The sequence below is a fragment of the Mytilus galloprovincialis genome, chromosome 6 (genome assembly GCF_965363235.1).
Source record: "Mytilus galloprovincialis chromosome 6, xbMytGall1.hap1.1, whole genome shotgun sequence".
Lineage (NCBI taxonomy): Eukaryota > Metazoa > Mollusca > Bivalvia > Mytilida > Mytilidae > Mytilus > Mytilus galloprovincialis.
In genome coordinates, this window is record NC_134843.1 from 49,802,242 (window position 1) to 49,942,800 (window position 140,559).

Sequence of the window (140,559 nt, forward strand, 5' to 3'; positions counted from 1 at the left end):
TTAGGACCTAATTTAATAATATATTGGTCACATAATTCTACAAGCAATTCTGTAATATTTGTACATCCTGGCTTTAAATTATTGTGATTTGAAAGAACCTGATTCATGTCATTTCAACTGACCTGCGTTGATAAATGTATGATATGATATGATTTTGATTTTTCGGTATTTAGTGTTTTTACGCCATTTAAGCACAGCTTTTTGGCTATTTCGAGGCGGCCAGTTTTTATTGGTGGAGGAAGGCGGAGTGCCCGAAAAAAACCCACCGATCTTCGATAGGAAAACTGACGATCCTAGTCAATTAAGATTGGAGTCGAGTGTACCCACGAGCGGGGTTCGAAAGAACAACCTCAGTGTTGACTGACTAGTGATTACAGTAGTTACTACTTAGACCATTCGACTACTGACTACTATCGGACTACTAACACAAGATTCCTGGTTCGATTCCCTGTCGGGATGAAAATTTCAGGGGCTGAATTTTGGGCTCTCCCATGCCACCATTTGCGAGTATGGTCTTGAGGAAACGATGATAGTCCATCGGAAGGGGACGATAAATGGCTGACTCGTGTTAAGAGACAGCCATATCTCTTGCACGTTAAAGATCCCCTTGTAGATTTCGAAAAAGAGCAAGGTAATGCCGCTACAAGGCAGCACTCGCACCCGCAAAGTGGAAAGGGATTAATATAAGTTGCAAAACTTGTTTCCCAATCCACTATAAACAAATATGTTTAAACTAAACTAAACTACCGAGGCCCCGTTTAGGATGTGATGCACTTTTGTGTTCTTTCCCGCATTGAGGCCTTAATTTTCGGACAATTGATATAGATTTCCAGAAAAAATGTGTAAATGGCAAATCATTTAAAGGGAGAATATTATTTACACAGTTGATGCAGAAACTGAATAACATGTATTACGTGTGAGGTTATGGTTTGTAGGAATCATTGCATAAGTTCTGTTTTATAGTTATAGTGAAATTAAAAAGTCAGGGAACAAAATAATTGCTTACCTTTAAATTCCAATTAATCGAACCAGTTTCTTTTTTCTCTAAAACAGTTTTTTTTTAGTCAGTCGTTTCGATTAAAACATATCACAAACCATGTTTCGTAAAATATCAAGATTTTTTTTCTGTAACTGGGATGCCACATCTGATTATCTACTCGGTTTATCATATTGGTAGATTAGAACTGATCTCAATTAAACAAATAAGTACAAACCAAAACATGATAATAAATATTCAAACGTTCAAAGATGAATCATTTGTCTCTTTAAACCTTCAGTAAACAACGATAAATCAAATTAAAGTCATAAGAAACCTCAAATAAAAAAAAAAATATGCATATGTTTTTTTATAACTAAATGGATAGTTTTCATTATACAACTTATGTACATATACTTTTTTCTGAGGAAAGTTCTTTAATTTGTCCACATTTAGAAGAAGTTTACTTATTTTTAATTGCTTGCTTCCAGGAAGCAATTCGCCGACATATTTTCCGTATGCATAGTGACCTGAGCGTAACCCTCATTGTAAAAATCCGGTGATCGCAATACGCATGAATCTATCATTAAAATAAACAGTTATCTGATTGTACATGTTAAAAATGTGCTCAATACCCATGCTTTTTGTTAATTGTTTACTATAAAGTGACAATCGGTAAACTTCGGCTTCAAACACGGCATTTAATGAGCAGCCATATTTGTTAAATCATAACAGACAAAGAGAAAAAAAAATGACGATTATACGATATATTTCCGTAAAAAATAATAAAATCGTGCACAGAAGACTAAGTTTATGATATATATATGCATTGGTTCAAGAATTGGATAAACATTATTTTTCACCACTCACTGGTTTCATATGACTTTAAGTAAATAGACCTATTGCTTTTAGCATTCTTTCCAAAATGTCCAAAGGTTGATATTGGTATTAAAACATCAACCATTTATCTTGGATCAGGAACAAAAAATTAATATAAACACTGAAAGTATGTTTTTGTTATAGTAATCAGGGTGACTTTACACTGACACACCAAGTCCGTATTTTACATCCCATCTCTTCTAGTCTATATGAAAAAACCCATTGACGTTCCATAACATCTAAGTTAAAAATGCCATACATTAATTATAAAATACTGTAAATAGATTACTAGATAGATTATAACCTTTATGAGCACCTTATGCAAGAAACCAAATGACATACAAACGAGAAAAAAAGGTCGCCGTAAGGATTTCAACAATGAAATAAGGCCTCTAATTGACAAATTTAAAACAATTTAAACGAGTCAACTTACAGCCCTATGTATGTACAAAACAATGAGCGAAAAATAAATATATAACACAGCAATAGACGACAACCACTGAATTACAAGTTCTTGTCTTGAACACGCGCATAAAGAATGTGTCAGGATTAAACATGCTAGCTGCCACCCAACCCTCCTTTTAACCTGGATCTTGAGAAAACATTTTTTTTTGAAACTTTATGACAATTAATTAATTACTTTATTATTTCAGGAAAAGTGGTCCAATAACGAAAAACATGATTTTTATGATGGTAATTTATTCCATTCTCGGCATGGCTTATGCTGGAGGTTAGTTTGTGTAGTTTACCAAATATTTACATGCACATACAATTCAGATTATACGCATAGAAGCGGGTGTCAGAGCGAAAATCGGGATAGAGGGACAGTAAACAAACATTTTACCGCTTGGAATAAGGGGGTGAAAGTTTAGGTAGAGGGGAGCAGTGAGAGTAAGGGGAGGTTGAAGTTGTGGGATAGGAAAGGTATGAAAATAGGAATCAGGGTGCTTCTGTCCCTTCCTCTCTTATTATCAAATAACTCTAGTTTTATATTTTTCTAACCAAAAATTAAGAGTTAAAGAAATCATTTGTATAACTCTTTCATGCACTTGTATTTATTTCAGAATAACGTTTAAAATAGATGTATCCATCGCTTTTGTAGTTAATGAAGACAAAATCACATGCCTGAAAATTATATGATGGTGTATTTTCCATATTGTTTTACATGTTTCTATAACGGCAAAACCACTATTAAAAACTTTAATCTACACATCAAAACTCGTTTAATCAAAGTAAGGATAAATGTATAATTATACATTATTGTACTGATATGGTCATTTTTATTAACTGTTTGCAAAAGTATAAATTTTTCGAAACATTAAGGATTTTCTTATCCCAGGTATCGATTACGTTAGTTATATTTGGCACTACTTTTTGGAATTTTGTGTCCTCAATGCTCTTCAACGTAATACAATTTTGGCTTTCTAACTGTTTTGATCTGAGCGTCACTGATGAGTCTTATGTAGACGAAACGAGAATCTGGAGTATTAAACTATAAGCCTGCTAACTTTGAATACTACTTACGAACAACTTCTTTTGAAGCGGTTTTTATTAGTTTCATTTATTGTATCAATTTTTAAAATTTTGATAGGCATTATAAATATTTACATCTGAAAGATATTGTGTAAAAAGTAACAATATTTTATATGAATATATTTTTTAAAATCTTTTTGAACACATTTGTTCCGAGTTCAAATTTACCTTGTACAATCAAATGGGTACATGAGAATTTAATCAACTTCATTATTTGCGTATTTGTTGTTTATACCTAGGAAACATGGAGTTTGTAAAAGTGGTTCCTGTTGAGTTAATTCACATTGGAACTATCAACTGACACAAGGAAGACAGCTTTTCTATTTTGAAGACCGTTTATAAACCTCGTAGATGTTTTTGAGAAGTTTGCAATGTTGGATTAAAATCTCAGGACCCACATCCACTCCTATTTATGATATTGGAACCCTTGTGCATGTGTAAGTTTAACAAAAGCACAGTCCGTTTTGACATGAAGATTTGTTTCTTGAATATCCTTTATCAGGATTTCATAAAAAATAAAATATACAACAAATAAATCTAAAGCTTTGAGATATTCAAAATCATAAGGCCTGCTAGAAAGTGTTCAAGAAACCTTTGACTGATGGAGTTGCAATTTACGAAGTTTATATCGCAAATTGATTAAATGATACAATGCAAGGCGCATCAATTCTCGCATGCATATGGTCTTGTAAAACTGATGTAGATTAATCTATTGATATTAAATAAGCTCAAACGAAAAGTAGAAAAATCGAAAAGATTCATGTGAATCTTAAAAGTAGATATATTGCTTATTTAAATTATTGAGACACTAGTCGCCAATCAAAAATGAAGTAAAAAGTAGAGAAACAGAAACTTGTCATTGAGAATAGGTTGAAGTTTTGTTTTGATATGTATTCTTTATGGAAATATTCATAATGTTTGTTGGTTTATTTTAGTTTCTCTAACACTGGAAACACAAACAATAAAGATGGGAGAGTCTATCATCCTTATATGTACCGTCCATGGAATAGCAAAGATAAACCCAGATGTAACAAGACAATTTGCAAAAGGAAGCAATGGAGATCTCCTTTGCTACAACGGACATATAACTCAAACAAGTAAATATGAAGAAATTTTGTCCGATGGAAATAAATTCGGTTTGATGATTAATAATGTGACAGAGTCAGATGTGAATAGTATATATCAGTGTCGATATAGATTTTCCACTGTAAAACAGATGATAGGAATCAACGAAATGAATTTTGAATGTAAGTACTATTTACTAAAAATGACAGGATTCGTTAAAATGTTTATCGAGTTTGATAAAAAGTTTGTAACATAAATACCAACGAAAGAAACACAACCCTAGCACGAAAATTGTTTTCTGAACCGTTATCAATATTACTCGTATTGATGAAACTTAAGAGAACGAAGTTGTTTAAAGTAACAAAAACGGCATTTTGTTTAAAAAGACTTAACAATTAATATTTTAAACGGCAAACAACAAAAACGAATTCATTGGCTTTGTATCCAGTGATCATCTTGTTATTTCCAATTATCTATAATGTTGGTTTATATTACAGATGGACCAACTGAAAATACAACGTTTATTGAATTCAACAATTATGACAATACAAGTTTTGAAATTCAGATAAACTTTACAAAGATTTTTCCTGTACCTATGTGTTCCGCCCAAATGCAGGTAGGTCCAGTAAATAAGAAATAATACGCCCTATTTATTCTTTTTTCAATAGTTAGTTTGCATGTTGATCTTTATTTTAACATATTTCAACATATACAGTATCTTTCAGCTGGTTCTTTTTACCGTCACAATTGTACGTCACAAAGCTAGTATCTTCACGTCACATTGTTCAATTACGTGTTTCCCTCAATGTCACCAGGTTAACCGGTCAATTCATTAAATCGGAATTGGAAACTTCTTTTTCCGGGAAACATGAAAATATGTTGATACAAATGATTTACCATACTCCTAAGGGTGCAAAAATAGTAACTGTATAAGAAGTCTTTATGCGTGTGTGTTGTTATTTTTCCCCACTGACGTACCTCTAAATTTTGTTTTATTCCTAACAAGTAAATATTTTCTTTGTTTTTTAAACTTTTACAGAACACTGAATTGCAGTTTAAAAATACAAGCATCATGGAAGAAAGAATTTTCTACAAAGTATCGTTTATTTTAGTATATGTTGATGGTGAACAATGTGGTACCGATTTGGAAATAATTTGTAAAGTTGGAAGATCAAGCCACCCTATCAAAACGTTTAAACCATTCCAGGAATGCAAATGTAAGTACACTAAACGTAACAAGAGGAAGTAGAGAAGAATAAACCATATCAATTTCATCCAAATTGCTTTGGATACTTTTTTAATACTTTAAAGACGAATAGATAAATAAACTATTGATAAAATCCCTGTCAGGTTTTGTCGTACATCACATGACTCCAGTGTAAACATCTTAAGATCTGATATATTATAGATAAATAAAATACAGTTCAAAAAGAGTCAGATCTTCATTTTGTAGCTTACAGATATAAAATTTGCAAATAAATGAAGATGCACCATATAATTATCTGATATAGTTTAAGATCATTCCTCGTGAAAATTCAAACAAACATTCATCTGCTTCCATTTAACTTACACTAATTATATTAAGAATGATTTAGTCCATTTTCAGTTATTTTACAGTATATTGGCATTTTACTTTATTATGTGTATAGCATGTTTTGCAATATTTAGTTATTTGATATACATGATTGGGGATTGGGTTTTAAGTAGACACATACTTAGTATTTGTCACACCCAGAATATATCCTGATACTCTTGGCATTGACAATAACTGTTATTGCATATATATGTACGCATATTATATAAAGTCACTTGACATTTCTGTTGGAGTCTGAAAGTGCAAATTTTTATTTGTTTACTCAGAAAACAAAGTATCTCATTTTTTTAATCATATCAATAAGCCTTCACCAAATGAAGGACTGGTTGTTTCATCTAATAATCAGAGATGAATTTTATTTTCCTTTAATTAATATATTTTATTTATCTCGAACTACCGACATGTCAACTCAACGTGGATGAGTATCCATGTCATATGCCAAGCTCCTGGCAAGTTCTGAATTTAAGACAGACACAGCTACGTATTAAAAATAAACCCCTTTTTCTGTAATTAAACAACACGTAATAATATAATTGACAGATTTGCCATCACTGTCAGACCAAAGGTCAAAATATAGATAGAATGAAAACTCCAAAGAAACAATTATTTTATTATGCAATCTGACATTTTTTTTTCCAGGAAAAGATTTTATTATTTTTTACTCGGTTTCCCTGATTTATTTTTTTTATTTATTATTTTTTCCCAATATTCATAACCTTGTTATATTGCTACTCTACATATAGACTTTGCATAGGAAGATGTGATATGAGTGCCTAAGACGACTCTCCATCCAAACCACAATGTGTAAAAAGTAAACAGTTATCAGGTCAAAGTACTTCATTCAATATTGGGCTTTGGCTCACACTGAACACCAAGCTATAAAGAACCCCACAGTGACTAGTATACGAAAATTCATACAGGAAAACTAACGGTCTAATGTAAAAACTGGAAATTTCTAAAGCCATATCCCTAATTTCTAAATGATTTTTCAAAAAAAAAATAATTAAATAGTGTTTAACAAAAGCAAACAACTTTTCTGTTATACTTTCTATCACTGTTAGGTCCGGAATGTTGACAGGTGCCCTCATTTGAATGATTAATAATTAAAATTTCCATGTTATTTTAATATTTACACATTTTTACTTTCACAAACGGATACATTATTAATGTTGCAAAACTCTTATCCTACCTCCATGACAATAATGTTGTTGTCCCCGCAGATAAAGCCCCAAACAACATCGTTTTTGTGTGTAAAACTCATTACATTAACTGTTGATAAACGAATTGGGTATTGACAATTCATTCGGAAACTCAACATATACCCTCACGACACTTACCAAAGAGGAAGTCCTGGACAATCATAGGTCTGTTCTATGTTCCTTTGGAATTTCAACCAAAGATGAAGAACTGGATCTTCCATCATTGTATTGGATACCTAACCTACATAAGTGTCCTTACAAACAACGGTATATTGGTCTTCCAAGTGCTGCACGAAACCTCTTTTTAAATTATTAATATCTATTTTATCAGCATTTAAAGACGGGCTTAAAAGTTATTGTGAAACTGCCTAGAGGTGGCGTGAATCAGATGTGGATACATTAAAATTCCAAAGATCTTTTAGAGTGCATACAATCTAACTCTCTTTCATCTTGTAATAGTATTAAAACTTTTGACTCTTCTACTCTTTACACAAGTATTCCAAATTCCAAACTAAAAGACAAATTAAAAGAGTTGATATTGCTTTGCTTCATAAAAAGAATGGTTAACGTAGATACAAGTGTCTATTCTTAGAGAGGTATACATCCTACTTTGTAAAGGATCACTCTGATTCAAACAAAAAATTCTCTGAAACTGACATTATCAAGATGCTTGATTTCTTGATTGACAACATATTTATTACGTTCGGAGGACGTGTTTTTCAACAGACTGTCGGCATTCCAGTAGGAACAAATTTTGCCCCTCTACTTGTCGACTTGTTTCTTTATTATTATGAGGCTGACTTCATGCAGGAACTTCTTAGGAAGAAAAATTAGAAGGTAGCGATATCCTTTAACTCTACTTTCCGCTATATAGATAATGTTCTTTCAATAAATAATTCATAATTTGGTGACTAAGTGGTACGCATCTATCCCATCGAACTAGAGATAAAGGATACTACAGATACAGTTAAGTCGGCCTCATATCTTGACATATCTTACATCTAGAAATTGACAATGAGGGTCGGTTGAAAACAAAACTTTACAACAAAAGAGATGATTTCAGCTTTCCAATTGTGAATTTTCCATTTCTAAGTAGTAACATTCCAGCAGCACCTGCATACGGGGTATATATCTTCCAATTGATACGATATTCCCGGTGCTCACAAGGAAGCTATTAAACCAAGAGTTCCAAATGATAAAGTTGAAATCATCCCTTCGTAAGTGCAATAACAATCAAAAGCGGATTTTTTACGGACGCCATCACGAGTTGGTTGACCGTTATGGAATAACCGTTTCACAAATGATATCGGATCTGTTCCTAACGTTGTAACTACAAAACCCTTCCCTTTCATGAATGTGACCTATCGAATTAGACTATTAACCGGATTTGTTATCACATAAGCAACACGACGGGTGCCACATGTGGAGCAATATCTGCTTACCCTTCCGGAGCACCTGGAACACCCCTATATTTGGTGGGGTTCGTGTTGCTTATTCTTTTGTTTTCTACGTTGTGCCATGTGTACTATTTGTCTGTATGTCTGTTTGTCTTTTTCATTTTTAGCCATGGCGTTGTCAGTTTATTTTCGATTCATGAGTTTGACTGTCCCTTTGGTATCTTTTGTCCCTCTTTTATTAGATATTGCCACAGAAACATTATTTCCCTTACTAAACATGAGGGTTATTGCTTATTTTCCTAGTTTCCGATAAACAGTCCCTTCTTCGACTTTTCATTCGAGTTCTCTCCCTTTTACCGATTGCAAATATTTGACTTGTTGAATTGACACCCATCCGGTTTTCTTGTTGATATTTGGTTACACCAGGAATTTTAGTTTCATAATATCAGGAGGGTTTCCCCCTTAAGAAAACTATTTTACCGTTCCTAGTGTCATTTCAATTTACATTTATTTACTGGAAAGTGTCATAGCCACGGCACGTTTCAGTTTCATCTTTGGCAATCAAATAATCAAGGAAATTTTAAATTTTTATAAGAATAGCGTAGTAAAAATTAAAAGCCGTCGATTTTGTGGCGTCATTGTCGTTGATAAAATATGTTTGGAACTGAAAATAACGTGACCAGAATAATACAATCGACGCCATTATGATGTTTGCTGTCCAACTGTTACATGGTTGTTACATGTATGAAACGAGACAGGTTTATATATTTGTCACATTTTGTGGAATCTAGTATTCAATTAACCGTTCGTTACCCCCCAAAAATAGAAATGATGACATAAATGTTACGTGATGTTTTGGAATTCTATTGAGCACACAACCCTAATAAACAGATATCCTCTTTTGAAATATCACCGAATGTGATGATGATTATTAATACATTATTTTTTTATTGTTCAGACGACCAAAGGTGTTTGTACTTTTTTACAAGGTGGTGTTAAATATTGTTTTTTTTTTTTATTATTTTCATTTTCTTCGTATCTTAATCCATTAAAGAACGGAATACACAATTTTTGTCTGTACTATTTTTTAAAAATCAAACATGTATGAATTAAACTAGTTAAATTTGCATAAAGTTACAAGTAACAGAACTTGAACACATTATTTTAAAATATATTTAAGGCATAGTGTTTAGTTGAAATTGATTGATATATGTTTGTCAGCATACAATTTTACAAAAGAATCTGCAATTTGAGTAGACAGACACTGGTGGTTGAAACATGCAAATTTAAAGGAGCAACGAATAAACAGGACATCTTTAGTTGTCCAATGCTCAAACAGATTTTTTTATTTTCGTCCTTTAATAATCCAAGTCTGTTTTTTTTTACGAATAAACCCTAACCAACTACTATTCCCCTTTGAAGTTAATTGCTTGTATACTTTAATTAGATAATAAATATAGTGAATCATATTGCTGTTGCACTGTTAGATCAAATTACGTTGCTTGCTACTGTTATAAACACAAAAATGTTTGGACACCCAAAAGAATATTATTTTATTAATGGATTTCGTATTTATTTCGTTATATTACATAGGCGGTCTTACTAATTATTAACATGTATGAATTGTCAAGTAAGGTTGGTGATCGCATAACGTTTTATGTACAAATATTTTATTACAGGCACAATTCCCTTACTTATATTGACTATATGTGGAGTTGTACTTATAGGATTTATATTATCGGTAGCATTGCTGATGGTGTATAAAAGACGGCGGAAACAGAAAGCATGTAAGTTTGAAAATGCACTGCAGTCGCCTAAAATGTAAATTAAGATGAAATCTCAACAAAAGTCACACCAGTTAATCTTACTGTGTGATAACTATTTTTTTTTAAAAAGAAAATAAATCAGATACATGGTTCAAATTCAAACCAATGTGTTATCATAGCAGTTATATCAAATGATCTTTGAAATAATTGTTTGTAAAAAAAAATCGAAATGGGTAATGGGTAACTATTCACCAGCGTTAGGTGGGTGTAAGCATTTGTAGGTCACCATGTGGCTTTCGAGTGTGAGAAAAAATAGAATTTATTATAGCTAACCTTAAAAATGTTAAATGTACCCAAAATGAAATGTATAAAAAAGCTGAAACTAGAAAATTAACGGTCAAATTCAAAACATTTTAATTTACGACAAGAAAAAAAAATCCCAACAAATATGACAGACATTAACGAACCACAACGACTTTCGGCAGGAATAAGAAGAATGTATCTATATTCAATATTTTTGAGCGCTTTATCTTCCCTAGGCTTTCGACAGTTGTGTAACAGAAAAACAATATTGACAACCTGTTAAAATTCGTTGCATTGGTTTAACTCAAAAGATTTGAACGAAGCATACAAACAATTAAAAAAACCACGATAAGCATAAAACATCGATACAAGAGCACTCGTAGTTACCGTAAGCTGGGTACAAACTAATTGCAATTGATAAGTTAATCATTTGCTCCTAGATTAATGTATGGAATAGTACACATCTTAAATGCAGACGTAATAAACAGTGTAGAGATATATTTAGTGTATTTTTAGTTAAAAAAAATCGAGTCAATGTTAGGACCGATAAGATTTTTGTTACTTCAGTGTTTATTGAATAATCTTTAATCTGCAAAGAATCAATGATTGTAAATGTTATTGTAAGATTTATTTAAAGAAAGTTCCCATCGATAAATTTCCGTGAAATTTTCAAAATTCAGGATTATCATCTAAAGCAAAAATGTTATTTAGGTAATGAGAAGTGTTTTTGAAATTTTTTCCTTAGATGTTATTTAGACGGATCTTTACCAGGCTTATCCATAAAGTGTGATTCATAACAATACGATAAGTCGTCTTATAATTATACAAAAAGCGCAAAAGGTGCTTTTAGCAATGTCAAATACCTATCGGTGAACTTTATTGCCGAAAGTGGTAGTGGGTAAATTAGGAATATATCTTTTTTTCATTATAAAGCTGGCATTAAATGTGTTACAGCAAATACATCTGCAATCCCCGGTTATTTAAAGAGCCATTTAATCTAATATGAGAATTTATGTTTGAGAAGATTATATGGACGTGTATATATAAAAAAGAAGATGTGGATGATTGCCAATGAGACAACTCTCCCGAAGATACCAAACAATGACACAGAAATTAACAATCATATATAGGTCACCGTTCGGCTTTCAACAATGAGCAAAGCCCATACCGCATAGTAAGCTAGAAAAGGCCTTGAAATGACAATGTAAAACAATTCAAACGAGAAAACTAACGGCCTAATTTATGTATAAAAAAATGAACGAAAAACAAATATGTAACACATAAACAAACGACAACTACTGAATTACGGGCTCCTGACTTGGGACAGGCCCATACATAGAACATGCGGCAGAGTTAAAAATGTTAGCGGGATCCCAGCTCTCCCCTTACCTGGGACAGTGGTATATTCATATACTTCTGTAAACGGAATCGAACAGATCATAAATCACGTAATTTATTCATAGAGTTGTGGACACTTAAAAAATATTACTTCCCTTATTTTCATATTATTTTATAACAAAAAATGATCACAAGTTCTTTATCTAAACCTCTATCTATTTGTAAATTGTTTCCAAAATGTGGTATGCGAATATCCACATCATTCAGATTCATTGATTTCATTGATTGTTTTACAATAGGATGAGGGGAATTTTCTCTGACTTAACTACACTATTTCCAATTATTTTCCGACGGAGTACGATATGTTGGTCTATTTTGTCAGAAAGTATATAACCTCATGTTCCTAAAAGATGTTGAGCTACCCTGTGTTCACATGCCAATAGGGATGATATCTTAATTTTGACATCTCACAATTTCATGTTTAAGATTTATAGTTTTCTATACTGATGTACATTTGATGTAACTGACGTATAAAATGATTTCCCGTTTTATTTATATTCATAATAAATTATAAGCGTCTTTATGTTTTTAACATTGGAAGGTATCTAGTTTAAGACGGTAAACGAACTTGATTATTTCTATATTTTCAATGATAGGATTTGCTTAAATGCTATTAAAAAGCTCAATAAAATGTTGCTAAAGACAAAATAATAGCCCAAACTAATGCAAAGTGTTGAATTTAAGGTATTGTCTCTCCGTAGCTATATATAGTAACCATGGTTATTACAAGGATGATTTAAATATATATTAAAATGATGTAAGCTAAAGAACTAGAATTGTGCACTAAAGAAAGGAAAATTGAAGTTCAAAACAAATGTGACTGATATCTCTTTTTTTAAAAACATAAAAATGTTCTTTATTACAGGTACAAAATCTAAAAACAAATCAGAGACAACAACTGACAATGCAGACGAAGAAGCGTTTTTATGAGCGAAAAATATAATACGGGGGCAATAAAAAAACATTAAATGACGGAAGAACGACAAGACTATGGAACGAAAATTCAGACGAAAAGACAAGAGGAAATTCGACAAAACTCCCCCAAAAACTACACCTTCAAGCCATAAGTGCCACAATTGGGGTATCGTTGTAAGTGACTATCAAGTGATATGTTACGGCTGATAAATATCAATAAATAAGGACCTTTGGCGGATTTGTGGCCCCGGTATTAGTGATATATATTTGGTCATCGATGACATAAGCTTTCCTTATCCACCAATCAGATATTGATGGTGTTCGTATAACGTTCGAAGGTGCTCTACTAGTAAGCAGGCTGTACACGGAAAAAAAAGCGTGTAGAGTCTAAACATAATCCTAAACAAAAAATTGTTGTAAGCATATGTTTAACTCTTAGCATTTTTTAAAATTTAGTTCAAATCTTTAAGATAAGACCACCCAAAGGAGTAGGTCCGGTAAGGGACGATTTTGGCCTCAAATTTCAGGTTCATCTAATGAAATATTTTAGACACTTTTTAAACACTTAAGTGTCTATTTTAATTGATTCAATTCGTTTATGTAAAAGATTTTAACTGATTAAGTAATTAAAAACGCTCTGATTCAAGCTTAAATATGAAAAATCTATCAAATATGCCAAAAATCGTCACTTTTCAGATGGTTTTTGTCAAAAATGAAAGTGGCCGCATCCGTGTTCATCCTAAACCTTTATATATGTTATGTCTTATCAAGAAATACACTTTATATTTCAATATTATGAATGAACACGAATGCGGCCACTTTCATTTAAGACGGAAACCGTCTAGAATTTAACTAAAATGCTAAAATTGTGAAGATTTCAGTAATTTAGCATGACTTAATGATGTTAGTAACCGATATATGTGCATTATATTGTCAAAAACAGCTCATATTTGTGTAGCAAAAGCATTCTACTTTCCTATAAATAGCTAAAGGATTACATTTTCACAATTTTGTAAAACTGCTATATTTTGGGGCCAAAAAGGGGTCTTACTGAACCTACTCCTTTTGCTGCATTAAAATATAGTTCACCCTAAACATGTTAAACCTAACAATTATACGTTTAACATCAATGTGTGCCTCCCCTCAACTTGTTTACCATCCACTGTGTTTATGTCTTACATATGTTGAGCATCCATCGGGTTTTCATGTTAAACATTTTAAGCTTGTAAAACGTCTGTCTCCCTATCATTTTGTCTTCTCTTGTCCGGTAGTAAATATTTGTTGCGTGGTTTGAGCAATTTCTTCAGTCAATGAACCGCTTACAGTAACTTCGAATTTGTATTGTTTTGTCTATTTTATATGCATTCGTTATCTGTATCTTTTCAAATATATATACAAAAACGTACCCCATCACGCAAATCTTTGGTTGCGCAAAAGCAGCTAGCTACATGAAACAGATTGTATAAATCCACAAAGTATCATGTATAAAATATCTTAATTTTACTTGTACAGAAAGTGATGACACACGCGTGTCATTTTCTGTCTGATTAATTCGTAAAATATACTAATCAATTTCATATACTTCATTACAACATCATGATTTTCTTGATAGAGGGTTACTGCTCACAAGGAAGCTATTAAGCCAAGAGTTCCAAATGGTGAAGTTGAAATCATCCCTTCGTAAATTTTACGGACGCCATCACGAGTTGGTTGACCGTTATGGAATAACCGTTTCACAAATGATATCGGATATGTTCCTTACGTCGTAACTACAATCCCCTTCCCTTTCATGAATGTGACCTACCGAATTAGACTATTTACCGGATTTGTAATCACATAAGCAACACGACGGGTGCCACATGTGGAGCAGGATCTGCTTACCCTTCCGGAGCACCTGAGATCACCCCTAGTTTTTGGTGGGGTTCATGTTGTTTATTCTTTAGTTTTCTATGTTGTGTCATGTGTACTATTGTTTTTCTGTTTGTCTTTTTCATTTTTAGCCATGGCGTTGTCAGTTTGTTTTATATTTATGAGTTTGACTGTCCCTTTGGTATCTTTTGTCCCTCTTTCATTACAAATGTGCAAAAATTATAATTTAATATGTGCTTAATTTCAAAATTTATTAAAAAGTAAAATCACAAAAATACTCCGAGGAAAATTCTAAACGGAAAGTTCATATTCAAATTGCAAAATCAACATCTTAAACACATCATGACCATTGTTGTCCATTCGAAAACAATTGTCATAGTCCTGTCTTAGAACAGACATGTTCTTATAAAGAAAATGGTGGATTAAACCTGGTTTTAAAGCTAGATAAAACTCTCACTTGTATGACAATTTCATTAAATTCCATTATATTGACATTGATTTGTGAACAAAAGAAACAAACAAAATTTGTAAAAATGTCAAAAATAAGGGTACATCAGTCAACGTTGTCTTATTATCTTAGCAGCCATAAAACAAAAAAATATGTAAACAAACCTTTACTATGACACAGTAACACAATGACGGGATGTATAAGTGCAGAGCCTAGCTGGCTTATAAAGTTTCGATTTGTAAACTAGGAAGACGTTGATGGGTTCAGAACTTTATCGATACATAAAATGCTTCCCCTTTTCCTAATCTATTGTATTGAACTTTCTGGTGTCTGGAATGTTTAGTGAGGACACTCTCTAGCTGCACTGAATTACCTTCTAATGAACAAAAAAATAAATTAAATTTATCTTTCATTTCCCATTGTCAATTTTGAACCTTTCCTGACATGGTTTGTTGATCGTCTGCTTCCCGGAATTTTAATTTGTCACATGCATGATTATTAGCTCACCCACACACTCTGATTCTTATTATGTGTTGTGCTCTTAACCTGCATATGTTCTAGTACATGTGATGATTAGTATCTTGTGTTATAACACAAAACATGGATAGATGAGTATCACGTTAAACATTGAATTGTTTAGGATAATAACACAATCTTAAACATGTGCTCATGGCGAGTTCTGTCTTAACTCTCTTTTTAAGGTGTATAAGTTGCAATCATGTTTAAAATAAATGACTGATATTATAAGTACTTTAACGAATTCAATTAACAATTCCACGCTATTTCTCGGTTTCTCTGTTTATAACAATACATATCAATACAGGGTATCTTTCAATAAGACAGCAGCCTTCAAAAACATAAAATAAGAAACGAGATCAACAGTATAGCATACGAATTTCACAAATGAACACATGTGTATACCGTATGTCAGTCTTTATGTTATCTCAACTCTTCACAATTGATGAAGAACAGATATAGTTAATGACAAAAAAAACAACTGTCATGTCAATTTTCCTTTCTTTTTTGGTGTTTTATGTCTGTTCCTAATAATTTAAAAATGTACATTTCTTTGTCAAACATTGGTTCCGTAAATCTTTTTAATGATCATATATACATGTATGCTGTAACAGTTAAAGATTGCTTTACACTGGAGAAACATAAATAATAAAATTGAAAAAAAGTTGTTTACTAAATTAATACTATGTGTCAATATGAACCAATTTGCACAAATTTTATATCAATAGTTAATTCAAACAACATTTCGCAAATGAGTTGTGACACATCAAAGCCCCTTTTGGTTAAAACGGATTTCTCTCAAAATAATCAGGTAAACAATATATATACATATAGGGAGAGAGATAAAGAACAAAAATATCTCTAAATAAATGCAAAAGATTTTATTTATTTTGTTTCAACTTTTTTTTTTTTTAATTTTAAGCTTTTATAACATTACCTATATTTTTCCATTGCATTTCCATTTCATTTCGATTTATTTTTTATTGAAAAAAAGCCATTTTAAATAGCATTTTTGTACCTTTAAAATACATTTTCCTTATAATAAAATTTTGTTATTAAACAAAACCCATCCACTTAAACAATATCTTTCAAATTTATTGTGTCGGCTTTATAGGAAAAGATATTTTATTGATGTAGACATTCCTGGAATACACCTACGATATGATGGAGTTACTTGGTGCAAGGATTATTATATCAAAACCATTGTTTTGTGACAACATCAGATCTATCGCTAAATGACATTTTGGATTACCCCCATTGTTTGTTTTCAATTGCGGAAATACTCGTTCAAAACATGACATCACGTCAATTTCTCATTTCCGGAAGTTCTTGAAATGCAATTGTTATTATGCCTTATAAAAACGATAAATAAAAAGCTCTAGAGAACTTGTTTATAATGTATAAAAATTAACAAAATATAAAGCAGAATGGAACTTTTTAATCTTTTCGTGGATATTTCCTCATAGAGAGTTTTTAGTTTTAAACATGGTATATCATCCGAAACTTCGGAGTCTCTAACATGCAGAAAGGTATATCACTGTATTTTTTGTTTACTTTTAATTATCAGTTCATTGCTTCTTTAATATAACACTGCATGTATTGAAAAGAAAATTTACATCACTCGGTTGAATATTTCGAAAAGAAATGGATCACAGATTTTGTATCCTAGTAATGTGAAATCAGTTTATTAGCTTCATTGTATAAGAAGATGTGGTATGAGGGCCAATGAGACCAGTCTACATTCAAGTCATAATTTATAAAATTGAACCATTAAAGGTCAAAGTACAGTCTTAAACACCGAATAGCAAGCTATAAAGGGCTCCAAAAATTACTGATTCAAAAGGGAAAACAAACGGTTGAATCTATATGAAATACGCTAAACGCGAAACACTTATGAAACACATCAACAAACAACAGCTACTGAACATCATATTCCTGACTTGAGACAGGGGCACACAATTGCACCTGGTTTAAATGGTACCAAACCTTCACTCTTATCTGAAAAAATAGTGTAACATCACAACAAAGAAAGATACACTATAAAATGTCAATTGCAATGGCTTTACTCTTTGCAATCAAATTCACTCTTCCCTTTGTTTTGTTTTTGTTTTGTTTTTTGGTATACTGTTTCAAAACAATAACTGATGTCTTTTAGTCTTTTAGTTTTTGATTTGAACATGAGAGAACATTCAATTTCCGCTTAACATTTGAAGAAGAACATATTTTCCGTTGACCGCTATATAAAATAAAAAAAACCCGCTTTTATTTTCTTCTATTCCCTGCAGAGGTTTGTAGTATTTTACGGAAACCAGACAGAATACATACAAATCATACCGTGTTGGTATGATAATGAAACACTGGAGCTGGGTTTTTACATCTTCACTCACTGTAGTTGCAGGATTTCTATTAGGTAAACATATCATTTATTTAGACAATAGTAGTTTAACGTTGTACAAATCCCATAATTCGATTTGGAATTCAAGTTAAAAAATACTTGTTGAAGGAATTGCATGGACTTTAAAAGGATACCGGTGTGTCATCAGGATACGAATCTCCTGCTATGCATGCATCGTAATTTATCAAACGATGCATTTAAAAGTGAATTTCTGTGTATAAAATACCACAAATCATGTAGCATCATAATGTCGAAAACAAAAAGATGCAATGAGACTGTCCAATTTTAAAACGAGATATATCAGTAAAAAAATAAAAATAATTAAAAAAAACCACAAAAAATACAAATCCCTCCCACACAAACCCAACAGACACTTAATATCTAGACAAAACAAAGGGTATTTTGATAAATGATAAATTTAATGATGTGATCTTTATGAATATATGAAGTTAAGGAAATGTGGTATGTGGTATGTTTGCCAAATATAAAAAAAAAATTCCACCAAAGTTTATAAAAAGTGGATGTATGCAAAGATATAACAAAAGATGATGATTGATAATGAGACAACTCTCCATCAGAAATCAAGTGATATCATAGAAGTCAACAGCTGAAGATCAAAGTCTGCTTTAAAGGGCGTAATAATACAAAACAAATCGATTAAGAAAACTAACGGCCTGATTCATGTACAAAAAATTAACGAAAAACAAATATGCTATACAGAAAAAAACCCGACTAAATAACAGAATCCCGACTTAAAACAGGCACATACAGAGGGTTGTAGAGTCAAAATAAATTTCGGGGGCTTCACTGATGCCCTGACCTGGGACAATGATGAAACAGCAAAACATATGAACAAAGTACAAAAATCAATTGAATTTTAGGACTTAATTCATGAAAGCACACTTTCGAGTAAAAAAAACCCACACAGACTGGACACTGTAAGGTATTTATACATCCCCATTACAAAAAAGACAACAAGTACAGACTTGAAAGTACTCGCAGTTACAACAGCTACTTCAAAGCCAATAACAACTAATAAAAAAACCTGTATCTAAGATGTACTTAGGTCAGGTTTTGGAATTTGTGTCAGATATTCGGACTTCGTGGTGTTTTTCCATACGTTACAAGGTAACATATTTTTCCCCATAACACCCATTTATCTTTTCATATAAGACTAAGTAGCTCATAAAAGGTCATTTAACACAATTAAACCAGTTTCTTCATTTCCATTTTTTTTATATTTGAGACCCAAATAATACCGATGAAATATAAAGAAAAAAGTCCAAGTCAGCCTTTTGGCGATATATTTCATAAATAAAATATCTCGAAAAGGAGATTCATGACCTATCAATATATATTTTTAGCTTATTATGATCCTTAACAAATACTGTATAATATAATATCAATTTTAAATTCTTGATTTATTTAATATACCTAAGATCATAAAATGCAATAAAACCCTTATGGTATTGACTTGTTATCTAGGTCTTCTAAAGTTAATCGGTACTTTTGATATTTCAAACAACGCAGTAAGCGAAGTTCTCATTATTTTTTATCTTATGCACTCAATGTCCATATGTCAGTATATTATTATCAAACATATTAGTTTAAGCATGATGTGTTTCTATTTGACCATATTTGTCAAAAAAACCTTTATGTTTAAAAGTACATTTGTAAGATATGTCGTATGAATCAACTGTAAAATTAGGTCAACCAAAATTGTACAATTATAACAGAGAAAGATAGCTCCAATTCGAATTTGTTTATTCGAATACAGTTCATTGTTTTATTTTGAATTCACATAATTTCAGCATACTCCACAGCAACCTTGGAAGGACATTAAGATAGGAAATGCAAGCCCTTGTTATCAGCTGATGATAATGAATTAACAATCATTGGTCTGCATGTCATATTTGTTTAAAAGTTTCATTTCAAATACAAATGTCCATTAATATTGCAAAAAATAAATTGTTGTACTTGGCCTGTTCTTATTTCTCTTCTTGACAAGTGTTTCTAGCTGTTTAACCCTACCCTTAATTCCATACCACATATCAAGCTTTGAAATGTCTTGATATGACAAAATGTTAAATAATCCAAACGAAAGAACTAACAGGCAGATTAATGTACAGTGCAACAAACAAAAAATAAACATGATCAACAGCAACATAGATAACGACAACGACAACGGAAGAGATATATTTTCTGCAGTCGTTTAATCCAAAAACAGTACACACATTTTACGATAATCTTCAAACGGTTTATATGATTGCCTTTGTTGTTTTTGGACAGTTTCGAGTGGTTTAAATTTGATAAAATTATAATTTGTGTTTTTATGTTTTTCAAATGTTGGCTTAATAACTTTAAAACTTCTTAGGTTTTCGGAAGCGGTAAAGATGCTCCTCTGTTCCAATAAAATGTACGCCCTATTTATTCTACATATTGCTTACCATACTTTCAATGGTTTGGTTTAACCAACAAGATAAATGAGGCTTAGAAATTTCAAGTCACAGGAAAATTAGATAAAAAAAACCTCCCGTTCTCAGTTGGTCTCAGAGTATTATGAAAAGTGAAAAGGCATCATCTTATGTGTACCAACAATAACAACAGCTACAATCTCAGAAAATTTTCAGTGATGGGCGCTAATGTTTGTTAAGAAAATTGTGTTATGAGCGCATATATATATTCGTGAATTCGTACCGTTTCGTAATACATTATCAAGCTATTTCTATGATATCGTATGTATCATAAGTAGATAAAAAGAAGGTACAAATTGATTTTCTCTATTGTCCCTCAAACAGATGAATTTAATCTTCCACGAGTTTTACTTGCAGGGGCATTTATCGATACAGATTTGTTTCCAGATGAAGGAAGCTCTGTCATTTTGAATTGTTCCTATACAGGGCTTTGGTCTTGGGTTGGTCCAAATCGATCTTCTACTTCTTCCGAAAAAGGCAAAGATGACACAATGCCTTTTACAGATGGATGTGATTTGAATCCTCAGTTAAATGAAACAAACTTAAACGTTATTCGTTACAATATTACTAACCAATGTTCCTTAGAAATAAATAATTTCTCTAGAATTGACGAAGGTACATACATATGTCAGAGCGTCAAGTTAATAGTTCACATTTTTAACGTTTACATAAAAAGTAAGTATCAATGTTTTATCATTTGTATGAATAGGACAAATAACAGTTATACAAACAAGAACTAATTTTAATATTATAGCAATTACAAATGTTTTGAACTCCGCGATTAAAACTATACTGCAGAATCAAATTAAATGGAAAATCGTTAATTTTTCTTGATGTAAATAACTTGAGCAATTTCGTTAAGTTATCAGAAAAGTACATTTACCATCAATGTTATCTTATTCAAGAAAAAACAATATACAAAGAAAACGTTAAAATAATTCTTAAAAGGCATAAAACAAACAATTATTTTCTCATGTCTAATATGCGAAAACATACAAACTAAATTACGATAAACATATCTGCTAAAATAAAAAGCATTACATTTTTATTTCTTATGTACAGGGTTACCATCCAACTTGACAATAGCCACTGATAATGAGAATCGAAATTTGACAGTTGTCGAAGGACAAAATATCAGTATATTGTGCCAGGTTCACAGTGGAAGGCCAACAGAAACAGTTAAATTGATTATAAATGACAAGATAAGGGGAAATGGATCAAGATATACGTTTACTCCTCAAAAGTCCGACAACAATGCATCGGTTATATGTGAAGCGAATAGCAAAATAATGGAGTTTCCTCTGGTGAAAAAAACTCGATTAAATGTTCATTGTAAGTAAGTTGAACGTATTTTATTTTATTAAGTGACAATAAAAATAAATGAATATGTTGTCAATTGAGTAATTATTGCTTTAGGTTTTTTTAACAGTTATAAAAAAGCTTGATTATAATACAGAGATTAAATCTTATTATGTACTTTTGATATAAAAAAGCTGCATAAAGAAAGGGGACAACTTTTCTATTTTAGTTAAACCAACTAGTGTGTGTACACTAGAACCCGAACAGCCGATAGAAGATAGGCATGCACAATTATGTTGTGTAGTTGAAAGTAATCCAACATCGAATTTTACATGGACTATGGCTATTGAAAAAATTCTACGACCTTATGAAACAAACAGGAGTTGTCTGGTTTGGTCTCATATTAACCGGACATATGATGGACTTTATGGTTTCCTAGCTGAAAATTATTTAGGCTACTTTAATTTAACAATGAAGGTCCAAGTTGTTTGTAAGTATATTTTGTACTTGTACTTATCATGAGTGTACTTAATTATTTGGTGTCATCAAGTGTTTACAGAATTTAACAGCGGCATGTAAAATAAATACACCACTACGTAAAATTCCTTACGCACCTGATTACGCCGAGAAAACGACTTCATTTCTTATAAAGCGTTCATGTACATGTACTCATATTCATTCCGGGGTTGCAATAGAATGCTTATGAAGGACTTCAACTACATCATTAAGGGGTTGTCAATTAATATATATATTAAAAATTTTCTTTATTTTCGGGAAGTGGGAAATAAAAAATTGTTGACTTCTGATTTTCTGAAAAATTACTTTGAACTCTGCAAAAAAAAAAGTACAAGTTTTTTTTTTTTAATTCTATTTTTTTAAACCCGGATGAACCGGTTAGGTGTAAATATTAACACCTAGGAAATTGACTAAAAAACTGCAGGATTATTGCTTTATAATATGATATGTAGTTATCTTGGTTTAATCAGAGGTGTCCAGAATTTAACACCAATGTGGAAAGTGCATATACCCTGTGGCCAGCGTTCCTTTACCCTTCGTTATACAGGAATGTGAAAAATGAAAAATCTAACAAAGTTGAGGTGTTTTTTTTTAATCCAGGGTAATAAACCGGTGATAACATAATTCTTGCTTGAATAGAAATACATGTATTGTTAGTTACTTTGAGGTCTCTCGATGAGTATTCAATTGAATGATCCACTTTTTAGATGTAAAACCTACTCCACGTTCCTTACAATGAAACTCAATCAAGTTGTAAACGTAGAATACTTCTCTTAAAAAGTGAGAATGGAAATGGGAATGTGTCAAAGAGACAACAACCCTACCATAGAGCAGACAACAGCCGAAGGCCACCAATGGGTCTTTAAAATGCAGCGAGAAACTCCCGCACCCGGAGGAGTCCTTCATCTGGCTCCTTAACAAATTTGTATACTAGTTCAGTGATAATGGACGTCATGCTAAACCAAAATATACACAAGAAACTCAATTAAAAATCATACAAGACTAACAAAGGCCAGAGGCTTCAGACAGGCGCAAAAAAAACCTCCCCTATACCTCTTGCCAATGTAGAAAAAACAAACACACAACAATACGTACAGTAAAACCCAGTTAAAAAAAGTCCGAGTCCGATGTCAGAATAGGTAACAAGAGAAACTAAACAACATGAACAATACGACAATAGTACATAAATTATCAAAGGACTACTAGCAGTTACTGACATGTCTGTTTATCTAGTATTTTATTAGTGCCTTGTCCTGGAAATAGAACTTCATTGAATTACTATCTGTATAGATAACTCGCATTTAGTTGAAATAATTTGTAATGAGGAATTAATTAATACAATGCGACAGTCATATTTTAGTAAAAAAACGACTTTATTGTGTAACGATTTGGAATGGTATGCTAAAACGAATGTTTCAACTGTTACAGAATTCCAATTGACCTCACACTGTTGTAGTGGAAGACATTATCAAAACAAGACAATGCGAAAATTGTGCAAATCATAAAACAAGCATGAAAATAAGCACACGAAGTTTCATCAATATATACTTCTTTTTTATAAACAAATGCCAGCCATAAAAAACCAACATCTTTTTCTTAAATGGCTTTTGTTTCCAGTTCAAAACTTTTCTTTGATCTTTTTTTTTGTTAAAAACTATCAGAAAGTGGTTACCTTCCTTACATGCACGTATTAAAAAAATCACACAAAAAAACATAAACTAATGACATACTCCTTTATTTTCATTTCAATATAATTGGTTTCTTTATAACATTTTTCAAGGTTATGCTACACATGCGTTTAACAGTTTAAACGCTAAAAATGTTGTCACTCCAATGGATGGAGCATCGGACTGTATGTACATGCAACATCAACGAACCCAGTTGAATCCCGTTAAAAAAGAGCAGGGTTTGATCCTCGGCCTCTTAACAGTATTTTCCAAATATTTCTACAGCGGCTTTTAGAAATGGTTTAATTTAAAAAGAAATATTATGTTTTTAAAACGTTTATCTAGCCGAACAATACTTTATTCCAGAGATAGATTAACGCCATATTTAGACACATACCAATGCAAATGTCAACGGAAATTTGCACATGGAATCTATGTATAGTTAGATATACAAACAATTTACAAAATTTCTTATTTTTGCATTGAAAAGGACCTTTTGAGAGTTAATTCTATGTTGTTTTTTTTTTTAAAGCAGTACGGGTATTATGGAGTGAATCTTTGTTTATCTATTGCTTAAAAGGCATATTACGTTTAAAATTCAATGAAAAATTTGAAATAAAGTACTTTACAAAGCACGAAACAATGCACGAAACCAGTTTGATAATGCTGTATTAACACGTACATTTCATAAAAAGTCATCATTCATTTGCATTCGTAAATACATGTATTATGTGTCTTAACGTAATCAGGAGTGTACATAATTTAACACTGGTGTTTAAAATTTGTACATCCTGAGGAACATCTAAAGGTCCTGTGCATTTACAACACCCTTGTAGCATTCCGTACACCACTGATTACACTAACATAACGAATCTATTTTTTTTTTATTTTACTTCCGTTTACTTTTTCGGGTGAAAAAAATAAATCTTATGACAAACTTCCACTTAACATTTTTCAACAACAACTCTTGCCATTGGACGAATGTTTGGCTTTGTGGGTTGTTAAAGTACGGAGCTACGTTCGGTCAGAACCGGTGTATAGAATATGTTCTACGCTCATTGAATGTTGAGAATCCTTGCAACAGGTCTTTGAAGGGTTTGGACGTGGCCTGTTGTATGGCAAAATGTCTGTCCATATCCAATATACGCACATTTTCAGTGGCAGTCTTAATGTCCTGACTTTTCTTCCGAAAGTCCTCTTGTACAGGACCTACTTATTAGATTTACAGTTAATTGTTCTACATATGCAGGACACATTTTTCCTTTGATAATTTAAAAACAATTAAATAGAGGCTTAGGTTTCACTCTATCAGGAAAAGCAGATCTTAGATGGATTAAGTTATTTAATCAGGTCTTTTTGGTCACATCGCATAAAGTTATAAAATATTGTTTTCATTTCCTATTACATATTCTAGTCAATTCAAACGTCACAGGTCTACAAATGCAGCATTTATATTGTAGATGCACCTGTATTTATTGGTGATGATATTATTCGATATGCAAAAATTGGTAAAGTTATAAGCATTTCAGCTGTATTTTTCGATATACATGACACACACATTAATGCTTCTATCGAACCGAGAATGAATGTAATTAAAAAAATCGAAATCAGATGGGTTAAAGAATGGAGGATTTTACATGGGTCAAATATGACACTGAACGCTTCCGAAGTATATTTTCAAGTAGATCTGATGACACGGAAAGAATTTAAAGTCTACATTCTTACAGTCTGCAACTCATATGGATGCAGAGATATCAAAGTGGATATACGAATTGAGACCTCCAAAATTCAAGGTATGCTTTTGAGTATGTCGTTACATGTAGATGATTTGTGTGTCATTAACATTAATTTTGTCAATTGTATGATTATTTTAGTATGTTAAGTAATATTGGTTATCAGACGAATAACCAATAGTACTAGCAAAATAGTATACAGAATGGGAATAGGAAATGAGTCATACAGAAAACAACCATACCAAAGAGCAGAACACAGCCAAAGGTCACCAATGGGTCTTCAACGCAACTAGAAACCCACACACGAAGGCGGACTTCAGCTGACCCTTAAACAATAATGTGTACCAGTTTACTCACACAACTGTATTTTTACATCTTCACATGATATTTCGACAGAATATTTTCCTTCCATCTATACACAATCCAAATTGCAACGAATTTTACAATCATCTTAAAAAAGTATTGAAAGAGGTCGTTTTAAAGATACGTAAAGAGTAATATCGTGTGAAAACGAAACATATCCAACAATATCATACAGGTTCCATGGATATGAATGCATTTAAGAATTGAATGCTGCTTTTTGTAAATTTATTGGGGTGTAAGAGCGTTGACCGAAGTACATTTTGTATGAAGCGCGGAAGCGCTTCATACTTAAAATGTGCGCACGGTCAACGCTTTTACACCCCTATAAAGTTACAAAAAGAAGCATTCAATACCTATAATTACATTGTTTAGCTAGTATGACCCGACAATAATTATTGTTCGTTCAAAGTTCACATTTAGGATTTTGTATATTTTTATAAATGTTAGCTTTTTATTATTATTCCGAGTCCGGATTGCGTTTTAATAATTTATTAGTTTATTGTATTTTACGCTATTCAAAAGTTACTTGTATTTTACACTTAACTATAATCCTTTCATTCAGATTAATTATCAAAGATTTATATCCGTCTTTAAGATAAAAGGTTCTGTAAAAAGAACATAGATAATTTGACACTAAGTGATAACTGCCGAAAGCCTTTCTTGACAAACTTATACGAAGCATGTTTTTAATCCGTAATCCCCGCTTTCGGCAAAACGCGAATTAATATCATTTGATAAAAATATATTTGATTGGTTCATTTTCCGTATGTCAATCAGTCTTTTGAATATGCATTTTATATTTGTTTGTATGTTGTTATTCAGTTATGTTTTAATATTAAAAATATATGGATGTGAAATAAATATGTAAACTTTCTAGCGACTTGGACTTTATCTCAACTACCGCTAGTTTTCCTCCAGAAACTAACTAATATGACAGAGGTGACCAACAACCTGGTCATACTAGGATCATGAAAACACGATTTTTATCAAGTTTTCATTTAATTCACCTGTGAACTTTATTGTGGGACCTCGTGTCATCATGAATGATAAATTTTATTGTCTAATGCAATTGTTTCCGGAATAGCACGTGATGTGCAGTAAGTCAATCAGAATAACGTATTATATGAAACATACATCTCATGTAATTATACAGAAATGAAAATTATACACCGATGAGACATCATCCGAATGACAAAAAAACACCTCCAAAAAAAACCCCAAAATACACAAAAACATAACATAGCAACACATAGAGAGAACGTAATGTCTTCAACAAAAGACAAGGCAGGCCTTGGTTTAGTAAGATATACCGATCGTCTGAATAATGCCTAAAACACTGGTTTAAAACTTTTCTACTAAAGAATATCAATACATGAAGACAACTCTTTACTGAAATTTCCTAATAAGTTATACTTCTGAGAGCTATCTTTTTTTTTTTTATAGAAAAAGTGATAGTCAATACAGTGTGTAACAATATTTCTATACATATCAACTTTTAATTAACGCCATTTTTTATACATATATTATGTTTTTGAAAATGCTTACTTCATGTAGGAATTACTAGAAGTAAATACCTAGACGTAGAAACAGTTTTTGCAGCATTAGCAGTTTTGTCTGTTCTAGGAATTGGAATGGTTGGTGCATTTTTAATATGGAAAAGAGGTAAAACTATAATATGAATAGTGACCTTTAAAGCGATACATTTCTGATTTTGATTTAACGCAGTCATAGTAGTCTAAATCTCTGGTTGTTTTATTTCGTAGGTTTGGTGTATATATTTCTCTCTCTCCAAATTTAATGAGAAAAATGTAGCAGCAAACTATAAAAAAAGTCATATATAAGTCAACGTTTGTTATTAAAAATTTCCCCTTATTTGATAATAGTGAATCAACAAAACTATCAATGCCACAGATACTATCAAAAATCTGTTATCTTAAAAAATGTATGTAATCACAACAATATTTATTATGACCAAATAAAATCACTGACAGGGTTTCGAACTTATGAAAGCTACAGGAGTAGGTAGACATAGATGTTCGGTCATTGAATCTAGTTGTTGTACACTATCGGTCAGTACATTCGCCAAACGTAATATAAAAATCAGGGCAGAAAGTTTATTGTACTGGTAAAATATGTATACATTAAAGCATCGACGTAACTGAATTTTACTCAATAATACCGTAAGATGTATCAGAAATACACGTATCACATGAAAATACATTAAAGGTGAACAGAAAGGCAAAACATACATGTTTATGCTTACATATAACAGTTTAACCTTAATTTTGACAATTTGATTCAATTTTACAGTCAGAACAAACAAAGATACAAGCACACCTAGGTAAGAAAAAGGTTTTTATGCATACTTTAAATGCGTAAGGCTCTGATAAATGATTATATACTATCAATGAGAGGAACATAGGTATTTCTTTTAACAATATCTAATAATAAACATTGTAGAATCTTTGAACCTTTGATAACTATTAACACCACTTGGTCGATGTCGCTATTGGTGGACGTTTCATCACCGAGGGTATCACCAGCCCAGTTGTCAGCACTTCGGTGTTGAAATGAATATTGGTTTTGTGGTCGTTTTTTTTGCTTTAAATATTTTCTGTTTACAAAACTTTGATTTTTTCATGCAAAAGAATAAGGATTTTTTTAGCCTAGGACTAAATTACCTCAGCCGTATTTGGCACTTTTCGGAACTTTGGATCCTCAATACTCTTCAACTGTTTACATGTTTGGCTTTATAATTATTTTGATGTGAGCGTCACTGATGAGTCTTATGAGGACGAAACGTGCGTCTGGCATACTAAATTATAATCTTGGTACCTTTGATAACCACTTAATCATTGTAAAAATCCTTGCACAGAGATTTTGTCAGCAATATTCTGTATGTAATAAGGACTACATGATAGTTGGACTAATATTGTTGTATGTTTACTTTCAGTCAAACAGGGGATTTAGATGTAGACACAGAAGGTACATGAAAAGGGACACAAGCTATGAGATAAGGAAACAATTGAAATTATACAATTTATTTTAATCATTAATCAAAGTGAAATAGTAAAACAAAGATTTGCTTTTAGCAGCCAATTTGATCCAGTTTTGTCTAGAGATGCATTGCTAACAAATGTCTTACTGGCAATTGATTTATTTAACATGGCAACCTTAAAAGTGAAACAAGGGTGGATGAGGTTTTGATTGAAAAGAGCTACAACAACTCATTCTTGTACAGGAAAAAACGAGTGTTAAAATAATGTTGAAACCTAAAATATCAAATCAAATAGACTTTAAAAATTGAACAAAAACAACACGTTTGATAATTTCTTGCATCCGACGCACTTTTCTGGATTTACTTTCATCAGGAACGCTCAAAGCCAAACATTTGCACGATTTTGCTATCTATTTATATCTATGTTTATGTTTATGACGGGTTATATAATCGTCAATTGTATTCGGGAGGTCCCCTCCATGGTTAATCAGTTGGTGTCTAGACTAAAATAATCATGATATACTGATACTTAATATTGTGTGCATGCATTGCAATTTGTTTATTTCAATAATTTTTTATATACGTTTTAGTATGTTATAAGTCAATATGATAATACAAGTCAAATCGGTGAACAAGAATTTAACAGCGAGTGCCAATGCAATTATTTTTTAAATACTTCCTGCTAAGAGTTTCAATGTGTTCCTGAAACATAGTTTTTCGTAATATTGAAATTAGCATAGTACTGCATGCAGTATAACAATCAAATTTATAAATATTGTCAAACAGGTTTAACGACGTCTGTCTATGTACCTGCATTATCATGCACAGTACATATGATCGATTTGTTAGTGGACAATTTGTGATTTTGGAATAGCAAATGATAAGTGCCCTCGTGAAAAAGTTTGAAAGTCAAACGTAATATCAAATGTTTGTGGACACGATAATACAATGGGATAAAATAAAACAGTCAACGTCGTCTTAACTCAACTTTGCCCGAAGGAATTCCAACCGCAGTTCTAGAAAAATTTCAATAATGTTATGAAGATAACAAAAAGATTAACACATGAACCTTCTATGGCAGAAGTTATATTAAGAAACAAGAACATAAACTCTTATCTAAGGTAAAGTTAAATAAAATGATACATTCCCAATGGTTGGAAATAAACTCATCATAGATACCAGGATTAAAATTTTATATTTACGCCGGACAAGTCATTATAAACAATAAAGCCAGGAAACAAGCAACCTTACTTTTTTGCGTATTTTACTATTTCAATTGATTTTTTTATACATCAAATACTGTACTAAAAAGTCCGAGTATTTAAATATTTAAATATGTACTATATTTACCAATTGGTCATTTTCAATTATTTTATCATTTTTTTTTTGCGGCGACGACAAACAAAAAACCACACATGATATAGAAAATATATAATAAACTCATCATAGATACCAGGACTAAATTAAGTATATACGCCAGACGCGCGTTTCGTCTACAAAAGACTCATCAGTGACGCTCGAATCCAAAAAACGTTAAAAAGGCCAAATAAAGTACGAAGTTGAAGAGCATTGAGAACCAAAATTCCTAAACGTTTTGCCAAATACAGCTAAGGTAATCTATACCTGAGGTAAAAAAGCCTTAGTATTTCAAAAAATTAAAAAAATTGTAAACAGTAAATTTATAAATATAACTATATCAATGACAATTCATAGATTACTGTTTGAATTTATGATACTATGTTTTTAAGAATACATTAGAACACATTTCAGGACTTGAAGAAAATGGTCCTCGTGTAAAATTCATTGGGCATTGTCTTTACTTCTCTGTGTTTTCATACCGATTCGTTAATTGAATTTTAGTTTTTGATTAATTGAAAGGTGAATCGGTAGAAAATCGACTGTTCCAGTCTAGAGATATTGTGAGTTCAGATAATCCTGCCCATGTATTACAAGCACAAGGTAATGGAGGATATGTATATCATGCATCAAGAAGTCAAGCTGAATCAACTAGGAATGATCAAAGTAATGTATTTTAAATATGTAGTAAATTCAATATTTCGCCCCTCTTTTCCAATGAACGAGATTTGATTACACTCGTAATACAAAGTTTTCTTTTGTTACTTTTTTTTTTGTAAAATGAAATCGAATGATCAGTTATGATTCAGTATAATGTTATCCCAATCAATTGCATGCAGCGATAAAGGTCCAGACCTGATATTTGTCTGGTTAAAAACTTTAAACAGGGTATTTTCTATCAGCGAATATCCTTCCGTAAAACTGAAGTAAGCGGAATTTTAACGAATATAAGGGCATTATTCGAGTATTTCAATAGTCCAAACTCCAGAACCTAGAGAGAGGTCACTTTCTCATTCTGTAACCAATATTGTTCAACCGATTTATAAAAAAACCCATAAAAACTCCCGATTCAATTAAAATACCCCTGGAATAAATCCAACTCCACACAAAAAGTAAATATTAAAAAAACAAACACTCTTGGAATAAAGACAAACAACTCAATGATCTGAAAAAGTTTTAAAAAAATCAGCATAATGTAGGTTCCAAAGATTACCACTTACTCAATGGTAGAATTTCAAATTGCGCCAGATAACACAATAACACTAGAGTGACTGGCGAATATGTCGAACTTAAGATGCTATTTCATGTGGTAGGTTGCTGTCTCCTTTATGTTAATCGCATTTTAAAGTGTATCAAATAACTTGTGTAGGCGTACACAGAATAATTTTGACTTAATTTGTTTTACAGTTTATCTATCTGGATCACATCTGAATTACTCAGAAGTAGTTTTTGAGGCAGGAACTTCGTCAAATTCAAACATCATACATGGGGCTAATGACAAAACAATCTACTTAGAGATTGATTTAGTACAAAGTGCCAGCTACAAACTGGACTCTTGTGATACAAGTAGTGAAGAAGACTTTATTAACATAGATGAAATTGTAAATCCCGAGAGAAAAAATGAACTAAAATAATCAAAATGGTTTGACAGATATGCTTCAAAGGACCATTTCAATTCCCATGGTGTTATAGTTTACGCTATTTTTGTCATTCTAATGTTTGAATGCGTTCTTTTATCAAGAATATGTTTGTCTATAGATTAAATATCAATGTTGGATTAAGTTATAGAGATTTTCATTTTTTTGTATATTTCTAGGAAAGTGTTTTTCTGTTTGAGATTAAATGAACATGCACATTTCAATCATTAGTTAACATACATTATATTTATGACATGATTCCCCCTCATAGGATACAATTGAGAATAGAAATGGGGAATGTGCCAAAAAGACAACAACCCGACCATAGAAAAAAAAAAACAACAGCAGAAGGTCACCAACAGGTCTTCAATGTAGCGAGAAATTCCCGCACCCGGAGGCGTTCTTCAGCTGGCCTCTAAACAAATATATACTAGTTCAGTGATAATGAACGTATACTAATTTCCAAATTGTACACAAGAAACTAAAATTAAAATAATACAAGACTAACAAAGGCCAGAGGCTCCTGACTTAGGACAGGCGAAAAAATGCGGCGGGGTTAAACATGTTTGTTAGATCTCATCCCTCCCCCTATACCTTTAGCCAATGTAGAAAAGTAAACGCATAACAATACGCACATTAAAATTCAGTTCAAGAGAAGTCCGAGTATATAGTATAGAAAACCGAATATATGTTGTATAATATATCTAATCAAAAGGTGAAAATAATAAAATTAAAAAAGAAAAAAGGACGACTTACAATGTATATACTGCGTAACAAAACTATAATTTTATGATTTATTATATTATATGCTTGATTTTAGATGTATTTTTTGTGTTTTATTCGTATATAACTTACATGGTAATTAAATGTATATATGACAATACAGATTAGAGATGAAACAATGAGTGAGTTCTTCAAAAAATTCAAAAACCAATTGAAGGTGAAGCAGGAGTGTGAATAAGGAGTAAATAATTTCAAATCAATCCGCAGGAAAAAAAAACTAAAATAAAATATATGTCAGACAAACAAACAGTAAATATTATCTCAACCGTCACCAGGAAACAAAAACTAGACTAAAGAAATCTGTTGCTAAAAGCATGCTTTCTTTACAATTTTTAACACAATAGTAAATAAAACAGTGAATCAATAACACTTTGAAACAAGTAAAATCCTGTTAACCATGCTCTAAATTTAAATCGCAATCTAAATTTTTGTATGCAAAGGCCAAACGATACAGAGAATACATTATAATTGATCAAACTCATGTATTTTCATTATTCCAATTATAAATTAAGATAATGAATAAATTTTATAATAAACAAGAAGGTCATGGACGTGCTTCAATATCTTGTTGTGTTAAATATCTAATTGTTCTGTAGACATGGTAGATGTCCTAACTAACATAATTTTAATAAAGATGATATAAGAATAAAAAAGAATAACGATGATATTTCAAAATTCTGACGGGTGCGAACATACATAAATAAATAAAGTCCAGTCATCAATTCAAAATACAATTTCTTATAATTGAATATAAAATTGTACAAAGCAAAATTGAAAAAAAAACCCAACTAAAGGAAGGTGGTCGTGTATTGGAAACCGAGATGATGTAACATATATGAAGGACTTTAGTATTTTAGATAGTATGTAGATCTTTATGATCATATTTAAATTTTAAAGACACTATTTCATACAATGTTGTTGTAATGTTATGAAATGTAAATTGCATAGTTATTCAAATGTTTGTCAAAAGACCGTTAATCACTGATTTTAAATAAATCAATTTATTCAGAGAAAGGTATCTATAGATTTTGTGTTTAAGAATGGGTGAATTGCAAATTCGCCTTCACCTAACAAATTGTATAAATATTAATATCAATGAACGTTTTAATAATCAATCAATATTATGATGATACATACATTTCGGTGATAGTAATAACATTAACGGTACCAATTTTTCTGAACCAGATGCGCATTTCGTCAAAACATGTCTCTTCAGTGATGCTTGTCACAAAGAAATAAAACTATTTTTAACTGCTTTACATCAAATAAACAAATCTGTCTGATATAATATCGATTGTTATGTGTTAGCTTTTATTTCAAAAATATACGTACACACTGACACAAAATGTTCCACGTCAATTTAGTTTTCCTATTTCTTTAATTTGAATCAAAAACATTTAATTAAAATATGTGCTATAAAATATTACATATTATTATAACTATGAGTGTGGTAACCAACATGAATAAATATATGATCTAAGAATGAAAACTATTTGGTATTAATTTTTTATTTAATACTTAACAGTTTATGCTTAAAAATTCATGAATCCTAATTATTTCATCTGAACAAATTTTCAGAGCATATGCGCATTTCAAAATTTATTGATTAATGTAAAGAAATCTTCAGAAAGTGATGCTCGAGGTCAAAATAATTAAAACTCCAAATCCTTGCTTACAAAATGTAATCAGAGTAGGTAATTTAAATTTTCTATTGTGATTGGATTTGATTACATGTAAATCATCCTCAGTCAGTTTAAATTCATTTATCAATATATATTTTGTCAATAACACAGTCACTACTATTACATTATACGTCTTAGTTAAAGTTAAATTTAGTATATTTAGTACATTCGTATGACACACTCAAAAACAGTTTTTCTGTATAATATTTGAAGATTAGTTGTGAGATTTTTCTTTTTTTTATGAGAGGTATCCGGGATGCAGATGATGCTTTCCTTAGATGATATGTAGAAGAAGTACCAAACTCTATATTTGTCCATTAATGCAGCAGAAGTATATACTATGTTGCTATGTTGCTTTAATATATATTGTTTCAGATGAATTGCGGTTCCATGAAATTGATTTCTTTCTTTAGTATTATAGGGTCTATGCTGTAAAATATTACAGATTATTTTACATTTCTGTTACTGCGAATCTGGGAATCAAAATACATACTTATATGATCCTATGAATGAAAACCAATTAGTATTTTTTTACAACTGATCAATTAAGACACAAAAGTGTCTTTCTGAAAATATATGTAGACTAATAACATAATTTTCCTGCATTAGATGCGCATTTTGTAATTTATTGATTAATGTAAGAAATCTCATCAGTGTATTTTAGGTCAAAATATTTAAGAACAACCAAAACCTTGCCGATAAAATATAATCAGAATAGGTTATTAATATGTTTCTGTTGTGTTTAAATTTGACTAAATAATTCTAAAAAAGTCCTTTTGAATTCATTTACCAATAGAAATGTTATCATATATATTAACATATACTTCCTAGTTGAAGGTATGTTCAGCATTTGGTACAAACTTACTGCACACTTAAATGTTTAAAACTATCTATCTGAATAATTATTAAATGATTGGTTGTGAGATTTTTCTTTCATTTCATAAAGCGTATCCAATGTACCTGGAGGTATATGATGCTTTATTTAATTGATAAGTAATTGATCCGAGCGTCACTGATGAGTCGTTTGTAAACGAAACGCGCGTCTGGCCATAGCGTGAATATTAAATTTTATCCTGGTATCTATGATGAGTTTATCTTATCTACCAAATTACCTTTCTAGAATAGTATGATTGTTCCAACCACCTAAAACTTAAATTAGCAGCAATATTAGTTATGGGGTTATCGAGATATTTTCAAGGATTGAGTCGGGTTTTGTTTTATAAAAAGGTAGCAATTTTTCACATTGAACTCGGTACAAGATTTGTTTTGTCTTTTATATTTACTAAAAAAACATTTATAGTCCTTTGTACTTACTTGACTGCTTTCGAACATTTTCACAAGATAATAATAAACGTGTTTTAAAGTCATATGATATTTCAAATTTAACAAAAACATAGTTGAATATATATTGTACTAATTTGTACCTTCAATATCATAAATTTCTCGTATTATGAATGGCGAAGTGATACTATATAATAAAAGTTCGTGGACTTTCTTGAAAAAGTTAATCCTTATTATTATCGAAATCCCCAGAAATGTACTGCTATTGAATTATTACCTCTTGTTAAAGCTTCGGCAACACACAGCGCACCTTACGGGAACCGGGATTCAAATTTTGTAAGCAAGACGCGCGTTTCGTCTTCAAAATATAAAGTGAAAAAGGCAAAATAATGACAAAGTTGAAGAGCATTGAGTTCCAAAATATCCCGGTACAAAGTCAGCGAAACCGACAAATATTGAGCGTGCTTCGGGATCGGTAGAGTCAAAATATGTAGTATTCTATATTTTCTAATTGCAGAGAGAGAACTGCATATTAAATAGAATCGGTTGCACAAAACAACTTATGGTCGGGTTGTCGCTTTGACACATTTCCCATTTCCTTTCTCAATTTTACGATTAAGATTGCATGATCGTAAGTAAACTGAATTGTTCATGACTTAGGATCAATCTTAGTCGTATATAAAAGTACCTTATAAAGGTAATTCAGAAACCTATAATTATTAAATTCTACTTGGTCTCATTGTCAATCATACCATGTTTGTTCTTATTTTATATTCATAGTACATGTTTTACGATCGTTATGATTTTGAAACGTTACCTTCTGGATTTTAAACATCAAAACAAGACATGTTGAGTCATTCTCGTTTTAACGGATTTTTTTTATCGATGTAAAGTAAAAAAATATTTAAAAATCCGACATCTTGCAAATAAATATCAATATATTATCTATTGTGTTTCGATTAGATAATTTTCAGTCATCAATTAAAATTCATTTATTAATAGACGTTTTGTCAACTACAAAAACAAGTATTTACATATACTTCCTAGATGAAGTTACATTAAGTATTTATTACATTCATATTGGACACTTAAAGGTTCAAAATTATTATATCAATTAAACATTTTTGGTGAATTGTTTTATTTGTTTTGTTCAGCCTTTCAGCTGTATATGGCATGCGGATGATGCTTGTTAAAATGACAAAAAGAAAAAGTACCAGAGTCTATATTACTGCGGTGACTGAAGGCAGATTTTTTAAAATTTAATCTCCCCACCGAACACACACCTATATAATATATCATTGGAAAGAGGAAATCGTGTACTATAATAATATGCCTGTCGTCAAGACTTGATATGGTCACATTTTTTAAAAATTGAGGTCAAAGGTCATATGTAAAAATCTGTGAAAATTTTGAAGGGTTTCAATTTTGACATTTTTTTATATTTCTAAACTCTACCTAAATACAAATGATACTGTTTTGGCTTTAGTAATGTTTGTTATTATACATAAACCTTAATCATTGAGATTTTTTTATCAAAAAAATTCATAAAACGACGTTTTATAAACAAAACTTCAAAAATCAAGTTTTCAACCTATAAAATGTTTAGAGCACCTTAACCTTATGACAAATTTCAATTTCAGGTAAACATCAAGTGTCATGCAGGATAATACTTTAAAATTATTTTTTAAACCATCATATTGGGTGAGGTATCAAACCAAAGCAATAGAACACTACAGTCAAATATGACCTCAAATTGAGTTTGCGGATACCTTAGGTTTTTTTATAGACTACTCGTTGCTTTTGGTTTTCTTTCACAATTATTACTGCTTCCCTAGTATTATCTGTTGTTGTGTATTTTACTTTGGTTAAAATCTATTACATTATAGGTTTTGTACCTATATATCCCCCCTTTTTTTCCTTGCAACGTACCACAAACTTCAAAAGTATTCCATATAAAAAAAGAAGATGTGATATGATTGCAAATGAGACATAAATTAACTTACAATTATAGGTCCCGTACGGGCTTCAACAATGAGTAAAATTCATACTGCATAGTCTTCAATACCCGAATTAAATAATGTAAAACAAACGAAAAATCTAACGGCCCGATTAATGTACAAAATAAGTAAGAAACAAATAGAAACAAACGACAAACACTGCATTACCATCTCGTGACTTGAAACTGACACATACAGAATGTGGCCGGGTTAAACTTTTTAAGGGCGCACCAACACTCCCCTAACCTGGGTGTACCAGTGCAACAAGCTTTATACCAAATCAACCGTTATCTTTATCATCTTAATTTTCATCAACCGTCACAAGACATGTATTAATATTTCTACTCATTTCACTCATGGCCACATGTCTGCACATGAAAGGTGCTGCTCACAGCAAACACGTTATTTTGAGTTTTTCTTACAAATATAGACAAGGTATTGTAGTAAGTCCGAAGACATGTGTTCCTAAAATAATACCAGCTTCAAACCATCCCTATCAATTCATCCAAGATTTAACAGAGATTAAAAGGGGGTTTAGGAAGGTGTGATGACATCCATATGCGTGTCTGCAAAGATGCTGAGGAAACATTATACGAGATGTACATACTATCTTGAATTCGCTCAATTTCATGGTTGGCAATACATCAGATAGCGTCGCACTTTACGTTAAGAAGCATAAAGTCCATTGGCATTCAATGTTTCAACAAGGTGTTTTGAACCAAACTTATGGTACATTTGTAAAGCCAATCCTAAATAAAAAAAGAGTAAATCAAAATTGGCCACACACACGATTGACTTAACAATTTCTTAGCATTTACGCAACTTCTCTGGTGCCATTTCCTGAGAATAGTCTTGGCTGTATGCAGTTTCATCGAGTAACTATAAAATGAATTGCAATAAATACGAAGGCATTGACTGAATTAAAGAAGGAAGAGACAATTCATCCGAAGTTGGGTATTCTTCTTTAGAGTTTCGATGTCTTTTCTAAGTATACTTGCAGCGGAATGAAATATCTGTCCGTTATTTGTGTCTATTACCGTTGACATTGAGATTTTTAGGTCAGTTTTCAATTGCCTAGCAGCTGATATTGCATCTAAAATAGTTATTTTGCTACTATATATTATGTTATATTTGCCTTGAACTTGTTGTTTGACAACTGAATTTCTATAGAAATCAATAAGTTTAGACCGCATGTTACAAGTAGAATATTTTAAATTAGAGTAGATCTATATTCATCAAGTAACGGTGTCACGAGGAATGACCATTAAATCGTTGTCAATAGCCAAAATAAAATTAGTAAAAGCAGTATCGTGATGTGAGATATCTGCTTCCACAGGTTTGGATTTTTTTGGGTCTTTTTTCGTTTTTAGCAAATGATTTGTAATGCAACCAAAATGACAGAGTGCTTGAAGTTTAAAAGATGGACGGAAAAACTATTTCAATTTTAACTTTGTCTGACACGGATAAAACATTCTTCATACGCTCATCTGATTCAAACTTGCGTAGTTTTTTTGATATTTCTAAAATGTTTTGTTGCAACAAAATGTACAAGCGCTCCAGTTGAACGACTGCATTCTAGAACGCATACAAATACTCGAAACTGTGGGACAACAGTCCGATAATTGTATGTCGTCATTAAATATCAGATAAGAAGCTTCCTCGCTCTAAAAGGGGGCACACATATGTTAACTTGTGTAACTTTTGTAGCATGAACGATGGTAAACTGCCTGCACGGAGTTCTACGAATTAACAGCTATCGCATGAAATCATAGGCACTTGTTTCTGTCAATATGGGGTTTACTATCCATACCCGTACGGGTGATTTTTCGTACGGGTATGGATAGTAAACTATATATTGACAGAAACAAGTGCCTTTTCATGAAACATGTTCACCTCATCCAATCTTTTATTCGATGCAGATACAAAAATCGACTTCTCTATATGGTTAAATTCACTCAAAATTCCAGTCGAGTTTTTTTTGGCATATTAAGCACTACATAAAATTGAACGACTTTTTTCTTTTCTTTGGACTTATTGGAGCAAGTTGCAACGGACTTCACATATCACGGAATATTTACTGAAACTATCCGTCAATTATTTTGATTTTACAATAAGACTTTTCTGACAAAGTATATTTGATGTTTTATAACCAAAAAACATAGAATATAAACATATACAAACAAAGTATGTGGCATATATGTGCACTTTAATTGAAAATATGTGTATATAATAGCGAAAAAGGTAGTAATTCCATATATCAGTTGAGAGCAAATTATTGACTAATACACAAAATGTGACGGAAGGCAACTGATTAAGTTCCGTGTCGAAATTGAAGTTTTTAGTCCATTCTTTTTCCATTGATTTCTTAAGGTTTTTTTCATATTTTGGTTCCGAAATTTTTATCACTTATTAGTTTTATGAAATACTATATGCTTAAAATATTATGGGATAATTTTTATTACTGCTATGAAGAAGAAACCAAAGTTTGTGTCTGAATTTGCAATTAAAATTACCTCAATTTTAAACAGTCCAAACTTCGCAAATTTTATAGATTAGAAGAAAATAAAATACTAAATAGAATATTTTGAAATATAAGAATGGCTTCAGGAAAAACTATTTCAATTAAATGTGAGAAAACATACACATTTTTTCATTTTGAAAAAGGGGGGTTGAAACTCTGCAATATACTACTAGTCATTAAAACGACTTTTTAGAAAAATGAGACCGTACAAAATTCTGACGACAGGGCAAAAACTAAAGAAGACATATTTGTCTTTAAGTTAAGACCATTTTTAGCCGTGTGTTATTTGGGGAGATTAAACTCGCGATCTAGACGACTTTTACACTTCTGTCACCGCACTGTATGTGTCAATCAATATAGCTGGAAAAACCCGGAATTATATATTTTACCTATAAAATTCCCCTTTTAGACTAAGAGGTGGAATTATGGGATGTTTGTACCAAACCTTAATATTAAAAGAAGAAATCAAATCAAGCAGCTAGAAATATTACGGGGTATTGACATTTTAAAGAAATAATTTCGTTAATAGATTTGAAGCTTTATATTCTCATGCAGTACGTTAGTAACGATATACATTTCATGTAAAGTTTGAATTTTTTTTCAACAGTTCAAATTCTACCAGTCCGTTATTAAGGAAGCCACCATTTCAATCCCGAATTTGTTGGTATGCAATGGCTAAATAAATCAACCAAAATGTCACATTTTGTGCCTACAAATATTTTAGTCAAAATAACACCGTTCAGAAGCGTGCAAAAAGTAAAAATATATCCACGCTTTATATATTTGACATTGGGAGGATACACTTGACGTCACAATATTTAATTGTCCAAGACGATGAAATAGTTTAGCGGAATTTTTCATTTATGGCATTTTAAAGCCAAAATATTCATTAAAATAAGTAATTTGTTTTACTATGTTGCTTCAGAATGTAGATTACTGTGCTGTATTTCAATATGCCACATATTAAAACAAATTCCATTTTTCCAAGATATCTTGGCTTAAAAATGCACTAAATTAAAAAGATCCGCGGGACTATGACACCTGATTCTGCGACAGAAAAATATGTAATACAACAATCATTTTTGATATGTGTCTATAATTGTAGATCAAAAGATCAGGGTCATATTTGAAAAGTCCAGTGCTGTAGATAGTTATCACCAGCGCGTTACTTTATATTTACATCACTTGCTATATATATGGACCTTTAATGTTGATTCAACAGTCTGATTTTGTCCTCGGTTAATAAATAGAATCTCAACATATATCATATTGACCTCTTCAAGAGTTCATAATTGATAAATTTTTGAGGCTGTCGTTTAAATTAGTCAAAAATAATCATAATGGTTGTTTAACAATAAACTAGTTTCCCTACATCATACATAGTCTACATAGAAGTTGATTTATGTGCAATGTCATGCTATTATACTTGTAATGTTGTGAACACTTTATTTATTAACAAATACGTTGTGTAAAGAAACTTGAAAAATGGGTATTTAAAAATCTTTTTATCATTTATATACATATATTCATTTCAAAAATGTTAAATGACAGCTTTGTAAAACATATTATTAATTCAACAGTGTAATCAGAGTATTATATCAATATGTTTTATGTTTGAATAGGACCAAATGATTTATAAGCTATTATTTATTTTTCATTTGTTTTTTGATAACCATTGGATATATTTTTCAAAACTTCCTTGTTGAGTCTAAAAGTACCTGTTTCTCATTGGATCACAGCACATGTTTGAATTAAAAATGTCGACGCAATTATCTTTTTGTTATGTTTTCAAAAATGTAGAAAACATATTGCAACCAAGGAAGACAAACATTTTCAATCTAAAAATGTCATTTTTTTTAAAGACGAAAAGAAATAAAATGACCCAGTACTAGAAAAATACACGAAGCAAGTTATTGTGAAAGTCCAAATAACTGTTTATTCCTGTTAAATAAATAATGGAGTGGATATCTGTGAGGTCGATGTTTTTATTCCCAGGAATTGGTATATCAATTCGATTATATTACGCTTTTCTGTTGAAATGGACTAAAAATCCTGCCAATTTTTGTTTTCACAAATCGTCTTCTAATGTTATCCATACACCCTCACATTCTTTTTAATGATACTTTATTCAAATTAGAACAACGCAAAATCAAATATTTTATAGAATATGCCATTTTGACTACTTCAGTTCTTGGACCATTTCTTTTATCTAACCGCATTATTAGCAATTTTGTTTTTAATGTAGATATCAAAATGCAACAAACGATTTTTGCTGAACAAAATCAAAATACAACATTTCAAATTTCAAGGAAATGGTATCATAAACAGTTAAAATATTAGCAAATCTGTAAACGAAATATATCTGTAGCGATTTCATTTTATTGAATAATGTTAATGTGTTCAATATATCAAATTCATTCAACTGATTAAACCCATTTGCAAAGAAGACGAATGGTAATCAATGAAAAATATTTGTGTTTACCCTCTTTGTACTATCAGTGACAGAATAATGTAGCCAACATTTCCATTTGAATATGAATTGTGGACAATGTTGTTGAATTCTAGTGAATACGATACTATAAAATAAACAATAAACAAATTACGACTCGCAAATAAAAGTAGTTTGTTAATAATGATATTTTTGGTGTTCATTATTTTCAAAAGATTCCAGATTTAAAATAAAATCCAGTAACAACCGTTTTAGTAAGTTGTCATCTTCATTCCATATCGCGTTACGCCCCCAAGAATTATTTCCAAGGGTGAACACTTTTCATGGGGTGGCTTCGGTAAAATTTAATTTCTAAATAATACATAGATGTATAAATGTATCATTTTACATTGAAAATTGAAAAAAAATACTGTTCCGGGTACTGAGGGTCCCAAAAGTCCCATACAATATTTACGAATATTAGTGAAAAACGGCACATGATAGACCCCTCAGTATAGTATAATTAAAGATTTAAAGAGATGACACACTTGTTCGTTAAAGGTTGGAGCGGTATGTTCACATTAAAAACACATGCTAATTTCGACAGAAAGTATATGTGACGAAATAATGATGGCAGGAATTCAGCAAATTTTAATTTTGCAAATGATTTTCTTGACGTTTGCAAGTGGGCAACAGTACATGAATTGTTGCTGGATAACAGGTGGTTGTAGTCCAAAGCCAAGGTGTGGTACACATTCTTCAGGCAAGTATATAATTTATCGTTTTTAATTGATGCATAATAGTTATCAGATAATATGTATGTACAGAATTTTTAACAAGCAAAAGAACAAAACAAATAAAATGAGCCCTTCTGCTTTCTCGTATGATGTTGTAACCTATAATGAATTAAAAAAATGATTTAAACATAATTTAATTAAAAAATAAAAGAAATAAAAGTAAGAGAAACACATCAAAGTTACTGTTTGTAGTAGCACGTAGATTTGTGTTATTCGAACAAGGCTAACAGTATGAGTTAACAGAACTATATCTTTAGTATCGACATATGTATATGTTAGATAGTGGATATCAATTTTGAGATATGATTACATAGCAATAGTATGATTCCCCTGACCAAATATTTCTTACTATTTCTCTCTTTTTACTCTGCAAGCAACGCATTTATTGATGGACAGAAATTATAGCTATCTAATTCACTTAATTTCATGACAGTCGCATAGAATTCCATTATATTGACAATATGTAAGCAATATAAACAGACATATAATATGAAATTTACAAAAAAATGAAAGTACAGCAGTCAACCATATGTTGCAATTTTAATCACCATCAAACACTTTTAAAATAAAAACAAAAATGACCAAAGTACAATCAAACAATTATAGGATGTATAAATAGCCAAAAGTATATCAATTTTATTTTTCTAGTTTGAATGTTTATATACCAGTAATTTTTGGGGACCTGTATATTTTGCTGTTAAGTGAGAACCAAGGCTCCGTATTGAAGGCCGTTCTTTGACTTATTATGGTGTACTTTTTACAAAATGTGACATGGATGAAGAATTGTCTCATTCACTCTCATACCACATCTACTTATTTATATATACACAGTTTACGTTAAAGATATACAAAGAATAATAGAAATAATGTAATAAAATGTAATTAAGATGATAAAAAACAACAGTATCTAGAATACATACGTAAAAACCTTCCCAATTTTTGTGAACTTGATACGGAATATTTATCCAAAAGATCCTAGTATCTTCCGATGATTGCTTTAGAAAAAAGACGTTGCGTTGGTTGATAAAGTATAATGCTTGTTTTTTTCCTCAGTTATAATGTACTTTCCGCTTTTTTAAAAAAATATATACAGAAATTGATAATTTTTACTTTTCTATATCAATATAATTTTAAAAAAAGTTTGCCGTTACACCTTTTATCAGAGAAAAATAAATTGATGAAATGAAACATCATCTACAAATCATAACACACACTGATACACTGATTCAGGCAAACCACATCAGTTAAACAATTCATGTTCTGTTTTATATTTGACACCTATCGGATTGGTTTATCCATTAACAAAATTATGGAAAAGGGCATAAAGAAAAGAAATTCGACTTGGAAAAAATGGAAGCTAAAATGATATACATTTACCCTTATCATTGCAGTTTGTATTTCGAACATATATATATATTATAGAGTTATAAAGTATATTCCATAAACTATGTTTACCCAAACTACATTAATTAATTTTAGAATGAGGAATAGAAATCATAGATACAAAAATTACAATTTAGTACGCCAGACGCGCGTTTTGTCTAAACAAGACTCACCAGTGACGCTCATATCAAAATATTTATAAAGCCAAACAAGTACAAAGTTGAAGAGCATTGAGGATCTAAAATTCCAAAAAGTTGTGCCAAATACGGCTTAGGTAAATCAAATAGGATTTCACTTTTTCTACATATTAGCACTACTTTATTAACATTGGGTATGACGGAAGGAATATGATAAAGCAAAATTTACCAATTAAAAATTACAAGAATACTGTTTAAAATCAGATACTATTTATTCTAAATAAAATACACAATAATATTTAATATATCATTCGAAGATAAAACTTCAGTAATATGAAAAAGCCTAATTAGAAAAAAAATCTTAAATTTAACTTTGTTAACGTCTAGAGCAATTTAAATTGATTTTAGTTAAAATCACTTGTGAGTCTTCCTTGTCGGTAACCTTGATTTTTGTTTAAACTTTTGTGTCTGAAAACAGTGTCAACCGTCATGACCGTTTATATACTCATTCAGTTTAAATATTTCAGTTGACAGTTCACTTTGGTTATATTTTGATAAAAGAATGAACGCTGTGAGAGGTAACAAAAATTATTTGAATGGTCAATAGAATCATTTAATTTGTTTTATACATATCACCGTAGTATGTTTTAGAGTCATAAAATAGAATGATTCTTTTCAAAATCATTAAACAAGATTATATTTGTCAATGACGTATCGATCCCTAAAACGTCTCTGATCCTCAAACGAATTCATATAATTTTACTGAACACCAAAACAACACGTTTAGCGGATGACCAAAACGTGTCCATTGACAAACACCAAATCATGTTCATTTTTTTTGGTAAAAGCAAAATATGTAATTTTTTCTTCAAAAGTGGTTCGTTACCACAAATGTACTTTGAAATCAAATCTAGTCCAGATTATTACAGGGACCTTAGACGTAAATAGTTTTCCTAAAGCAAACGATATCGGGAGTGTCTAAATGGTAATTATAAAAATGGGTTTTATTAGATTTTAAAGAAGAAAATTCAAAATAATCTTCAAATAAATAAACCGTTTATAAGCTACAGATTAAAACGAATTGGATTATTATATGTTGTTTGAAATGTTTAGTGGTATCATATTTGAGTGTCGATGGGAAAATTTACGATCCAAAATTTTTATTCTAACATTGGAAAATATTAATTTATTTAAGGGACGACAACTCGGCAGGCCTGGGGTAATGGTAATTTGTAATTGTAATGCATTGTAATATTACATTTTTTGGATGTAATGCAAAGTAATTTGTAATGCACATTTTCTGCATTACAATTACATGTAATGTAATGATTACTTTAGTTAAAAATTGATGTAATGCCTCCATTACAGTACATTACTTTTCATTACAAATTGGTAAAATACATAAAATTGAAGAATATTGTATAATAAAAATAGAATATTAACAAAAACAAAAGAAAGTATGGAATAACATTTTTGTCATAGTTAATTACTGTATTAAATAAATTACATTAATCTTTAAAACACACATTAAGGTAATAAATATAAAATGGTAAAAATTATCAAGTCTTGATTTTGGTTTAAAATGATATTAGGAATATTTTGGTGTTTGATGGTTTGGTGTTCAATGAAAAATCTTATAAAAATTTATCAAACAAAACTATATAGATGAATGGAAAAAATATGAAGATGAAATTTTCATAATTCTATACACACCTTACATGTATTTCAGTGAAATATTGAATATGTCAAACAACATTTTTACACCAAACTGTGGTTTGGGTCCTGTCTGTGTTGTTATTTCACCTAATTAATATCAAAATGTTTTTATTGCAATCAAATCTTCTCAACTTATGTTTGTCCTCACAGAGCCCTTAAGCATTTCAAAAGATAATCCTTTAATGACACATTTATTGTATTCCTTTGAAATTCCTTAATGATGTCTTAATGATAATTTATTTTTTACCACCACCTAAGAATCTTAAAAGTGACTTTTCCACTTTCATGCCTCCTACTACTCCATCAAAGAGTATAGACACAGGTATGGTGCAGTACATGATGTTGACATCTACTTGTCTGAGCCATGTGCAGAAATTTCAATCAATGCACTGGAATGATGGAAGTCAAATTCAGAGTGCCTTTCTTCTTTGACTATCAAGTATTTAGCCATTTCACACACATCAGCAGCTGTAGAAAGGCTTTTTAGTATTGCCAGAAAGGTGACAGAACTGATCGCTGTTCTCTTAATGACATCACTTTTAAACCTCTTATGATAATAAAGTTCAATGGACATATTGATTAACCAGTAATTTAAGTCTATATCACTAACACTGTATATATATCTACATAAACCCCTGTAATATTTATCAATTTCTTATAAAAATCTGTTTTTAGAAATGTTTCTAGTTTTTATATTGAAAAAGTAATGTGTAATGTAATGCATTACACAGGCAAAGTAATTGTAATGTAATGCATTATACAGGCAAAGTAATTGTAATGTAATGCATTACATGTGAGAAAAAATGTAATTGTAATTGTAATTGTAATGGAAGAATCACAAAGTAATTGTAATGTAATGCATCACATTGCAATGTAATGGCCCCAGGCCTGCTACTCGGTGAAGATTAAATAATCGATTACTCGTTGGATTTACCGAGCGATACTCGAGTACTCGCTCGGTTAAATAAAATACAAAATGAAAACACAAAATAATAGGTCGTTGTCTTATGAAAGTAAAACCCTCATTATTATAAATTAGGACAAGATAATAGTCCAAGAAATTTTATACTATAATTAATATGTACTAATTATGTAATATGGCTATGATTTAATAAAGTAATTAATTCATATCTATAGAACAGTGATCACTCTAACAACAGTGTTTGAGAAACCTCTATAATAACTTTTAATAATCAACAAAAGGGTGCATGATAATTATAATTAACGGATGCCTTTAATCATTTTCTAGGGGTCAACACAGTAAGCAACACATTTTTTGTTATTCAAAATCTTATTTTGTCAATTTTTTCTAGAACGAATCGATATGCAACTTTGTTAGTTAATTATCAGTCCTGCTGATGAATATATATGTTCTGACGATACAGAGACAAGGGCATTACTAATATTAGCTAAAAGTGAAAGCTTTTGAAAAGAGCTCTTGTTCATATATATTCAACATCAGTTTTGAGGAAACTAAATGCCAGTAAAACGCAAAAATTGGAATGATATTTTAACTGTAATTAATAATTTCTGGAAGGCGCTCTAAAAAAAAATGTTTTTTGTTTTAGCTTAAGAAAGCAACAATATTCTAATATGAGACCGATTAGTCGAGTTTCTATTTGTTAACCGATACTTGGTATTACTCGAATACTTAAGTACTCGTTGACATCCCTTAAATATTTAGTGTTTCTTTTGGATCGTTGTTTTATTTGATGTGTTTCCGTCAGTCTTAGTTGTTAACCCGGATTTTTTTAATTCTGAATCGATATATGACTTCCGAACAGCGGTATACTACTATTTATTTCACTGAAAAGAAGTAACAAATATATTGAACTCCAAGGCAAACAAGTAGGCCCAGTAATACCCCCTTTTGCCCCCAAAATAAAACAGGTTTACACAAATGTTAAAATGTAAAATGTTAGCTATCTATTGGAAAGCAGAATACTTCTGTAACATACATATGACAAGTTCTTGACAATACAATGCATACGTATCGGGTACTAGCATCATTAAGTCATGCTAAATTACTGAACTCTCCGAAATTTTAGCCTGTAGGTGAATTTTTAGACGGTTTCCGTCTGAAATGAAAGTGTCCGCCTTTGTGTTCATTCTTAATATTTAAATGTAAGTTAAATTTGATGATAATACATGACATATATAAAAGTTGAGAATGAACACGGATGTGGCCACTTTCATGTTTGACATTTTGTGGCATATTTCATATATTTTTCATATTTAAGCTAGAATTTTGATGTCTTTAATGACTAAATAAGTTAAAATCTTTCATATAAACCAATTGAATCGACTGTGAACACTTAAGAATTTCAAAAATCTCTCAGCAGATGAACTTTAATTTTGAGGCCATAATCGGCCCTTAACGGACATTCAAAAATGAAATTGAAAGAGTTGGTATTGCGTTGTTTCATAAAAAAATAGGCCAACGTACTTATAAGTATCTGGTCCAAGGGAGGGATAAATCCCACTTTGTAAAGAATCACCTTTATTCAGACCAAAAATTCTCTGAAATTGACATTATCAAGATGCTTGATTTCTTGATTGACAACATAATTGTTTCGTTTAGAGAACGTGTTTTTTTTAACAAAACTATCGGCATACCCATGGGAATTGATTGTGTCCTTCCTCTTGTCGACTTTTCTTTATTTTTTTGAGGCCGAGTTAATATAAACACTTCGTAATAATAAAGAAAAGAAGTGAGCAATATCCTTTAACTTTATATACATCCAAGATGATGTTTTCTCACTAAATAATTCTATGTTTGGTGACTATGTTGAACTCATCTATCCCATCGAACTAACGGAACTAGCGATGAAGACATTGACCTCTAATGGTTTATAAATTGTGACTTGGAAGGAGAGTTGTCTCATTAGCACTCATGCATCTTCTTAAATATATATACAATAGTACACAAAACACAGCATGGAAAACTAAAGACTAAGCAACACGAACCCCATTGAAAACTGTGGATGATCTCTGGTGCTCCGGAAGGGTACACAGATTCTGCTCCACATGTGACACCCGTCGTGTTTATCATGTTATTACCACACCGGTAAATAGTTTAATTTGGTATGTCACATTGTGATAAAGGGGACGTGATTGTGGCTACGACAAAAGGAACATATTATTACTATTATAACACATGGTTGACCGCTGTTTTTCAAATTTTTTTTACATGTTTACCTATTTTGTCTGTTACTTTTGCCAGCACAATGGAATTCTACTCGAATGTTATACTAGTAATTATTTTTACTAGCTTTACTACCTGATTTCATCCATCATTTTCTTCATAAGGCAATGCCTGTACAAAGTCAGGAATATGTCAGTTATTTTGCCATTTGATTGATATGTTATGAGCTTTTGATTTTGTGTTCCTTTGTTACATATTTGTTTGTTCAATAGTGATTAAGATTAAAACACAATATCGACTACTGTTCCAATATTTCTGACAGTTTTACCTATTTTGTCTGTTTGCTATGTTTGCACATCGTTGTCAATGGTATGGCATTATATGCAACTGTCAAACAAGTGAGAGGTTTAGCTACATGTAGCTATAAAATCAGGTTTAATCCACTATGTTCTACATAATAAAATACATGTATTGTAGATGTGTGTATTGGTTATTCCCAAGTACAGAAATGTCGTTATTATTGTATTAAGAGAGTGTATATAAGTTATCAGAAGTTATTTCTAGTATTTAGTATATTGAATGAGTAATTAACGTACGTTTTACTTTATGTTATTAGCTGTATCGATTACGTCATCCAAGGCGCAACTTTGTCATGCATTGATCAGAACGTTACCGATAGGTCAATATTTTAAGCGTGAACCAAAAAGTGTTCAATTGTGAGCTCTTAACGAGAGAATTAAGCAGGATCTGCTTACCCTTCCGGAGCACCTGAGATCACCCCTAGTTTTTGGTGGGGTTCGTGTTGTTTATTCTTTAGTTTTCTATGTTGTGTCGTGTGTACTATTGTTTTTCTGTTTGTCTTTTTTATTTTTAGCCATGGCGTTGTCAGTTTGTTTTAGATTTATGAGTTTGACTGTCCCTTTGGTATCTTTCGTCCCTCTTTTAATATGTCTAGATTTGTTTATTCATAAAAGTGTATAATTAAAACATTTTGAGTCGAGGACTCGTATATTTAATGTCAGCGTTTGACGTTATGTTTTTCTTTCGGTAATTTGAAATAAATACCAGTGCAACGTCACGTTCGTCAGTCATTGCTGTGTTTACATTTGGCTTGCAGCTAGGCTCATCCCGGGGTTCCTAGAGGTAAGAAGCAGCGCATTTAGCTGTATGCCTCGCAGTTTATTTTATGAGTAAGGGTCGTAGTTTAGAGGTAAGAAGCAGCGTAGATAGCTATATGGCTTGCATTTAATTTATTTATATTGTCATTGAAATATTTAAGATAATCCCAGTTGACCCATACGAAAATACATGAGAAAGAATATTATTTAAGTATCTTCGCCCCGTATGTAAATTATATATTATTGTTGGAATATTGTACTTGTATGGAAATATATCGGCTGTTCAAGAAATTTAATAAAATCTTCATTTTTACTATTGATTATTTATCTATTTATTCACGCTACTAATGATGAGAGAACAGACAGCAGAAGTGACGGGGGTATTTACTTATTACCCCGTGTATTTACTAGTTTTATGAGATATTCGTATTTGCTGGCTTTATACCTATATCAAAACATAGCAAGATGCAGAAATTACGACAGCCTGTATCAAGTCAGGAATATGTCAGTTTTTATCCATTCGTTTGATGTGTTTGATTTATTTTAGCGTTTCCTTTTGCCATTTGATTAGAGACTTCCCTTTTGGCATTCTCCACGGAGTTCGGTACTTTTGTCTCTATCTAACTTATCTGTTTCATCGTTTACCTTTAATTTGTACAGACGATGTGATTTGATGCTGACTTTTTTATAAAACATTTGTTATCCATGAAGGTAGTATGTTGACCTACATGTATTGATGACTTGTTTTTGGTCTATTTGGCTTGAATGCTGTATCCGACACCCCCATATAGGTCTTATCATACTTGTGGTCACATTATAAAATATCATTTAACTGCATTTACAACACCGATTATATAGACATACATTGAAATTTAATTTACTACTTCTTCTTAACAAAATTAACTTTAAACGCTGTACAAAGAATAAACAATAATTTGAAATATGAATGTTTTTCTGTTGTAGTTACGGGGGCTAATTCGATAGTTCTAGACTGGGATAGAATGTATTTAGTAAATCTAAACGAAACCACAGTAACTAAACTTGTAGTTGGAATACAAAGACGCACACATGACAGTCTCAAAATAGATTATCATCAAACCAAGCCATATATCTATTGGGTAGATTCGTATTATGGTACTATACACAGGTAGGTAAACAATACAAAAACGAATGGGCTTATCAAGGAAAATTTCCGAATAATATTGCATATAAAATAGTTAATGTAGTATGAATGCCAATGAGACAACACTTCACAAGCGACCAAATGACACAGAAATTAAAAACGATATGTCATCGTACGGCCTACAAAAATGATCAAAGCCCATACCGCATTGCTAACTATAAAAGGCCCCGAAATGACAAATGTAAACAAGCCCAATAAGAAAGCTAGACGGTTCAAACATATTACCTGTTTATGTACAAAAAATGAACAAAAAAATAAATATGTCTGGCAGTAATAGTTAATAAAGAGAAAAACAAACTAAACTTTACATTTATCATATTTTCACAAAATGGAATTATTAAGATGTAGTCATATGAAATAATGTCATCATAACGTTGACACAATGCAATGTACACTGACAACAAAAATGATTATTTTTTAGACTAATTGTTCATTATCTTAAGCTACTTAGTTTGAGGTTGTTTCTGATGATGTGCATCGCTAGATGCCTAACTAAGCTTGGTCAAAAGCGCGGCAACAGCAAAGAAATAAAATTTGACACACAATGGTCTGATAATTTGATACTTGACAAAGGTATGAAAAGTGTACAATTTTGAAGATAGAATACTTATAACAGAATGCTTGATTATTACGACGAAACACCGTTAACAATATGTGATATGCTAATAAAAAAAAACCTGTTAGTATGGTTTAGTAATGCCTTTTCATCTGTACGTGGAACACGCTTTCGATCATTCTTATTTTATTTTAAAAAAGTTGAAATCACTGTCTCAGGGAGAAACATTTTGTTCACTTTGAGTGATAAAAAATATCAATTTAAGGTCGAATAAGTTTATAAAAATTCAACACTATATTTCAATAAAAACTTTACATTTTTATACAAATTTTAAATGTCATATTAATATTTTTTTGTAAAAATATTGGCCTGAACCTACTTCAGCCTCTCCGATTTGTTAGTTCACCATTTGTTTTTGTTTAAGTGTTCCATGGAACATTTGAACGTATTTGTAATGTATTCTTGTATAAAAGTGTTTACTTGTATTTGTGTTTGCATTGCATGGAAAACATTTACATGAACTGGTCAGGCCATGTTCTGTTTTCTTAACCCAAAAAGTAATATATAACAGATAGATAAAAAACAAATGCTTACTCTATGATTTATACATATTAAGAAATGTAACTGACGCTTAGTATATTTGAATATCTTTTGGGTTCATAAAACTCCTAAAGTATTCAAGTAATAGTATTTATACGAATAAGTTTTAGGATTCGAGCGTTCCTGTTTAAAATGTATGAAAAAAGCTTTTAATTTAGTTGAATGTTACTTTAATTCTATGAATTTTCCCGACTACTTTTCAACTTTTATGAATCAAATTATTCAGTTTGTTTTTAAAACAAATACTTTAAATTATTTCTATTTTATAGAACCTGCTACCCATGTTACGAAAATGAAAGGAAGATCGAAGAAATAATTACAAAATCGTCGTTATATCATCCACACAGTTTAGCCATAGATTCTGAGCATGACAATATATATTGGTCTGACAAAAATCACAAATCCATAATACGATCAGAGCTAGACGGTTCAAACATATTACCTGTTTTAAACAGCACTGCTGGAATTGGGCATATTGCTGTGGATTCAAACAACGGGTAAATATAAAGAAAGTTTTTTCCAGATGTCAATTTAAATATGTATTAAACATCAAGCTCCAGTTAACCTTGCATGTATTGAAAAAACTTCGATAACAGAGTAATCATAGGACTGGTATAAATACAAATAAAAAATAAAATACGGACAACAACAAAATTACAAAAGACAAGCAGTAAAACACCAGTGTATGAACCATCATATGAAATATACGTTTAAAATACTTGTGCTACACCTAACGGGTAGGAGTCCTCACTAAACGGGTAACCATTACAAACAACTGTAGTACACCATGTAGTACCCGTGTTGTTACTTCAATCGTATTCAGTTGATCTGTAATTGCCAGTAAAAATTTACGAAGTATATTGAATAAGACATTACCTGAATTATAAATCTTTCATTGGATTTTCCTTACCATCTTGCAAAACTGTGAACTGAAAAAAAAAGACTTCTTAAAAATATGACTTTTACATGAAAAAGATTTTAAAATAAGAAATAACAACAATAAAGGAAAAATCAATGCAAAATATAACAATATAATAGCATCTGTCCATATAAGCGTTGAAATTTCACAAACACAGCTAGGTACTTCTTAAAAAGTATTTAGGTAACTGTTACGAAACTTTTTAAGTACATGCTTCTTCGTAGCATAACTGTGAATCCAAAATTGTCATGTTTTTCGACACAAAAAAAAAAAGGATGACAATTTTACAATGTCCTACAATCCTTAATGTCTTTATGAAATATCATAACATCAAGCTTCACACAACAGGAAAAGTAAATGTAGGATTTTTGAAACATTCACAAAACGAGTGAAAAAAACCCAAAAACATACAGTGTAGCTTCTCTTATTACACACACTATTCTGAAGCAATGGTTATTGTTGGTTGAGTTTTATGGTTAAATGAAAGTACTGCAATACTGGGATTAATTAATATTGAAAAATGATATTCACAAAATATATACATAAGCAACAAGAAGAATGTCACTAACAGTTAAGGAACTGCTAAATGTGACATATGAGGAGCACCTGAAATCACCAGAAGTTTTTTGTGGGGTCTGTATTGACCAGTCTTTAGTTTTCGATTTTGGGATTCGTATACTTATGCGTGTCTTTTTGTATTTGTCGTTATTTTTACCATTGCTTTGTACTCTATTTTCGAATTATGAGTTTGGATGTCCTTTTTGTATATTTCGCCTCTGTTTCATGAGCAAATGAGTTTGTTAGTATATATTTGGTTTAAATAATTATTTAACTATATTTTGTTGTGCCATTCAAACTATACTTTAAAGTCATGATACTAAATGTCTTCTATGAATATTTTTCTTTTGTCCATGTGGTACGTGTAATCCTTTAAATTATCAAATAATATTAAGTGAACAGATGACTCGTGATGCTATGGATCATATAATTGCTTTGTTTTCAAGATAGACTAAAATCAATATTAGTATGTAAAATATACCAACAATTTTTTTTTTAAATTTTTTTAATCAGATGGATTTATTTCATGGATGATGAAATTGGGTCAATTGACAAGTGTTCATTAGATGGAAACCACAAAACTATAGTTATAAGTGACTCTATGCTGACAAGAGATTCCCGTATAGTATTAGGTTAGTAATTAACAGTCTGCTTAACTTATGTGCGGTTTGGTATCTTAATATATTCCATGAAAATACCCAAAATATTAACCAAGCCTTAATCTATGATTTTGTTATCTCTAATAAAAAAAAAATTAGTGTTGCTTTGTTCTGCAATAGAAACGTTGATAAATGTACTTCCAACTTAAATATTTGCTAAATATGTTTGAACTTTTGACATGTAAAATTTAATATGTTCATTTGAAGAAAAAAAACCTGTTAGAATTTTTAGAATATTTAATGTCACCAGGTGTTGCAATATTTTTTTTAATCAATTTTGCGAGGGACATTTAATTATAGAAATATTTTGTATAACATGATAGAAGTTTGACTGTGCGATCAAAGATAGTAAAAATATTCGAGTTAATAAGCACGATAAGAAAGACTGAACTAAATGTTGCTTTACACTTTACAAGTCTTACGAGGGACATCTAAATATATAGAAATATTTTGTATTACATAATAAAAAAATATGACTTTCTGACCAAATATTATAAAACTATTTGAAGTAGTTTATAATATAAATATAGAAAGATGTGGTATGAGTGCCAATGAACCTCTCCATCCAAGTAACAATTTATAAAAGCGATCCATTATGGGTCAAAATACGTCCTTCAACACGGAACCTTGGCTCACACCGATCAGCAAGGTTTAAATATATCACGATAAATAGACAGTACTAAATGTTGCTTTGCATTGAACCAGTTTTATGAGGGCATTTAAACATGGAAATAGTTTGCATTACATGATAAACGTTTGACTTTTTGATCAAAGATTATAAAAATATTCGAATTCATAAGCACGATAAGAAAGTCAGTACAAAATCTTGCTTTACTTCTAGACCGTTTACAACGTCATATACATGCCAGGTATTATTATTGACTCCTTCGTGTTCTTCCTGACTCAAAGTTAAGCTGATTTCATATTTTTATTTCATAGCATATCGAAATTTAGACCTTATTGTTTATTGTTATGACTTTATCCATAAATTCATATGATCCGACCATATCAGTCAACTAGATCGCCTTTGTTATCAAAGGGTCAAATCATATGTAATCATATGTCTTTTAATTTTAAGACGTTGTCCCCCCCTCCCCAGAATTAATGAGAAACGTTTCATAGCGTCAAGCTGGGCCACACCTTTATAAGACATTTCATGTCAGTACATATGATTTAAATCAACTTTTATTAACCAAAATGCCAAAAATACTGACCTGTACACGCATCAATTGCTTTTGAAAGTTTGAAATACGATAATTATGGATGACAAAATCAGTTATTTTCACTGATTGTATTCTTGCATGTGCGTTTAGGAAGGTGTTTACTTTCCAAGATACCACTGCTTTTCAGCACGGTCCTTACAATTACATTTAATTCATTGTGTAAATGTCTCTGGTTGATATAAGTCTTCAAAATCGTTACATGACTGGTGTCCAATATATTTCAATTCCGATCTTAATCATCTTCGAAATTTTTTTGTGCCAATTTAAAGCGTATTAATTCTGTCAACTGTTTCATCAATTGATAAGTTCGAATACCTGTATCTGGAACATTTATGTATGCATACATACATGCGTGTGTAGGTAGTTTATTATCGTTGAGTAACAAAAATACCGATCTCCGAGGAAAATTCAAAACGAAAATTCCCTATACAAAATTTAAAATCAAGACTTCAAACATCGTAAACAAATAGATAACAAACAAGCCTTTAATACCAAAAAGTATGTTTTGACTTGTATACGATGAAAAATCAAATAAATGGGATAAATATTGTCTATGAACAAGTCTTTTATTTTGATACATATGAAATAAATTAAACAAATTGTAAAAACACATTGAAAATGATTTTCCTTTCAGGTAAAAAAGAAAATTAATAAGATGACTTTTAATGTCTAAAGGATTAAATAGTTCTATGTTTTCAATAAAAGTCTTTTTTAACAGATCCGACTGGAGGAAGGATTTATTATACGATTGGAAAAATAATACGATCTTCAACATTCGAAGGAAAATTTACAGAAGAAATTCAAGCATACGGTCATCAGTATTCAGGGTATAAAGTAACTGGAATTGATTTACATGGCGAATTTGTGTATTACAAGGACAATTGGTGGAACGACGTGTATAAAGTAAACAAATCTGGAGGAACAAATGTCAGAGTGGCTTATGTTTACAAAACCGCTGGAGACGTAAGGACATATAATGGAAAAGGTAAGTAAGAATTTAAAAGAAAACAATATTACATTATGTTTTCAATTCTTGTATGTTTGATGAAATAGATATATCTTTTGCCTTTAGAAGTATGATAAAAAAAAAAGATGTCCTACAAATGTACATTTTTGCAAATATTTGTTCATATATGCAGATTAATAAGGGTAATGTAAGCTGAACATATTTGTTGAATGTTTCAGTTATTCAGGATCCATGCAATATATACAGAAGTGTGAACGATACCGAGAAGCGTTCCACAGGATTTTATGTTGATTGGACGGTAGATGATCCCATAAGTGATGAAATGCTGGAAGAAGATTGGTATAGATTTTTCAGCAATAATGGTGATGATATGCCGACATCTCCGCCGGGAATAAAGAATTGTGGAACAATTAACCCTCTTTGGTTAAATGGTACGTTTTTTTGCAATTATATGATATTTTGCTCTTGTCGACAAACCCGTATTCGTTGCCTTTGGAATATTATTGGGTCTTCTTTCAACTATATTTTCTGAAAAAGTCCATTGTTATTGTAGCAACAATCTACTGTAAACTAATATATAATGCATCTCTTAATGGATAATACGCTTTCACACTTGCAGTAAAAGAAGTGAGTAAATCCGAGGTGTTGAAAACATTTTCAAAAACACAAATCTCGCCATTCTGATGAAACACAGGAATCGAATACAAAAGGTTGTCTACATTTAGTTTGTTAAACAAGGCAATTGTGTGTGTTTTTACAGGAACTCTACCAACCTTTGTTGATGGAAATATGACTGCTATAGCCTGTATGCAGACAAACAACAGTGTTTGTGAACAGTCGTATAATATTGTAATAAGAAATTGTGACGGGTATTATGTATACCATCTGCCACCATCAACCTCAAATTCATCGTATTGTTTTGGTAATGTATAACGTTAACATTTATTTTAAGTTGGTACCACAACTTGATAATAATCTGAATGTTGATATTTAATCATATTTGTTAGTGAAACATTACGAAAAAAACTTTAAGTAGCTTAAGGAAATAAAATGTAATATAATAAAATATAATGTGAACTGCAGGTTTTTAATATTGACATATTATCACCCATTGATAAAATTGTAGCTCTTAGTTATTCTCTTACCCGTAAAGCCGATGGAGAGTACATTTTTACCCTCCTGTTATCTGTTAGAATTTATTATTCCCAAATTATTTGACTTGATTTTTTAGTTCAAAGTCGTGGTAAATGAAGATACATATCAAAGTTGGAGTTTTGATATTTATTTATATATATAAAATATAAGATAACTGCTATCAATTTTTCTAGTTGAACAATAATTGTTTTTGTTATGTAAGGGCTTTGAACTTAAAAAACGTTTGTTTGTGTATTTCGAAATCATATCCTAAACAAATTGATGGGAAAATCGAAATTCTTTTTTATTTAAGAAGCAATTCTAACCAATTATGATAGAAATTCACTAGATATAAAAAGGAAGATGTGATATGATTGCCAATAGGACAACTGTCAACATGAGACCAAACGACACAGAAACAGTCATAGGTCACCGTACGGCCTTCAATAATGAACAAAGCCTATACCGCAAAGCTAAAAAAAACCAAAATCACAAAATTAATGTAAAACAATTCAAATGAGCAAATTAGTAGCCTAAAAAATCATGAAAAAAACTAACGAAACAAAAATATGTAACACTGCAAATAACGACAACCATTGAACTACAGGCTCCTGACTTCGGACAGACACATACATACAGAATGTGGCGGGGTTAAACATGTTAGCGGGATCAAAACCCCCTAACCTTGGACAGTAAACATAAGAACGAGCTATAAAATCAGTTATCATATGGATACACATAGAATAACCTCTAACTGCCTGTTTTATTCCAGAATTTTTGTGATCTTAATGCATTTTATGCTTAAGTAAAATTTCATTCTGGCAGATCAAACCTAATTATAAATGATTAATTCAATATGCGGTAATTGTTTTCATTCAAATATTAGAAAATTAACCTACTTATTATGTCTTATTCTTCAGGAAGTGGCCCGGTAAAATGTCCACATGAAATGTCGTCAGAAACAGAACACTATCCAGGTTGCAGTTGTAAGTTTAAAGAATATGATTCTTTTATGTTTTCGGATGTATGAATAAAAAAGAGTATCTAATACGTTTGTTGAAATTCTTCTTAATTGCACAATGAAATTGCACATATATATGTTAGCGGCAATAAGTGAAATTAGGCATTTAGCTTAAATACTAGGCAATAAGCTAACGCCTAGGCAGTAAGTATATTGCCTGAATGATGTTAGGCATTAGTCTTAAATCCTGAAAATAAACCTATATACTCAATACTTCAAATATTCTATTTTATTACTGCAATTAACACACGTTTGAATAGGAACAAAAGATAAACATGTATTTTTTTAAACCAGAGGGCCCAGTTTCGTCCTAAATATAAAAAAGAAAGATGTGGAAATAAAATCACAAATAGCATATTTTATTTATGTTAAAACGCATATAATAATAATTAAAGAAATGAAAACTTGATAGAAATTTGTGTTAAAATCATTTTGTTATCACAAGTTGTGGAACTGTTAACAAAGAAAATTAACTTATCGAATAACAAAAAATGGAAAATGGTGTGAGCAAAAAAATCATATCTTAATTTTGTCAAACCAGCTCAACTAGTGAATGTACAATTTTCAAATAAATATTATAATTGTTCTATAGAATCTCCCTCTTTTTTAATTGGATACAATCACTTTTTTTTAAAAATCTTTTTAATATTTTGTAATACCACACTAACACCAAAAAGTATGAATTATTTTTGTTTTTTAGCTGTCAAAATGACTAAATAAACTTATTTTTGAAGATCTGTCAAATGAATGTATGTTTATACATGTACTATTAGAAATGTAATTAAGAAACGACTCTATATCAAGAATAAATCACAAAATACGCATAAATTCCAGAGTTTACTTATTGTTTAAAATTATGTTCGGCAATAGGAAGAATAACCATCATCAGATTTCAGGCAATAAGCTTAATGCCTGAAAATTTCAGGCAATAACTTAATGCCTAGGCGTTAGATTATTGCCTAGGATTTAAGCTTAATGCCTAATTACACTTATTGCCGCTAACATATATACATATGTATTCATTTATATATATAAAAATTCTACCACTGCATCGAGTGTGATACGATATTTATCCAAAATGTTCTTTTTTATTAGATATCGTTGAATATTTTTGTAGATATAAAGTAAACAACGTAACATCCTTAAAAACTAAACGGATATCAATTAAATTCAAGTCTCAAACAAAGTGAACAAATACAATGCTTAATTATTAAAAAATGTCTACATTAATTTATTATAGCAGAAAAGACAAAGTCGATTTCCTTATCAAAACGTTTTACGATATATATATTTTTAAAGACACGAAGGTATATTTTTATTCCTCACTTATAAGTGCAGCATGGTCATTAACGACTACCTTTAAAGAAGAGTATAATTGAGATCACGCTATTATATTTTGATGTTGATCAAAACTCAGTTGTCTCATTGGCACTCATACCTATATCTATCTACAGATGTTCTATAATGTATCAACAATCGGAATAAATAAATAATAAAATGTTTTCCTAGCTATCATCACGTAAATAATTTCAAAGTGTCAATGTTTTAGCAAACTTTCCAACAGACACCATGTTGGTGGAGGTAAAAGCAGTTTTAACAGAAGGTGAAAGCTTTAAAATAGCAGATTATGAGCCAACACCGAGCTTGATACCAATTTTTAAATGCGAATTCGATGACAAATCAAACGGAACTTATGGTTATGATGTTTATTGGTATATATGTGCAAAACATGTAAAGAATAGTACAAACTTGCTATTTAAAGATATTGATGATGCGGTTGTTCTACGCGAGGCTGACTGGATTGGTAAATACAAGATGAACATGGAGGTATAGCTGTTGTTTTTATAATTTCGTTTCTTGACATTTGATACATATACTTATGTATATGTATAATAAGCTCATGAGAATCTTTCTTCATATAGTGTGTTCATTTCAAGAGAACTGAAGATATACAGGACCCTCTATTTTTAATGGAAAAACAAATTATCTCTAAAATTTAAGCCCCGTTAAATCAACTGTGATTACCTTCTAGTTCCGGTGGTGTATCTCCTCGAATTTTTAAAGAACTCAATTTAATATTGTAAACTACTTCCTTTATTAATGAATATATTTCTGCAGGAAATGCTTACCCTTCCGGAGCACCTGCTTTCACTCCAGGATTTTGGTGGAGTTCGTGTTGTTTCTTAATTATTTTTTATAACTGTTGATGTAAATGTCCTTTGGTTTTGTGAGTCTGTGTTTACTCCTTGGTTTTGATTGTTATTGTATATTTCTACAGTTAGAAATGTTTCCATGTTCATGGAGAATGTATTATGTCACCTATGTCACTTAGACTCACCTAATGTTTAAGCGAAAGGGGAGAAGTCATGATGGCGATAATAACGATTTTTTCGCAAATCATAGCTTTGTATGAAAAAAAATAACGGTGAGAACTGTTATTGAAATTATCTATTTAATTACATGTAAGAACACCATTTACTATCTGGAGATTTATGAGCAGTAAGTTAACTTACAGAAATATATATAAGTAACTTTAATTTTTATTCTAAATGTTCACATGATGCAATGAAAGGTTGTGGTATTCATTATCATGATAGTAATTTGGTTGACTGAAACGAGATTTGAATGAGATCACATAGCTTACAAATGACATAAAGCTCTGTTGTATACATTTTATTCATCTCAAAATGGTATCAGGTAAGGTGTACCCCAAAGACTCTGTACTCGGTGCTTTCCGTTTGTGTTACTTACATGAATGACATTATGGAAAATATGATATTAGATTTTTCGCAGATGACTCCTATTTATCTGCCATTACTGATGATGATAACGATACTGTTTCTAATTTATTAATTGATACTCCTGAGAGAAAAAAATGGACTCTTACTATTAATAAAAATAATTTCAAAGTCAATGTAAGCTAGGTCCTAATTTTGATAGTAACCCCAGTTCGAAAGTACGTGCAAGAGCAATTATAGGAATATATTATTTCAAAATAGTTGAATTTTGGAGCGAAAAAAAACCGAGATGGGATAATTGGACTTTACAAGAAACAACTGTATCTGAAAATGTTAAAACTGAACAAGTTGATGATTTTATTGTTACAACATTAACCTTTCTTTCAACAGATTAAATGTGCCATACGAATGAGAAATTCAAGACAATCAACACCCGGACCATATCTGTATAGTCCTCGTTTCAAAGCAGGATTGTTTGTAAGCTTTGTTTAATTTATTTTGGTGTCAATCTGCAGAAAACATATGTATTGTTAAATACACAAAAAAACCAACATGTAAAATACAATTTTGTAAAAGTAATAAATCTATACGTTAAATGTTTTAATTACATGGGGATAATATGTTCGTTAATATATATATTTTTTTTAAAAGTGTTCATTTTGGAATACTTGTATTACCCTAACAAGCTACAGAAAAAATGAAAACAAACCGACAAAATGAGCTTGACGCTACCTGTCTTACGGCAAATTCATTTTTAAATGAATTAGTTTATGTATCAAGAACTATTACTTAACGGATAGAACTGTTTATAGTTGTGAATATTTTAATTGACTAATACACGAAACACTTAGATTGTTCTTAATTAATAAAAGGGGGTCCAAACGTATTGTTTGTACAATCATCTTCTTAACTTACGGAAATAGTTTTTTAACTGTCTGTAAAATTTTGAAATTGAAAATGACCCGGTCTTGTTCTCCAATTTCATATGTGATAGCTGTTGGTTTAAACTATTAAGATCGAACTAAGCAGAAATAGGAAAAATTGAAATTGAACTAAATAAAAATTGAACGAATGACATTATTCGGCAGCGTACATCAACGGAATGTCACGAATGGACTTTTCGTGTTACTTCTCACGTATATACGACAAAAAACTTGTCTGCTCGTAATTTTTCGTGAACACGAAAATGACCGAAAAGTGTCAGTAATTTAATCGATCACATGCGGAGAATTAACTTCCATGCCAGATATTAAACCAATTAACTATTAATCGTAAGATGGGCGGTAACGCAGATGAAACCTTTGATGCGACGACGTTGTTATTCCTGTCAATGTTACTTCCATGATGTGTTTGACATTATTTCTTTAAAATTTTAAGCATAACACTTTTTTAACGAAATTTTCAGAAAAACGACACAAACGAATGGTCGGTGCAATAGCACAATAACAATTTAGCACATTTATGGTTCTCTTCAAAATATTGTCGTATAAATTGTTTTACGTAAAAATTGGTTTGTAATGGATTATGATATTTACACATCTTTTGATAAAGTCATACACATGATATAAATCATCTCGGTGCTCGACTCTATCGTGCTTGTAGATGTAAGGCTCAGTTGGGTAAAGCAAAAGACTTGATAATAGGTATTTGCCACATCTTCTATAATAACGTCGCACAAAGTGGTACACAAAATACTTGTCAGCTCGGAATCTGAATAATGTGGGGCTGGGAAGAGTAACATGTTTTGTGGACTGTTGCCTTAAGTACTTAGACGTTTAAGTGAGGCTATGCGTGTCCGTTTCGTGAAAAGTTCATATTATATTAAATTTACATGTTCTCGTCCTTACTGTATACTTAAATAGCAATTGGACGTAACAGTAACCCATTTACTACGTTTGATTAATATCATTTAATTTACCAAAACATTTGAAAACAAACTTACTTTTAACAATGTAAATACGTTTTTGATTTTAGCCCAATAGTTATGATAACACCGTGAATGAAGGGGAATCAATAAACATTACATTTACGTCAACAGTTCCGGTTGGATGTATTGCATCAAATGACGCAATAAGATCTCAATGTGATCAGAACTTCTACATATTTCGACCGAGTTATTATACGTCATCTTGCACTAATAATGTTCTGAAAAGAGATTTCCTATTCAATGCTGAATTCTGTGGATTTAGACTTGGAAATCTCGACTGGATGGACAAGAAAGCATTGGAAGTGTATGGATATAATGACGGAATCTACAATGTAAACAATAGATATGCATACATCAAACTGTCAACATCATCGATTTCAGCATATAATAATATTTGGAAAGATGTTGATGTATATCAAATAAGGGTATTTACCTTTAATTTATATTTTGTTATTTTCAAAACGATTACACATGACATTGTATTATATACAGAAATTCACTGTTTTATGATAAAAATAATAAATGATTGGAAATAGGAAATTAAAGAAGATGTGGTATGATTGCCAATGAGACAACTCTACACAAGAGATCAAATGACGCAAAAATTAACAACTACAGGTCACCGTATGGATTTAGACGAGCGATGGCAGAAATTTGACAAGGACTAACAGCTTCTATAAGGAAAGTACGGAAAGTCCATAACATCGCTATTTCAAAATGAAAAAGACGCAAAACTAAATCCTTAACACGACAAAGATTTCTTAAGCAATTAATGATTTGTTTCTCTTTTTTAAGTTTGTGCTTGCTTACCCATAAGTTTAATTAATAATAAAATGTCCAACCGTGTTTTGGACGAGTGGTATCACGTACCGTGTTGTTTTCAGATTCTTCTCATTTTGTTTTGTTATTTAATTGCGTTATTTTTGTATTACTCCCAGACCACATGTTTTGATAGTTTATACATTAAAAAGATATTCCCTACGTTAAAAAAATGTGTACAATATATGCAAAAATGGATCTACTCCATTGATAAGGAATGGTCGTATTGCATAGCATATTGATTAACAAACTATATATATCTATACACATGTTACATTTTTGAATTTCAGGTATTAACATATCTTATCAGCAACCAAAATCCTCTTCAACTAGTAGGACTAGTTAAATCATGGAGCCATTTTTTTTTCATTAGGCAGTTAAATAAGTTCAATAACACTAAACAATAGTGGTATGAAATTTTAAAATATCTTTAAACAGGGGTATTACGTTATATAATTAGTAACATAATAACGTTTTCACGGTATGAAATAAATAAACACTATGTGTAATAATGTGTTTGGAAGGCTATGTTTTCTGAGATTTTAAATTTATAGTTTGTATACAGGTAGTCATAACGTAAACATAAAGTACTTTGCAGGTAGAAGTCAGAGACAAAGATTCTACTTTGAAAAACAGGCTATGTCAGTCGTACAACGATCCACATTTTCGGACATTTGATGGAAAGTACTATGACTACATGGGGGTCGGGGAATTTGTTATGTACAAGAATGACATTGGTCCATTTTGGGTAGGTACTAATAAACACTTACACTTTTTATAAGCATGATATACACAAAAGACCCTTAAAATTGAAGTACTTAACTTTGAATTTGAAACAGCACTTACGACAACGTGTTCAAAAGTTTAATATCGTCCATGATGCTGAGCAAGATGCTATGTTATCATTTGAGTGACCAAAAATATTATTCAAATCCTGTAAATTTTTTTCCATGTTGATAGGTAATCCTTTCTTTGTTTTGCACATTTCTGTAGTTTTGTTGTTTTTAAAAATCGTTCAGTGAACAGAAATGGAAATGATAAATTGAACACACGCAGTTTTAGAATTAACTGTTTATTCAATGTCCAAATGTTCATTCAACTCTTTTGTTTAAAAAATAAAAATCACAGAAGTACTGATTCCCAAGGAATAATTGTAAAAGTGAGAAGAAACAATGCATCTACAAATTGCCCGTGGTCATAATATAACAGTTTTGGATACTGTTGTTGATTGGTATATCGATAAAAACAATAATCATACTGAGATCCTTTGATAGGTATCTTAACAAGATTATCAAAATGGGAACTTAACGGACTTTAACAATTAATCAGAAAACTTAAAAAACTTGGGTTTATTTGAATTTATTACAAAAAAAATATATGTTCAAATAATACTTTATAAATTATTTTCGTTTAAAAAGCTTTTCTTGATTTACATGCTTCATGAGCGAACAAAATTAATCATTCGAAAGCTGATCATATGTTAAAATTAAAAAAAATGTATACAACCAAAAGGAACACAAAACAATAGCCAAAATACTAGTATATCTAAAGGTCCTCTTTGCCTGAGGGAGTTTGAACCTAAGTCATTATCAACTGATACACTTCATTCGCAATACAGGTTAAATTGGAAAAAAAACATGTTTTAAGAATGCTTGGTACTCTTGGTTCTGTCTTTTTTCAGAAAGTCAGTTCTAGTTTTATTCATATATTGTCAATAACATTGTCCAGCTTTTTCTTTTTTAATTTAATTACAGTTAAACATTATAATTAAAAAAAGTCAATTCTCTATTTACTAAGATAATTAGCATAATTATAAAACACAATGTGATTGTTGCATCAATTAGTAATGAAAAAACAAGACATAAATGATATCATTTACATTAAATTCTTTTTACCATATTAGTAAGTGCTTACAGAAAGAATTACTAAATGTACATGTATTTTAGCTTTCTGTTAGTCATATAAAATATATACAAATAATCTTTAAAGACGCAGAATGATCTTTACTACAGAAATATTTTAAAGATCTTCCAAACAAGAACCTTAGTATCTGATTAGTAATCAAACAATATTAATATTGTAGCATGGTATTTCTGAGAGATTATAGTAAAAGTGTTTGATTGTGCCTTAAAGATACAATAGTATGTCTTTTCGTTTCAGGTCCATGCATTATTTACTAGTTGTGGCTCTGGCTTGCCTGGTACGTCTTGTCTTTGTGGAATAGCAATAAGGAGCAAAAACTCACTGTTCGTTCTACGCACATGTGAGAGGATTTCTAGGAAAGAATTACATTTGCTTCAGCAACCTGTTGTCACGCTGACGTCTTGTGACGAAAGTGATATGTCAATCAGTAACACGAACAACAACTACAAGGTGAATACAGCTTTACAGTTTAAAATGACGAGAGTATAATAATAGGATGAAAATATGTTTTTTTTTCTGTTTTCCTTGGTTAAAATATCTCTCCTCTAAATACAAAATGCAGCATATTCAATTTAGAAACAGCTAACACCTCTTTGCTCGTTTTTATTTTTGTTCATTAATTTAAACAAAAAATGCAGTTCGTTTACTGTACAGTACCTACCTTTTCCTTGTACATGTTGTAATATTAATTTTATTTTACTGCTACCTATACTGCCAATGATACAGTTTACGCATTCCTTGAAAACAAACATCACATGAAACTAAAACTGACATCTTTCGATTAAGAAATAACTAAAACACACACATGGGTGATATTTTTGTAAAAGATATTATGTATGGAGAATTTCATAAAAGACATCAAAAGCCCTCTCCCTTTTTCCAAAGTTCGATGTTCGATATTTGTTTCCTTTCTGTTAAATTCAATTATTTTCGTGTTTCTGGTCTCAGACCACAATTATTTTTCTCCTTTGCTGCAATGCATCTTTTGATAAAAGTCAAATTAAATTAAAAATTTGCACCACTTCAAACATGAAATAATTGTAACTGCTTATATATAGATTATTATTAGTCTAATAAAATATGCTTCTAGGACAATCCATCAGTGCTTTTTCTTTTGAGAGCCTTATAAACATGGCAATGGTAGGATATGAATCTTGTTTGAATGACTAAGAACGACCAATGTAAGGCTTATTTGAGGGGTGGTCGTATGGGTTCTGATCCTGAAATCCTGGGCTTACAAACATGAAATCCCTAGATGTAGAATTTAAAGAAATTCATATCCCGAAATCGACAAATATATTCCCGGATCCTGTAAGGACCAATCCCCAAATCCCGACCTTAAAAAAAACCCGATCCCGACGTCCCAAAAAAGGTCCTGCCTCCCTCTAATCTCTACCCTTCTTTCATATTTGCCGGACTGTCCGGAATTTTCCGGAGTGAGGGAACCGGGATGCAGGCGGAGGGAATCGGGATTCAGGCAGAGGGAGGATCCCCAAATCCCGAGCTTGAAAACACCCGATCCCGACGTCCCGAAAAAGGTCCTGCCTCCCTCTAATCTCTACCCTTCTATCATTTTTGCCAAATCACTACTTCCACTTTCAGCATTAAATTTCAACGCCCCATTAATGGGCATCATATGTCCTAGTCTGTGCATCCGTGCGTTCGTTCGTTCGTCCGTCCATCCGTCTGTCCTGCTTCAGGTTAAAATTTTTGATCGAGGTCGGTTTTGATGAAGTTGAAGTCCAATCAACTCGAAACTTAGTAAATATAGTGCCGATGTGGCATCCGTGTACTATGGACACATTCTTGTTTCCACATGTTTTACTTATTTTAATATATATGCAACTGGTATGAACTCTTCAATAGTAAACTTTTCAAAGAAAACAGTAGACAGAATATAGAGAGTCTCTATACATTAAAGTAGTATAATCGTAGTTTACATTCAGATACACGTGAAAAATAATTGCTCTCTCTAAGCAGGTATAATAGTTGTGGTTTTTTCCACATGTTTTGCTTATTTTAATTAATATGCAACTGGTATGACCCCTTCAATAGTAATCATTTCAAAGAAAGCAGTAGACAGAATACAGAGTCTCTAAATATTAAATTAGTATAATCGTAGTTTACAAGTAGACAAAAGCGAAAACTAATCTAAGGAGGGATACAAGTTTTGGATCTTGCGATTTAAACACCATGATATAGAAAACGCTCTGATTGGATTATTTATTTTTTCATTTTTGTTATCTTTCATACGATTGGTTGTACTTGTGCATGTTTCAAACCGGAATTCTTATCTATGACTAAAAGTCAGTCTGATGACGTAATCAATATCCGGACTCCTTTTTTTTGTCGTTTTTCTCCAAAAGTAACTCAATCTGAATAATCATAAGAATGGATGACAAATGCGACTATGCATGTTACCTATAGAACACAGAGGCATGATAATTAATTTATCATGGAAGGAAGAGAATCGACACACAAAATGAGGTCTTCTCGTGTAATAGTATAGATGCATGGGGGTTGAATTTATAGTGATTTTAACATAATTTAATCCTTTATTCCAAATATGTTACAACGAGCGCTAGCGATTATCATTACAATTAATTTGCTACATAATTACATAGTGGTTTTGGTGATATCAGCTTAAAATGTAAAAATCATACATATCAGACGGGAAAATGTAGAACATTGAACAAATTCAATTATCAGAAAAATTTATGCCTCCAGTCTCAAGAATTATAATTAGAATTGCTATATCGTTTATTTTTTTAAAGTGGTGTATAACCAAGGCTGAATGATATACAATTGTATCTCCAGTGCCTGAAATGGTATCTTACTATACGTGTCATTCCTTTTTACCATTTAAGCAAATGCAGCAATAACAAATCTCAATTTTCAATTCAGATAATCTTACCAATTGCAACAGAAATACAATTTTCAATAGCTAGACGATTCATAAGTGTGATTTCAATCAAACCATCCGTAAAGGACATCAATACGGCAAGAGGTCTATGTGGAGTTCCTAGTACAACAAAGGATCCATTAGATGACTTGACACATCGTGTAAATGGACCAATCAAGGATGAACACATTTTCGCCGACTCCTGGAGGTATTAACATCAACATACTACATTTCACTATACTTTTTCATGAGGATCCTGTTGGTGTGTAACATTTTCGAAATACACATTAATATTTTATTTAAATCAAATACATTATTAAAGATATAGGTATTTTAACATAACGTTAATATATTAGAGAATATACGTTAATGTTTCTAATAATAAAATCGAATTGTCCGAAGAGAACGCCACTGCAAATATATTGATATTCGCAGGCTGAAGAGTCATTGAAGGGTCTTTATGAAGTTATATTAATGTAAGATTCCATGTGTTAAATAAAATACATTTTATTTTTCATTGGTTACAAATTAATTGTTTTCGTTAAACACGTGTCTAATGCATAGAAATTAATATGGTTTGATTATATTGATATCAACATGTGCAAACAATTTATTTTCACGATGTACAAACACATCTCTCTGAGTAAGGTATGAGTATCAATTTCAGTTATATATATACATGTTTGACATAATTTAAAAAAAAAAACATTGTTATAGGATCACAGAAGGTATGGTTGAGGAGCAGCTATTTGTTGAAGAACCCGCATTCCTAAAGAAAGACAACGATGTTTATGAACAGATTGTAGTTGTTGAAAACATTGAGAGCAATCCCAACTCAAAAACATTTTGCGCATGTGAACAACAAGCTGGCAGTTCCGACTCACTAGATGATTTTAACAGCGTACATTGTAATTTGACAGATAGCACTGAGCAATGTTCAGGTTCACCAAGCCCTTCTAGCGCATATGTTCAATACCAATCTTGCTTTCAGCCTCTACGGAAAAGACGATCAGTAAATTTTCCTCATAAACTAAGTAAACGAAGTTTAAATAATAATGATGATGAGATTGATTTCAAGCCATTAGCGTACAGTGATGACGTCAATGAAACAGAGATTGAGGTAATTTCAATTTCCAGACTGAGTAAGACTTTTTTTTATATCTAAGATAAAACAATGTTAAAAGAATAACAAATTTATAATAAATTTTGAACAGCAGGTAAAGAAAATTTACCTCTGTATTAATTTGAATGTTTAAAGTGGTACCTGACCCCTTAACTAAAATCAATTTGGCTCGTTTAATTTTCCTAAAATTTTGACAAAGTATTTACTTTGACCCTTTGACAAAAATATAAAAAAAATCAAAAAAATTGAACCAACCGTTTAATCAGAAAAAATACACTGGTTATATAGCAGTTTGAAAAACACTTATTTTGATCATTGAGAAGCTTAATATTCCCTTAAGAACACAACGTCATTTAAACATTCTGCTGATTTTACAGAGTTATCTCCCTGTAGTGTTAGGTTCCACATTAAAAAAAATGTTTGAAAATGTTCGCATTTATGGCAAGAAAACGCATTTAGAAACAACATTGCGTGTATGTATACTACATGTACTTTCTTTTACAGTCAACAGCAACCTTTCGAAATGGTTGGACGTCAGACAGAGCATATAACATATGTTTCAACAGCATAAACGATGCATTGCAGAATGATATGTACAAGGATTATGTTGATGTACCTGTCGAAAAGTTCATCGAGGCGTGTGTTAAGGATATAGAAGTATGGTTTTTTTTCATTATTGAAAAACGGGGATACGAAAACAAACCAAAACCTTTTCCATTCACAAGGAGAAACTTTTGCACAGAACCAGAATGGATCTTAAAAATTTAATATAAAATAATATCAGACAATATTTACTCTCACAAACTCTTTAGGTTTTTTTAAAACTTGCGTTTAAAATTTTCCTAATTTGCACAAAACATTAATTGGTACATGTAGAAAATTTCATGAAAAGTAGTCGTAAAGATCCAAAGGACAGCAATACAAATTGTTAATACAATGATCTCATTAACATAAAAAAAGTTCTCCAATTTGATGTATTCATATGAAGATCCAGGCTTACTCTATTATTATTTAAGTTTTTCTTATTTTTGTCGTCTGTTGTTTTGCCATAAATCAGATCACTGGAACTTTATTTATATTGTTCCACGTTAATTTTATGTGGAGGCCCCTTAAGTTTACTACATGTATTTATTATGTTCATTATTTAAGGCTATACGATGATCTGTAAAGGTTAAAATCTGCTTATTTTTTACTCTGACGGATAAAAGAGGGACGAAAGATACCAAAGGGACAGTCAAATTCATAAATCGAAAATAAACTGACAACTCTATGGCTAAAAATGAAAAAGACAAACAGACAAACAATAGTACACATGAAACAACATAGAAAACTAAAGAATAAACAACACGAACCCCACCAAAACTAGGGGTGATCTCAGATGCTCTGGAAGGGTAAGCAGATCCTGCTCCACATGTGGCACCCGTCGTGTTGCTTATATGATAACAAATCCGGTAAATAGTCTAATTCGGTAGGTCACATTCATGACAGGGAAAGGGATTGTAGTTACGACGTAAGGAACATATCCGATATCATTTGTGAAACAGTAATTCCATAACGGCCAACAAACTCGTGATGGCGTCCGTAAAATTTACGAAGGGGTGATTTCAACTTCACCATTTGGAACTCTTGGTGTAATAGCTTCCTTGTGAGCAGCAACCCTTTATCAAGAAAGTCATGATACGAAATGCAAGCACGGGAATATCGTATCAATTGGGAGATATATACCTCGTATGCAGGTACTGCTGGAATGTTGCTACTTAGACATGGAAAGTTCACAATTGGAAAGCTGAAATCATCTCTTTTGTCATAAAGTTTTGTTTTTAACCGACCCTCATTGTCAATTTTTAGATGTAAGTCAAGATATGAGGCTGACTTAACTGTATCTGTAGTATCCTTTATCTCTAGTTCGATGGGATAGATGCGTTCCACATAGTAACCAAATTTTGAATTATTTAGTAAAAGAACATTATCTATATATATAGCGGAAAGTAGAGTTAAAGGATATCGCTAACTTCGTAGATTTCTTCCTAAGAAGTTCCTGCATGAAGTCAGCCTCATAATAATACAGAAACAAGTCGTCAAGTAGAGGGGCACAATTTGTTCCCATTGGATCGCCGATAAGTATCTATATAATATTATGGATCTTCATCGTGCTTTACCCGAAATTGAATTAATAACTAATTATGTTCAATTGGTTTTTTTCCGTTACATTTTAGAAATACATATTTCAAGCTAATTCATAATGGTACTTGCTGAATCATGTATAAGTTAAATATGTTTTAATAATATGGTTATAAGCTCGTTAATGTTGAGGTTATACCCTTAGGTTGCAGGCGACACAACGTTTCTTACAGACACAGTAAATGCCATGGTAACGAGCATTATGACAGAGCTTGTGAAAACTGAATCTCTGTATACACAAAAATCTGCCGACGGATCACAGACATTGTTAGAATATTTTGCCAGTGGATTATGTCTGAACAACTGCAGTGATAATGGAATTTGTAAAGAAGGTTTGTTCAGAGAATTAAATAAAGCGATTAATTCATAAATGAAAATAACAATTATACTTCTTTTCCTCATAAGCTCTGTAAAAAGAAAAATCACAAAAATACTGAACAACGAGGAAAATTCAAACCGGAAAGTCCCTTATCAAATTTCAAAATTAAAAGTTCAAACATATCAAACGAATGGAAAACAGCCGTCATATTCCTGACTTTAATTAAAACTGGCTTTATAGCTAGCTCAACATCTTATTTGTATGAAAGTCGCAACAAATTTCATTATATTGACAACAATGTGTGAACAAAACAAACAGACATAAAAGAATACAATTTTTCAACTACCACTTGTTCATTAAACACTTGAAATAAACAGTGTTGTGTGCTCACAATTGTAGGGGTTTGCATTTGTGACAGTGGATATGTAGGGGAGGATTGCTCTTATAACACTTCGTCACCACCGACTGGTATCAGTCTTCCTTTCAATGGTGAATGTAAACTCACAGCTCGTTCATGTGAAGCAATGAATGTATTTGGAGAATTTGTATCAACCTCTGTATGGTGTAAGCGGAGACATTTTCAGGTATAGTTTTACATATATGTTTTATACCAATCAAAATTTGTGTTAATTTCTTATTCAATGAAGTGATTAAATTTACAAATCTAAAAAGCAGTTTCCGTCCTCACCTTTCGATATTCGAGTTGAATGCAATTGAAGACAAAGAATCTTCTATATTTTAGAGCTTAACTATTCGTTTTACGGATCAGTCTTGGTTAATCCCAAAACACATAGACATACATAGCATCATAAAATGTTTCAGGCGTCTGGCGTATCAACTTATAAGCCTGGTACCTTTGATAGCTAATGCCAAACATTGGATTCTGTTGACAATATTGCATTTGAAATATATTTCATATTTTCAGATTTTAGAAAATGATCTGCTGTACACAACAAGCAATGAAGTTGTTTCAGTTGAATACAGAAACCCCTTCATGTTAACCCTAGATCTTCCAACGTCTAGGAAGAAAAGATCAGTAGACAGCAACGTTTTGTCAGAGGGTTACGACATCAGTTTTTCATATGATGGCCAGAATTTTGGGAAGGAAACCAGTATCATCATTTACGATGATCTCAAGTATTCATGTAATACAACGACAAAAACGTGCATACCATTGGTATGTAAATGTTCTACTATCCCTGTTTCATTTTGTGTTTCAGTCTTTTCCGGTTTGCTTCATTACGAACTAATAAAGCCTTGTATTTAAATTTGGTAATATTATAGATAATAATGAATAAAAAGGAACCTAGACTCACCAAAGAACAAACAAAAAGTGAGATCTCTATATTACTAGTACTTCATCTATGTATCACCTTCATCTAGACGATGACCAAAATCTTACACAAACGTCATAATTTCAATAAATCAACAATGAATTACTTCAACGAAAAAACTAAAGAGAAAAAGAAACCATTTAAAAAAAAGTAAAAGAGAGAAACAAAAAACAAACCATTTAGCTATTTATCGGCTGAACAGACAACTTTTACACAAAATGATAAAATAACAATACACAATGATTATTTGATTTGAAAGACTTTTCCATGGTATATTGACAACATTAAACCCAACATACCTTAGAATCGTTTTAATTTGCTATTTTATTATTATTACCGGCAGCAAAGAAACTTATTCATATTAGTTAGAATATGCTTTCACAAAAAAGTAGGCTTTCAACTTCCTTAGATAAACTGAAATACATTGTCTATACTGGCCATTGAATATTTACTTTCTTAGTTCTAATATTTAACTATTTGTTTTAATATTGTCATACCGGTATTTTAGAGTCTGTAAGATTATTCGCTTCTAGATCAATGTTTTATAGCAAATTTGAAAGAATATGATATCGAAAATCTATTTTCAGATTGTGAACGAATCAACAGAAACCAAACAGAGTAAATACCTTTTTCCTTCTTTTATTTATATTCTACAGATAATCTTTATCTCTATATCATGTATATATGGCATAGCTTTCTATATATCAACTAATGATACCGTTAATAGTTACTTTAAAATTTTAAAATTTACGTGTGTAAGACATATAATTGTGATTAAGCAATGCTTATTACATATTCACATTAAGTAGAAATTAAGAAAAATTCTTTGAGAATCGAAGACGGAAAGTCCCAACTCAAATAGTAAAAGTTCAAACACATCAAACGAATGGATAAGATTATCATATTCCTAAGTTGGTACAGAAATGTTCCTATATTTTCCTAAACGGAAGGTTATACAGGCAGAAGAAGTGTACTCAGATGCCAATTTGTTTTCGTTCATCTGTGTATAATTTTGATATTACAAATGCCGTAATTTTTTCCCCAAGTTGATGTTTTTCTGAAATTGTTAAGCATTTCACAGCGGTATAATACTCTTACTTTAAATATTCATCCCTTATTTTTATTAACGTTTTATTCACATTGTATCAGATCAATTGTATTCGTTCAGTGTATGTTCATTCGTGGTACCTTGTACTACGTCTTTTGATTAAGGTAAGCAATCCCAACTTATATTTTATAGTGTGTTTTTTCATGTTGTGATGTTACACTATTGTTTCAGATAAGAGTGAAGGTTAGGTACCATTACAATGTTTAAACCGGCTGCAATTGTTTTCATCTGTCCTAAGACAGGAAACTGGTGTTTAGTAGTTGTGGTTTTTTGATATGGTTGATAAGTGTTTCTCGTATTTTTATATAGACTAGATTGTTGGTTTTCGCGTTTGAATGGTTTTAAACTAACTTGTAATTGTTATAGCTTGCTGTTCGATGTGAGCCAAGGCTCCGTGTTCCTTGAACAATGATGGCTTACTTTTATAAATTAGATGGGGAGTTTTCTCATTGGCATTCTAACCACATCTTCCTATATCTAATTATCTACTTCAGATGTTTGATGTATACAACTTAATATTACACAAAATATTAATCTCAAAATTAATTAATAGCCTTTCAGTTGTTGATCTATTACTACATGTCAACTCGATTAAAACAAAAAATTTAAATATTTTCATTAATAAAAGGCAAAAACATTTATGGTGAAATACCTCCCCTGAATTTCCTAGTTCTCGTCAAATTTATTTTGAATGCTCATCTTTTGAAGTGCAAGTCTGTAATGATATCAATGTTTTACTTATATGTAGTTCATTAATGCTATATGGCTGCTTCATGTATTTTATAGATGTCATTATGATTTTGGTCCCAGTTACAGTATCAGTGGTTGTTATACTTGTGATAATAGGTGTTATTTACTTTAAGTTGACGACCAAAGCTTCAAAGTAAGTTACAAAATGAATATTTTAGTTGTTATCCTCTTATTCCATATTATTGCCAAAGTTGACATTTTAAAACATTTCTTTACATATGATATGTATAAAGAGTGAAGATGTGGTATGATTGCAAAGAAGACAATCTTCACAAGAGACAAAATGATATAGCAATTTACAACTATAGGTCTACGTTAAGACCATACCGGATTGTCAGCTATGAAAATCCCAAAAATGAAAAATGTAAAACAATTCAAACGAAAAAACTATCGCCTGATTTATCTACAAAATAATGAAATAATGAAAGATAAACAAATATGTAACACAGCAACAAACAACAACCACTGAAAAACAGACTTTGGACAGACACATAGAGGAGAGAATGTGGCGGGGTTAAATATGTTAGCGTGCGCCAAATCCCCCCTAATCTGGGACAGTGTTGTAACTGTACACCATAGGAACCAACCATGAAAATCAATTTAAAAAGCATAACTTACCAAATAGAACAAATTAAAAAACTTATAACAAAAAACACAGAGTTAAAATGACATGTATACAATTGTGTATAGATTGTTAAGTTCGGACAGTAAAAGTCATAGAACACATCTTTTTTCCAAAATGCGAGAAACAAAGTTGAGGGGACTCCTCGACCTAAAATAAAGATCACATGACTCATAAAACATTGCAAATTTTCAAACGAGAAAACATTTTAAATAACGTAAGGCACAACTAACTAATGAAAAAGCATGCTCGAATATAAAGATAAATTCTATGGTTCCTTATGATAATATTTAGTTAAGAGGTCAAAGTGGAGAGGTTTAGTTACGGTATTGACATGTTGTTCAAAATTGTTTGTCTTAGTTGCATGCTATGTTTTCAATTGTATTATTTTTAGCACCGCGCATTATTGTAACATTACAGATAAATACACAGGCGAGACACAATTTAAGATCATCTGACTTATATCGTATACAAATAGTAAAAGATGGGCGAAAGATACCAGAGGGACAGTCAAACTCATAGATCGAAAATTATATGTTATGCATCTTGTTTTTCATTTGTGATATATTTTGGTAAACGGGAGAATATTGAGTTCGAAAAATGTTTTATCGCACGTTATATATGCACACGTTTGATACTTACGTAATATATAAATTATGCATGAATATCGTTTGTAACGAACACATACATTAAACATTTTGAGCTTCTCAAATGATATTTAACAGGGTGAAGATTGCTTCCTATGGAGATGAACCTGATCAGAAGCTCACGTCATCAGACAATTGGAAAGGAAGAGAAAATACTGTTAGCGAACTTGAATTCAGCTTTGAAAAGACCACAGATGTGGATGTTTTCGCTGTGCAGTATCCTCCGCGAAAAGAGAATGTCAATGTGTGGAACGGCGGATTTAAGACTTCTTAATAGGGAATTTTATTTCGTATTTGAACAATAAGATATTATGTGCTGTCATGCGTTTTCAATTCTTATACCATTGTTTTTATTATATCATTTAATTTGATAGCATATAGTTATGACAACATCTTATAATATTTTATATTCTATCACGTGTGCATGTAAAGTATTGATGCATTTGGTTATTCTTTTTTTTTTTTACATTACATTATAATCGTCGACAAAATTTATCAATAATTGCAACTATATAATAGCACTACACAGTGTGTCAAACATTGGCTCAATATTTCCACCCAGTAGAACCTCAGTATACATAATCATTCTACAAGTAAGTTTGGTTAAATTGAAATATAAAAATGCACAAATACTTAAAGAGACATTAGCTACGAGACCTGAAATAAATAGAACATGATTCAGTTTGGTTTAATCATTGATAAAGTGAAATAATGTAATAACAATTCGCTATTAGCAGCCGATCTATTTAAATTTTGTATAATGACGCAGAGAAATATTGCCGACGTTTCATTCACTTGCAAACAAATAACTCGACCTTATTGAATACGTATTCATGTGACCTTTGATTTAATTCACTAACAAGCTAGAGACTGGTTTTGTACGTTTAACCGTATTATCCAAAGACGGTCAACATTAAAAGTGAAACTAAGGTGAACCATCTAACTGACTATTTTTTTTCATTCAACCGAATCCGTTTTGATCAGTTAAATTAAATATTAATTGTTTTACTGACAATTGTGTTTGAACTTGGGGTTTTTATGTAAAAAGTTCATGTAAATCTACATGTAGATGTAAGATTTACTTGCAGAAGAACATGATGTATCCATTTATGACACAAAATCACTACATGCACATAGACCTAGATAAAGGACTTTAAAAAATACACCATCACTGCAGTTATCATCTTAAAGTCACAGTAAGGCCTTCAATATACGAAAAATAAAGTCACTGCAGGTTTGCTTATCATTTCGAAAAACAATAATGCGCAAAATGAAACTCGTAAGGATCACGAATTGTTAATGAATTATAATCGATAATTCACAATAATTTGGACCTTTAGGCAACTATACCTGTTATCATGCTCTGTGTTAACAAAAAGAAATCTACACAAATGCGTTAACACCATTTGGAATGTTTTACAATGACTACTGGGAGTTTTTTTTTTCCTAAAATTAGTTTCGTTTTCATCATAAATTCAATAGAGATGTAGTGCATTGATGGTATAAGAGACCTTTTTTTATTTAGAATTCAGTCAAATATAATGGCATATGACACTAAATTGATATTGAATTAGGCTATACAAACTAACAGATCAAGGTTTTCTGAAAAAAATATCATGCTTTTATAAAATGTAATTGGTGAGGTGATTTGTGTCTTGTGTGTGTTTTTTTTTATCAACATTGTTTTAAGAAGTGTATATTCTTGCAATTATAATAAGACAATAAACGGAAAGCGTATTGCAAGTTTTTAATAAATCACATAATCTTCATTATACGTTAGTCTTTTTTTATTTTCTATTGGAATTATCAGATTTGACGACTTGCATATTAATTTGATATCGTGTTTCTACGGAAACGTTAATAATTATATAAATTGAGAGTGGCATAATGCAACGTTCTTGTCCGTTCGTCCATACTTTTGTCCGAAAATTCCAAATCATAATTTAGAACTGTACAGTTCTTTGTTTTACTATAAAATAGTTTCATGATGAATCACAAAAAATCGGTATGTGAAATCAAATGTTTAGGTTTGCCTTATCCCCCTTTGTACCTGATTGAGAGTTTCTAGAAAAGAAATCAAATGAACAAAAAAGTTAGGAGCTCAACACACTCGTGTCGAAAATTTAAACCATTGTCCGTACATACTCATCCTTTGATGTCAGGGGAATATGTGTCTCATTGGAAATTATACAACATATCCTTATGATTTATAATATTGATTAGATTCTAGGTGGGAATACAACGAAATAAAAAAAAACGAAAACAAAAAAACGAAAAAAGAATTATGGTTCAGAAACGAAAAAACAAAACACCAAAAAACGAAACATAAAAAGCACATTATCAAATTATATGCGAGAATTTTTTATTATTTAAAGATATATGCAAAAAAGTTCCTGGTTTTAATTCTACATTCTTGACGTTGTTGAAGGCCGTATAGTTACCTATAGTTGTTAACTGTTAGGACTACATCGTTTGGTTCCATTTTCAAATGAAGTATTTTTTTTAATCTGAAGTTCTTCATTCACGATTGCTTTGTTTTTGAGACGTGATCTTCTCGAATAAAATATTACAACAAACTTTGTGGAGTCATTCTCTTTTCCCCTAATGGTTAAAAGTCAAAGTTAAAATACATTAATTTTATTAGATTTAACAATTTTCCGGTTACACAACATTGAGCTAATTTCGTCCATAATTTAATTTTTTTTTTTAACACTGTCAAAAGCCTTTTTATGATCAATCAAATAACAATAAATTATAATGGCAGTCAAAAATAAGAGATACGAGCACTTTGTTACCATCACTACTGGACGAAAAAACGTCTGTCCATACCAGTAACAGTCGTTCTAAGACTGTTAATGTTTGTTAAAGTTGTAACAGTTGTTAAATTTCACTGCTGCAGTTATTTTGTAACTGTCCCAACTTTAAAAGTGTTTGTCTACAACATAAATCGACTGCAACAACGCAAGAAATAACTGTCAAAGTCATTAAAGGACTGATACAACTATTTCAAAGTTGTAACAGTTGATTTACAACTGTCCCAACTCGAAAAACGTTGCAACAGTCATAAATAAACTCATTAAACGCCTAAAGGGTTGTCACAGTCGTAATAAAACTGATGCAACCATTTGAAAGTTGTAACAGTTTTTTAATTACTGTCCCAACACGGAAAACGTTGAAACAGTCATAAATAAACTGTTTAAACGCAGAAAAAGTTGTAACAGTTAAAATATGATAGCTACAACCATTGTATAGGCATAGCTAATTTATAAGCGTAGCAACTTCCAAACATTGATCTTCATGTACATTTAAAAGTCACGGATACAAAATGTCTAACAGTCAGGAATATAGGTTCAATTATTTGTAAAACAATTTTACCGTGTGAAATATTAGGTTGTGACAAAGAGAAACAACCATCACTCTCATTTAATACATTACTTTTAGATAGATATTGATTTAAAAAAAAAATAGTATTTTGAAATATTTGCCGCTGAACACATTTTTTTATTCCTCGGTTATTTAGTGAATGTGATGAATTTATACATTTTTTTAACACTTCATCGCCCTTATCTCTTCGAACAAATAAAATCAGAACCAGCACTAGATACCTGCAATTTCACTAGATAAAAGATAACTACTAACAGAAAAATCGAAAACGTTACCCAATATATTTGTAACCAAATGTATCTTTATAACTGAATTAAAAGTTGACAATTTTTAATATTATCTAAATAACAAATTTAAATATTTTTTATTAAATTAGTTAGGTGTGAAATCATTCATGCATACACGGTTGTTTTCAATATCCGTAGTTTTACGAATCACATTACTTCATAATAACGCGCTCAATATACATGATATACTCTAAACCTAGCGAGGAACTCCTAATACACACACTTGTCAAACTTATCCCCATATAAAACTGCTTTATATTTTCTTGAGGGCTTATTTCACACACGTATTCTGAGCTTTTATTTGGGGCTACATTTTTTTCTTGTAAAATTATAAATATTGCCGTATTAACCATTTTGATTTCTATACAATGTAAAAAAAATTAATCAGACATTTAACACATCTTTTGCAGCTATGGAAAACAAATCTTAAATCTATCTAAATTTAATTTTTTTTTTTTTACCGTATTTTATTTTTGAATAGTTCCAGGGGCGGATCCAGCCATTTTAAAAAGGGGGGTGGGTGGGTTCCTAACCCAGGACAAAGGGAGGGTTCCAATTACATGTCCCCATTCAAATGCATTGATCGTCCAAAAAAAAAGGGGGGGTTCACCCCCCCCCCCCCCCCTGGATCCGCGCCTGAGTTCAATATTCACTCGACTTTGTATTGTATATTGTACGGAATGGTCAATTTGAAGTTCAATTGTAATTGATACACATGATACATGTAAATAGCACGTCAGCATTCATGATTGAGGTAAAAAAGTATTATCACTCGCAAGAAAAATTAATATTTTCACCGGATTTTTCGCAAACAATTTACCATAAATACTAGTAGATTGACGTACTGTACATGTACAAGACCCGACAAAAATAACTAGCGCCAGTGAAAGTTCAAATGTTCAAAACAAGAAAACTCGCTTTATTTCAGACAGGGAAATCAAATCTTTTTTTTTATATTTTTCACATCACGGTAGAGAACTTGATGTATTCTTTAGACTCCGGTCTTATTAAATTCTAAAGACTGACATCGGATTCTCTTATGTGGTTTCAGTTGATCAGATGTCGTACTAACGTTTATCCAAAATATTTTCCCATTTCAATTGTTCAAATTCAAATTATTTAATCTTATAAATGCTTGTACAATAATGACATATTATTCAATCAGTAAAGAAAACTAACAATGTTACTATATATATATATATATAGCTAGATGTACAGACAATATTTTGGGTCCCTTTCTTTTTTTTGTTCGGTGTGAGGCGAGGCTCCGTGTTGAAGGCCGTACATTGACTTATAATGGTTCACTTTTATAAATTATTTGAATGGAGAGTTGTCTCATTGGCACACACACCCCATCTTCCTATATCTATGACAGTATAGTACTGGAAATTTTAAAAATGGTCACATTTATAAATTAGGCAAATGGGTCCAATATTTTGAATATATACACCTTAGAAAAAAAATTAAAATCATAAAAAATTGTTGGACTCACTTTAAGAGAAGGATGGACTGAAAACCAACCTTGATCGATTGCATTACCTGTTCTTTAGCCATTTGATGGACAAGGTGCAGTTAGTTTTGGTTTTGAATATAAAATGCAAGTGGGAATAGAAATGTGGTCATTTTGGTCTTCTTCCGACTGCCAGTAAACCCTTGCCAAAGTTGGACATACATCTGGTTGCGCGGGATGTATACTTTTTCACAAATATCAGAGTGGTGATATTATATCCTGGTTCTTTGCAGGTTAAGAACCATTGAAACAACTCTTTGCGGGGGCGTCAGTGTAACCTCTTGTCTAAGCCTGCTGAACGGCAAAATTCGGACTGTATTCAATATAGTAGTTACTTTCATTGTCCATTATCAGTCAAAGATTCAGTGACTCGTTTCATCCCGGATGGCAACTATTAAAGAACCTACCAAGTGTATTAATTGTTAAATTGTTCTTGTCCTGAACGTGCATGTAATATTTGCTACTGGACAATAAGCAACATTATAATATTGTAAGTAATTTTGAGACTCTCATGAAGATCAATTCAAAATAATTTAATTAACCTCTTGAAATACAGACTATATATTTAAAATATTGTTCAATTATTTCGTGCCGGACTATCATGACTATTGGGGTGTCGGACTAATGGGGCGTCAGACCATAGGGGTGTCAGACTAACGGTGTGTCGGTATAATGGACGTATATATATACAATGTGTTGATGTCTCTTTCAAATAACACTGCACTTTACTCAATTTCACAAGGTTAGTATTTTCTTTTGCTAGAAGTTTTTAAAACAATGGCAAATTAAAACCCCAAAAATATGCTTCCAAACATAAATATTATAATTAAATTATAACAAACAGCTCACTAATAGTGCATTTATATACATTTATGACTTTGTAATGCTTATTGTGTTTATGGAAAACAATGGGAAAATGTTTCTTAACATCTGGGGATATATATTTAGAAGGCATTTATTCAAAAGCAGATAGAAAGGATTTGTAGAAAAAAACACGAATAAGGGCAGATGATCACCTATTATAGTACAAGTCTTTGGTTAACCACAATATATTTGTCATCACTGATGTACATGATGTATCAATGTTGCTTTTGTATACATGGTATAAAAATCAAACTTAGGTTTCTCATCTAAACTTGCTTACATTGTGTTACATCATCCAATATGGCTAGGCCGGTTATAGGTTTTTCATAATCACACTTATGCGGAACTGATTTTGCTCATTGTTGAAGGATGTACAGTTACATGTACTAACAATTACATCACTTGGTTTACGGTTGATGGTCGTCTTATCGAAATTCATACCACATCTCCTTATTCTGGTTATCATACAGTATACATGTTATACAAGACTACAATACTAGTATTATCAAATGAACTAGATACCATTGAGATGGGAGCCATCTCTGTGGGCCCCGCTGTCAATAACGTATAGAGCGAACACGATCTTCACCACAGGACACGGGGTTGTCAACTGAAACCAGTTTTTTTACCTTGACCTTTGACCTAGGAAGTTGTACATACATCATGACACGCCCTCTGGTGGTGGTTAAAATGAATGTCAAGTATAAACTTTGAAATCATAACGGTTCTCAAGATATAGAGCGGACACGATCTTCACCACAGGACACGGGGTTGTCAACTGAAACCAGTTTTTTTTACCTTGACCTTTGACCTAGGAAGTTGTACATACATCATGACATGCCCTCTGGTGGTGGTTAATAAACATGTAAAGTATAAAGTATGAAATCATAATGGTTCTCAAGATATGGAACGGACACAAAAAATAGTGATCAAGCATGAACATGTAATTTATACTGTAGTAGTATCTGAGAAACATTTGGAAATAGATCAAACCACAACAAGAGTGCATACACTGAAATGTCTCGCCTTCTTTACTTATCATTGATATTATGTTGATAGTTCTAACATGTCTAAGTATAAATCTTTATTAAAAACTGTCACATAAACTTTGCATTAACCAAGATAACTAAACAAAGACCAATGAACCATGACAAAGAGGTCAAGGTCAGATGAACCATGCCAAGCAGACATGTACAGCTAACAATGCTTCCATACAGCAAATATAGTTGACCTATTACTTATAGTTTCAGAAAAATAGACCAAAACACAACAAGAGTGCACACGCTGAAATGTCTCGCCTTCTATACTAATCATTGATATTATGTTGATAGTCCTAAGTTTAAAGCTAAGCTTTATTACAACTGTCACATAAACTTAACATTAACCAAGATAACTAAATAAAGACCAATGAACCTTGAAAATGAGGTCAAGGTCAGATGAACCATGCCAGGCAGACAAGTACAGCTAACAATGCTTCTATACAACATATAGTTGACCCATTACTGATAGTTTAAGAAAAATAGACCAAAACACAAAAACTTAACACTGTGCAATGAACCGTGAAAATGAGGTCAAGGTCAAATAAAACCTGCGCGACTGACATAAAGATCATAAAATATTTCCATACACCAAATATAGTTGACCTATGGCATATAGTATTAGATAAAAAGACCAAAACTCAAAAACTTAACTTTGACCACTGAACCATGAAAATGAGGTCAAGGTCACATGACATCTGCCCGCTAGACATGTATACAGTACACACAGAGAGGATGTAATCTCATACTCCCTACACTGTGTAAAAACTTGGTGTCACACCAGGAAACTCCAGCAACACTCTCCAAAAAATGGGAGGAAATTGGGAGAAACTTGGAGTAATTCCTCCCTAAAACTCCTTAATTGTTTATTACCTTGGTGTGGTTTCTCCCAACACCATGATTTTTATTGCTATGTTTACCTTTGAAGTGTGCTAGTAGTTGATGACTACAATAAACATTTCTTGTGTTTCCTGTCATTAAATGACAGTCACAAAAAATCATTTAAATGAAGAAAAGTGTGAGATTTGTTAAATTTAATCAAAGATATATTATAATCTGATTTTATTAAAGAATCCTGCACAACTTATTTATTTAAAATATATTCAGCATTTGTTATGAAAGTGTTAGTTTTTCATATCTAAAAAACATAATTAAAACAAAAAAAACATCACCTGTAAGTGGAGTATAATTGATAGAAAATAAAGACATATTCTAATTGAATTTATTCAATCTTTTTTCTTTATAAATTTAAACAATAAATGAAGATTATATAAATATAATATGTACATGTATGTCATTCATTGTCATTTATCTACATTATTTTATTCATTTTTTTTGTATCATTACTATTATTTTTTAAACCATGTATATACATGTATCAATATCTATATGTTTAAACTGACTATAAATACAACTTATTGTAAATAATTTTCCAATCTAAAAATACTTTTTGTATACAATTTTTAAAAATCATTTTATTAACCTTTTTTTTATTTTATAGCTTTCAGAAATAAAATTAAATAGGAAATGATTGAAATAGGAAGAAGTGAGAGAATAGTTGACCTGTAATTATATGTCACTGTCAGACCATGTAGTTATGCTTTGTTGATTTTTATTACCTTTACCTGCAATCAACAGGTCATAAAACCCTCCCAGATGGGAGTAATTACTTGGTGTTTTTTGGGAGGGAAAATCTGTGTTTCACAGTGTGACACTGTGTAACACCAGAATCAGTGTTGGGAGTATGAGATTACATCCTCTCTGTGTGTACTGTAGCTTACAATCATTCCATACAACAAATATAGTAGACCTATTGCATATAGTATGAGAAAAACAGACCAAAACACAAAAATTTAACTATAACCACTGAACCATGAAAATGAGGTCAAGGTCAGATGACACCTGTCAGTTGGACATGTACACCTTACAGTCCTTCCATAGACTGAATATGCTAGCCCTATTGCTTATAGTATCTGAGATATGGATTTGACCACCAAAACTTAACCTTGTTCACTGATCCATGAAATGAGGTCGAGGTCAAGTGAAAACTGTCTGACAGACATGAGGACCTTGCAAGGTACGCACATATCAAATATAGTTATCCTTTTACTTGTAATAAGAGAGAATTCAACATTACAAAAAATTTGAACTTTTTTTTCAAGTAGTCACTGAACCATGAAAATGAGGTCAAAGTTATTGGACATGTGACTGACGGAAACTTCGTAACATGAAGCATCTATATACAAAGTATGAAGCATCCATCTTTGTCCAGGTCTTCCACGTTCTAAAATATAAAGCTTTTAAGAAGTGAGCTAACACCGCCGCCGCCGCCGCAGTAGCCGCCGCCGCCGCCGTAGCCGCCGCCGGATCACTATCCCTATGTCGAGCTTTCTGCAACAAAAGTTGCAGGCTCGACAAAAACTTAACACTGAGCAATGAACCATGAAAATGAGGTTGAGGTCAAATAAAACCTGCGCGACTGACATATAGATCATAAAATATTTCCATACACCATGTACACCAAGTATAGTTGACCTATAGCATATAGTATTAGATAAAAAGACCAAAACTCAAAAACTTAACTTTGACCATTCAACCATGAAAATGAGGTCAAGGTCAGAAGACATCTGCCCGCTAGACATGTACACCTTACAATCATTTCATACAACAAATATAGTAGATCTATTGCATAAAGTATGAGAAACATGAGAAAAACAGACCAAAACCATGAAAACACAAAAACTTAACTATAACCACTGAACCATGAAAATGAGGTCAATGTCAGATGACATCTGCCAGTTGGACATGTACACCTTACAGTCCTTCCATATACCGAATATACTAGTCCTATTGCTTATAGTATCTGAGATATGGACTTGACCACCAAAACTTAACCTTGTTCACTGATCCATGAATGAGGTCGAGGTCAAGTAAAAACTGTCTGACAGGCATGAGGACCTTGCAAGGTACGCACATACCAAATATAATTATCCTATTACTTATAACAGGAACTTCATAACATAAGGAAATATCCAGGCCTTTCAGGTTCTAAAATGTATCTGATGAAGCTTTTAAATATCCAGGCCTTTCAGGTTCTAAAATGTATCTGGTGAAGCTTAAATACAAAACAGTACGCTGTAGCCACTGCCAGATTGTAATATTGAAGTACATGCATGATTTATTTGTTTCAAATACTTGGCCACTAATCATGCTAATTAAGATTTTTATTTAATTCTAATTCAGACTTTAATAATTTAAGTACAGCAAGCAGTCATTTGACACTAAACAATTGACACGGACTGCACGAGACCCTCATAGTTGGTTAAGATCTTTTACACACCCTGGACATGCTGGCGGTAGTTAACGATTGCAATGCCAACATAAACTTAGATGTGATATACTTGTACTGTTTTGTAAATTTCACTGAAACTAGAAATTCACATTATCCATATTGTTATTATATTAAAATGACTGATTATCCACTAATTAAAAGTATTCATGAATTCAGATATGATGCACTATTATTAGTAGTATTCACTGAAACTATGAATTTTCATTATTCCAAATTGCTATTTCAAATGAATAATTATCCTGGGTATTCGTGGAATACAGAAACAATGTACATGTATGATTGCACTATTAATATGCACTGCAACTATGAAATTTTGTTATTCCTAATTCACAATTGATCATGATTGATATAGCAAATTAATAATTATCATGATAATCCAAGGTATTTAGTCCTCCAGTAATGTGGTCCTCCTTTAAACAATTTGTAAGTTTCCTATTTGTACAAGGCACAATTTTCTTCTTGTCCAATTTAATCAGAACATCAGATCATCATCATGGAATAATGTTGCACACCGTATTCATTATTTCCAAAAACAATAGATAACTAGCATAACATAATGAATTAATCCATTGTTTCACAATTTGCAGCTATAAGAGCGACTCAGTGACATCTATATTTCCTATGCATCGAAGTGCACATGTACTAGCAGGCGTCATATATATTCTAAGTGGGAATCATGGTCAAACCAATGCATATTCAGTATGATTCTACAAAATAAAATATACATTTAGACTCGAGTACAGTAAATTTTTAACTAATAATAAATATATAATACTACATGTATATATACATTGTGCAATAATAAGAAAGTCAATTACAATAACTGTATAAATACCTAGATAAAACTAGCACTTCTCATTTGATTGACCAAAAAATTCTAGCACTTATACAATTCTATTTTCAAGTGCCTATTAACAAGAAAAATAAATCTTTTAAGGGGGTCTAAATTCTATATAGTGTTGTCTTTTTTCCAGCATTAATGATTTTTTAAGTGTGACTGTGTACTTTCATTGAAGAGTTACTATCTTATTGAGGCTCTCATCATACTTTATTTCATCAATTCTTTAAAGTCAGACATCATGGACATAGACATAGTTATTCCTCTCTAAAACACAACAGGTTATTTCTTTTGTTCATTTTAATTTATATGTTAATCATTTAACATGTTTAATATGAAATATATTGATACTACAAACATGACAAAGAAAAGTTTAAGGAATGAAAAAAAAAATGCACTGTTTTATTCAGATAACTTTTAAAATTTGCATTTTTATATATCATGATTATAGTATATCCTGCTGTTTCATATTTTTCTTAAATTATAATTTGTTTTGAAAAAGTTATCAAAATTTTGATTCAAGATTCAAGATTTTATTCATAACCTCAGACACATACTTGTGTACAAGAGGACAATTTTAATCATAATTTGTGAACATTATTATAAAATCATATTCAATATACCCATGACAGATTAAATGTCATCCCCAAGGCAATAAACTATTGTGTCTTAATTTGTATATTAGCTACATCATGTATATAAGAATTTCTGATTATTACCTATCCAGTGTTGATTATATAAATCATCCTGATTATCATGATTATTACCTATTTTAATGTCATATTCAGTAAATACAAATATTTTAATTATTTATCATGTTTATTTTGAATTTGAATAAAAAAATTTTTTAGACACATGTACAACATGTACAATGCAGTTAACACAGTAAATTTTATGACAACTTACTGGATAATACACATAATTTAAAACAATCTCCTGACTAACCGGGGCTTTGAATTTAATCCCGGCCTTACTTTTAATCAAATGAAGGACAAGCACGAGAAATTAAGAGTACCGACACGAAACACGGAAAATAAATAAAGGAGAACACGAGGCATGCACGTCGAGCCAAACATGAGAAAACGAGAAATAAAACTACAAAACACGAAAACACATGAATTAAAAAGGCGTAAAACTTGCACGAAAATAACCCTTTACCACCCTCATTAACATACAATATGTACACTACATGATGTATAGGTCAGTAGCAGATCCAGAACTTTTCATAAGGGGCCCCTATATTATCAAACAAATTTTTCCCACAAAAAAGGAGGAAGATATAGAGTACCCTTTTTTGTATTCCACTCAGGGTGATGTATGCAAACTAAATAAGGGAATAAATGACATACACATGATAAAAGGGGGAGGGGAACGGTGTCCTTTATGACTTTCAATGATTTGTTATGATGCACAACTAACAAGCTCAACGCCTATATTTTCCCTGGAATATGCAACTATGCACGAGTGTGGTAGTATAGAATGTCGATTCATAGCTATATAGTCTATCGGAGTATCTCAATATGGAATCTGTAGGATCAGTGGCGGATCAAGCCATTTTACATGTTTTAAAAAGGGGAGGTTTCCAAAGGACAAAAAAAGGGGGGATTCCAACTGTATGTCCACATTCAATTGCATTGAGCGGCAAAAAGAAGGGGGTTCCAACCCTCGGAACCCTCCCCCTGGACCCGCCAATGAGTTTAAACAAACTGTACATGCTGTAAGGTCTGTAAGCTGACAAATGTGCACATTTTTTCCCTTCAAAATTATGAAACCATATGATTATTCGATAGACATTCTTTAAAATATTGATAATTTCTACTCACCGATTGTAATTTCCAGCTCAGATTATTGTACATGTCATTGTGGTCTAACATCTAGTTTTCTGTGTAAAGATGTACTTAGAAGTTTGCCGACCTGAGGTCCGTTTTTTTTGCCGACAAAAAATTAAAGAGGGTAAATCGTTTACGGTGAAGAATTGTTTTCCGTTTTTAATGAAACTTGACAGATTTTACTAATTATTTTTTTAATCATCGGAAATGTCCGCCTCGGGGTGTAATTCAAATTAAAACTGTATTATTATGCTGTACAATATTGGTAACTTAGTCATAATCTTTAAATTTATTTCAGGTACACCCATAGTACATTTTTCTATTCCGCAGAATCTATCCGGCAAAACTTTTTCAAGTATAAATTTGAATGCATATTGGAATCCATTATCATCTTCTCATTTTTCTGCAATAATATTAAAACTCCATTTTAAACAACAGCTTCTGGTTTTTAAAACCAGTTATGAACGACAGATATTATAAAATGAAAAGTAAGGATTTCAAAAGAATTATTTAAAGTCAAACGCACATGACTGTCAAAAATAAACGGACAATGCTACGGCAATAAATGGAAAACGACAAAAGACAAACAACGATCGCAAAATAAATGAATAAACAGCAAAACAAGTTTACAATCGCACAATAGACGATAATAGTATATTAAGTTATGGACTATTTCACAACTAAATAAAATCTTGAGAGCCGGGTGAGACGTGATTTTTTGTTTACAATGATCGACTACCGTTACGCTAAAATATTTGCATTAAAAACATTTATTAATTAACTACACTGTTATTGGACTTAATATGATGAAAACTGCCAATGCAATATAAGGTGTAAACTGGGCCAATACAGAATAACTAGGCCAATATAGATTTTTTTCTGTATTGGCCGAGTTATTCTGTATTGGCCGAGTTGACACAAGTGCAGGATTTCGGAACGTCTCTAGACTTTACATCGAAAGACACGATAAACACAAACTGAAAGTAAACAGTTGTTTTGAAGACGCAGTTGTCATTTAGTTATCTTAAACATGCTGAAAATGTCAGTATGGCATACAATTCAGGCGAAAGACGGTCACATTCATTTAAAAGGTACTTTGAAAGCAGACGATAGAACTATTTCAGGCTTGGGGAACGAGGGTATCGGGATCGTTCGCCCTGATTACATGTTCGCCCTAGGTTCGTTCGCACTGAGTTTGTTCGCCCTGGTAATCTGTTCGCCCTGGGTTCGTTCGCCCTATTTTCATTTATGATAATTATGTACAATGGATACGTTACATTAATGAAAGAAATATATATTTATATATATTAAAATTTATGTATATCTATTAAAAGTTAAATACAGAATATTAATTAAATAAAATTCTTGGCTGCATTGTTACACCTTATTTTTAATTACTGTTGATTGAATTTTGATTGCTGATAATTTGAAATCTTTGATATCACTGATTGTTATATGAATTGTCTTTGATGGATTAATAATGAAAATAACATTTTTCTCAAATAAAATTTTTACAAAGTTATTGCCAAACTGTACAAGCCGTCCGACAACCCACTAGACAACGTTCAGCCGCTGCAGTAAAGAATTTCAGATCAAGTAACACTTTGAACTTTGAACACTTTCTTATGTATAACTTTAGTGCTCCTAATGTATCATTTTTATTGATCAAATCATGTGTGGAAATGTAAAGTAAAAGGACGTGTGATAGTGATTTCCTAGTAACGTAATTACATACAGATACTAACTTAGTTCTCAATAGTTCGTAAATATTCGGCGAAATTGTAGACTGACTTCAACATATTCAATTAAATACACACAACACAACACTATAATAAAAAATAAAAATCAGGGCGAACGGTCTCAGGGCGAAACGGAACTAGGGCGAACAGTAACTAGGGCGAACCGAAATCAGGGCGGACGGACCCGGATTCGGGAACGAGTAGATTATCACAAAGTTCATTTCTTCACGACCTCATAATTTCACATCGATTTTAAATTAGTTTCTGCATAACACATGCAATGGCAGTACCTTTCCAATTACTATTTATGTGTTGCGTCTAAATTTAAGTTGTAACACTTTATAGTGACTGAAAAGGGTAGAAAAATTCATCAGATGAGAAAATGCTGAAGACACCTGGAAACAGCACCAGATCATTATGTATTGCATCTAATAAAAAGAAACAAACTGAGATTTGGATAGTTCCACTTCAAGGTAAAAATATTTATCTCTTTTGAAATGAAATTAAACAAAAATTGTAACACTGTAGTTAATTAATAAAGATATTATTACGCGTATTTCTGTATTGGCCTTGTTATTGGTCCTCGGCCAGCTGTATTGGCCTTCGGCTTCGCCTCAGGCCAATACAGCAAGCCTCGGACCAATAACAAGGCCAATACAGAAATACTTACGTAATAATATCATATTACCGACTGTATCAACCTATGAAGTGTTTGTTTTAAACATTTTACGACTGTGTCAACCTTTTATAAGTTGTAATAAACATTTAATGACTGTGTCAACCTTTTGAAAGTTGTAACAAACATTTAATGACTGTCCCAACTCTAAAATCGTTGTGACAAATATTTTTTGACTGTATCAACGTCTGAAAAGTTGAAACAAACAAATTTTAACTGTCCCAACTATTAAAAGGTTGGGACGGACATTATGCAACTGTCACAACTATTAGAAAGACTGTAATAAATAAAGTTTGACTGTGACAACACCGTAAACCACTGCGCCAGTTCTGAAATGACTGATGGTAGCATTTTTTGACTTTCACAACCCGTAAAAAAGTTGGGACCGACATAAATGAACTGTTGCAACGAAATATGACAGATTTGACAGTCGTTACTTGTCTTTCACAGACTAAGACAGTCGTACAACGACTGTTACTGGTATGGACAGTTGTTTTTTCGTCCAGTAGTGCATGTGGAATGCATTTAAAGAATTATTTTTATAATCCAATTTATCATTGGTTTTTCAGGTACTTATAGTCAAAACTAACATTATATATTATTGTATCTAAAAGCACACATTTTATTTACTAAAAATCTAACAGGCTATTGATAATCCTATTTTATACCCCCGCTTTGAAAAAAGGGGGGTATACTGTTTTACCTCTGTCTGTCCTTCCGTCAGTCCGTCAGTCCATCGGTCCATCAGTCCGTCAGTCCGTCAGTCTGTCAGTCAGTCCGTCCGACCCATGAATATTTTTCGTCACATTTTTCTCAGGAACTACACTACCAGGATTTCTGAAATTTGGTTTCAGGCTTGATATAAGTCAGCTATACTGTGTGATTCGTTTTCAGATTCATCACTCGACAACTTCCTGTTTACCGAACACTTGTGTTATTTTACACATGATAACCAAGTTGAAAATTTTTGTCACATTTTTCTCAGGAACTACAATACAAGGACTTCTGAAATTTGGTTTCAGGGTTTATATAAGTCTGCAATACTGTGTGATGCGTTTTCAGATTCATCACTCGACAACTTCCTGTTTACCGAACACTTGTATGATTTTACATATGATAGCCAAGTTGAAATTTTCGTCACATTTTTCTCAGGCATTACTATACAAGGATTTCTGAAATTTGGTTTCAGGATTTATACAAGTCAGCTATACCGTGTAATGCCTTTTCAAATTCATCACTCAACAACTTCCTGTTTACCGAAGACTTGTATATTTTTACACTATTAAAATTATCCACTTGCGGCGGGGGTATCATCAATGAGCAGTAGCTCGCAGTTTCACTTGTTTTTTTATATAAAATACTTTACCCTTCTCATGTGCAACACAGTAGTACGTGTACAGTTAACTTAATGATTTTTCTTCCGTGTTTATGTTCTTTCTTCATATAGATATAAAAATGAATTTTCAACTATTTTTTTGATAATAAACAAGAAATCTTTTGGACGATGCTCGAGGTAAAAATGTTTAAAAATCCCAAACCGTGGCGATGATATGTAAAAAGAATAATTTTCTATATTTTTCTATTGTGTTTAAGTTTGATTTTAATAATAACATTAATCCATTATCTTAATTCATGGTGTAAATGTAAATAATGGATTTACATAAGCTTGTTGTTGACATGTTTTTTTTCCATAGTTGTCTCAACTATTATCTTATGTGGAAAGTTATCATGACTCAGAAGCGGATCCAGCTATTTTAAAATTTATGAACAGCCGAATCACAAAAATACTAAACTCCAGGCAAAAATTCAAGATGGAAAATCCCTAATCAAATGGCAAAATTAATAGCTCAAACACATCAAGAGAAAGTGACGACTTTCATATCCCTGACTTGGTACAGAAATTTTCGAATAAACCTAGTGTCAAAGCTAGCTAAACCTTTAACTTGTATGACAGTGGCATAAAATCTTATTATGTTGACAAAACAAAACAAACAGACTGAAAACAGAAGTCTTGAGCTGCTAGTAGTCTGATGTTATTTATGTATTATTGTAATTTTTGTTTATTTTCTTTGGTTACATCTTCTGACATCAGACTCGGACTTCTCTTGAACTGAATTTTAATGTGCGTATTGTTATGCGTTTACTTTTCTGCATTGGCTAAAGGTATAGGGGAGGGTTGAGATCACGCAAACATGTTTAACCCATCCGCATTATTGTGCCTGTCCCAAGTCAGGAGCCTCTGGCCTTTGTTGTTCTTGTATTATTTCAACTTTTAGTTTCTTGTGTACAATTTGGAGTTTAGTATGGCGTTCATTATCACTAAACGAGTAAACATTTGTTCAGGGGCCAGCTGAAGGACGCCTCCGGGTGCGGGAATTTCTCGTTGCATTGAAGACCTGTTGGTGACCTTCTGCTGTTGTCTGCTCTATGTTCGGGTTGTTGTCTCTTTGGCATATTCCCCATTTCCATTCTCAATTTTATAATCGTCAAAAATAACAAAAAAGGGGTACAAAATCATTGCATGTTTAAAAAGGAGGGGATTACATCCCCGGCCCTATTTGCATCCCCCACTGCATGTAAACATCGGAAGATGATATTTTAAAACTCTTCTGACAGGTGCAAACATATATAAATGAATTTGAAACAGTCATCTTTTCAACATACAATTTATTATAATTCCATATCTAGTTGTACGAAGGAAGAACAAAAACAAAAGGAGAGTGGTCGTGTATATTCAACGGGGATGATGTATGTTTTATATGAATAGCTAAAACATTTGTATGTAAAGCTTTATTATCATATTTGAATTTTAAGGACTCTTGTTCATGTTATGACATGTAAATTGTAAAGTAATTTAAGTATTTTTCGAAAGATCACTCTTTTTTAATAAAATCAATGTAATCAAAATACGGTATCTATATATTTTAAGGCAAAGAAATGTGTGACTAACTGGCGCATAAATATTAATTATATATTAACATGATTAATGAACATTTAATCCATCAAAATTCTGATAAGAAATAAATTTCGGTATAAGTTGTCACAAAGAAACATCGATGTTTGAATTGCTTTGCATCAAATCGATGAATCTGTGCGATATAAAATCGATTGATATGCGCTTGTTTTTATTTCAAAAAGTTGCGTACACATTCACAGAATTTTCCGCGGCAAATCTCTTTCATATCTTTTTAATTTGAATCGAATAACATTGCTATTCAACAAGTGATTTTAACTAAGATTCTAGAAACCAACATCAATAAATATGTAAGCATTTATGAATTTTGTATAATTTAAGACTAGACAGTACTCATCTAAAAATATATGTGACCTAATAACATTTAACGATACAAATTGTGCATTTCAATTTTTTGTTTGATCTTAAATATCTCTTCCTGATGCTAAGATAAGTTTATTCAGTGATGTTCGAGGTCAAAATATTTAAAAATCTGAAACCTTGTTTGTAAAATGTAATCAGAGAAGGTATCAATAATTTCTTATTCTATTTGAATTTTTTCATCAGTAGACATATTGTCACTTACAAAAACAAATACATTTGTATTTACATATAGTTACTTACTAATTGAAGATATATTTAGTATTTAGTACATTCGTATGGCATGCACTCAGATATCCAAAATTGTTTAGCGTTTATTTATACTTATCTATAATACTAAAATTACGAGGTCCAATTTGTCAGCCGTCATCACGTAAAAGCGACGAATCAAAGAATTCAACTTTATATATAACTAATATAGTACAAATTACACCACTCCAGGCCCTTTTGTTTTCCACGTAATTAATATTGCCAATAATTAAGAAGTTCCGGGTCGAGTCCGATACCGATACCAATAGTATATTCACCTGTTACCTGTTACCTATTACCTTATCTGTACGTTCCGCATCTGACAGGCGCACCACCAAACGGTGTATTCAGGATTAATATGCTATATACACGGGTCATAATCACAGGGTTGACACTACTAAAATGTCAAATTGTTACCTATTGTAGTATTTTAATCAGTAAGACTTTCTAAGATAACAATACGAATACTAAAAATCTGTGACTAAAAATAAGGCGTATAGGTACAGTTTTCAATGTGTTAGCGGGCATGACGTAAAACAGCGAATCAAAGAATTCAACTTTATTTATAACTCATATAGGAAAATGCTGTTGATTAAAAAATACTCAATTCCAGGAGCTTTTGTTTTCTAAATAATTAATTTTACCAATAATTGATCAGTTCCAGTTCGATGGGTTCAAACAGAAAGATTTGATAGCAGAGAAAACTGTGTATCTTATAATCCGGCATGACTTTATCAGATAACAATACTAATACTAAAATAAGGCTTGCGCATAGTAATATACTTTAATTCAGTCACGGACCCGCGATATCACGGGTGTTTTCTAGTATTTATAATGATTCAATGATTGCTATGAGATGTTTCCCCCCCTTTTCAAAGAAACTTATCAGATGTATCTTGAATGCGGTTGATGCATTAATTTACATGATAAGTGTTTTTGTCGATCAATGCAACAGGAAAAAAAACCTTGTATGATATATTAACCTACATGTACACAAATACTTTTCAAGAATAGGGACGATTGTACCAAACACGTAAAAGTGATTTGTTTAACGAAACAGCTAGAATAGGTACGGGATTATCGATATTTTCAAGCTTTTAATCGTTTTATTTTGAAAAAGGTGAAATCTTAACAATGAAAAGCTTAGAAGAAAATTGTTTAATCTTATTTCACTACGCAACATTGATAGACCCTTTAACATACAAGACTGATTTTGATCATTTTCAGGGTACAATAATCAACTTGTCTAAAAGTAATATAATATTTCAACTTAAAAAAATAGTTTAATATATATTGTACTTGTTTTTACGTTTATGTTTTTTGTTAAGACCATGACTACGAGACCTCTCGTTAAAACTTCGACTACCACACAGAGGAAGTGTTCGGGAATAAACTCATATAAGTTGCACTTGGTAAATACAGCTGTTTCTCAAACCACGCCTCTTTTGGGGAGATATGAAATATTTATAGAAAATAAATTTTGTTTACATACTGTAGCCCTTTTCACATAAAATCTTAAGATAAATCTTACGAGTATCGTAAGAGAAATCTTAAGTCATTTTCACAAAGGCGGTCGTAAGATTATTTTTGATCTTAAGAGTATTCTTAAGTTTTTATCTTAAGTAAAAACTTACGACTAATCGTAAGATAAACAATTGCATAGCAACCTTGTTTCACTTTCGTTTCACATGCGCAATGACGACTTCCGATTATCACTTATATTCACCCCTTTGCCAATACAATGTTGTCAAAACCTACGAAAAAGAAAACAATACATATAATATAATATATATTACACGCTGCATCAATATGTAGTACACCACCGGCAAATTCCGATGTACGATTATATATGTAATGAGTGGGTAAATCGGAAAACAATATTATAAATGTGTTAGCTTTTTACTCGCAAGTAAAAGGTGGTATAACGAAAAAGGTTCGTGAACAAACAAGACGTGCAAATGCAAAAAAGCTATGGTATCGTGTGGAAGTAAATGTCATTTTAAGCATACATGCAAGAATACAATTAGCGATGAAAACTAAGATCAGCTGACTGTGGCATCTATATTTAATGTTTTTGTAGCCTGTGAATTGTAAAATTAATACATTTTTTATATGTACCCATCATTTTTAAGATACAGTTTATTGTATTATCTAAATGTTTTTATTGCATATTTGAAAAACAAATACATATATGGTCGAAATACTCATATGGTCCGGGCCGTTAATTACCAAACGAGTATAATACTCATATGGTCTGACCATACGCGGACGGTCTGACCATACGGGTGTGGTCGGACCATATGAGTATATGCATATGGTCATGATCATACGCGTATGGTCCAAATACTCATATGGTCCGAAATATATACAATGAAGAAGTGACAGTGGATAATTATGAGAGAAATATATAAAAATAAAAGAGAAGCGTATACATTATTACAGAAATCAAGTATGTGATAAAGAAGGTAATTTGTTGATCAATAGAACATTATTTAACCTTTTTATGAGGTTATCTCTCACATAGTAATAGGATGAACATTTTAAAAGAATGTGTAGTTCATCTGCAGGTGGCAGTTAGGTCCGCTGCTGTATGCCCTGAGGTAATCGGTGCCCTGAGGTAATCGTGGTAATGCGCCATTGATTAAATACGCACGAAAATATAGTTCTTATTTAGATAGATCTTAATACCAAATTTTAATGTGACCAAATACCAAAGATGTCAACAAACTTCCCAAATGATTTTATTATTGTATTCACCGATCATTTATTTCGTATGTACGTGTAGGGTGGGGATGGCTGGTAAAATTATAAACTTTTTTTTTTATAAAAGTTCAATTAATGATCTGAAGTATTCATTCATGACAGGGTTACCTGAGGTAACCCCAATTATAACAACAAATACAACCATTAAACTCAAGTCAACTGAGGTAACTTTATATATACATCCCATAAACAATACAAATCTATGAAGTCCTACATTCTAAATTAAGAAATTGTGTTATTAAAATATAAATGTATACACTAGCAAAGTATGTACTAAAAATTCTTTCATAACAGGGTAACCTGCGGTAACCCAAACAATAACAGCAAATACAACCTATTTAACTCAAGTTAATTCAGATCACCTTTACATATACATCACATAAACAATATAATTTCAATGAATTCCTACATAACAAAAGAAGAAAATGGTTTGTTACAGCATAAATGCATATACTAGCAAAGTATCTACTAAGTATTTTGTTATGACAGGGTTACCTCAGGTAACCCATAAAATAGCAACAAGTTTTATCCATTGATATCAAGTTAACTAAAGTCGCTTTTCCGATATATCACATAAACAATACACATCTATGAGGCCTACATGTAAAATAAAGAAATTGTTTGATTACAACATAAATGTTTTCACTAGCAAACCATCTAATAAGCATTCTTTATAACATGGGTACCTGAGGTAACCCAAGACATAATTAAAAATATAACCCACTTAACTTAACTGAAGTAAACTGAGATCACCTTTACATGTACATCAAATAAACAATACAACTTTCATGAAGTCCTACATTTAAAATAAAGAAGTTTGTTTATTACAATAAATGTAAACACTACCAAAGTATCTACGAAGTATTAATTCATGACAGGGTTACATGAGGTAACCCCAATAATTACAATAAATACAACCCATTCAACTCAAGTTAACTCAGGTTACATTTATATATACCTCGCATACACAGTACAAATCTAGGAAGTCCTACATTTTAGATTAAAAAATTGTGTCATTACAGAATAAATGCATATACCAACAAATTATCTACGAAGTATTCTTTCATAACAGAGATACCTCATGTTATTTCAAAAATAACAACAAATATAATCCATTCAAATTAAGATAACTAAAGTCGCCTTTCCTGAATATCATATAAACAATACTTATCTATGAAGTCCAAAATGAAATAGTAAATGGTTTATTAGAAGTTAAATGTATACTCTGGAAAACTATCTACGACGTGACAGGGTTACCTCAGATAACCAAAACAATCACAACAAAGATAACCCATCTAACTCAAGTTCACTCAGGTTAGCTTTAAATATATATACATCACATAAACAGTACAAATCTATGAAGTGCTACATTTCAAATTCAAAAATTGTGGAATTACAATATGAATGTATACACTAGCAAAGTATCAACTAAGAATTCTTTCATAGCAGGGTTACCTGAGGTAACTTAAACAATAACAGCAAATACAACCTATTTAACTCAAGTTAATTCAGATCACCTTTACATATACATCACATAAAAAATATAACTTCAAAGAATTCCTGCATTAAAAATCAAGAGGTTGGTTTATTACACCATTAATGCATATACTAGCAAAGTATATACTAAATATTCTGTCATGCACGGTTACCTCAGGTAACTCATAAAATAGAAACAAGTATTATCCATTCATATCAAGTTAACTTAAGTCGCCTTTCCAATATATCACATAAACAATAGCCATCTATGAAGTCCTACATTTCAAATAAAGAAATTTTTTGATTACAACATAAATGTTTACACTAGCAAACTATCTAAAAAGCATTCTTCATAACATGGGTACCTGAGGTAACCCCAGACATAATTACAAATATAACCCACATAACTGAAGTTAACTGAGGTCACCTTTACATGTGCATCACATAAAAAATAGAACTTTCATGAAGTCCTACATTTAAAATAAAGAATTTTGTTTATTACATTTAATGTAAACACTAGCAAAGTGTCTACGAAGGATTCATTCATTACAGGGTTACCTCAGGTAACCATAACAATAATAACAAAGATAACCCATCTAACTCAAGTTAACTGAGGTCACCTTTATATATATACATCACATAAACAATACAACTTTCATGAAGTCCGACATTTGAACTAAAGAAGTTTTTTTATTACAATTAATGTAAACAATAGCAAAGTATCTACAAAGAATTCATTCATTACAGAGTTACATCAGGTAACCCAATAATAACAACAAATACAACCAATATAACTCAAGTAAACTCAGGTATCACCTTTAAATATATATGCATCACATAAACCATACAAATCTATGAAGTCCTACATTTTTAAATTTAGAAATTGTGTATTTAAAATATAAATGTATACACTTACAATGTATATACTAAGAATTCTTTCATAGCAGGGTTACCTGAGGTAACTAATACAAAACAACAAAAACAACCTATTTAACTCAAGTTAATTCAGATCACCTTTACATATACATCACATAAACAATATAACTTTAATGAATTCCTACATTAAAAATGAAGAAGTTGATATATTACACCATAAATGGATACATTAGCAAAGTATCTACTAAATATTCTGTCATGACAGGTTACCTCATGTAACCCATGAAATAGAAACAAGTATTATCCATTCATATCAAGTTAACTTAAGTCGCCTTTCAGAAATATCACATAAACAATACCCATCTATGAAGTCCTACATTTAAAATAAAGAAATTGTCCGATTACAACATAAATGTTTACACTAGCAAACTATCTCAAAAGCATTTTCATAACATGGGTACTTGAGGTAACCCCAGACATAATTACAAATATAACCCACTTAACTGAAGTAAACTGAGGTCACCTTTACATGCGCATCACATAAACAATACAACTTTCATGACGTTCTACATCTAAAATAAAGAAGTTTGTTTATTACAATTAATGTAAACACTAGCAAAGTGTCTACGAAGGATTCATTCATTACAGGGTTACCTCAGGTAACCATAACAATAACAACAAAGTTAACCCATCTAACTCAAGTTCACTGAGGTCACCTTTTAATATATATACATCATATAAACAATACAAATCTATGAAGTCCTACATTTCAAATTCAAAAATTGTGGATTTACAATACAAAGGTATACACTAGCAAAGTATCTACTAAGAATTCTTTCATAGCAGGGTTACCTGAGGTAACCAATACAATAACAACAATACAACCTATTTAACTCAAGTTAATTCACATCATCTTTACATATACATCATATAAACAATATAACTTTAATGAATTCCTACATTTAAAAAGGAAAAGTTGGTTTATTACACCATAAATGGATATACTAGCAAAGTATCTACTCAAAATTCTGTCATGACAGGGTTAACTCAGGTAACCCTTGAAATAGAAACAAGTATTATCCATTCATATCAAGTTAACTTAAGTCGCCTTTCAGAAAAATCACATAAAAAATACACATCTATGAAGTCCTACATTTAAAATAAAGAAATTGTCCGATAACAACAGAAATGTTAAAACTAGCAAACTATCTCAAAAGCATTCTTCATATCATGGGTACCTGAGGTAACCCCAGACATAATTACAAATATAACCCACTTAACTGAAGTTAACTGAGGTCACCTTTACATGTGCATCACATAAACAATACAACTTTCATGAAGTCCTACATTTAAAATAAAGAAGTTTGTTTATTACAATTAATGTAAACACTAGCAAAGTGTCTACGAAGGATTCATTCATTACAGGGTTACCTTAGGTAACCATAACAATAACAACAAAGATAACCCATCTAACTTAAGTTCACTGAGGTCACCTTTAAATATATATGCATCACATAAACAATACAAATCTATGAAGTCCTACATTTCAAATAAAAAAAATGTGGAATTACAATACAAATGTATACACTAGCAAAGTATCTACTAAGAATTCTTTCATAGCAGGGTTACCTGAGGTAACCAATAGAATAACAACAAATATAACCTATTTAACTCAAGTGAATTCAGATCACCTTTACATATACATCACATAAACATTATAACTTCAATGAATTTCTACATTAAAAACGAAGAAGTTGGTTTATTACACCATAAATGCATATACTAGCAAAGTATCTACTAAGTATTCTGTCATGACAGGGTTACCTCAGGTAACCCATAAAATAGCAACAAGTATTATCCATTCATATCAAGTTAACTTAAGTCGCCTTTCCGGTATATCACATAAACAATACACATCTATGAAGTCCTTCATTTAAAACAAAGAAATATAAATGTTTACAATAGCAAACTTTCTAAAAAGCATTCTTCATGTCATGGGTACCTGAGGTAACCCCAGACATAATTACAAATATAACCCACTTAACTGAAGTTAACTGAGTTCACCTTTACATGTACATCACATAAGCAATACAACTTTCATGAAGTACTACATTTGAAATGAAGAAGTTTGTTTATTACAATTAATGTAAACACTAGCAAAGTATCTACGAAGAATTCATTCATTACAGGGTTACCTGAGACAGGGTTACCTCAGGTAACTAATAATAACAACTAATACAACCCTTTTAACTCAAGTTTACTCAGGTAACATATATCTATACATCGCATAAACAATACAAATCTATGAAGTCCTACATTTTAAATTAAGAAATTGTGTAATTACAACATCAATGCATATACCAGAAAAGTATGTACGAAGTATTCTTTCATAACAGGGTTACCTCAGGTAACCCCAAAAATAACAGTAAATATAATCAATTCAAATAAAGTTAACTTAAGTTGCCTTTCCTAATATCATATAAACAATACACATCTATGAAGTTCAAATTTATAAAAAAGTAAATCGTTTATTACAACTTAAATGTATATTCTGGAAAACTATCTACAAAGTATTCTTACATGACAGGATAACCTCGGGTAACCATACCAATAACATCAAATAAAAAATACAAATCTATGAAGTCCTACATTTTTAAATTAAGAAATTGTGTGATTAAAATACAAATGTATACACTAGCATAGTATCTACTAATATTTTTTTCATAACAGGGTTACCTGAGGTAACCCAAGCAATAACAACAATTACAACAAATTTAACTCAAGTTAATTCAGATCACCTTTACATTTACATCACATAAACAATATAACTTCAATGAATTCCTACATTGAAAATGAAGAAGTTGGTTTATTACACCATAAATACATAATCTAACAAAGTATCTTCTAAGTATTCTGTCATGACAGGGTTACCTCAGGTAACCCATAAAATAGCTACAAGTATAATCCATTTAAATCGAGTTAAGACAGATCGCATTTTCTAAATATCGCGTAAGCAATTTACATCTGTGAAGTCCTACATGTAAAATAAAGAAATTGTTTGATTACAACATAAATGTTTACACTAGCAAACTATCTAATAAGCATTCTTTCATAACAGGGGTACCTGAGGTAACCCCACATATAATTGCAAATATAACCCACTTAACTGAAGTTATTTGAGATCACCTTTACAAATATATCTCATAAACAATATAACTTCAATGAATTTCTACATTCAAAATGAATAAGTTTAAATTAAGAAATTGTGTAATTACAGCATAAATGCATATACCAGCAAAGTATCTACGAAGTATTCTTTCATAACCGGATTACCTCAGGTAACCCAAAAAATAACAACAAATATAATCGATTCAAATCAAATTAACATAAGGTTGCAGTCTTGTTATTGACTGCTCCATAGGCTTACATGCAAAACAGCTGATCTTAGAAAAAAAATCATGTTCATATCATGTATGTACCAAAGTGAAATTGTGATTTAATTGAAAAAAGGGGGTCTTGCCACGAAGAAGAATAAAACGTTACGCAATCGTGAAGTCAACTCATTTTTTTTCTACTGTCTGTTTGCTATTTTTACTAGACCTCACCACTTCAAGTAAACATGATATCCTTCCATTTTCATGGAATGATATCCCAAAAAGATGCAAGATTTTTTAAAAAGTCTATATTTATGTTTCCATTCACCATAAACCTATAAACAAACAGAAAAAAATGAGTTCAGAAAAAAAAATTCAGTCTACTAAATTATCTGTAAATCTCATTCTTGTCTATCTTTATGAATAACCTGACCATGCACAGTTGTACAGCGGTTCACTGAGGTAACCTGACCATGCACAAGAGTACAATGGTTCCCTGAGGTAACCTGACCATGCACAGTTGTACCGTGGTTCCCTGAGGTAACATGACCATGCACATTAGTACAATGGTTCCCTGAGGAAACCTACCATGCACAGTAGTACAATGGTTCCTGAAGTATTCTGACCAGGCACAGTAGTGCAATTGTTCCCTGAGGTAACCTGACCATGCACAGAAGTACAATGGTTCCCTGAAGTAATCTGACCATATACAGTAGTACAATGGTTCCCTGGGTAAACCTGACCATGCACAGTAGTACAATGGTTCCCTGAGGTAACATGACAATGCACAGTAGTACAATGGTTCCCTGAGGTAACCTGGCCATGCACAGTAGTACAGTGGTTCCCTGAGGTAACATGACCATGTACAGTAGTGCAATGGTTCCCTGAGGAAACCTGACAATGCACAGTAGTACAATGGTTCCCTGAGGTAACCTGACCATGCACAGTAGTACAATGGTTCCCTGAGATAAACTTACCATGCACAGTAGTACAATGGTTCCCTGAGGTAACCTGGCAATGCACAGAAGTACAATGGTTCCCTGCAGTAACCTGACCATGTACAGTAGTACAATGATTCCCTTGGGAAACCTGACCATGCACAGTAGTACAATGGTCACCTGAGGTAGCATGACAATGCACAATAGTACAATGGTTCCCTGAGGTAACCTGACCATACACAGTAGTAATATGGTTCCCTGAGGTAACATGACCATGTACAGTAGTAGAAGTAAAAACACAAAAATACTAAACTCCAAGGAAAATTCAAAAAGGAAAATCAAAAATCAAAAGGCAAAATCAAAAGTCCAAACACATAAAACAAATGGATAACAGAATGGTTCCCTGAGGAAACCTGACAATGCACAGAAGCACAATGGTTCCCTGAGGTAACCTGACCATGCACAGAAGCACAATTTTTCCTGAGGTAACCTGACCATGCACAGTAGTACAATGGTTCCCTGAGATAATAAACTGACCATGTACAGTAGTTCAATGGTTCCCTGAAGTAATCTGATCATGCACAGTAGTGCAATGATTCTCCGAAGTAACCTGACCATGCATGGTAGTGCAATGATTCCCTAATTACTTACCATGCACAGTAGTACAATTGTTCCCTGACGTTATCTGACCATGCAGGGTAGTACAATGATTCCCTGAGGTTACCTACCATGCAGAGTAGTACAATGGTTTCCTGAAGAAACCTGACCATGCACAGTAGTGCATTGGTTCCCTGAGGTAACCTGACCATGCACAGTAGTACAATGATTCCTTGAGATGAACTCACAATACACAACAGTACAATGGTTCCCTGAGGTACCATGACCATGCACAGTAGAACAACGTTTCCCTGAGGAGACTTGAACATGCACAATAGTACAATGGTTCCCTGGACAGTAGTACAATGGTTCCCTGAGGTTACCTGACAATGCCCAGTTGTATTGTGGTAACCTGGTGTAACATGACCATGCACAGTAGTATAATGATTCTCTGAGGTTACCTACCATGCACAGTAGTACAATGGTTCACTTAAGTAACCTGAATATACACAGTACAATGGTTCCCTGCAGATTAGTATAATGGTTCCCTGGGGTTACTTGACCATGCTCAGTTGTACAGTGGTTCCCTGAGGAAACCTGACAATGCACAGTAGTACAATGGTTCCCTGAGGTAACCTGACCATGCACAGTAGTACAATGGTTCCCTGAGATAAACTTACCATGCACAGTAGTACAATGGTTCCCTGAGGTAACCTGGCAATGCACAGTAGTACAATGCTTTCCTGAGGTTACCTGACCATGCATAGTTGAACAGTGGTTCCCTGAGTAACCTGACAATGCATAGTATTACAATGGTTTCCTGAGGTTAAATAACCATGCACAGTAGAACAATGAATTCCTGAGGAAACCTGACAATGCAGAGTAGTACAATGATCCCCTGAGGTACCTTACCATCACAGTAGTAGAATGGTTCCCTGAGGTAACCGGACCATGCACAGTAGTAGAGTGGTTCCCTGAGGAGACATGACAATGCACAGAAGTACAATGGTTCCCTGAAGTAACCTGGCAATGCACAGTAGTACAATGTTTTCCTGAGGTTACCTGACCATGCATAGTTGTACAATGGTTCCCTGAGTAACCTAACAATGCACAGTATTACAATGGTTTCCTGGGGTAACTTAAACATGTACAGTAGTACAATTGTTCCCTGAGGTAACCTGACTATGCACAGTAGTACAATTTTTCCCTGAGGTAACCTGACTATGCACAGTAGTACTATGGTTCCCTGAGGTAAACTCACAATACACAACAGTACAATGGTTCCCTGAGGTACCATGACCATGTACAGTAGAACAATGATTCCCTAAGGTAACATAGCCATACACAGAGGTACAATGGTTCCCTGAGGTAACCTTACCATGAACAGTTGCACAGTGGTTCCCTGAGTAACCTGAACATGCACAGTAGTACAATGGTTTCCTGAGGTAACCTGACCATACACAGTAGTACAATGATTCCCTGAGGCAACTTACCATGCACAGTAGTACAATGGTTCCCTGAGGTAACCTGACCAGGCACAGTTGTACAATGGTTCCCTAAAGTAACCTGACCATGTCAATAGTACAATGGTTCCCTGGGGAAACCTGACCATGCACAGTAGTACAAAGGTTCCCTGAGGTAACATGACAATGCACAGTAGTACAATGGTTCCCTGAGGGAACCTGACCATACACAGTAGTACAGTGGTTCCCTGAGGTAACCTGACCATGCACAGTAGTGCAATGGTTCCCTCGGTAACATGACCATGCACAGTAGTACAATGGATCCCTGAGGTAACCAGACCATGCACAGTAGAACAATGGTTCCTTGAAGTAACCCGATCATCATGCACAGTAGTACCATGGTTCCCTGAGGTAACCTTACCATGCACAGTAGTACAGTGGTTCCCTGAGGTAACCTGGTCATGTATAGCAATTTACATATGACCTGAGGTAACCTTGTCATGTACAGTAATTTACAGATGACCTGAGGTAACCTGGTCATGTACAGTAATTTACAGATGACCTGAGGTAGCCTGTCCGTGAAAAAAAGAACATAGATGTTATCTGGACGGACTAAGCTGACGAAGGGAGTTATGAACATTCAATTGTGGTCACCTGAGGTTTGTAGAAAATTAGCGTTTTGCAAAGTTTATCTGTGGTAACATGCAGCTGGTACAATGACCATGAAGTTGTGACCTTAGGTAACCTCACCATATTCTAACATACAGGGGTATTCTGAGGTTACATATTTATATACAGTAGTTAAGAAATGACATTAGTTAACATGTGCACTTGACCATGTATAGAAATGCAGAAGTGCGCTGAGGAAAACTAAAAAAATAGTGTTTTGTAAAGTTTATACAAAATGTGGTACCGTATAGGGGGTTATTTTCGCGGGGTGTAAATTTTCGCGGATAGAACAAAATCGCCAAAATAATTTCCGCCAATTTAAAAATGTACATGCAAAGGTAATGCTACAAATGTTGAATCCGCCAAAATAATAACCGCCAAAATTTTTCGTATACCCTTTTCAATGAAAATCGCAAAATTTTACACCCGCGAAAATAACCCGCTATACGATAATACGAGTGTGTGCAGTAATACAGAGTAACCTCACCATGTACAGCAATACAGAGGTAATATTAGGTAACCTCACAATGTTCAATCATACAGAGGTGACCTGAGGTAGCCTCACCATGTGAGCAATCATAGATATGATCTGAGATACAGGAAATACACAGTAATTTAGAGATGACCTAAGGTTATCTGACCATGTACAAAAGTCCACTGAAGATGTGAGGTTTTTCCTTGAAAATATCCAACATCTCTCAAATAAGATTGATTAAGACAATTAACATTCTAAAAAAGCAGTTATATACTGTACAACCTGTGCTTGTAACTACGTTACTTTCAAAGTAATGTCAAATGAAAAAACAAATAGATTACTGTTCGTACTGCAATGTTTCTCTTTTTTAATAATGGTGAATAAAATCATTTTAGTATGTACTGGCTGGTCATCATCGCGTATGATACGATTTTGATACTCATACACAGCTAATGAATATTATGCATGAATATAGATAAGATCAGCACGTGTAGCCATAGACTGAGAGTTGTAGATTTGTAGTGTAAATATATAGATGCCGTTTATAGAATACAAAATTAGATCAGAAACATAGTTATTAAAATAGAGAAAGGAAATGGTGAATATGTCAAAGCGACAACCACCCGACCATAGAGCAGACAACAGTCGAAGGCAACCAATGGGTCTCCAATGTAGCGAGAATTCCCGCAGCTGTAGGTGTCCTTCAGCTGGCCCCTAAAAATATGCATAATAGTTCAGTGATAATGGACGTCATACTAAACTCCGAATTATACACAAGAAACTAAAATTTAAAATCATACAAGCCTAACAAAGGCCAGAGGCTCCTGACTTGGGACATGCGCAAAATTGCGGCGGGGTTAAACATGTTTATGAGATCTCAACCCTCCCCTTATACATCTAGCCAGTGTAGAAAAGTAAAAGCATAACAATACGCACATTATAATTCAGTTCAAGAGAAGTCCGAGTCTGATGTCAAAAGATGTAACAAAAGAAAATAAATAAAATGACAATAGTACATAAATAACAACAGACTACTTGCAGTTAACTTACATGCCAGCTCCAGACCTCAATTAAACTGATTGAAAGATTATGTGTTCATCATATGAATATCAGGCACAATCCCTCCCGTTAGGGGTTTAGTATCATACTATCATAAAATATATGAGAAGAACATAACCCGTGTCATGCCAACAACTGTTTTTTTTAGAAATAGATGTGTTTAGTTCCGATTCAAAGACTCTATCAGTGAATCAATATTAAAGCCAAAATATGCAATCTTTAATGACCTGACAACAGTATCGTAACTATATCCCTTTTTAATAAGTCTATATAAAGCTTTTGTTAGTTTCTGAGGAGAATACTGACATTTTTGTTCTTTATATAGAATATTTCCATAAAAAAATGGATGTGAAATACCTGAACGTATTAGATGTCTGCATGTTGAGTTAAATTTACGAATTATTTCCTTATACCGATGATAAAATTTAGTAAATGTTTTGACCAGTTTGTGATATCGAAAACCCTGGTGTAATAATTTTTTAGTAATACATAAATTTCTCTCGCTAAAATCTAATACGTTGTTACATACACGAGAGAATCGTACAAGTTGAGATATATAAACACCATAAGATGATGACAAGGGAACGTCACCATCTTCAAATGAATAATTAACAATAGGAAATAATGAAAAAACATCTCTCTTATCAACAATTTTTGTATTAATCTTCCCGTTTATGATATAGATATCAAGATCAAGGAAAGGGCAGAGGTCATTGTTATCATTAGCTTTAATTAAAGTAAGTTCTACAGGATAAATTTCTTTATTATACATACGGAAGTCGTTATTATTGAGAGCCAATATATCATCCAAATATCTAAAAGTATTGTTAAATTTTTGTATCAAATATTGTTTTGATGGGTCTTTGCTAATTTAAGTCATAAATTGTAACTCATAACAATACAAAAACAGGTCCGCAATAATTGGTTCACAGTTAGTCCCCATTGGAATTCCAATAACTTGACGATATACGGAATCTCTAAAGCGAACAAAAATGTTATCAAATAAAAATTCAAGCGCATAAATAGTATCAAAGCATGTCCAATTGACATAGTTCTTTTGTTTATTGCTACTAAAAAATGATCGCAAAGAGTTTGAACATATGTACTCGCATTCCGACTTTTTAAATGCCCAGTTAATTAGGGATGTGAATTTTTTCTTAATAAGAATATGAGGCAAAGTGGTATATAGAGTAGAAAAATCTAAACTTTGAACAGATTTAAAATCACCATTATATGCATGCAATTTTTTGACACTCCAAAAGTAATTAATTCCACTATTTTCAAGGGCCTTATTTGAACAATTTATTATCAGGTTTTTTATTGTACCAAGTGTACTAGTAAGTAAAACAGACAATTTAGTAGTTGAACAATGGACAGTGGTGGGTCCAGGGGTGTTCTGAGTATAGGCACCTTTTTTTTTTTTTTTAGATCAATGCATTTGAATGGAAACATATAGTTGGAACCCTATCCTTGTGTCCTGAATTGGGAACCCCCCTTTTTAAATGGATGGATCCGCCACTGCCCCTCATGCAGTCTGACAAGATGGACTGATTTTCAATAATAGTTATCAAAGGTACCAGGATTATAATTTAATACGCCAGACGCGCGTTTCGTCTACATAAGACTCATCAGTGACGCTTAGATCAAAACAGTTAAAATGCCAAACAAATACGAAGTTGAAGAGCATTGAGGACCCAAAAATTCCTAAAAGCTGTGCCAAATACGGCTAAGGTAATCGACTCCTGGGCGTAAGAAAATCCTTAGTTTTTCGAAAAATTTAAAGTTTTGTAAACAGAAAATTTATAGAAATGACCTATCTATTAAATGTTATCATTTTCTACTTATATATGTTACTTTAAAAGAAGTAACCAAAATCAATATATGCGTAATCTGTCCATATGTTAGTGTCATATATTATTAACTACTAGTATTTTAAAGCCAATCGAGTAAAATACGGATCTATAAATGTATGCTTTGCTTAATATACTTTGATATAATTGATAGAATACTTTTCACATATCGATTCTTTGTACAACTTTTATGAGAAGAAAAAAATGTGCCTGCCCCAAGTCAGGAGCCTGTAATTCAGTGGTTGTCGTTTCTTTACTATTTGTTTTTGTTCATTTGTTTTATATAATTAAGGCCGTTAGTTTTCTCGTTTCAATTGGATTTCATTGTTATTTCTGAACCTTTTATAGATGACAATGCGATATGGACTTTGCTCATTGTTGAAGGCCGTACGGTGACCTACAGTTGTTAATTTCTGTGTCCTTTTGTGAACAGTTGTCTCATTGGGATTTATACCACAGCTTCTTTTTTATATGTATCATTATTGAACGCATACATATCGTCATCTAGGTTCTTTTATTTTAATTGTATATATATATATTTATATCTACTACCCCTTTCGAATAAACAAAGAATGGTACACAAAGAAGCTTTAAATAAAATATATTTCAAACAACGATAAGAAAAAACCAACGAAAGTGTTAATTATTTAACAATTTTGCATTAGTGTTAATGCTAATCTTACAGTGCAAGATGCATACACTTAAATTCAAATAATGCCGTGACAGTTTATAGCGATATTTTTTGTAACAGCTCAGTGGCGGGTCCAGGGGTGTTCTGGGGATAGGAACCCTTTTTTTTGGAGATAAATGCATTTGAATGGGAACATATAGTTGGAACCCCCTCCTTGTGTCCTGGATTGGGGACTCCCCCTTTAAAAAAAGGAATGAATCCGCCACTGCCCCTCATGTAGTCGAACAAGATGGACTGGTTTTAATAACCTATCTATTAAATGTTATCATTTTCTACTTATGTTACTTTAAAAGAAGTAACCAAAATCAATATATGCGTAATCTGTCCATATGTAAGTGTCATATATTACCAAACACAATGGTAGTCAAAGTTTCAACAGGACATTCACGAAACTTAGGCAGCAATCATTTCATTTTCAGGGGGGGAGGGGGGGGGGTATGGTTTTTTTTTTAAAGTTTGCTTCTAATTGTTCTGCCACTATATGTAATGCTAAAATTGAAATGAAAGAAAAAAATGTTTTCGACCTGTCTCCAAAAAATATTGTCTTTCGCCGAAGGAAAAAAATCCATAGCCCCCCCCCCCGAAAATCAAATGTTTGCTGCCTTAGGCATGTGTGGATAACTTTTATTCTTTAATAGCTAGTTTAAATAATTGTATATACATTTATTTACATAAATCTCTATGAAACCAGTTTTTGACAACTATTGTTATAAAAGTTTAAATCGCCATTCAAAAAGTGTTTTCTTTTTAATTATTTTAAGTCATTTACGTTTCACTAAATAAATATCTGTTCATGTTGCAATGATCACAAATAAACCAAATATTTGAATTTTTTTCGTGAATTATTTGTCGTAACTTATTGTAAAAAATTGTATGTGTTCCTGTTTTCTCCTATTTTTCGCACATATACTGTCAGTCGGTATAGAAAGTACAATGATGTATTTTTAGTTTATTCTATTTTTAGATCATGTTATTACTACGCAAATGGGCACTATTGCCACGATTACCTGAGGGCACCGATTACCTCAGGGCATACAGCAGCGGACCTAACTGCCATCTGCAGTTCATCTTCAATGTCTCCATTGTTGTAGCAAAGACATACCCTTCTCTGCTTTGGTATTTTTATATATCGCCCTCTTTCAATAGATAAAGTATGAGCACTTAACCTTAATCTACATAATGTTGATCTATCACATTTGTATTTGCATTGATCAACATTCGAGGGTCTTCTACTAGGTTTATATAGTATATTAAAAAAGTTTAATTTGTTTAGTTTGATTTATGTCAGTCTCTTGCTTCTGGAAGGTATATTGTTGATTCTCTCTTGAATGGTTTTAAATACATTTTAATATCAATAGGATTTAGTTATTTTTTATAGTTGCTTTATACATTTTTAGGGCAAGTGAATTATGAATTTCAGTCTGCAAAAGTGATGCAGACGCAAAAGAAACAAGTGGTGTGTTTAGTTCATGTCTGCAGCTAGACTCAAAAAGAAAATCACAAAAAAAGCAAGGCACTGGTTTTGTAACGCTCGACAAGCAGTTTGAAGTTGTTGGGTGTTACTATTTTAGTCTTCCTATCAAAGAAAAAAGTACTACATGTAGTATCAATTTTAATGTTTATGCTTTTCTTTTTAGATATTTAAAAAACACACATTGTAAGAGACTACTTATCCTAAAAGTAAAGAATATCAATTTAGATAATTTTTTTAAGAAGACATTTTGGTATAGATGTTTCTAATTTTTTTTAATTCTTAATGTCTATACTTCTATTAAAATCTTAATTAAGACCGGCAAAATAGCAAAACTCTATGTAAATCACTATTTTGCCGGAGCCGGTAAAATAGCCCCTAAGAGGTTCCGGCAAAATAGCCACTGCCTATTCAGAACATAACTTTCGCAGAAATTACGCCCTGCAACTTGCAAGATTTTTCAAAGATTTTGTCAACTTAGGATATATTTGCTTGGACGGATTGAACATCTGTATGACTGAATGTGATTAACAATTTGTACACGGGATATTGAAAGTAGTGTTCTCAGCACTGGAAATTGCGAGAGCTAATTAAAGTGAATCGAAACATTGATTTAAACGGATAAATCATATATATATCTGCGCCGTGAATAATCATGTATCACGATGGGACACTGGACAAAATCCATATACTTTCAAAAAAAAAAAAAAATGTGTTGATTTAGCGTGAATTTTGATAAAACAACTATACATACTAAAAAAAAAATTGAGAATGGAAATAGGGAATGTTTGAAAGAGACAACAACTCGACCATAGAACAGACAACAGCAGAAAGTCACCGATAGACCTTCAATGCATGCAGTATAATGAAAGCCATCATTGCTTAAAAGCAAGCACCTGAGATCACCCTGGTTTTTTTTTGGGGGGGGGGAGGGGTGTTGCTTATGATTAGTTTTCAAGTTTTTTTTATGTTGGGGTAAGTGGAGACCTGTGTTTTTTTTTATTACTCGTTACAGTATTATTGTTTTGTTTTCGACCTTTGAGCTTAATTGACCCGTTTGCATCTTTTGCCTTTTTTTAATATGTTCCTATGATGAAACAGTATATAGATATCGTTCTATAATATGATAATAATATTTATTGAAAAAAATAAACTTTAGTCAGTGGAGGCTTTGTTAAATTTTAGATGATTTATTATAGGTTTTCTATCTGTTTTTTTTTTAAATGTTGTCGATTATTATTGTAATTTTCACTCGTCACCAACATGTCTGACCCTATTTTTGACAAATTATTCTGCAGCTCTAAGCAAGGACATGGGACGTACATATATAATGTACCTTGTATAAGTTGTATATGGAAATTAATGTAAGATATGCAGAAAACCAAGTGTTTTCATGAAACCCATTATGTCTTTTAATTGTAAACAAACATTTAAGAAGCAATGTATTACCTTTAAAACATGACTGAAACAGTAACATTGTATTAAATTTGTAATAATAAATTATATGTCCGGCTTTGAAATCATCTACTACATTTCTAAGTCGGAAAAGCATGCACTGTTGTTCTAATTAATAAAACCCGAACATAAAATCATTTGTATGCAGATGTGCAGTTGAAGTGGATTGAATAAAGTTAGGTTGAAAACAGGTCATCGTACAATTCCCCCTTTATCCGAGTACCCTCATATCTCATTCCAAATGTGACCATTTCTGAAACTGTGCACAATAATCAAACTGACAAATTTTAGGCTTAGGAAAATAGGTTTATTGATCTTAAACGTTCTTAATATATGTACAACTTGGGTCTTGCTTGTGTGTAAGTGTTCGGGATTGGCGTAACATAATTTGCCATGTTTCACTTCATAGCGGACGTGATAGAGAGCACCACATTTGCACATTTAAAAGTTTGATTTGTGTTGTTATACTTCTTGAATAGTAGGAGGGATTGCCTTTGATTTGTTGGGAGTTCTTTTAATGGCATCTCTGAGCGTGTCTGTTAAATCCAAATTCCCAGTTCTGATCTGTATGTTGCATCTCATAGAGACATACGTTAAAAATGTGACCAGTTAATGTACATGTTCATATTGTTTATATTGACATCTATGGAAACCCTTCATTCGAGGTAGGTGTAGTTAAGAAAATTAGTGTTAGTTTAAAATCTGAGAAGTTCAGGGCATATACAAGTTGAAAATATGCAGCACAGCACTATATTTTGACCTTTGAAAACATTGTTGTGCATATGAACTTTCAAATCTAGGATGAGATTTTTTTTCAAAACTTCATAGTCAAAGTTGTACAGTTTTAACCGTAATAGGAGTTCCTATGGGAAATTGCATTGTCAATATTTACAGAAATGTAACCTTTCAGATACATGTACTAGCATAGAAATTAATCGATCAAAAGTTAAAAAAACACGTACAATTTACTGAAGAGTGTTTCGACAACTGTGGAGTCAAAACATTTAGTGTTCTACATTATTTAATGATAGAGAGAGAGCTTAATAAAGGTAATGACAAATATTCCTATTTTTATATTTATGAACAACAAATTAAAATATCTTTTTTTTTCTCGTTACTGAAGGCCGAACAATAACCCATATTTGTTAAATTCTACGTCATTTGGTGTCATTGACAATCTTACCACATGTTCCTATCTTATGTTTATAGTTCTTCATTCACGATTGTTCTGTTTTTAGAAGTGACCTTCTTGACTTAAAATTTTAAAACAAAATGTTTGCAGTCTTCCCTTTTTATCTCATGTTTAACACATGGTTTTAAGTAAGAATACATTTATTTTTATCAGATTTAACAATTTTCCCGTTATACCACATTAAACTAAATTCGTCCATAATCTAAATTGCTTAACACTGTCAAAAGCCTTTTTATAATCAATAAAAAAGTAATATAACCTTTTCCTTTATGCTTTTTCTTTTGCTTTTATTTTAATTTTTAAAAGAAAATTACACAGTCACATTATTTTCCACGGTTATCCCTTTTCTTGAAGCTAATTATATTGTAATGATTTACAAAAGTACTTGCACCTTCTTAAAACAGGAGTCTTAGGGAGACGGATTTATAAAAGTTTTTCCAAACTTGTTTCCGAATCCCATATTTGAACTTTATGTAACATTGTAATATTTGTCTTGACATTTTTCATTAATAAATACTGTTTAAACTAAAACAGGAGTCTGATCAAAATCTCAAAAAATGTAAAGTTACTGCATTAGTGTTTACCTGTGCTCTTATTCGCCGCTTTTTTTTCGTCTGAAGTGACCTAAACTACGAGACCGCTCGTTTAAACTTCGACCACCATACGGCGCAATTGCACAGTAAATATATTCATATTAGATACAATGATTGCCATTTTGTCTTCAGAAGACTAAGTAGATACGCTCGCTTCAGATAAGTTTAAGAGGCGAATAATGAACTAAGTTGAAAAGCATTGTGGACCACAAATCCCGTAATTAATTGATCAATAGTCAGCGAAAACGAAAATCATAAAAAATACCAAACTCACAGGAAAATACAAATCAGAAAGTCCCTTATCAAATGGCAAAATCAAAAGATCAAACACATCAAACGAATTGATAATAACAGTCACATTCCTGACTTGGTATGCGCAATTTCTTTCGTAGAAATGGTGGATCAAACCTCGTTCTTAAAACTCTCACTAGTATGACAGTGGCATAAAACTCCATTATATTGGTAACGATATGTGAACAAAACAAACAGACATAAAGGTAAAAATGTCAAAATAGGGATACAACCCTCAACATTGTGTTATAATCTTAATCACTCTGAAAACAATCAAATATGTTACACATTAACACAAAATGTCATAAAGACGAATCACATAAGCAAATATGAAAGACAAAAATACAAAAAAAATACCAATTCATAGGACATGTAGGATAGAAAATCCTCGGTGTTCCTGCGTCTGTGAAAATACCCGTACCAATTCAGCGGAGAGTGGTACAAAAACTATAGAGTCAAATATGTAGTGTTCTGCATGCTCCAACTGTACAGACAGAAGTTAATTAAGGTAAATTAACAAGTGTTCCTGGTTTTAATTTCATGAAAAACAAATCTAAATATACGGTAATGGTTTTTGTGTGGGTGAAGGCCGTGCAATAATCTAAAGTTTTCAACTTGTACGTAATTTTGTCTCATTGGTAATCTTCTCGTAGTTTACATTTACAGTTCTTCATTCACGATTGTAATGTGTTTGAGATGTTACCAATCTCGAATAAGAATATTAAAACAAAATGTGTTTAGTCATTCTCTTTTTTATAGGACTTGTTTAACTTTAAATGCCCTTTATACCTAATGTAAACCATTCAAATGGTAAATGATGAAATTGACACCACTTTAGATGTCAAATTGTACAGCAAATACTTCCTAGTGAAAGTAATTGGTTACGATCACTTACTTGTTGATAAAATGTATCAACATTCATCAAACATAAAATTGTGTTAGTCTCCTAAGAATAATTTATCGATTTGTAGCATCTGATATATTCGTTTGTAATTTTTAATTACAATTTCAGATCAAAAGGAAGAAAATGTATCGGATAAATAACAGATAGAAAGTACCAAACTTATTGCGTATAAATGTATCTACACTACTAAGATAACGAGGTCCAATTCATAACGTTAGTCGGCATGACGTGTCAAAGAATGCAACTGTATATGAAACAAATATAAGACAATGCTATTCATTAAAAATAACACCCTTAAAAGCGCTTTTGTTTTTTCAAAAATGATTAACAAGATCCTGGTCGAATCAAAATCCAATACCAATACAAGTAGTATATTTGTCATGTGTAGTTTCCAGTTGTATTTATGTTCTGTATCCTCATTTTAAAGGAGTACGACACGTTTAATGTAAAGGATGACATTTTACACACTATTTCGGTACATAATTTATGCCTCGCCGTCATTGGTCTTACAATGAAAAAAAAAAAAGTTTACCTTCTACAAAAACAATAATAACAATGATTAAAAACATACAAACGTACACTTACCTGATTCGCTCCTCCTCGAAATATATAAAAAAAAAAATGCAAAAAAACCCAACCCTACACCTCCCTAAAACATAAAAAGGAACCCATAAAAATAGTTCTTATTAAAGTATAAAACATAAGGGATATGATTGTAGTACAAAAATTCCTCTGTTGCATAGCAATTTCGGACATTGAGTTTGAGTTTCTACCAGTACTCTATGTCCGCTAAAGGTGTAATACCACTATTGATTTCCCCTATTAGTCTTTGTTAAATTGACATTAAAAAAAATGTGCAGTATTTACCTTTATTTCAACCAAAGAAATACTTTGCATGAATAAAGTTTAATTCTTTCCATTGCTACAGTAAAAATTTCACAGTACATTTAATTACGTATAAGAAAGTAACCATAACCCAGGGGTCGAATTTAAGCTTTTTTGTGTACTGGCCAGCTGGACCAGTTGACTGAAAACTCTACTGGTACGGCTCCAATTCTACTGGTCCTGCAAATATGACATTCATTTGACAAACACTAATATTAATGATAGATGTTTAATCTTATTTTGATGCTTTCGTTAACAAAAGTTAGACAGGAACAAAGGGATAGTCTTGATTCTGATTTCGATAAAGACTTTGATAATCTCAATGATTGTCTTTATCAAAATCAGGATCAAGGACCGAAAAAATATCAACATATTGTCTTCCACGTCATCGAAATCCTCACGACGACCATAGGGTGCCTGACTGGGTCGTCTGAAGCGATGTCCAGAAATATTCCGCATTTCAATAGCCGGGACCGGATCAAATGATGCTATATCTTCAATATGAAACATAATGAATAAAAGATCTGATAAAACAGTTGGAGGCAATTTTGATCGCCAATCATTCTCAGAAACCCCCCTTTTTGCATTAGCAGAATGAGCAGGAAGGGAAAAAATTAAATTCATAAGTCCTAGAATGTTCAAAAAGTCAGTGGTACCACCTTGGTTAACATCACTCCATTTAAGACAAGACACACATCCGAGATATTAATTAACTTGATCAATTGTAATACCCCTCAGTACCGTGTAGTTGATTTCACAGGTAAATTGTACACAAACGAAGATTGCGATGCATTCAGTGATTTTTATCGACAAATTTCTACTGGTCCGCCGGACCACCAGCTGACAAAATCTAAACAAAGTAAACGACCCAATTTTTACACTGTTATTTACTGGTTACCTGCTTTGAACAATAATTCAGATTTCAAGTACATAGCTTAAGGTCTATAAGTTACGATATCATATATAACTGGATTTGACAGTTGGATAAGAATATCCGACAACTGAACAGAAATGCTGATTAATTAGAAATACGTTGTGCTTACATGTAAAAAAATGGAAACAACACGTTCAATGATACTATACGTCCGAAGCTCTTTTCTGTAATTACCTACATCAGGAACCCTCAAAACCAAACATTTGAAATCCGAAGATGTATAAGTACCTAAAACCTTTGAAAGGTTTTATGACAAAGAAACTTAAAATAAATAGCCAAATTCATCTAAAGTCAACTTTGCCTGAGGGAGTTGAAACCTTAGTTTCTTAATAATTTAAAAAATTACAAATTTATAAATTACACATAAATATTTATTCTATGTTCTCTCCACAATTGTTTTTTTTTAATTATTACACCAAATGAAAAATCATTTAAAATAAATTATGTAAATCAATAAAGCAAGTCGGGAATATCTTTAATGAATACATATACTAGTACTAAGTAGTTGCATTAATAAAACCAAGCGTTGTGCAAGGTACGAATATCAAAACTTGTAATGAATTATTCATATAAGATTTAAAAACCTTGCAAACTTTTGTTTCAATATGTAAGAACGATTGGGTATAAGATAATCACGTGAATTTTCATCGCGAAATTTCCACCTTATGTAGCTAAAGAATATCTTCTGATGAGATGTGTAGACTTTTTATCACAGGAACCATGAACAGATTTCATTCACTTTTTGTGTTGCCAATTTTGTTTGTTGCATCTGCTAATGGATGTTGTTGGACACATGGTGGCTGTTTTTCTAAGTATACCTGTTGTGCTACTTATTCTGCTGGTAAGAACTTTATACATTTTGTTTATATAAGATGAAATAATATTTAAAATATTTTAGATTATGTTACTAAAAAATTAAACAGGTTTGCTTTCATGGGTTGTACCAAAAACCTTTTTACTTTTTTAAACGATTTTATTTCTATGGATGAATTTTTGTTTGTCTGGGTGTCAATCATTTAATTCGTTATTAATATATGCAGAACGAGAAATTATTGATATTATAGTATTATAGGAAGGCTCTTCAAAGTATTGGTGGGGTGGGATCACATGTACACAAGATGTAAGGACACAAAGACCCATTTTTGGCACAAGAAAACAAAGAAATTGTATTCTTGAAACAAGAAATATAAAATGAATAACATAAGATAATATTTACTTTATTATATGAATCATGTTCATGTGAACAAACAAAAATGCTAATACTATGCATTTGCCCGTACATATTTCTTGTTGGGAAATACATGTGCTCAGGGAAATGCAACAAAATAATTTAACAGAAGATTCATTATAACCATAGATATATTCTAACAAATTATATAGTTGCTTTTTCAATCTTGTCTATACTTCAAAGTTGACAAAAAATGTAAATCAAGTTATTCTACTAAACATACACATTTTGTCATAATTTGTTGCCATGTTAACTGGTTGAATGTGAAATTTGACTTTAGGTTTGAAAACCATTTAGGTTATTGTAAGTTTGATAAAGTAAAGATTATGTATTGAAACTTTTAAATTAATACTAATATTTGGGCCAAAACAGGGTCCTTCGACATTCTGCTAGAAAATAAGGATGATTATGTTGAATGAGAATCGTAATTTTGACATTGAAACTAATCCCTAAAAAAACTTGCCAGGGGGTTTCAACACACAGAGAAATTGGCTAATATCCAATGTACTTGTGTCCTCCATAGGGTCAAATTGAATGCCTCGATTATATACTAAAAATACTTTTTCATAACATAACATATTTTTATCAAATCAAGTTTTATTCATTATTTTATGTTGCTGTTGAAAGCATTCTTATGAAATTTGCCAATTTTACTTGATTTTGTTAAATTGTGTTTCGATGAACACCGCTAACTAAACTGGAGTAGTATCGGGAAAATAAATCATGTTTAACTTCGGCTATTGTCTGCTGTATGGTCGGGTTGTTGCCTCTTTGACACATTCCTAATTTCCACTCTCAATTTTATAACTTATAACATAATTTTGTTTAGTTAACCATGGTGTTCGTTTACAATTTTGAAAATGGTCCAGGTGGTAAATGAATTCTGCAAAAATTAATGACAAAAGTTTCTATATTGGGTGTTCTTCGATGCTGTTGTTCTTTTTTAGGGAGGGGTGGGGTGTCTCTCTTCCTGTATTTTTAATACTTTTAGACATTTTTCTGAAAACTGAAATTGTTTCCATTATCTCTATTTTTTATATCTTAGCACCCCATTATTTCTCTGTTTTGTTTGTAAGCTTTAAGAATAATCAAAATACACCATCAATATATTTTTGTTGCACTTGAAAAACATTTATTTCATTTTAAATAGTCATCATTTACGTGTAAACCGGATACTGAATATACAATAATTAATTTCGTGTGACTATACTTCCTTGTTTGTGTATATATCCAAAATTAATTTATAAGTTTCCAAAATAAAAAAAAGATAAAAAGAAAGAAATATGCACTTATCTGGCCCCAGAACACAGTTATTTTGTCGTACATTTCTTTAAGAGAAAAAACCGCATTCCAAAAAAATCGCACCTGCGATATCCAAAACAGATTTTACAGTGTAGTGTACTTCTTTTAGGAAAAATTATATTACAGAAAAAGTCTATCAGCTCTAAGTTACAATATGGATAATCTTATGTTAAGGAGGTTTATAATTCAGATTGACAGCTTCAGACATACTTATGTTTAACTTTTTGGAATTTTGGATCCTCAATGCTCTTCAACTTTGTACTTGTTTGGCTTTATAACTATTTTGATTTGAGCGTCACTCATGAATCTTATTTAGACGAAACGCGTGTCTGGCGTACTAAATTATAATCCGGGTACTTTTGATAACTATTTAAACCTTTTCAAAATGGGCCAAATTACGTTTTTGCCTTTAAATTCTAGCACAAATTTTTAAATGTTACTTCTTCTTACTACGTAAGGCATACACTATGAATAGGTATATTTGGAAGGTGTATGATAAACATTTGCCAGTTATCTACACTCGGGTCGACGAATAAACACCTAAATATACGGTACATCTAGAAAATTACAGTAACATGTATACTTATTTCAGGTATATTTCTGAATATCATTATTTCATGTCAATTTAAAGTTTAACTTTCTCATAACAGACTCTTTCATCCGAATTAGATCCTTAAAACACATGTTTATATGGTTTCTGTATGCTATGTGTATTTCTTTTCAATAGTGCTGTTTTTTACTTACTGATTAGATAAGCTAAAACAAATATTTATAGTTTATTGAAGTGCTACGTATTATTCTTTAATAAACCGATATCTTTGTAAACAAACGGAAAAGGCATACCGACACTTATAAAAATAGTAAATCGGTGTCCTGTATAAGCCGAATAAAACCAACTGATTTGTATTGATTTTCAAAGTCAAAATAGTTCGTTTTAATTTAAAGAAGCAACACATTCACACAGAACGTAAAGTTAACTTGAACAAATCTTCAGGATTGTATCTTGGAACTGATCACGTAAAGCTGTTACCGTAAACACTGATCATATATTAACAAAAAATATAATTGCGCTAGTACACTTCTAACCATGTATTGAAATAAGCCCTGCCTATTTACGAACATAATATGGAATAAACATGGTATCCACGCGGTAGAAATGTAAAGTAGGTTAGATAAATGAATTTACAGTGATTTTACGGTCATATCGTGTACACAATCCCAAATAATCTTCAACAGGTCAGAAATAATTTTGAATGTCAAAAAAGAAGATACTATGGTATGATTGCCAAGGAGACAACTCTCAACAACAGACCAAAATAACACTAAAATAAACAACTATAGGTCACTGAAGAGCCTTCAACAATGAGCAAAGCCCATAAAAGGCCATGAAATGACAATGTAAAACAATTCAAACGAGAAAACTAACGGCGTAATATATGTACAAAAAATGAATGACAAACACATATGTAACACAAAAACAAACGACAACCACTGAATTATAGGCTCCTGACGTAGGAAAGGCACAAACATACAGAATAGGTTGGGGATAAACACGTTAGTAGGATCCCAACCCTCCACTAACTTGGGACAGTAGTTTAATCGTACACCATAAGAACGAACTATAGAAATCAGTTGGAAAAGGCTTAACTCATCAGTTGAATGTACTCTATGAATCCAACAGTAGGTCCGAGACCACAATTGTCGTCCCTTGATTTTCGTTGTTCACGAATATAGTCCCAAGTGTTGACAGTGGGTTACTTGCCATTAATTTTTATACTCCTTCCAAATTAATTTATCATGTGTAATGCCTCAAATTGCAAGTAGGGGGGTGAAATTACGCTGTAAAAAAATTTGGGTCCAGAATTTTAAAGGAAAGTAGTGATTTGGTCCAGCTGCAAAAAAGGTTGAAAACTAGCACTTCGGAAGCTGTCAAAAGATTTCAAGACACCCTAAACATAAAATTGTCCATATTTTGAGTTAGAGTCGATGAAGTTTTCTATAATTTTGATATAATTTGTCTTAAAAGTAGTACAGCACACTGTAAAAGTTTCCTTGAGAAAGCGCAGGTTGGATTCTTTTTATTTTCATTTATGTTCTAAAAGAAATGCACTACGAAATAATTGTGGTCTCGGACCAGTAAGATTTAACTTTATGGACAGTAAGATATTCGGAAGGAAAACGTGCATATACATAATGAGAGGGTCCTATGTGTGAACACGATGTATGTAATACTTATGTTAACAGTTTCCTTCCAGACATATAAATAATTATTTGTTACATTTTCCCCTGAAACTGATCACGACGATTTCACGTGTTTTGCGACAGTTGTTGGACAATTTGTAATTGATTTGGCAGAGTCCTATGATAATGATTATGTATCAAATTAATTATATTTTTGTTTTTTGTCACATCTGTAACATACAATGTATATCATTATAGGTCCCAATGCAATTGTTCTAGACTGGAACAGAATCTACTTAATAAATATGAACGATAGTACTGTGACTAAACTCTTGATTGACATCCCGAGGCAGGGTAGCGAAAGTTTTCAAATTGACTACCATCAAACAAAATCCTACATTTATTGGGTGGATCCGTTTTACGGAACTATGCACAGGTAAATAGAATTCATATAATCATGCAGATCATTTATGTAATACAAACATTGCAAAAGTTTTGAATAAAATATAATTGCCTTTGTAAATTTCAAAGAGAAAAGAAATAATTTGATTCAACATTCGATGCTAAGGAAATGCTAACTGATAATCAGTTGATTGATATTCTTTTGAACATTGATTACCACTTTCACTTGAAAAAATAAATCGAAAAAGAAAGTTCTGAACAAAATATTGAATTATGTTTGTTATGAAAACAAGCATTTAGTTACATCACTAAATATCATGCCTAAATATAGATTTTTTAAAAACATGTTGAGAAAGACGATATTTGACATAATTGCTAATACATTGTATAACTTATTCACCTGTGATTATTTACCAGACTAATTTTGTTAATAACTATTGTTTTGTGCTTCTGAGAAATCTTTATCTTTTCAGGCATTTCCTCTTGCTTTATTATTTTTTATAAATTAGGATCTACTGAGGTGAAATTTAGGAAATTTTGTCAGATGTTCATATTCGTTTGCTTTTTTCTTACGATATAAGGTAAAAGGATTTGCCAATATTACCCACTTTTTTTATACAAGACTTGGAATATATTAATACCCGGCCACGTCCACTCTGTGTTTTTGTATTCATCTGATGAATAAAGTCTTTTTCAACTGATATTCATAGTTCGTTGTTATGTTGTACTGTTACACCACTGTCCCAGGTCAGGGGGAGATTTGGGATCCCGCTAACATGTTAAACCACAAAACGTTCTACGTGTCTCAAGTCAAGAGCCTGTGATTCAGATGTTGTCGGTTGTGTTGATGTGATACATATTTGTTTTGTTATTATGTACTATTAGCAGGGTGCTCAATAAACGAATTTGATCAATTTGCCTTAACGGAATAACACACGGCTATATTTCATATCATTGGCAAGAGAACAAGCCTCATCGAAATACCGTTTTCGTCGTTGTCTGCCGTGGTCACATTTTTTTTAAATCAGGGTCAAAGTTCAAAGCAAAAATTTCAGAAAAATTCACAGTCACATTAATATAGCTTGTTTCTCCTACATATATGTGTTTGGAGCAAAATAAAAACAACTAATTTATAGAAATGTATCTTTTATATCTACATTTAACACTTATTTTTTTATTTGTATCTCAAAAAAATGACTTTAGATTGACTTTTTTGCATGAAGGGTGCAAATTTGGAATTTTCAAACAGCTGTTAAGTAACAGCGGACCTTGACATATTTCAATTTTTTGTATTAAATGCATTACAATTAAGATCTGAAGATATTGATTAGATCTTAACTTTAATAATTTGCCGAAAATAAAATGTGTTTTTCACGTCTTTTGATAGTAAGGTGTTCGTCAATTTCTAGGTAAACATCAAATTTCTACTATTGGTTGTGAAAAACCCAAACACCAAAAATGCAAATAGAAAAGTAGGATCGAAGCTAGTATTACCTACTAAGTTCTATAGTCTCCTGCCACGGGTCAAGGTCAGAGACCATATAGCAGGTTTTGTTTTTCAATTTATTTCCCCACTAGATAGATTATTACTATATTTCCTACGATTTCAAAATTGAGTTGATGATTACTTATTGTTTAGAAAATATTATGGACTACTTAGTTTTTCATTCGATTGCTAACAATGATTAATCAGGTACAAACAGAAAGATTGATAAGGTACAAACAGAAAAATGAAATCTTATTCATTGTTATTCTCGTCGTCATGAATGTTTCCAACTGCAACGAGACGAGTATTTACATTTTGACATATGTCATTTTCCTGACATGGGCATACATCTGTACATGATAGATTTTGTTTCGAAGCAAATGCAACCCTTTCAAAATATAGATTTTCCCATACAAGTGCAAACTAATCTTGCAGAAATTCATATGACATCTGACATTCGAGAGAGACAGGAACAAGTCATTCTTCTTTCCCATCCTATCTGAAATGAATGTTAGGGTGGTTTTGCTATATGGGAAAACATCAAATTAATATATGGATTGAGGCTCTAAAGTAGTTTCACAATGAGGAAGATAGCAATTAAACAGGTAGGAATTTAAATTGTAGCCAATTTTATGCTTAATTTGTTTAGGTAACTTTGATCTATTTTGAGTTTGGACTTGAGATCATTCAACTTTTTATCAAGATCACGACCTGCGTCCATAGATTCATCGATGTCACAATTAGAAAGGAATGAGAAATCGGTGAAATCATCTGGGTTGTCCGTCAAGACTAAAAAACAGTGCGCTCATCGATCCCAGACAGGGATGTTGTATCGCATCATGTTACATCACGTGCGGCTGGCAGAATGTTACAGATGGAAAACCCGAGACTGTTAATATTTCATGGACAGGTATAAAGCGGCGAAAATCTTGTGTGCAAGTTAAAATGCCTGTTTTGAAACCATAACTCAGTCATACATGCGTATGTTGCATGGAGGGGAAGTAATTAACGCATAAGATCAGAACATCTGTATCTTGTGACTTTATTATCATCCTACTCTTGATTCCTTTGACATATAACTCTTTGTCTATATGAATCATGTGAATAGCATGTAAACTCATGCGATTATCTACTTCATCGGTTGTAAAAATTGATTCTTAAAATCTGAACACTCCTTCTGAGCAGATTTATGGTCCTTGGAATTGCTAGCTATATAAATTACTTCCTCATACATCATAGTAACTGTTGATCTACCATTATGAAGGCCTGCTGGTTCTCATTGACTCAAACAAACAACTTTTTCCAGTCAGGAATTTGACGACCTTCTATATATGACCTGAAACACTTTTACAGACGAATAAGAACTTGATTCAACTTTTAAAATAACTGCAGTTGTGTCTGCTAGTGTAAGATTTATAGCAAGAATGGTGGTACAATATTTTGTAATCATCAGTACAGCACGAAAGTTGATATAGACCTGAGCATCATACACTATACTAAAATATACATGATCTTTTCGTGCTTTTTTCCAAAGCATATCAAAAAGCCATTCAGTGGAAGAACCCTGACACACACGTATCCCATTGTATTTCATTCTTTTTTCGTTAGGGCTTGATGGGTATTGTTTAACAGGACTGTGAATGTGTGCCATATTCCGGTTCTGTAACGTGAACGAAGGATTTGATTTGTATATTACAATTATATCAAAACTATCAATTTAAAAAACAGTTAAAGATATAATAACCAACAAAGAAAGATATGGCATATAACAAAACAACGATCTTCAAACTAACTAGACTAATCAAAACATACGAATCGACCATACAACATGCGAAAAAAGAAATGAAGTTAATGACAATTGTCCTAGTTAATGAACAAAAGTTGAAAACAACACGTTTGATAATTCTATGCATCCGAAGCGCTTTTCTGGATTTACCTACATTAGGAACGTTCAAAGCCAAACATTTAAAATCCGAAGATGTATAAGTTATCTGATAGTGTAAGCTACAAACGATTAACGACACGGGATAAGGCGTGTTTGAATCAATGCAGAATTATCACTAAATTTGTGTTTTAAATTGCTATTTTCTTTGCATCGATTTACCTTACACGACAGATCAGCATGTCTTATTGTTGTAATCAGAGTAAACAATCCCTTGAAAGTAACACGCAATAAATTTTCTTTCGTTCAAAATGTGGTAAATTTGAGCTAAAAATAGTCGTACTAAAATCTTGAAATACTAATACTTAAATTATATAAATATTTTCAGCTTTCGTTATATAATGAATTTAAATTTAAAGCTATTTAATAACTATCAATTGAACAAATAACACAGAAAGCAATAATTTTATGTTTCGTGTTGAAGATGACCTATATCATGAGGTATCTTTGGGTACCCTTAGAAACCACAAAATTTTGAAAAACGTGACCACGGGAGCTTACGACGACACTCATGATTGGAAAATATAATGATTTCCCAATAGTTTGCATATAAATATAGCCGTGTGTTATCCGTTAACTTAAACTCGTTAATTTGACGCCCTTTTCGATACTGGGCACTTTCTACTTAATATTTTATTTCCAGAACATGCTATCCATGTTACGATAATGAAAGAATGATTGAGGAAATAGTACCAAAATCATCACTTTATCATCCAATAAGTTTTGCCATAGACTCCGAACACGACCATATTTACTGGTCTGACAGAAACTATAATGCAGTAATCCGCTCAAATCTTGATGGCTTAAATGAAACTGTTATCATAAATAGGAGTTTTGGAATTGGACATCTAACTATAGATCAAAAGCAAAGGTGAGCATTGTTATTAACTATTCATATAATAATTATTTGAAATGTGTTGCTTGATTTGTTGATGATTAACTTATCACATAACTAGCATGTTTTACGTCAGATACGCGTTTTGTCTACAAAAGACTCATCAGTAAAGTTCCAAAAGGTTTTGTTAAATACAGCAAAGTTATAACAGGAGATCTTAACATCGTTCAAGACCGAGAGTTAAAATCATTCCTCAGTAAAGGACCTAAATATCGTACCCCGTCAATTATTAATTGGAATGAGTGTCGTAATATCATCCACGACTCACTCCATACTTACTGTATGAAATGGATAAAACGGGAAAAAGCTGACAAAAAATCTTTGGACTCTTTTTTTAATTCAGTAATGAAGATAGTTGATATACGTATTCAACATTTTAAAGAACATTTTACTATAAACAATAACCACAATAAACCTATTTCTCGTATCAAACATAAACTAAAAGAACTAGCCAAGGAATTTGTTTTTGTCCCGGCAGATAAAGCTGCTAATAATATTATTATTGTTTGACGTAAATTTTACATTGAGGTTCTGAAAAAGGAAATCACCAATTCACCAACATTCCGACTGACTCCATTTTCAGAAAACGAAATCTGTAACAAACATAAACTTTTAGCCACCGCTTTACAAGCAGAGCCAAATACAATGAAAGTCCCAACTATGTATTGGCTTCCGAAGCTACACAAAACCCCTTACAAATATAGATTTATTTCGTCTTCAAGCCATTGTTCAACTACTAAATTATTGTCTATTCTTCTTACCAGCACACTTGGTACAATTAAAAACCTGATAATAAATTGTTCAAATAAGGACTTCGAAAATAGTGGAATAAATTACTTTTGGAGTGTCAAGAACTCGTTGGAAGTACTTGATAAATTGCATGCTTATATTGGTGATTTTGAATCTGTTCAAAGTTTTGATTTTTCTACTCTGTATACCACATTGCCTCACATTCTCATTAAGAAAAAATTCACACACCTAATTAAATGGGCATTCAAAAAATCAGAATGTGAATATATATGTTCAAACTCTTTTAGGTCATTTTTTAGTAGCAATAAACAAAAAAACTATGTTAATTGGACATGCTTTGATACTATATATGCCCTTGAATTTTTACTAGATAACATTTTTGTTCGCTTTGGGGATTCCGTATATCGTCAGATTATCGGAATTCCAATGGGGACTAACTGTGCACCACTTATTGCGGACCTGTTTTTGTATTGTTATGAGTTACAATTTATGACAAAAATAAGCAAAGACCCATCGAAACAACATCTGATAAACAAATTTAATAATACTTTTAGATATTTGGATGATATTTTGGCTCTCAATAATGACGACTTCAGTTTGTATATTAATGAAATTTATCCTGTTGAACTTACTTTAAATAAAGCTAATACTAACAATGACCACAGCCCTTTTCTCGATCTTGATATCTATATCACTAATGGAAAGCTGAATACTAAAATTTATGATAAAAGGGATGATTTTTCATTTCCTATCGTTAATTATCCGTTTTTAGATGGTGACGTTCCCTTGTCACCATCTTACGGTGTTTATATATCTCAACTTGTACGATTCGCTCGTATATGTAACAATGTTTTAGATTTTAATGAGAGAAATTTATGTATTACTGAAAAATTATTACACCAGGGTTTTCGATATCACAAACTAGTCAAAACATTTACTAAATTTTATCATCGGTATAAAGACATCATTCGTAAATATAGCTCAACATGCAGACTTCTAATACGTTCAGGTATTTCACATCCAATTTTTTATGGTAATATTCTTTATAAAGCACAAAGGTGTCAGTATTCACCTCAGAAACTTACTAAACCTTTGAATAGACTTATTAAGAAGGGATATAATTACGATACTGTTGTCAAGTCATTAAAGATTGCATATTTTGGCGTTAATATTGAGTCACTGATAAGGTCTTTGCATCGGAACTAAACACATTTATTCTAAAAACAGTTGTTGGCATGACACGGGTTATGTTCTTCTCATATATGTTATGATGGTATGATACTAAACCCCTAACGGGAAGGATTGTGCCTGATGTTCATATGATGAAATCATGATCTTTCAGTCAGTTTAATTGAAGTCTGGAGCTGGCATGTCAGTTAACTGCTAGTAGTCTGTTGTTATTTACATATTATTGTCATTTTGTTTATTTTCTTTTGTTACATCTTCTGACATCAGACTCGGATTTCTCTTGAACTGAATTTTAATGTGCGTATTGTTATGCGTTTACTTTACTACATTGGTTAGAGGTATAGGGGGAGGGTTGAGATCTCACAAACATGTTTAACCCCGCCGCATTTTTGCGCCTGTCCCAAGTCAGGAGCCTCTGGCCTTTGTTAGTCTTGTATTATTTTAATTTTAGTTTCTTGTGTACAGTTTGGAAATTAGTATGGCGTTCATTATCACTGGACTAGTATATATTTGTTTAGGGGCCAGCTGAAGGACACCTCCGGGTGCGGGAATTTCTCGCTACATTGAAGACCTGTTGGTGACCCTCTGCTGTTGTTTTTTATTTGGTCGGGTTGTTGTCTCTTTGACACATTCCCCATTTCCATTCTCAATTTAATAATCTATTCCTGTTGTAGAAAATCCTTACTGTTTCCGAAAATTCTATTTTACATAATAAGAAGTTGTGGTATAATTGCAAATGTGACAACTCTTCCCACGAGACCAAATTAAACAGAAATTAACAACTACAGGTCTTCAACAATGAGAAAAGCCGATACATCATATTCAACTTTAACGGGCCCCGAAATGACAAAAGTAGAAGAAATAGATTATGACAAAAACAGAAGTGCTGACTGCTGAGCTGGCAATAAACTTGGGAGAAACCACCAAATCATTGGCATCAATAAGGTGGATGTAAATAAACTCTTCGATTAAAAGTATGATGAATATTAGATGTATACAGGCAAAGATCTTGACACCATCGCGAATTTCAGTAAAATTATTTCTACCTACTATCAAGTATAAGACAGTTACTGTTTTCACTTTTGTTTCATATTTAAGCTAAGGAGGCAATTTTGTTGGCTGACCAAAACACATAATCTTTTTGCAAAATAATCGGAGGAAATTTAACTACAGTCATTTAAAAACTGTAGAAATTAACACATTTCTAGCTCACTAGCTACTAGATTAGTAGCTCATAATGAACACCAATAATACACTTTACTGCATTTATTTGTTATCGCACATGTATAACAATCTGCAGATTCGTAAGTCCCCTTATGTTGAGAAATAACACAGAAACAGATTATAGTCGATTTAAAATGTTTTTCTTAGTAATCTAGTCAAAGCATTACAAAAAGTTGAATAACTACAGAATGCGTTGTCAACACCATTTTAATTTGTGATAAGGTTTTTATGTTTTGTTATTTTAGCTGGATATACTTTATGGACGATGAAATTGGTTCAATAGAAAGGTGTACCATTGATGGAAATGATCAAGTGACAGTTATCAGCGACTCTGTAATGACCAAAAAGTCACGAATATTACTGGGTGAATATCCAATAAATACACAACACAAGTTTTATTTACAATTGTTTAAGTATACACGTTTTTGCCTCGCTACTGGTTGTGAAGCGACTAGCCCCCTCGATCTTAGATTACAAATACATTTTAACAGCCCACATAAAAACAGGTCGCTTGTCGAATCGGAAATGGATTAGTTTAACCCGCATCATAGTTTGTAATATGCCTTTCCGGAGAGTACTAGTAAGCTATTTTCTTATACTGGCAGATGACAAGTGATCCATCTAGAGTATGGACGACTTATTATATTTGCATATCAACTCTCTGTCCTCAAATATAAACGTTATATACATTGGATTTGTCAATCCTGTGACGAACTTCATAGCATTATGAGCATCTACATGTGAATTCGACAGTGAAGTTGACAAAATAAATCTTCTCCTGGAAATGCTAACAAAACATGTTTGTCGCGGTCGATTGAATGAGTGAAACGAAGTTGAAATAAAAGCTGCGTCAAAATGAAATCGACCTTATGCAAATGATTATCAATACATCTCTAAATTAACCTAGCTATTTCGGATTGAACAAAATCCCTCCGAAAAGTATGTAACTGTTTAAAATTTAATTGCATTGTTATAAAAACCCTTAAAATCAAAACAAAACCAATAAAAGATTGTTCCAAATTGTTGTATACGTTTACTTGCATAAGGTCAGTTCAAATTTTTAACTATATTCCTACCTTAAAGCTTAAATAAAAAAATTGTATAGAATAAGACAACTGGTTAAACAAATTTGTTATATGCTATATACTCTAACTATTTTCCTTATTCTCATATTTAATTCGTTATACGACATTGCTGAATCATTTTTTCTGCAATTCCGTATTTTCTCCAACTGTCGGTTCTTCAACATTTGTCTATTGTTTATCTAAAATCATTGGTATCTTCATATCTAATTTGGTAGGTCTTGGCTTCACTTGTATAGTAGATTTAAATAACAATATTTTCATTTGATTTTGAAATGCAGTTTTACTATCAGCTTAACTGACACTTAGCTCAAGGTTTAAAAGAATTTAGGATGCAAAATTCAGAAAGGTCCCACAAAACACAACTGAGGTAATACATTCACAGGGAAGACAATCCTTAGTATTCTCAATATTCAAACTTTTAAAAAGAGTTCCAGTCACAATTATGACCATATCGATGATAAGTCCCATGTCAACACAGACGTGCTGATAAAATTATATCTTTAAATAAGAGAAACGCATATCATCAGATTATGTTTAAACAAAATATGGAAAGAAGCACTTTTAAACAGTCATATTATCATAAATTACTATTTAGAATAAAGGTATGAGCTTAAAGCAAATTTGAAAATATGAAAAGTTTGCAACTATGAAATATGTACATTGATATGGCTGAAAAGATTAACGTGTGACGGTTAGAATGAAAATTAGATATGTTGTTTTGATTGATTGCAATTAAGTATAACACACAAACAGTTTATTACGAGCTCAATGACAGTTTATGCATGGATATCCATCTCTCAAAACCATATTGACATCAGCTTTTCTACGGTTAATTTTATTAAAAACATGTGATCGGCCAGTTCCTTAACTATTTCACGTATGTGATCACCATTAATTGCAATACGTTCTTATTTAGATGTTTATTATTGCATGATTTACATTTCAATTAAAAACATTTTGTTTGTAGATTTTGATGGCGGGAGAATTCTCTGGTCAGTACGAAACATGATAAGGTCTGCATTTTTTAACGGAAGTGATGTTCAGGAAATTAAAGGATATGGCTACCGTTACTCTTGGTATTCAATAAATGGCATTGCTGTTCACAATGACTATCTGTACTATACAGATAACTGGGGTAGATATGTGAATAAAGTTGATAGATTTGGAAGTAATTTTGCTAGAGCAGCCCTAGTACATAATAGGATAAACGACCTGAAAATCTATCATGGTAGAGGTAAATATAAAAACGGGAAAAAGTAAAGAACTTCATGTTATTTTCTATTATCTTTGTTCTAAATATGATGATTTAACGAGTGGGTCATAACACAAAAATTCCCATCAATAGTATATCAGAGATTATATAACATAAAAGTTTACTTCATTTATAGCCAATAAAAGCTTGTTTGTGAGCATTTTTTATATAACAGCATAACTCTTTTTTTAAATAATGAATTTGCTTTATTGTAAGAAATAGCCAAGTACAACACGTATGAACAAAAGTATGGAGAATGGTATATTCACAGCAAGGAATTTGTAAATCAAAAACAACAAAGGAATATATAATGGTGCAACATTAGATTAAACACTATTAAGCATATACTAAAACAGTGAAATCTTCGATCTTGGAATATGTACTTGTGATGTTCAAAATCAAAATTGGTGAACCAAAATTCAACATTTATTGATTAATCTATATCTCTTTTCAATGAATGGTGTTTTTTCCTGTGTATATCTACTCGGTCACTGCTACTTTCGTCATATTTTTAACATAAAACGATACTATTTTAACGTAAAAAAAACAACAATTCAGAGAACACAAAATAATGAACTTGTGAAAATATTTTTTTCAAAGTATGTGTCTAGAAATTAAATGAATCCACGATAAGTGAATTGTTATAGGGGTAAATTCAGTAAAAAATTTCCCATTGACTTTAATACTAATCTATGTATGGAAATAAATTTTTACCTGATTTACTATATCTTTAGAAATTAGAAACGTTCATATATCATTCATGAAAGTACAAACGTAGCCCTATCTTTTGCAACAATAAAATCATAGGGTCATGCGGCATTTTTCGGCATTCACATGGCCTTGTTTACAAACAATGTAGATTCTCACTGATTTCCTATACTAACCCCCATTACTTTTCAACCCTGTAGGGAAAAAAAGTACATTCAGCATTTATTTTGTCATTTGTTTCAACTCTAGTTTTGATCCGTCTACCAAAAAATATTTATTACAAACATTATCTACCAATCAGAAGAGCACATGACTTCAGTTTTATACAGAAAGCTCTCCCCTGAATGGGCGGTCCATGATGGCGTATTTTTATTTACTGAACTTACCCCTATATCATTAACATGATTCATTTCCTTTGCTTTGTTGAAGTCAGAAGTTGTTATAAATGAGTTAAAAATCTAAAAAAACAAATGTATGTTATTGTAAATAATTAATTTATGTAATAACTATTTCTTGTTATATGACAGTTTTTACAGCTAACTAAGTTGTCAGTTTATCTTTCGTCCCTCTTTTTTACCGAGACAGCAAACCAAACCAAAAAATAACAACATGAAAACATCTTTATAAGTTGACGTTTAAGGCCTCTAAAAATTTCACTTGATGGACACAGTTTCTATAAATACACCATTCAAATTCATGTGATGTCGAAACCACTGTATAATTCTGTTGTTGCTGTTCAGAAAATACATTATTTACAATTGTTAACTGAATGCAAACATATATAACATATGTTACGTGGGTTTATTACAAATGAGATATCTTTTCAAGAATGATGAGGGAACGATGGTGTAAAAAAAAACTCTAGGTAACTGACCGGCTTTAAGACATGAATCAAATTCCATATCATAAGAGAAGTTTATAAAGGAACTTGAATGACACAATTCAAACAAAATTTTATTTAATTTTTACGTCCCGATTAATGATAAAATCATTATACGAAAATACAAAGATGGCAAAAATCTGGAAACATCTACAGAACTACAGGGTTCCGACTAGTGAGGGGGCCAGGTTCGGGATCGGGTGATTTTTTAAATCGGGATTTCAGGGTTGACCCTTTCAGCATCTGGGATTTTTTTTAAATTCGGGACCACGGGATTTCATGTTTATGTTTCGGGATCAGGACCCAGCCGATCCCTACTAGTGACATGTGCTAACAAACAGTAAGAAACATCTTAACAGTATAGTATAGCGTTTACAAGATAAATTTGGAATCAAAATGTTGAATAGTTCAATTGAAAAAAAAAAAAAAAATAACGAGCTTTATCATGACAGAACATTAGACCTAAAAAAAAAGGAGCAACCAACGACAACCACCAATAACCATCCATATAAAGTGTGACAGTAGTGTAACAGCACAACATATGAATAAACTTTAGAAATTACTTTGAAAGTTCTTGACCCATGAAGTTTGGTTGACCGAAATTACAATTACAAAAGGGAAATAGAAAAAACAAAGTAATTTTGTATAGGTAAAAGAGCTGTATGAAAGCAAATCTTACATATCTCTTATTCAAATATTTTTAAATTTTAATTTGTACATGTGCTGACATTATATCTATACAGCAAACATATTGAATATGTCAATTTAATTTCCCTATAGTTGTAAAGGACCCATGTGTTACGCACACAAAATTAGTGAATGCCGAAAAACGTTCAACTGGATTTTTTGCTGATTGGACTTCGGAAGAATCAATTAGTGACGACATATTGGAAGAAGGCTGGTATAGAATTTACAGTGATAATGGTGATGATATGCCCACCAGACAGCTGCCTGGAACAAAGTTTTGTGGAACAACAAACCCCTTTTGGTTGAATGGTACAAAATAAAACTATTTTAATGTACCAATTTCTATACAAAATTGATTAAAATTTTACTTTTTGTTAAGCCTCCGATTTGTTAGTCGATTTAAAAATGAAAAACTTCAAAACACGCGATTTCAAATTAAGGTTTGTTATTAGAATAAACCATACATTCAAATTCATTCCAAATTCAACAGGTTTTCACTCACACATTTATGTTATCTTTGCTATTAAAAATTTTAGAAAACACTGAACATTTGAAAGTAGCTTGACTATGAATTTTTACGAAAATGAAAGTTGTAACTTGTGCTTGCAAAGTAAATCGAAAATACATCTTTTGCGAATTTAAACTACATGTACTGCTACATTTATACCGCTTATGCAGCCAATGTGTGATCGTTCCAGATGAGGATAGATCAATATCAAAAATAAAAATAGACGCGAAGAATTGGTATGATCATGGAAAATTGACAGAAGTTTGAAATCCTTCGAATCTTATTTCCGGAATATATTACCGCTATTTGATAATAGTATTAAGATCGTATTTATTTTTGTGTCCATATTGTAGGGACTTTGCCAACGTTTAAGGACGGAAATATGATTGTAGAAGCGTGCATGCAGACGAACCAAAGTATTTGCGAAAAGTCAATTTATATTATGATAAGGAACTGCGACGGTTATAATGTATATTATCTACGACCAACACCAGCTTATTCAGCATATTGTTTCGGTAATGTATATGATTCAAACGGCGGTAGGAAGCACAACGTTAGTGTTTATAATTTGTTGGTTATAGTAAAGTCTTTGTCAGAAGTTACATTGAAACAATAATCTTAAACTATTCGTCTATTTGTGAAGGACACTCAATTTGATTAAAATCTGAGAAATGAAGCCGGAAATAGAGAGCCAGTGTTATGATAGTGTCTTTGCAGTTGTGTGGCGTCTTACAATGATAAGTCAGAAATTGTTCAGATGAAAAACACAAATGTTTTGTTTTGATTTGTGGGGCTCTGCAGATAACGATGCATCAGATGATTTTTTCTTAAAACGCCATAATTAAACGACGGCTTTTGAAACAAAACAGACCATAACAAAATTGATGGAAGCACAATGGTTGATTTTTGTTTTCAAAACTCTGTGTTTTATTTAGATATAAGAGTAAATTGAGAAACATAGTATCCGTAAATTTAGCTCCAGCACAATTTCTTATGTGTTTTGAGTATTTATCTGAAAAGCTCCACCCTTGGTGGTTTTGGAAAGTCGTCTATTCGATCTATGACATCATCTGAGACATAATTTTTTAATTGCTGCATCTGCTCTAAGCATGCGGTTTTATTATCGCAGATAAATAACGGGTCTTTTTGCAAACCGCTGCCTTGTTAGCTGGTGCTTGAAACACGCACAGTACGTTCATTAGTTACTAACATGTAATTGACAACGAACATACATTTACTATTTGCTGCTGGACGTTGAGCAAGAACGTAACTGATCTCTTTTTCTTGAT

General features: G+C 31.8%; 3 protein-coding genes and 3 long non-coding RNA genes across 7 annotated transcripts; 5 read left to right on the forward strand and 1 right to left on the reverse strand.

Annotated features, from left to right (window-relative positions):
• Window positions 1-3,625: 3,625 nt before the first annotated feature.
• LOC143079795 (uncharacterized) lies at window positions 3,626-21,397 on the forward strand. 2 transcript variants are annotated; one of them, XR_012979484.1, is made up of 8 exons: window positions 3,626-3,825; window positions 4,324-4,635; window positions 4,951-5,069; window positions 5,493-5,670; window positions 10,323-10,430; window positions 12,976-13,199; window positions 18,144-18,268; window positions 21,085-21,397. XR_012979484.1 is itself a non-coding variant. In XM_076255386.1 (6 exons), the coding sequence occupies exons 1-6, from the start codon at window positions 3,801-3,803 to the stop codon at window positions 13,038-13,040; spliced, it is 807 nt and encodes a 268-aa protein (XP_076111501.1). In that variant the 5' UTR covers window positions 3,626-3,800; the 3' UTR covers window positions 13,041-13,300. The 2 variants fall into 2 exon arrangements, 1 of the variants encoding a protein (XP_076111501.1); XM_076255386.1 differs by lacking the exons at window positions 18,144-18,268; window positions 21,085-21,397 and having other exon boundaries at window positions 12,976-13,300.
• Window positions 21,398-21,759: 362 nt separating this feature from the next.
• On the forward strand, window positions 21,760-28,646 carry LOC143079796 (uncharacterized). Its single transcript, XR_012979485.1, has 5 exons — window positions 21,760-22,059; window positions 22,256-22,516; window positions 25,670-26,002; window positions 27,860-27,967; window positions 28,616-28,646. It is a non-coding gene; the product is annotated as an uncharacterized LOC143079796 (long non-coding RNA).
• A 2,031-nt stretch (window positions 28,647-30,677) lies between these two features.
• LOC143079797 (uncharacterized) lies at window positions 30,678-32,444 on the forward strand. The gene is made up of 2 exons (XR_012979486.1): window positions 30,678-31,325; window positions 32,067-32,444. It is a non-coding gene; the product is annotated as an uncharacterized LOC143079797 (long non-coding RNA).
• Window positions 32,445-43,561: 11,117 nt separating this feature from the next.
• LOC143078599 (uncharacterized) lies at window positions 43,562-63,334 on the forward strand. The gene is made up of 10 exons (XM_076253455.1): window positions 43,562-43,751; window positions 52,248-52,431; window positions 53,893-54,120; window positions 55,614-55,732; window positions 57,701-57,967; window positions 58,168-58,380; window positions 58,710-58,871; window positions 60,004-60,069; window positions 61,654-61,931; window positions 63,233-63,334. Exons 1-10 carry the CDS (start codon window positions 43,580-43,582, stop codon window positions 63,332-63,334), a joined length of 1,791 nt encoding a protein of 596 aa, XP_076109570.1. The 5' UTR covers window positions 43,562-43,579.
• A 1,524-nt stretch (window positions 63,335-64,858) lies between these two features.
• LOC143079798 (von Willebrand factor D and EGF domain-containing protein-like) lies at window positions 64,859-80,266 on the forward strand. The gene is made up of 12 exons (XM_076255387.1): window positions 64,859-65,194; window positions 66,187-66,336; window positions 67,749-67,961; window positions 70,416-70,621; window positions 71,131-71,533; window positions 72,041-72,193; window positions 73,863-74,049; window positions 74,436-74,620; window positions 74,962-75,213; window positions 75,958-75,988; window positions 77,265-77,361; window positions 78,576-80,266. Exons 1-12 carry the CDS (start codon window positions 65,051-65,053, stop codon window positions 78,769-78,771), a joined length of 2,217 nt encoding a protein of 738 aa, XP_076111502.1. The 5' UTR covers window positions 64,859-65,050; the 3' UTR covers window positions 78,772-80,266.
• An 8,524-nt stretch (window positions 80,267-88,790) lies between these two features.
• On the reverse strand, window positions 88,791-91,764 carry LOC143078168 (uncharacterized). Its single transcript, XR_012979084.1, has 2 exons — window positions 91,593-91,764; window positions 88,791-89,638 (listed from the first exon to the last, which is right to left on the reverse strand). It is a non-coding gene; the product is annotated as an uncharacterized LOC143078168 (long non-coding RNA).
• Window positions 91,765-140,559: the final 48,795 nt, after the last annotated feature.

What these genes read in the sequence shown, in the direction of transcription:
- LOC143079795 (XM_076255386.1), top strand. Translation starts at nt 3,801, where the DNA reads ATGATATTGGAACCCTTGTGCATGT. An exon ending in TGTGTTCCGCCCAAATGCAG is followed by an intron (nt 5,070 to 5,492) that starts GTAGGTCCAGTA and finishes AAACTTTTACAG; the next exon opens with AACACTGAATTGCAGTTTAA. An exon ending in ACGGCGGAAACAGAAAGCAT is followed by an intron (nt 10,431 to 12,975) that starts GTAAGTTTGAAA and finishes TCTTTATTACAG; the next exon opens with GTACAAAATCTAAAAACAAA.
- LOC143078599 (XM_076253455.1), top strand. Translation starts at nt 43,580, where the DNA reads ATGCTAATTTCGACAGAAAGTATATGTGACGAAATAATGATGGCAGGA. An exon ending in AGATTCCCGTATAGTATTAG is followed by an intron (nt 55,733 to 57,700) that starts GTTAGTAATTAA and finishes CTTTTTTAACAG; the next exon opens with ATCCGACTGGAGGAAGGATT. An exon ending in AAATTCATCGTATTGTTTTG is followed by an intron (nt 58,872 to 60,003) that starts GTAATGTATAAC and finishes CTTATTCTTCAG; the next exon opens with GAAGTGGCCCGGTAAAATGT.
- LOC143079798 (XM_076255387.1), top strand. Translation starts at nt 65,051, where the DNA reads ATGGACAAGAAAGCATTGGAAGTGTATGGATATAATGACGGAATCTAC. An exon ending in TAATGGAATTTGTAAAGAAG is followed by an intron (nt 74,050 to 74,435) that starts GTTTGTTCAGAG and finishes TCACAATTGTAG; the next exon opens with GGGTTTGCATTTGTGACAGT. An exon ending in ATCAACAGAAACCAAACAGA is followed by an intron (nt 75,989 to 77,264) that starts GTAAATACCTTT and finishes TGTATTTTATAG; the next exon opens with ATGTCATTATGATTTTGGTC.